The sequence below is a fragment of the Talpa occidentalis genome, unplaced genomic scaffold, assembly GCF_014898055.3.
Source record: "Talpa occidentalis isolate TD23 unplaced genomic scaffold, MPIMG_talOcc4v2.1 talOcc4.3, whole genome shotgun sequence".
NCBI lineage: Eukaryota > Metazoa > Chordata > Mammalia > Eulipotyphla > Talpidae > Talpa > Talpa occidentalis.
In genome coordinates, this window is record NW_023603184.1 from 146,514,546 (window position 1) to 146,636,441 (window position 121,896).

The following is a 121,896-nucleotide window of genomic DNA, read 5'->3' on the forward strand; positions in this document are numbered from 1 at the left end:
GGCCAGAGTTGTGGGGGGGGAGAGGATTCACCAGAGACAGAGGTGGAACAGAACAGGTTGATTAACTGAAATCCACTGCTGAGGGGAGCAGCGGGCGAGCCAGGAGAGGTCTGCTGTGCCATGTGGATCATCACCCCGGGCGGGGATCAAACTCGTGCTACAGCAGCTGCGGACAACTTCATAGCGTGCCTCTTAACCCCTTGTGCCATCAGGGAGCCCCGAGAAAGTGATATGATGTAAGATTCAAATTGTCACTATCATTCAGAGATCTGGAAACACTAGCGAGAAATGGTGTGCTGTGGGGGAGGCAGATGGGGGTACGTGGGTCATGGTGGAAGCCACGACGGGTACCTGGTGGGTTCATCATACTCCGCTCTCTGTGTGTGGTCAGAGATGGTCAGAGTTGGACAGAAGTTAAAGCATGAAGGTGAATTTTATTGCAATAAGGGAAGCGCAGCCTCTGTTGAACTGGCTCCATCTGCACACTACGAGGGCAGTGGGAATGTGTCGCCAGCAAGCAGAGTGGGGTCAGAGGAAGCAGAATTTCTAGGAGATTCTGGCTTAACCGGCTTGATAGGATTCTTACTGAAGCAAGCCGCGTGATCAGATATTGAGGTGGAGGGCAAGGAATATGTCCGGCCATGAAGGCTGGTGGGTACCAGTGTTAGAGGACTGGGGCTAGAGTGACCCAGGGGCCCCACTGCAGCTGGACTGGGTGGGCCAAGGACAGAGCCCAAGGTCAGGCTGAGGGCTCACGGGAGTCAGACATGAGTTAGATGAAGGAGTTTTTGTCAGGGTATTCTTCGAAATTTTCCAAAGAAAGTTTTGAAGTGCTCTCGACCTCACTAGGAGCAAAAGCTGAGATCTTACCTGGCCCCTTCCCTCGCTGACTGCTTCTCCGGGTGCTCCCTGCCTACTGGCTCCAGCGATGGCGCCCTCCCTGCTCTGGCGTGCCCATGCCAGGCACACCCCCTTGGGGCCTTTGCGCCGGCAGTTCCCGTGCCTGGCACACTCTTCCCTGTGCCTGGCACACTCTTCCCTGTGGCCCACAGCTACCTGGGAGTTGAGAAACAGCAGGGGCGGGAAGGACTCTGAGCTTCCCCTGCAGCAGATCCTAGAATCCTCTCATAAGAGCATCCCTCCTCGGACCTGAAGGGAAGGATCGTCCTCATCTCCAAGACGCTGGCCATGTTTTTCCTCCATTTTTCATCACACCTGACTTGAAAACACTCAGACGTGGTAGACTCTGTCTTCAGTTCCTCAGGAGGGCCCCGTGTCACAAAAAACAAATATTCCATAAGGATGTTTGCTTTTCTCTCGCTACGCTTGTCTTTGGTTCCAGAGCCCCGGGCAAGAAGACGGAAGGGTGGAAGGAGAGATGTTCTTCCCTCCACGGCCTTCACATCTTTGCTCCAATGTCATTTTTCATTCATTTTTCCCCCCGACGAGCCTGCTTAAAACTGCAAATCCCCAGTCCCGTCTGCCCCTCACCACCTTCACATACGCTGCAACATTTTCTTGTGATTATTTAGACTGGTCTCCCTCTGCCAGCCTGCAGGCTCTGGGCCGGGGATCTCTGTGCGGTTTACGACAGCTCCGGGAATAGTGTCTGGCATCGGGAAAGAGGTCAATGCCATTTTGTTTGGATAGAAAGACGGGAAGAGAGGGTGAGAAGGAGGAAGAGAAGAAAATCCTGAGAGTGTAACATTTTTCTAGGGTAAGGTGCCCACCTATGGGGCCATTTTTGTTCTGCTAGTCATTTTGTTACGGAGCAGCCCCGACATAAAACGGGTTGCCTGGCCGTGGGTCCTCACCCGCGCGGCATCCTTTCCCCCCTAAGTTTCATTTTATTGCCTCAGAAATAAAAGCAAGGGTGAGTTCTTGGTCTAATGTATAGGTTGGTCACAGAATAAACTCACATGAGGTGATGTCTCATGCATGTCAGTGGCTTCAGGGCTTCCCTGGGGCTGAAGTCACATGTCTAGACCCCTTAGCACTTGGCTTCCAGAAGCACACACAGGACCTGCTGCATTGGGAGAGTGACCTCATGGAGCCCGGGGCTGCTCCGGCACTCACTAAAGGGCTTGCACTAAAGTAGGAAGGGGCAGGAGCATAGAAGCTATTGACCAAACACCTCATCCTTCACCCTGTGACCAGGGAGCGCTCCCTGGGGTGAGCCAAAGACCCACAATGAGGCTTTGGGTTACTTTTGGTGGGTCAGGCTTTAAAACTTCCTTCCTTCTCAAGGCTACTCAGCCTCTTTAGAGAGGGAAAGAAAACTAGGGGTAGGGGCCTAAGGGAGCATTAGCAAACCAAATGGTGAGGTCTCCTGATTGCTGTGGTCACCACAGGTCCCAAGTAAAGGAGGAAGGAATGCACAAGAGGGCCACCCTCCATGAGCAAACCCCCTGTGAATATCGATATGAAGAACCAAACATCAGGTTCTGCTCCCCACGCCACAGCGCTGCCCATTGAGCAACTCTGCTCCTCCCCACAAGGCCAAATTCTTGAGGCAAAAAGAGGCTGTAGAGCAAGGAAGGTAGCCACTGGAACTAGGAACCAGGGCGCGTGTTTACCTCCTGCAATCCAGCTCCCTGGAAACCTGCAGGGGAGAGGTGACTCAGCACACACATCCCAGCACCCCCTCAGGCGGCACCGAGCCTTCCACCACCACCAGTTTCCTGCAGCTGCTGCCGGGAGCAAGCTCCTCCTCTCTCCCTCCTCCTGTACTATTCACATGCAGCCCAACACAGAAAGACTTCATTCACAGGCTCCATCCAGGCCCTCTATTGAAAGCTTTCTGAAAATGCAAATTCCTCAGAAGTGCATTCTTCTTTTCAAGCACTTTAAAGTTGTATATTCCCACTGAGAGCAGTGAAGCCCACAGACTTCCCCAACAGGAAGCTTCTTAAAAATATTTCCCCTTAAAGGTGAAGCTTCTGAAATGGTCAGAAAACTGTGAAGTCAGGTTTGACAATAAAATGGAGAATACAGTTCCTCTGGACCTCACCCCCTTGGGGATGCACAGACGGGAAGCCCCCCATTTTTGCCATCCCCCACTTTGGCCTGGCCTCCTGCCTACTTGGACTGCTCTGCTGTGCTGCCCACATTGGTTCTGGGCCACTGGAGACTCAACAACCAGAGTTGCTGCCCCCCAGCCCCCATGCTCAAATACAGTGAGCTGGACATGCTTCTAAATGAGCCAGTCTTCGCCTCTCCAGGGCCCCTGGACTTGCAGCTCTCTTCACCCCTACAAAACCAGGTGGTTCTGTTCTCAGCCTCCACCCCGAGGAGCAGGTACCCTCTGAGATAACTCTTGTGTCACTAAGCATTGGCATTTTAAGCTCTGTATTTCTATCAATGACCCCCCTCTCCTACCCATACCCCCTCCTGCTCCCAGTTTGGAATTTCTTATACACAACATGCATACATGCACACTCCCTCCCTGTTCGACCTCTAGCAAGGTCTCTTGGAGTGCCCCTTCCTCCTCCAAGAGGGGGTACTGTCTTCTCTGAAGGTTTTCAAGACCTAGTAGACTCAGGAAACACATTCACCTCCCTCTTAACTCGGTATAAGAACTTCGAGGGCCTGGCCCTGGGTGAAAGAGCCATTACCAGAGACAACTTTTTATATAAAAGACCTATCAACAAGGCAAACTTATCATCTGCTTTACCTCGTTGTATGAATTACCCTCCTCACCATTGAAGCCCCAGGCATCTAGCCCATTCCTTAGCTCAGAATGACACAACAAAATTAAATTTGTGTTTCTTTTGTTTAATGTCAATTTAATTATTAAGCCAGCCAAAGAACCGAGATGGGAAGAGGGAAAGAATTTTCCACCCCATGCCTCCCTTAGGTGTCAGAGAGGATTCAGACTAAACTGAAGAAAACAGAATTCCTTCTCTTTGTCCACGACCTAGTCCCCCAACCAAGAGAGCACTTAGTTAAAATGAACATTTTCCCTGATTATGTGGAATTTCATGCCCTGTAACTATTATCTGCTCTTCTCACGGGTCATATTTCCATGCACTGTCTCATTTTCTTTTTTTAAAAAAGATTTATTTATTTATGCATACAAGAGCTGGGGTGTAAGCCAGAGGTGCGGTGGGGTGAGAGGATTCACCGGAGACAGTAAGGAGCAGAACAGGTGGGTCTACTGAAATACACTACTGAAGGGAGCAGCAGGCGAGACAGAAGAGGTCTGCTGCACTGTGTGGGTTGCTCCCTCGCCAGTGATAGAACTCCTGCTGCAGTGGCTGGCCATAGCTTGATAGCTCTGACTTTAACCCCTGCACCACCCGCGAGGCCCGCACTGTCTCATTCTCAACAGTTGCATGATGTCCCTTCACCTGACAGTTTCATAATCAAGCAAACACCCCAAGACTCACTTCAGTGCTGGCCCCCAGTACTGCTCTATCAATGCCGCCTCTGATACTGGACTCATTCACAGGGACTCATGTTCTAGTTCCCTTTGGCTTCCACAATAAAACCATGAAGGACAGGCTTGGCAGGGGGGTAGGAAGCTTGAGCCAAAGACCCCATTTTTTTTCTTCTCCCCACCCTGACTCCCATCAGCTGCATACTAAGACTGACTCTCCTCATAGTTGCCAGATGGCTGCCAGCAGCACCCAGAGCTAGGAAATATACCTCTTTAGCATAAAGATTATTTTGAGCTAAAAAGCAATAAAAAAAAAAAACAGTAGTTGCAAGAAGGGACGTTCTAATGTCCCCTTTCTTTCTTTTTTTTCTTCTGTTTTTTTAATATTTTATTTTATATAATTCTTACATCATTTTTCATTTTTGCACAATGTATGCATTTTCATTTTGGTTATATTCCCCATACAATTGCACCCCCCCTTATTTTGACCCTAATCCTTCCTCTCCCCGCCCCTCCCCTCCCACTGTGTCTCTGATTTATAGTTGCTTGTTGATTTTGATTTTTACTTTGTATTAATTAGTCTTTTTCCTGACCCCTTATTTAGGTTTTTCCTGACCCCTTATTTAGGTTTTTTAAATTCCTGCTATGAGTGAGAACCATCAGTATTTTTCTTTTTCTTTCTGTAATGTCCCCTTTTCTTCCTGAATACATGAGATTTAAAAAAAAAAAAAAGTCCGAGGTGAAAGATGGGAACCAGAGGAAAGTAACATTCTTATCAAGGAGAAATAATTGCAATGGAAAGAATTCTATATAATGAGACCTTGCTAAAATAATTCTTGTCTCCTTTTAGGCTCCCCACATAGTTTACTTTTCCACCACTGCCTCTCTTCATGCCTTCTAATGTGAAAGCATGTAGGTTTCACTATTGCTTTGTATTTTCATTCCCTTATGAGGGTTGCCATCAACTTACATAAACTGGTGTACTTTCTCCTGTAATCTGTCTTATGTCAGTTTCATTCTCAGGCCCAGTTGAGAAAATTTAAGAGGGTGGAGGGAAAATGTTGCCTCCCCTGCAGCAACAACGGTCTCTGACCCCATCCAGAGTACCCCAGAGCCCATGCATTTCCCAGCATTCCACGCCAGAGTCCCATGAATCACTCTCACTGGGCCACCTTCAGTCACAGGGGACTCTCGGTGCGGACTGGCGCAGGTAACCCAGGCTCACCCATGAGCTGGCGTTTAGCTTCTCCTGAGTAGGCTGCCTGAGGGAAGGCAAAATATCTGAAGGGAAATTAGGTTATTTTAGTGAGGAAGTATGGAATGTGGAGAAGGCGAACAGTGTATAATCCATTTTCAGCACTGGTTTTTCTTTTTTTTTTTTAACCTTTCTTCTACTGATGAATATTTAAATTTCTCCAATCTTTCACTTTTATAAACAGTGCTACAATGAACATCCTTAAATATATGTGTGTGTGGGGGGTTAATATATAATAGGTTGCCATCCATTAAGTCTCTGTTTGCCTGATTCTTGCAAGGTCATATTAGCCAAGCCCTGAGTCAATATGGAACTACATAAAGAGGTGAATGCCAGAAGGCAAGGGTCTCAAGGCAGCTCACAAATATAATAGTCTGCCAGTCTGCCCCCAACTCCTCATGATTCACATCCACTTGAAAAATAGTCACCCTTCAAACAAAATACAACCAAACAAAACTTCCAAAAGCATCTCTCCAGGCCAGTATCAGACTCAGACTTGAAGCCCCGATCTCACCATCAAAATCAGATGCAGATGGGGATGATGTGTTCCAGGTGTGGTTGCTGAGTTCAATTCCTTAGGGGCAGAAGCCTGTGAACCACAAAAACCAGTTAGCTTCCCACACACAGCTGACAAATAGTGATGAGACAGAGACAGAAAAACACAACAGATACTCTCCCAGTCAAGAAGTTGAGGGGAGGGCCTCCCTGGTGGCACTAGGGGTTAAGACGCAACCTATGAAGAAATCCGCAGCCACTGCAGCACAAGTTCGATTCCTGGCCGGCCAGGGAGAAACCCACATGGTGGAACAGATCTCTCCTGTCTCGCCCACTGCTCCCCTCAGCAGTGTACTTCGGTCCGTCTGCCTGTTCTATTCCCCACTCTGTCTCTGGTGAATCCTCTCACCCCCCCATGCATCTCTGGCCTGTACCCCAATTCTTGTATAAAAATTAATAAATCTTTAAAAAAAAAAAGAAGTTGAGGGGAAAGAGTGGTATATAATAATCACTGATGCATAGCAATAAGAAAAAAAATATTTCTACATACCATTTTAATCACACACCACAATTTTGGTGTTTCTTTTCTTTCGCTTTTATTCAGTGAAAAATATTTCCTAATTTCCACTTGCAATTATTTCATTTTTTTCATGGTCTAGTCAGAAGTATGTTGTTCAAGTCCCACATATTTGAGGAATTTCTAGATATCTCATTGTAATTGTTTATTAACTTGATGCCTCTGCAATTGATGATAAATTCGATACCTCAGATAAATTACTGTGTATGTTTTAATCCTTTGAAATGTATTGAGATTTCATTTGTGGACCAGCATAAGGTCTATCTTGGTGAATGGTCTACATGCTTTTCTATACAATCTGAAAATCTCTGATTTTTACATTAAAGTTTTAGTTCTTTGATATTAAATAGCTGTAACTTGACTGGGTTTAAGTCTACCATCTTGGCTCAGTTTTCTATTTGTCCCATATGTTCTTTTTCCCTCTGTTCATCCTTCTCTGCCTCATTTTGAGTGACTTGAGTATCATTTAGTGTGCCATTTACTTCATCTATTAACTATGTAACTAAGCTTCTTGGTGTGGTATTGTAGGGTAAAGAAAATGTCAGGCTTTTCTGCCCTCCCGCCATCAGGATAGATGATGGATCCTTGTCCTGAATGCATGCCTGATGGCGGGCACCTGGAATAGGGTGTGGGCATAGGCAGATGGGATTCAGCTGAGCTAAGACTGCTTTTAAGGGCGGCGTCACCAGGACGCCGGCAGAAGCTGAGAAAGAAGCCAAAGAGAAGCAAAGAAACTAAGAAGCTGAGAAAGCAGCAACAGAAGCAGAAGAGAAGCCGAGATCACCAGAGAGCCCAGATAGAGTGAGGATTTGCTGGGGGCTGGGAGGACTGCCAGCCTCCCAGCCCCCCAGCACCCCTGCCTGCCATATGTCTGGTGAACCCCAACAAAAGACCTGCAAAAACCCACTAAGGACTCTGACTCCTCCTTTACCCGGTCTGCATGGGATCAGAAAAACTGCACTGTGCCCAGTCCGGCCTTTACAGGTATCTAGTGTTTTTTTTTTTTTTTCCCTAGAAACTGAAACATGAAACATGTTATCTGTGCTATTGAGCTTATCTATGTTATTGAGCTCAAGTCAGACTACCCACGCCCCCATGTCACCTCCTACCTGTGAACTGACTGTCCCTCACCTGTGCCATTTCTTCAGTCCCAGAATGTGTTTGTTCATGCATTCATTTACACATACATACTTAGTGAGCTCCAGGATAAGGCAGGGGCAGGGTGCCAGCACTCAAATACACCGTAAGTAGAAAGGGAGCAGGCGCCTTCTACTATGGAAGTGATGAGGCTGTGCAATTAGAAACTGTAAAGCCAATGTGAGATGAGGCTGTCCCTGTAGAAAGGAAGGTCATTAGGAGGATGAAGCCAGATGCTCTCTTCCATTGTCTACCAATGTGAACAAGTCGGGCTTCATGTGCAGAATGATTACCCAGGTACTGCTGATGTCATTGAACTTGAAAAGTCAGGGAGATTATGGGCAACCTGGGACCAGTGTTCAACCCCAGGGCATCTTGAGGATGATTCAAGAGCACCTTGAAATCCGAAACCAGGGCACAGGGGTGTGTGTGTGTGTGTGTGTGTGTGTGTGTGTGTGTGTGTGTGTGTGTGTAAACCATTCCACGGAACTGTTTTTTTTTTTTTTTATAATTGCATAAAAGTTCACAACATTAAGGCACTGATCAGAATTAAAGTATGATCACTCGGACATAATATTGTCATGAGTCACCACATTTTGCTCAACAATGAAAAACACATAGGACTGGTCGACCAGGCTGTGCGTGTAGCCCAGGTGTGTGGTGGGCTCTACCATCAAGGTATGTGTAAGCATATCCAATTGTGTCTGCACGACAATGAAATCCGCTAAGGATGAATTTCTCAGAAGATATTAAGTAACATGTGTGTACCTGCTGGTCTTTGAAATGATGATATCAGCCTATAGTTTTGACACTGAAACATATTTAGAATATGTGACCCCGCAAGAAAAGCAAGTATCAGAACAATCCATGCTGGGCCACACTGGTGGTGCAAGGGATTAAGCATAGCACTGTGAAGCTATCTGCAGCCTCTGCAGCACAAGTTTGATCCCTGACCGGGGGCTACCCACATGGCACAGCAGACCTCTCCTGTCTCCCCTCTACTCCCCTCAGCAGTGTACTTCAGTCAATTTGCCTGTTCTGCTCCCCACTCTGTCTCTGTGAATCCTCTCACTCCCTGTACCTATGGCCTATACCCTGGTTCTTGCATGCATAAATAAATAAATCTTTTAAAAAAAATTCCATGCTGTGTGATGCCATTTGTATGAATATGTCATAAACCCCAAGATCTAGAGCAGGAGCCATAAAGTGGGGACAGCCTCTAGTTAAACACTGGTTTATGCATGGTAGGCCCTCAACAGATATTTTTTGAATATAATAAACACTTGGTTAAAATCTGGAAGGCTAACCTTCTAGTTGCTTATAATAGGAAGATGAGAGATGTTTTTCCTCATCACTGTCTTTATTTTCTACAAGAAACATGCTGAGAAGAGGATTGTGGTGCTGCCTTCAGAATTACAGCAGAATGAATATATGAGCTCCTCTGTCAGCGAACACTGAGACCTGTTGTGCCTGATGGTGGCTGAGGGGATGGAGGCTAATGGAGGCTCTGGTGAGATTTGCTGAGAGCAGATCAATGTCCGCAAGTTGCCTCTAAGACAAACAAGACAAAGGTATGACTGGTCAGAGTTAATCCTTCTCAAAAAGAGAATCCCTGCTCAAAGAGAGAATGTAAAAAGCCTAAAAACTCAATTCCTAGAATTCATCTTAGATGTATTATAAACTGCCTGAACATATGTGTTTCTAAATCCCATTCCACTCTCCAGAGAATAAAGGTAAGTTCATGATTATTGTGTCAGGGATCCAGTAAACAGATGGAAGAAGAGTTTGAAAAGTGCAAGTGGGGGCCTCCCTGGTAGCACAAGGGGTTAAGCGCCAGCACTATGAAGCAATCCGCAGCCTCTGCAGCACAAATTCGATCCCCGGCCAGGGAGCTACCCACACAGTGCAGCAGACCTCTCCTGTCTCCCCTGCTGCTCCCCTCAGCAGTGGATTTCAGTAGATCTGCCTGTTCTGCTCCCCACTCTGTCTCTGGTAAATCCTCTCCCACAGTCATCCCAGGAGTAGTGGCAAGATGATTATTCTGAAAAGACAGCAGAAAACAAACCCAGAAAAATCCCTGAGCTTCCCAGACTAGAGAATGCCTCAGAGTCCAGTGAGTGCAAAAAAACTTGTACATCCTAAATATTTGTATGGGTGTCTTTATTTTAATCTGGCCCTGACTAAAATATAAAGAAGACTTAAGCTTACTAACAGAATACATCAATAAAATCATCTTTTTAAAACATCACAAAGGACATCTGGAAGAAGGGGGAATTAGGTGAGTCGAAACAAGTTGAAGCCAGGGATGAGGGAATACAGGACATACTTGCCTAGCAAGTCCTCTAGACAGGGGCCACAGTTTGAGACTCCTTGCAGCCCAAGCAAAGATCAGCTGTATTTCTCATGATTAGACAAAAACAAATCAGGTGCTTAATTCCAAGACTGGAAAACATTTCTTCCCTGTGTTTTCAAGCTAAGGGTCCAAGTAACAATGAATATGGCCCTTACATTATCCTACAGGAAACAAAATAGTGGGTGGGGTTGGTGTTGACATTCTCCCTTATTTAAGTCAATGGCATGATTCCATGTGGGTTCAGAAACCAGTGCTAGCAGGGACAGAATCATGTGACTCTCCAACATATAGTGCTCAGTCCCAAAATAAATATATTTTTTAAAGATTTATTTTTATACAAGAGCTGGGGTACAGGCCTGAGGCGCCGGAGGTTGAGAGGATTCACCAGAGACAGAGCAGGGAGCAGAACAGGTAGACAACAGAAATACACTGCTGAGGGGAGCAGCGGGCGAGGCAGGAGAGGTCTGCTGCACGATGTGGGACTCTCGCCAGCCGGCCAGGATTGAACCCTCACTGCTGAGGCTGCGGACAGCTTCACAGCGCGGCGCTCAACCCACTGCGCGACCGGGGAGGTCCCTCAAAATAAATATTAACAAGGACTGAGCCCTCATGCATGACTGCTACTCAGACAAGTCTCCCAAGTTTTTTAGTTTAAATGAATGTTTGCGATGTCTCAAGTAAGAGTGAGTTTGAAGTTGCGGCTCTGATCTGACTAGTCCACAGAATGTTCTTTGTCACTGGGTCGGTGCAGACCCCAATGTTTGAACAGGCAACTAAGTTGGGGGCAAATTGAACAACCTCTGCAGAAAGATACAAACCTTGAATAGAAACCTTAAGAGATTCCCCCTCAGAGGACACTTCTGTTTCACGTTCACACAAATGATGGAGCCCCAGAATTCTTGGGTTCCTGACATTTTCATGTCCAAGAACCATTTTTTTAAAGATTTTTATTTTTATTTATTTATGCATACAAGAACTGGGGTATAGGCCAGAGGTGCAGGGAGTGGGGTATGATGGGATTCACCAGAGACAGAGTGGGGAGCAGAACAGGCAGGCAACCGAAAACATTGCTGAGGGGAGCAGCGGGTGAGAAAGGAGAGGTCTGCTGCGCCCTATGTGGGTCAGCTCTCTGGCCAGGGATCCACCTCTTGCCAAAGTGGCTGGTGATAGCCTGATAGTGCTGAGTCTTTAACCCCTGTGCCACCAGGGAGGCCCCCAAGAACCATTTTTTTTTTAATTGAGATATAATTGACACATAGCATTACATTAGTTTCAAGCAAACATAATGATTCAATATTTGTATGTATTGTGAAATGATCACCCCAGTTGGTCTCGTTGACATGTCACCACACATAATCACAACACTTTTTTCTTGAGATAAAAACTTCTAAGGTTTACTTTCTTGGGCACCTTCAGAAATCCAGTGATATTAACTACAGCCACCATGCTGTCCATGACATCCCCGGACTTGTTTATTTCATAACTGCAAGTTTCTACCTTTGACTTCACCCACCACCCACATCCTACCTCTGACAACCACCAGTCTGTTCTTTGTATTTATGAGTTTAACTTTTTCAGTTTGTTTGCTTTTTAGATTCCACATACCAGTGACATTATAAGGTATTTTATCTTTGACATTTCACTTTGCATAACACCCTCAAGTTCCATCCATGTTGTTGCAAATGGCAAAATGCCCTTCTTCTTTATGATTGAGTAATATTCTTGTGTGTGTATATATGTGGTGTGTGCCTGTGCGTATGACATTTTTTCCATCTATCCATCCATCAGTGGACGCTTAGATTGCTTCTGTGTCTTTAGCTATTGTCATTAATGGTGTCTTGAACACAGAGATGCATCTATCTCTTTGAATTAGTTTTTGTTTTCTTCAGGTAAATACCAGAAATGGAATAGTTGGACCATATGGTATTTCTAGTCTAAATTCTTTGGGGACTTTTCTTACCGTTCTCCATAGTGGGCTGCACTGGTTTACTTCCCACCAACGAGTTTAAGGGCTTTCTTCCCTCTACATCCTCACCCACACTTGTTGTTTCTTGTCTTTTTTGCAACTGCCATCTGACAGGGGTGAGGTGATCTCACTGTGTTTTGTTGTTTTTTTTTTAAGATTTATTTATTTATGCATACAAGAGCTGGGCTTTTGAGGTGGGGTGGGGTGAGAGGATTCACCAGAGACAGAGTGGGGAGCAGAACAGGCAGATCTATCTACTGAAATACACTGCTGAGGGGAGCAGCAGGGGAGACAGGAGAGGTCTGCTGCACCATGTGGGTAGCTCCCTAGCTAGGGGAGCGAACTGGTGCTGCAGTGGCTGCCGATAGCTTCATAGTGCTGCATCTTAACCCCTTGCACCACCAGGGAGGCCCCTCACTGTGGTTTTGATTGGCACTTCTCTGATGATGATGAATGATGTGGAGCACCTTTTCAGGTACATTTTGGCCATATGTCTGTCTTCACAACTTTGTATCTTCAGATCTTCTGCCCAATTTTTAATTGTTTTGTTTTGTTGCTATTGAATTGTATGAGTTCTTTATATACTTGGAATATTAACCCCTTATCAGATAAGTTATTTGCAAATATTTTCTTTCATTTGGTAAGTTGATTTTTCAATTTGTTGATGGTTTCCTTGCTGGGAAGCTTTTAGTTTAATGTAGCACCACTGGATTATTTCTGTTTTTGTGCCCTTTTCTTTGGGTGTCAAATCCAAAAAATATCATCACCAAGATCATGTCAAGGAGTTTACCATCTATGTTCTCTTCTAGGAGTTTTATAGTTTCAGGTCTGAAGTCCAAGTCTTTCATGCATTTTGAGTTTATTTTTGTGTATGGTGTCAGGTAGTGGTCCATTTCATTCTTTTGCATGTGGCTGTTCTGTTTCAAGAACCATTTTTAGTGCCCCCAATACAGATAATAATTATACCTTTGGAACTACTTGACTGAAAACTATACTGAGAACGATACAAAAAGACAGACCCCTTTAAAAATTACACATGTAATAAATGCTAATTGTAGAAAACCCAACGACGCAGCTAGGCAAAAACTGAAAAAAGATAACCAACTTTTTATTGCCCCTAGGGCAAGTGGAAGACAAAACCTTATCTAGTCTCCTCTATGGAAACCAGAGAGAATCAAACATTCTTTCTCTTAGCGTCTTTATAAATAGCTAGCACATGGTCATATAACCTACACTTAGTCAATTAGGTGTTTCTGCTAAGGACTTTGATTGTTACAGAGTGATGCAAAGGTCCTGTGGTCAATCAGAGAATATTCACTGTGGCTGCAGCAGTCAGAGGTCCAGTAGCACAATCCTGGCCAGGGACCCCAATAATGATGCCAGTGCCAGCCTCCCAAGCAGACTGTAGCTAAGGAGATACTGCCATCAGTGATCGCCCTGACTTCAACAGGAGAGTCCAGAGCGGCTTCTCTGACATGTCAGTTCACAGTTCCTTGAATTAGATGAACACTGGATCCCCTTGAGAAAAGACCTATGGGATAACATCAAAAATATACTCTGTCGTAATCCTCGTTATCCTGCGGGCGTCCCTGACCGTGTGTCAGGGAAACTGTGTCCTGGGGAAAGGACAAACCAGATCTTCAGTATCTCAGGATTCTAACTCTGAACTAATGCCAATCCCTGGAAAATCAGAACACCAGTGGGCTGGGGGTTTGATGGGCGTCTTGCTTATAGTAAACCTGGTAGAAAACATCATTTCTCAGGGCCTAGGTGTGGAATTGGAATAGATATATTAGGCCTCGGGTAAAATCCCCACATTGGTTCTGTAACCCAAAAGTAAGGGCCATTAGGACCAGAAGCACAAAAGGGGTTTGTGCTGTTCCTTGGAATCCGCTCCCCAACAAATATCCGATATAAAGGAAGAAGGCATCCCAGGGGAAGTACAGGTGTTGGTGTCACTGTGAATGAGCTGAAGGTGTGTGTATATTTGGGGGTGGGGGACGAGTCCTCCCACAGCTGTAGGTCACGATCCCATCTGGCCAGTAGTGATGAAGAATTGGGAGCCAGTGGCCCATAGCGTGTTTCTTCCATTTTGCTTCTGGGCCCTGACCACATCCTACGGGACATCATCCTGGCGCGCTGCATTGGTGCACTCAGTCAGGTGACGTGGATGCTCTAGCAGTACATAGAGTCACTGTGTCTTCCCACATATTGCCAATAATTCATACAAAGATATTGTCTCGGCCTTTCCCTCTGGAGAACTGGATGGCTGCCACATCTCCAAATAGCGAGTCTTCACACAACAGTGTTCCAAGCAAGAAGGAAGATGATGGGACAAAAGGGTTATTCACCTTCCCTAATCAGAGAAGAAAAGCTTTCACAGGAGTCTGTCTCTTGCAGGGATTTCCTCTTGTGTTAGGTTAGGTACACCTGAGTCACATGACCACCCTAAGACCAGTCACAGACCAAGAGGACCAGGAAGGTCACAGGTGACTTAATCTACTTGTGATTCAACCTCTGAAGATGGACCCATTGGCTTTGTAACAAAATCAAGACTCAGAAAGCTTGAGTGGCAGTGAATAGGGACCCAACAGTGTCTCAGCCAGTTCCCCCGCCCCATCTCTATTCGAGGCTGGAAAAACAATCTATAAATCAATTAATAAAGCCATAGAAATCACCCTTGGAAGGGAACGACAGCACCTTTTAGATCTGTGATGGCTACTAGCCCATGTGGTTAAAGTTAATTTGGAATTAATCAAAATCAAATAAAAATTTACATACAGCCCTTTTAGTCACACTAGACACATTCCAGGTGCTCAGAGCCACAGGTGACCAGAGGCTACAGTGTTAGGCAGCACAGACATAAAGCATTTCCACCATCATAGAGAGTTCTGTGGGTAAGCACTGCCACTGCCATTGTACAAGGCTTTACAAGGCTTCTCCTGAAACTACAAGGTGAGGGGTTCACTGCCCACCCAATATCGTGCCACCATCACGTCATTGGCAACACCCCCTTCACCTGCCTTTGCCCAGCATTACCTGAGACTGGCCAGCTGAGCACCCTCCCCGTCAGTGAGCAGGACACCTGCTGACCCATGGGGCATACTGGCTCTCGCCCTGAGTCCAGGGGTCTGCTGATGGAGGACTGTCTCCGTGGCCCTGCCCTGCTCCCTTGGCCAGTGCAGGTGTGCCCTGGGGCCTCTCCCTGCCTGACACTGGGGACCTACACAGCACCTAAGAGCAGCAGAGCAGGGCCTCTGGTGCTCAGCCCTGCCTCCCAGCCTGTTAACAGGTCCCCCTTGGGCCCTCAAGTCCAGGTGGAGCTGAAGTGCTAGGGCCCAACTGAATCCGGCTGTGGCTGCGCAGACACCTGCTCCCCAGCGCCCCAGGAGCAGCGCTGGCGGGTCCTGGCACTTCCGTGCCCTGCTCATCCAGCAGCCAGGAACAGCCCACAGCCGGTTCAGAACTTCCTCCCACCCCACCCTTCATTCCTCTGTGGGTGCTGAGGGCTCCCCCAGTTTCCTTTCCCTCCATATCCTCCTCACCTTTAAGGTGGTTTTCTTCTACCTGCCTCCCCAGGAAGCCCACAGTCTCCCAGCTCCCACCTTCCTACCTGCTCCCCCCAAAATTGCCTCAGGGGAGGAGAGTAGAGCGAGAAGAGGGAGTGGAGGACAGACAGGAGGAGGGCAAAGGTGGAGACATGGGGGGGCGGCGGCGGAGCGGGAAAGGGAGAAGGAGAGAGGGGGGGAAAGGGGAGAAAGGAGGTGCCCGTAGGATTGCGCCTTGCTCCACACCGGCACTTGCTGTCACGTTTCCAGCCAAGTTCCGCCTGAGTGGACACCAAGAGGCACATTGGCTCAGAAAGCCTCGTTTCACTTTACCTGCCCATTGAAAACTGGAGAGCTGAGGAGGAGCCTATGTGCTTTATGGCATCGCGTGGGTGTGGACGAGGGCCGAGAGAGCCTCTTGGCATGCTGCTGCACTCTTTTTTTAAGGTCTTTGTATTTTCCTGTTAATACCTGAACCTTTGCCATGTAAATAACTCGGGTCCAGATAAAGTGGACTGGCCCTGGACTCCGAACTTTAACACGCCGGCCGCGCTCTCTGATCATCCTCCTACCCACTGCTGGAAAATTTGGCAATGTTTACCTGGAAATTTGGAGTCACAGAATCAATAGCCCAGAGGCAAAGCCTGTTGATTTTAGACTGGCCTTTAAGGAAGTACAGTACTAATCAGCACGTCTAAAACTTCTGCTCCAATCTGCTGCTCATCTCTCTTCCTCCACCAGGCGACCTAGAAGGGGTCAGTTCCCCTTCCAGTCACGGGGAAGGGGCCCTGATGGCCCTGCCCCCTCTCAAGCTTGCCCACTGGCACGGCACTGCACCGCTTACTCAGACAGAATGATGGAAAGAAGTGATTGAATCCCCCGTACTTGCTGCCGCTGAGCACGCCTGTAGTCACTCCTTTTCTTCCTGGAGTGTGTCTTCTAGGAGTGTTTTCTAACAGGGGCTATAGATGATAAACCATCAGATCCCCAATATACCCAGTCGTTCGGCTAGCAATCAAATTCTAGGTTCAAAGTCCTCCCTCTTCAATGCTTTTAAAATTTCATTCAACTAAATCCAGATGGCTGTTAAGAAATCTAAAGTCACTCTGATTTTTTTTTTCTTAAAGATTTATTTATTTATTTACACAAGCACTGGGGTACAGTCAGAAGCGCAGGAGGGTGAGAGAATTCACCAGAGCCAGAGAGGGGAACAGAACAGGCAGACTGATGAACTACACTGCTGAGGGGAGCAGAGGGCAGCAGGAGAGGTCTGTGCGCCATGTGGGACCCTCGCCCGGAGGCCTGGGAGCAGCCGGGGATCGAACTGGTGCTGCAGAGGCTGCGGGCAGCTTCGCAACCCAGCGCTCAACCGCTGCGCCACCAGGGAGGCCTGTCACTCTGATTTTTGTTCCATCCTCAGTCTTCTACTTCTCACCTGCTTGGAATATAGATGTGATGGCTGGAGCTTTAGCTGCCGTTTTGGCTCATGAAGATGAGATGGGGGGAATAGTGACGTGGCATGAAAACTGAGTCTTCAAAGAGCTAATGAAGTAGCTACTATATTAGCCATGAAGGAGTCACCCCCAAACCTCTACAAAAGAGAAAAATGTTAACTTTCTTTATATCTATCTCTGTTATTAATGACTGAAATGAATCTTAATTCATACATCAATTAAATGTGCTTTGTCTTTATACTTTCCAGAAGTATAAAGTATATTTTATAGCTTTCCCAGTGAGTCATGTTTCCCTGCATATCCACTGCCTTGACTGGCAAGGGGCACACCCAAAAGAGACTGAGGCCTAGGTTCTACCTTGTATCCTTTCTGGGAGCTTAGGGAACAGGAGTGGGTGATCACCCCTGGTATTACAATGCGAATTTGACTATGCCCCATGTGCCACCCCATCCCCAACCAAGGTACTCTGGACACTCCCCCTTGGTCACTGCTCTTCATGGACTAGGAGTTGAGGTTCGAAGCCTGACCATGCCAGGGGAAGAGGGATCCTAGGTGCAGCAGGGTCCGGGTGCTCTGTGATCCTCAGCTCAGCCTGATGTTACCATCTCTGGTAAGTACAACTGCATGGGCTCCCAGTGCCAAGGCAGAGTAGGGATATGGATGGGGATGGGACTGGGCAAAGATCAGGGACCAATGAGGGCAGAGACAAGAGCATGGATAAGGATTCACTGCGCCTACCCCCTTCCACTGATCCAGCCCTCCTCCACCGGGGGCTGCTGTTTCCTTCACCCACAGGGGTGGGAGGGAGGAAGAGGCTTTCTATAGTTTACACATGAGCTTCTCAGTTCTCATCCACCCCCTCTCTCTTCTGGGGCACCCTCAGGGCCGTCATCCCAAGCAGGAGCAGCACCTTCAGCACATTCCCACATTCTTGTCTTGTCAGGCTGCCTTTTCTTCATAGAGCTGCTGCTCACCATCTGATACTCAGTGCCTGGGTTCTGGGTTTACTGTCTCTCCCGCCTGGCCTCTGCTAGAAAGTCAGCTGCCTGAAGGTAGGCACTTGCTCCAGTTTCTCCCCAGCTCTAGGCACAGCACCTGGCTAAGAGGATCAGTGAAGCAAGTGAACAGCTGCTGGGTGGAAACCCAGGTGTCATCTGGAACAGGTTCAAATGCAGCGGCTCAAATGCCAAGGCTGAGAGAGACTGAACTAAGAGGCGGACCCTCCAGATTGGTAGCTAGGGTCTGAATGAACAAAGGAACTTAACAAGGCTTTATCTTGGGCAGCTGCAAGGTAGGAGGGTTTGCTGCATACACCCACCCTGCCCCACCATATCTTAAAGACTCATACAGAGGCTTCCAGAGTGTTTCACTCTGCAGGTATGCAGTCCAGACAGTCTCAACAATACATCCCACATTACAACACCTCTTCTCAAGGCTACATCCTTGGGCCAGCTTCAGGGACCACACATTCCAAGGGGAAGAGTTTAGCATTCTTCCATCCGCCCCCACCCCCAACACCTCATCTAAGCCAAGTAGGCAGTCATCCTCTCTTGCCTGCCTTCCCCCTAAAGGACTGAACCACTGAGCTGATGCTGGAACCCAACCTCACTCCAGCCCAGGGTTTCTTGCTGCAAATCTTAGGCTTTGCTTGCTCAAATCCCCAGATCTCCACATTGAGCAAAGACAGTGTACAAGGTAAAGAGATTGGATCCTTCCCCAAATTGTGGCTAAAACAAATGCTGGATAAGTCCTTAGGGCAGAGCTGCCTATTCATCTTTGAATTCCTTGTTTGGTTACAGCAAGTGTTCAAAAGAAATTTGTTTCTTGAATGGACATACACCTTCTCCAGCAAGAAATGTGACAGCATAATTTTTTTAATATATATATTTATTACATCATCCTTCATTTTTGTACAATGTATGATTTCCCGTGAAATTCCCACCACCAATTCACCCATGCACCATCACCGCAGTCCCTTGTGCTCTTCCCACGCTTGTCCTAATCCCTCTCCCTCCTCCTCCCCTACAGAATGTCTGTGGTCTATGGTTGCCGCTTGATTTTGAGTTTTACTTTATTATTGTTTTCCCCTAATCTCTTATTTGGTTCCTCTACATTCCTCCTATAGTGAAACTATCCGATATTTTTCTTTTTCTTTCTGGCTTATTTCACTAAGCATAATCCCTTCCAGCTCCATCCATGTTGCTGCTAATGGCAAGAGTTTATCCTTTTTGATTGCTGAGTAATATTCCACTGTGTATATGTACCACATCTTCTTGATCCAATCATCCATTTTCAGGCATTTGGGTTGTTTCCATAGCTTACTTATTATAAATAGTGCTGCTATAAACATAGGGGTGCAGGTGTCCTTTTGAATTAATGTTTTTGTGCCCCTTGGGTAGATCCCTAGGAGTGGAATTGCTGGATCTCATGGAAGCTCCATATCTAGTAGTTTGAGGAACCTCCACACAGCTCTCCACAGTGATTGGACCAGTTTGCTCTCCCACCAGCAGTGCAGGAGAGTTCCTTTTTCTCTACCTCCTCGTCAACATTTGCTGTTGCTAGTTTTTTTGATATGTGCCATTCTCACTGGTATAAGGTGGTGTCTCATTGTGGTTTTGATTTGCATTTCCCTGATTACAAGTGATGTTGAACATTTTTTCATATGCCTGTTGGTCATTTGCATTTCCTCTTTAGGTAAGTGTCTTTCTAGTTCTGCTTATTTTTTGACTGTCTTGTTTACTTTGTTTTTGTTGAGTTTCGTCAGCTCTTTGTTGATCTTTGTGATCAGTCCCTTATCATTAGTATTGTGTGCAAAAATTTTCTCCCAATCAGTGGGCTGTCTCTTTTTTATGGTTAATGTCTCTTTTGCTGTACAGATGCTCTTTAATTTGATGTAGTCCCAGCTGTTTATCCTTTCCTTCACTATCTTTGCTTTGGGTGATGTGTCTTTAAAGATGTTACTGAGGTGTTTGTCATGTAGTCTTTCACCTATTTTTTCTTCTCTGTATTTTATGGTTTCATGTCTTATGTCTAGTTCTTTAATCCATTTTGAGTTGGTTTTTGTGCATGGTGTGAGGTAGTAGTGTAGCTTCATCCTTTTGCATGCAGAGTCCAGTTTTCCCAGCACCATTTATTGAACAAACTATGACAGCATAATTATAGGGGCCAGGAACAGGGTAACTAGAAAAGCAGGTGGTGGCGTTACATGGTGAAGGAGAGGGCTGAGTATTATCATGCTTTTGACCCAAAGGTACCTTGGGTCTATAACTGAGTAACAGAGGGGCAGTAAAGAGACCAGCATGTCCAATGTCACAGTCACATCTACATTTCGTGTAGGTGAAATGTAAAAATGGGTTGCACTAGGTTGATTTCAGGTGCTCAAAATGGTCCCTTGTGTCCACTGCATTGGACAATACAGATGATAGAAAATATTTCCATCGCCACAGGAGGTTCTCTTGAGCAAAGCTGACCTAGACCCTAAGAAGGAAAGGAGAGCATCCCTGCTTCTTACCTGCCCCCACCTTGAGCAGCTGACCCTACGCCTCTGCACGGGGAGCAACATTACCTCCTTGGTTTCCACCAGTCTCCAGTGCCAAAGGCATAAGGATTTGTTGAAATAACGAGCCCTCCGTAAGTTTGTGTTAAATGTTGAAGACAGAGGCCTCCCTGGTGGCGCAAGTGTTAGGACACAACCTATGAAGCAGTCCGCAGCCTCTGCAGCACGAGTTCGATTCCGGCCAGCCAGGGAGCAACCCACATGGCGCAGCAGACCTCTCCTGTCTCGCTGCTGCTCCCCTCAGCAGTGTGTTTCAGTCAGTCTGCCTGTTCTGCTCCCCACTCTGTCTCTGGTGAATCCTCTCTCCCCCACACCTCTGGCCTGTACCCCGGTTCTTGTATGCATGAATAAATAAAACTTTAAATGTTGAAGACCCCAAAGATGAATTCAGTGACAAATAGAACGGGGGAGGGGGTGACCGGCTCCCCCCTTTTCTCACCTCCCCTTCTTGGTGCGCCTCCCCCAGCCCCCAAAGCTACTGGTTAGGGGCTGGCGCTGCCCCCAAAACCCCCTGTCCCCAAGCCACGCCGGCTCCCCGAAAACGTCTCCCGCGGGTCTGAAGCGACCTCCCCGGGAGGCGCGCGCTCGCTTCACTTTCAGCCCCGGCGTCCCGCGGGCGCTCGGGGCTCGGGCGGGGAGCGCGGGGCGCGGGGCGCGGGGGGCGGGGGCCGGGCGGCGGCGCCCGGGCTCGGGGTCCCCGCGTCCGCCGCGGGCCCGCGGGAGGGGCGGGGCCCGGAGCGCGGCCCGGGGCCGGCGGCGCGGAGGGGCGCGGCGCGCGGGGCGTGTCTCCCGGCCGGGCGCCCCCGCCCGGAGGCGGCAGCGGGCGCGGGCCGGGAGGGCGCGGGCGGCGGGCATGGAGCGCGAGCCGGAGGCCCCGGGCCGGGCCGCGCGCCCGGCCGAGCCGCCCTTCCAGGCGCTGGTGGAGGCGGCGGGCGGGCGCGGGCAGGTGCTGCTGGTGGGCGAGCTGTGGGAGCGCGAGCCGAGCCGCGCGCTGCTGCGGGGCTTCGCCCGCGCCGTGTTCCCGCCCGAGCCGGGCGCGGCCAAGCCGGGCGGCGCGGCGGCCGAGGGCGCGGGGCCGGGCGCGCGGGGCGCGCGGGGCGCGCGGGGGGCGCGGGGGGCGCGCGCCATCCGCTCGCCGCTGGTCTTCGTGCTGTGCCGCGCCGCGTCGCTGGCCGCCCCGGAGCCGCGCCGCCGCCTGCGGGAGATGCTGCGGGACGTGCGCGGCCGGCGGCCGGCCGGGGCGGCGCTGGTCGGGGTGCTGGTGGCCGAGGCCGGGCCCGAGGACGCGGCGGCGCGGGGCCTGCGGCTGCTGGAGGCGCTGCTGCGCGCCGTGTTCGGCCGCCAGGCGGGGGGCCCGGTGCAGGCGGCCGCCTACTGCCCGGACCACCCCGCCTCCAGCCTGGCCGTCCAGGCGGCCGCCTGCCGGGCCCTGCAGGCCGCCGGGCCCGCGCCACCAGGTGAGGCTCCGCGGGGCCGGGGCGGGCTCGGGCCGGCGGGCGGGAGGCCCCCCGGGGGCGCCACGGGCCGACCCCACCTGGGCGCCGGGGTAGGTGGAGACCCAGAGGTCGCCGACCTCGCCTGGGGTCGCGGGAGGGGCCGGGGCCGCGCGGGCCGGGGAAGACCTGGGAGCCGCGGGGGGCGCGGGGGGCGGCGGGGGAACGGCTCGGGGCGCGCAGGTGTCCAGGTGAGCGGGCGCGGCGCTCGACGGGGTCTCGGCGGTGCCTCGAGCTCCCGCCGCAGGTCGGGGCGCCCCGGGCCCGGCTCTGGGGATGAACCCAGGGAACGTTGCCAGGACGCAGGGGCTGGGGAGGATGTGAGGGACCCCGCACAGAACCCCCAGTCCTGCCCGCCTGGCTGCGCTGTCCCTGCAGCGCCCCTGCCCTTCGCGCGGCACCGAAGTGCCCCGGGGGAGGGATCTGAGCCCAGTCCCCGGCGAGGACTGTCGGCGGCAGAGTCGGACCCTCCGCCATCCTGACACAGGTGCTTCCCGGCGTCCGAGGCCTCGGGCACGGGCGCTGCAGAGAGCAGAACCTGGCCAAGCCCGGGGATGGAGCAGCTCCGCGCGCCTCTCTCCCTGCCGGCCGCTCGCCTGTTCCCCCCGCTCCGCCCTCCAGCTCTGCTTGCTGGGGAGCCCACGGAGGCTGGCTGGGTGCTGCCCCCGGGTGCATTTTACCGCAACCGGGAGATGTCAGGCCTGCAGATGCCATCGCCACCCAACCCCCCGCCCCCACCCCCACCCTGCAAACCCGGCCTGCCCTGTCTGCCCCGAGCCCACACTCCCTTTCTGTTGAGTCTGTGAGTCTCCACAGCCAGCTCCCTGAACGGCAAAGGGCAGTGTCCCGAGGCGGGCTGGCCCTCTGTGGACGCCAGCCCCTCGGCTGACCCGGCCCCACGGGAGGAGTTGTCCGCCCCCTAATGAATTAGTGCCTAAAAATTCTCTTTGCCCGTAGTCTCTTCCCCTCACCCACTCCCAGGGAACAACATTCAGTTCCTCGGAGCCAAGCTTGCAAGTGCCTGTGAATGAAAAGCCCTTTCTCCTGTCCTCCTCTTTACCTCCCCAATCCCATCATTCAGAACTGGACCTCCTCCTCCAGGAAGCCTTCCCTGACCCTCCCCACTCTGCCAGAAGCGAATTCCCAGAACCCTTCGTGTTTCTGCTCTCCTAGCTCCTCCCTGGTTTTGTCGCTTGCCCTTGGGTGTGTAATCACCATGGGCCTTCCCTTCCCTAGTGCCCTGCTGGCCTGCAGGGTGCCCCCCCTAAGGTCTAACTTAATAGAATGTTAATACCTTGCCAGGAAGTCATTCTCTCTTGGGTTAGACTTTTCTACTTTTATGAAACACACTGAACGACATGAAACCTTTTACTAATGACTGAAGGACATGAGGGTGATTATAACCGGTTTCCTGCTGTTTCTTCAGTGGGCGGAATCGTTATCCAAACACCAAATGGATTAGCATTGCCAAGGTTTTGCTAGCAGCTGTGTCTGGGTTTTGAAAGTTCTCCAATCTCCTTCCTTTCCTGCCTGATAGGTAGTCTTACACTTTTAGGTTCCCTGCCTCTTGGCAGTGCCCTTTTACCTAGTTTATGCCTAACCCAGCTGCCTTTGGGTTGGAAAAATAAGATTCCAGGCTTATCCATATTGGGTTACAAAGTAAAAGCAAATAAATCCTGAGTAAAGATTTACCAACAAGGATTTTCTGTGTTTGCGCTGCCTGGAATTGTTTTGCTTTTAAACTTTGTTCCACTTGACCTTTTTCCAGATAGCTGGGGTGCCTCGGTGAGCCCCAGATAACGGAGTGGCACTATAATAAGGAAACAAATCAATGGGTGATTGTTCTGTAACTTTCTATCAAAAAAAGAATGACTCTGTTCCCATTAAGAAATAGTTTGAACTAAAATCAGGGGGAAATTACTGCTCTTTGAGTATTTTCTTGGGTTCTGTGTGGCAGTAATGAAATGTATGTCAATTTTGTTCCTGCAGTTCTAGGGGTTTTGTGAAGACGAAACGAGGTAACGTAGAGAAAGTGATTCTCTGGGGGAAAGGCAGGATTTTTTTTGAAGTATAAAAATCCCACCCTTTTTGCAAATGAGAATCTGTTTTGTTAACCAGACAGTGGAAACTGGGACAGTTGACAGTTGAAGGTCTGGCTTGCTGAACAGAAAATCTCTCAGTCGTGTCAAGCAGCATCTCACCCACTGCCCTTGGGACTTTGCTCTTTCTAGAAGGAGCCTGGGAGAGACGGGGTCTCCTGGCACTGCTGACCTGCTTTTCCTGGGGCCCCTGGAGCCGGGGGAAGGATCCGGAAGCCACCTGTCCCACTGGCCCAGCTCAGGGTGAGTGTGCCGCCTGCCTGGACCCTGAGGACCAGGCGCTTGGGATTATGGGAATGATCACATGCACACAGGAACTGAAGGGATAGAGTGGGCCAACATCCAGGGAGTTTGTCCCATGAGGGTCCCCTGAGCCCTGGAAGGTGCCACACCGCCTGGGGGTAAGGGGTACAGGCTGCTCCAGCAAGGGTCCAGCCCCAGGAGTCTCCACCCATGACGACAGCGTGGGCAGGGCTGCCAGGCAGGTGTCACCACTGGCATGGAGCCAAAGGCGTTCATCCTCCCCTGAAGATCCAGGCTGAAGCAGGTGACATTTGTGCTGGAGGTTGGGGATTTTCCCAAGTTGGAATGGGAAGACCAGGAGAGGGAGCACTGTCAGCAAAGTGTGGGTTACATGACGTCATGTTTAAAGAGTAATGGGGTGAGATGCAGAGGAGCGTTGGGATCAAATGGGGATCCTGAACCTAGTATCCCATGAATAATGAGTGGTGATTTCTAAGCAGGGGTGTGGAGATTGGGGGGTGTTGAGAGAGGAGCAGGAACTGCCAAGGGGTGCAGCCCAGCTAAGAGAGGTGCTTAGTCCTAGGAGGGCCCCTGGATGGCCTGCACCCCACGAGGCAGAGATGGGATGGACAGGAGGTGTTGTGAAGGAGATAGGAGGTCCTAGGGGAGCAGGAAGTGACCAGATCAATGCACTAGCCTCCACCCCCAAAGTGCTCTGAGCCTGTATGTAGCTTTTTCACAGTAGCAGTGGACGGGCTTTAAATAAACTTTCATTTTGTCCCCTATTTAAACAAAGCTCATTAGTTAACGTATCGGTTTTCCAGTGTCAGGTAATAAATGATCACAAACTTAGTGGGTTCAAAGGATGCCCCATTTATCGTCTTGTGCATTTTGTGGCCGGAAGTCTGGCCATCACTTAGCAGGGCCCTCTGGGTCTCACCAAACAGCATCCAAGTGTCAGCTGGGCTGCATTCCTTTATGGCACCCGGGTTCTCCCCAAACTCTAGTTGCTCAGAATTCATTGCTCTGCTGCCACAGGCCTGTGATGCTGCTGCCTTATCCCCTGCAGCTCCCTCCCCTCCAACTCGCAGTTACTCCTTCAGTCAGCAGGGGGAGCACTCTCCTGTCTCCCATAACTGCACAGATCACCCAGAGCCCCTTTTGGGGTTACCTTATGTAGGGCACCCTAATCAAGGGGGAGACTAACTTACCAGATTCACAGATTCCACTGACCCTCAAGGGCAGGAATTCTACAGGGTGGGAATCATGGGGACCAGCTTAGAATTCTGCCATCACACGTGAAAGTTCAAAAAATACAAACAAGAAAACCAAACAGTAAAAATCATTCACTTAATTCCATCACTCAAAGGTAGCTATAATCTTACAGCTCTCACTAGAAGGACAGACTGGGTAGGCCGTTCTCTCTGTCTAATCTCTTTGTGCTATTTAATTTTTAATAAATTCCCTTCCATATAATATATTGTTTACAAATTGTATCAGATATTTTAAATATTTCATTCCAAAAATGTCAACTTCCTGCTCTCCTTCATCATTTTAGTTATATATGGAAACCAAAAGAGAAAAAAAAAGCAAAGGAATCATAAACTTTTACATAAATCTTCAATAACTTCTCTCTGTAGCATGTGACAAATTGTTTACTGTCATATGAAAAGTGAATGCAGTAAAATATAAACGGCATTTATGGACCATGGGAAATGTTCATAATATATGCTGATACAGGGTTATGTATGTACTATGCACACATACTATTTTGGAATCTGCTTTCTTTATTAGTAACATACCATAACCATGTAGTATTTCCCGGCATGATTATACATCAGGGTCTTTATCTTTTTTTTGGAGGTCATTATAGATTCACATGCAGTTGAAAGAAACATACAAATAGATTCCCTGATACACTTTGCCCAGCTTCTCCAGTGGGGGTATCCTGCAAAACTGCAGGCTAGTCACATAAACGGGATGCTGACATTGCAACAATCCACCGATCTTCAGATTTCCCCGTTTCATGTTACACGTGTACATAGTTCTGTGGAATTGTATCTCACTTTTAATGACTGAATCCTGGCATGTGGGTTGACCCCCCAGTTTATCACCCCATCTCCTTTTGCAACCTTCAATTATTTAGAAGGTTTTCGGCTGTAGGTAAAGAAGAAACCATGATTCAAACTAACTTAAACAGCAAGAGAATTCACGGGCTCACCAAAAAGATAGTCTGGAGGTGAAGCCGGGGCTGGTGGGTTCAGAGGCCTGGTGCACCTGGGTCTTTGCCCCCTTCTTTCCTTCCCTGTGCTAGGCCATCCTCAGTGTTGCCCCATCCTCTGGCTGGTAGCAGGGCAGCTGCTGTGGCTCCACTAATTATTACTAATTATTTCCTTAGGGTAAAATCACTGGGCTAAAGGGATGTGCATTTTTAAGGTTTTTGATGTGTGTTTAATTGTGCTTTTTGACTCGCTATTCCCTGGGGCCAACTTCCTCTCATCCGTTCCTAGCCGCCTCACTCATGAACCTTCTGCTTGGTGATCTCTCTCTCTCATGTCCAGATCACTTCCGGAACCCTGAGGAAGAGCTGGCGCTGACAGCCATCATGCCCAACGGGGACTGCGAGGATCCCCAGAAGGCCGTGGGCACCTGTGACGGAGTCTTCCCCAGCCCCGCGGAACTCACAGGAGATGCGAGATGAAGACCAGAACCCCAGCATCCCTGGCTCTAACCTTCAGGCTGAGGGCCGGCTCCTTCCCACTGAGCCTGCCATGCCTCTGTGTTGACCTTCGGGTGGTGGTAACTGCAAAGGCCCCACCTTGGGAGCAGGGAGTGGTGTGACATTGACAGTTCAGACCTGTAGCCTGGCCCCACTTGGCATTTGCTCATTCTCTGATCACAGCGAGGTCATTGTCTCTCTGGTCCCAGACTCCTCTGTGCCACTGACACAGTCGACTGTCTGCTCTGGGGCTCTGCGCTACTGGGGCCTCCTGACTTGTGTCCACTGAGCATCCATCATTTCAAGTGCAGCTGGAGAGAACTCTGGAATAGAAGTCATCAGACTGGGGGTGTAGCCTTGGATACATCACTCAGCCTTTGAGGCTTCTGATTCTCAAATGCAAGAGGGTCGACCAAGCCAGTAGCTCTCGGCCAGGGGCCAGGCTGCATGTAGTGGGCATCTCACAACATACAGGACAATCCAACAAGCACACCAAGCACGCCAAGCATGGCCCCTTAAAGGAATTCCCAGTGAGCCAATCCCATCTCCCTGTCAAATTCTAGAAGAGTCCCTCAGAGCAGAGAGGGCTAGGCTTCCTGGGCCTTGTCTCCCAGAGCCAGCCGGGGGGCCAGAGCCCAGACTGTCAGTACATTGCAGCTCAGCACGGACATGGCCTTGCACGCATAGGCGAGGAGAGGGCCCTCACTTCTTCATGTGGACATTGACTTTCTGCACCAAGTCCTTTGAGCTGAAGGTCGCTGGGGACTGCCCACAGCACCAAAGGAAAAAAGGTAGGGGTCTGGAAAACAAGGTCCCAGGACTTGCTCTCAATCACAAGTCCAAGGTCAAGTAGATCCAGCCCAAAGGTGCTGAGGTCCTGTCCTTTCTTTAGTGTCTGTGGGTCCGACAAGCTCCAAGAAGTTCCGTTATGAGCAGGGAGGCATCTTTTCACTCATGGAGGGACCTATGCATTAGCTCCCTGTCTTCCCTACCTGCCCCTGGGGATAGCCAGGGTCTTTGGAATAGCCAGAACAGTTCCTGGTTGATCCAGCAGGAGGCACTGTCCAGGGGAATTTGCCAAATTCACTCATTCATGCCCAGCTCACTCAGCTGAAGAGCAGCTGTGCCTTCTGTCTGCCCAGTGCTCTGCAGGTGCTACTGAACTTGCACTCGTTACTTCTGCTGTCTCCAGGTTGGTGCCAAAATATAGAGTGGGGACCTGTGGCTGGGGGGCTCTGTGGTATGGAGAAAGGGCCTTCCCTGCTCTGTGCCTCCATTTCTTCTCTATAAAAGGAAACTTTATCCCACCCCTTCTCCGCCCCATGGAGGTACCACAAGAAGGTAAGATGCCACCTTTTTTTTTGGGTGTCATGTTAATGACCAACTCACCAACAGATGAACTCCGCTGACTTCCTTCCACCCCAAAAGGAACTCACTGAATTGTGTGGATTTTCTTTAAAAATGGGAAGACTGATATTTTTGAAGCTGCTATATTTTTCTGTTTGTCTAATAATTCCTGTGTAATAATTGTTGGAATTTTGGCTTAGAGGTGGACTTTTTTTTTAAGTTAGGAAATTGTCCGAGGATGGAGCTGCCACCATGTTTAAAAATCTTTCGAGTTTGTTGCCAATATTTGCATCTTGGGAGGTTGCCCATAAAAAAAGCATGGAGAATGGGGTTTGCCGTGGTCTCCAGTTTGTTTTGGTCCCCCTCAACTTGAACCCCTCTGCCACCTCCCCACCTTCACCTGTCACTGCACTTCACTCATACACCACCCCCCTGCTCCTGGGCCTGGTGGGATCTTACAGCCTCTGGTGTAAAGGGTACGTCACCCATCTTTCTATTTTTTATTATCTTCAGTATTTCCTGCGAATAGTTGAGGAAGAAGGTCTTTCTTCACTGAGATTTGGGTTCTGCCCCTTCACCCCCATAACCTGGGGACTGAGATCCTTCCGTGCCCAGTGTGGTTTTCTTGAGTCATGTCTAAATTAAGCGCCATCCCTTTAAACAGACTCATTGCTTTTGTCTAGCAGACAGAAGTTGGTGCTGGAAGGGGTGGCCTGGTGGTTGACCTCTTCCCTGAGGACTTTAGCAAGGAATGAGAGGTGGGGTGAGCCTGCCTGCAGACAAGGGCCCAGATTAGGTCAGTGGTCATCTGGTCATCCAGGAGACTCTTGCCAAGGCTCTTGGTCACTAATCTCCCTAATAGGGTGGCTGTGCTATTTCCCACTCAAATTGAGAATTCCTGATGTCTAATAAAACCAAACAGCACCTCACGAAGCACAGTGGATCTCCCCATTTCTTCTTGTGAGGTCTTCCTCGCACAGACTCTGGGACAAGTGATGGGACCCCCTGGAGAGTCTGACTTGAAAGTCCTCCCATCCTGCCCTGGGTGATATCTCCACCTGGTTATCAGGGATTGACATGTAGCTGGAGAACATAAGAAAGTATTTTTTTAAAGATTTATTTATTTATTTATGCATACAGGAGCTGAGGTACAGGCCAGAGGTTCGGGGTGGTGAGAGGATTGGGGCACAGAACAGGCAGACTGACTGAAATACACTGCTGAGGGGAGCAGCGGGCGAGACAGGAGAGGTCTGCTGTGCCATGTGAGTTGCTCCCTGGCCGGCTGGGGATCGAATTCGTGCTGCAGAGTCTGCAGATTGCTTCATAGTGCTGTGCTTAACCCCTTGAGCCACCAGGGAGGCCCAAGAAAGTATTTTTTAAAAGATTTTTAAAAGCTAGCACTAAGCTTTTCAGTAGCGTGTGTATGTGTGCGTATCTGCACACACTCAACAAGATATAAGGGCCTGCATGGGGTCAAGGAGAAGCCTCTGCCATATATGTCTCCCAGTTTCTCTCAAAGTATTTTTCTCTGTTGTCAAACCAAAAAATTAAGGCAAACCTGAGGAGGGGCCAGGACTGAGGCCCCCAAATCCTGAGAGCCCCTCTGCCGCCAGGCAGAGAAGCACGAGCCAGCCTTATGGGGAAGCTGATGACACCACTTAGCCTGGACTCCAGCCAAATGCAAAGTGGGGGATGGTCCCCTGTGGTCACGAGACCACACCTTGTCCTCTTGGGTGGCACATGTGGCCAGCACCGTGGAGAAGGCCTGCGTGACCCGCTCTGACCTGGCTTGTGTGTGAGGGGGCCAAGGATTGAGACAGAAGTGGAATTTGGCCAGAGCAGCCACCTCTTGTGCAACCTCGGGGGTCAAGGGGAAGGAAGGTAGAGGGAGCGTGATGGAGATCTTGAGGCTTCCATCCCTCAGATGCTTCCGGGCTCCTGAACCTCCCGTCCCAGCACTGGCCCCGAGAACCCCAGTTGCCTTGTATTTTTTTAAATTTATTTATGCATACAAGAACTGGGGTACAGACTAGAGGTGTAGGGGGTGAGAGGATTCACTAGAGACAGAGTGGGGAACAGAACAGATGGATTGACTGACGTACACTGCTGAGGGGAACAGTGGGCGGATGAGGAGAGGTCTGCTGCGCCATGTGGATAGCTCTGTGGCTGGCCTGGGATCGAACTTGTGCTGCGGTGGTTGTAGATAGCTTCATTGGTTGCTTTTTTTTTTTTTAAAGATTTATTTATTTATTTATACAAGAACCGAGGTACAGGCCACATGCGGGGGAGGGTGAGAGGATTCACCAGAGACAGAGAGGGGAACAGAACAGGCAGACTGACGAAATACACTGCTGAGGGGAGCAGCAGGTGCAACAGGAGAGGTCTGCTGTGCCATGTGGGGCCCTCGCCAGGCTGGCCAGGATCGAACTGGCTCTGCAGAGGCTGTAGACAGCTTCACAGAGCTGTGCTCAATCGCCTGTGCCACAACAGGAGGCCCCATAGGTTGCTTCTTAACCCCTTGTGCCACCAGGGAGGCCCTGCCCTGTATTTTTAAGGGCTGCTGATTGGGAGCACAGCAGACACTGCCCACCTGGGCCACGCCACAGGTCACAGGGATCCTAGAATCCCACTCCTGGGGGCAACCAGGGTGTGGGGGAGCACAGAGCCAAGGCTGGGCTGAGCACAGAGGCCACTGTAGGCTTGGGGCTTCGGCAAGGTCGAGAACCCTGCCCCCAGCCAGGGGCGGCAAACACAGACCCAGGCCTGCCAGTTTCTCCGTGGTGACCATCAGAGATAGGTGGGAGTCCAGATGCTCAGGGTAAATCGGCCAGTTGCTGTCCTGCTCTGCACTTCTTGACACAGTTGAGCCCTACGCGTAGCCCTTGTGACCTGGTCCTCATTTGGAGCCCTGGTTGCAGACAACTGTTCTCTGTCTTGTGGCTTTGTGTCCCTTCTCCCCCTTCCTGGTCAACCAAGACCACGAGGCTGGTGGCCTTGGATCCTGACCCCAACCCTGGCCACTGCTGTTCCCAGATGCTCCCTGCCCGACAGGCTCAGGTCTCACCTTTCGCCTCTGCCCCATGTCTGCCCAGCTAGTGCCAGCACCAAAGGGCAGGTGTGGCCAAGAAGCAGGCCAAGGACCAGGCCTGATGCCAGGCCAAGACCCACTGTGGGGCTAGAAAAGCCTAAGAGCTCCAGAGCTGGGCACGTGGGTCGCTCTAGATTTTCTGTTGTCACATTAGGAAAACAAATGGGCAATTCGTTCTATTAATGTATCTCAGCCAAATAGAACCCAATAGTATCACTTCCACTGTAAATATATAAAAAGGATTTTTAATGAGGCAGTTAACATCTTTGGAATCCTATAGAGTGTTCCACTTACAGCTCAATTCAGACATTAAATTTTTATCCCAGATACTTGATCTGTATTTAGATTTTATTAAGTTTATAGTTGAAAGAGATTCACCATCTCAAATTGTTCCAAATGTATTTGGGTTTCCATAGCTGAGTTGGCCAGTATTTAATTTAAAATCAGCTCCTGGGTTGCATCAGCCACATTTCAAGGCACCATACCACCTGTGACCGCCCCCCACCAGGGGACACCCAGAGTCTAGAACATGGGAACTGCTGGAAACCAGTCTTGGAAGCTTCCTTGTGGCTCCCCCCGACCCCCTCCCGCCGTGGCACTAGCCCAGAGCGGGCAGGTCCTCCAGGCCCTGCATCAAGGGGAGGACAGTGGCTTCCAGCATCAGCTCGCCCAGGCCAGCCTTTATTGCGGAGGCAGGAGCTGCCCTTCTGGACCCGGTCCTTAGAGGGAAGGGCTTGGGGGCTCGCCGGTGGCTTAGGGGTAAGTCTCAGCGCGATCACCTCTATGGCCTCAGTCCATCCCCGGCCAGGGAGCTACCACATGGTGCAGCAGACCTCTCCTGGCTCGCCCGCTGCTCCCCTCAGCAGTGTAGTTCAGTAGATCCACCTGTTCTGCACCCCACTCTCTGGAATTCTCTCACACACACATCCCACCTCTGGCCTACACCCCAGTTCTTCTGTGCAAAAAAAAAAAAAAAAAAAAAGGGCTCGGTGTTTCCGATGGCCACCAGGTCCCTCTGGTGCCTCAGCCCACCAAGCCAAGTCCCGCCCTACCCACCGAGCCCCCGCCCCCCAAAAGCGTTGCAAATTTCTGCTCCCAGAAATAAGTGCTTTTAGCCTAAGGAGGGCGGCAGGGGAGCAACGCGCGGAACAGCCCCAGCCTCCTAGCAGCTCCACGCCCAGCCCTCCAAGGGCGCGAGGGGGGACCCCCCCCTACACTGGGCTGGGGGACCCCGGGCCACGGCGCCGCCCAGGGGCAGAGCCGGGATCGAACCCCGGCCCCCCTCCGGCTTCAGCCCTTTCCCTCACCACGCCGCGCCTCATAAAGCAGCCAAGTCCGTCCCTCGGCCGGAGGGCCGAGCCCTCCAGAGAGCCGGGGTTTCATCCTGGCCGCCTGGGCTGGCGGGGTTGCGGGGTCCCGGCACCCCGCGCCCCGGGGCTCCGCCTGCTGGGAACATCGTGACCACCAGAGGGCGCCGCCAGCAGCGCTTGGACGCGGATCCCGCCGGGGGGGCGACCGCAGAGGGGGCACCTGCGGCGCCTCCTCCCTGCACCCCACAGAGGCCCCCCGGGTCCGTGCCCGTGTGGGCCACAGCCTGGGCTTTGGGGCGTGTGTGTCACTCCTGAATTTGGAGGGAGATGGTTGTTTACGAACAGAGCTCTTGCCAAATCTTCTACCATGTCCTGAATCTTCTCAGAAGGTGCTGGAGCTCGCTTCACCTTCTGCGGGGACACGGGCGAGGGGACCTGGTTCCAGCTCGTGCATCGTGCAGTAGAGGCCGAAAGGGGACACATGTTGGGGGTCAAGGCAGGCTTCCTGGAGGAGGTGGCATTGACGGGGGCTCAAGAACAGCGTGGTAACTGCGGGCGCGGGGGAGCGCGAGTTCCAGGGCGCACGCTGCCTGGCCGCTATGGAGCCGCAGCTCCGGGGGGCGGCGCGTGCCAGCCGGGGCGCAGGGCTGGGGCGACCGACGGGAGAGAAGGTGGGCTTGGGTGACAGTCCTGCGGGAGCGCGGAGTCTGGGGGAGGCTGCAGAGAGACCGCCCAGACGGCAGGTGGCGCTGCGCGCACGGCTGGCACCTCCCCTTAATACCCTTTTTCTCAGCGATGGCGGGGGGGGCGGTGGGGGGTCCTTTCTCCAGGGGTGGCCACTCTAAAGCCTGATCCCAGGTGCGGACGATTGTCCCCAGCTCTGCGGAAACTCTGGCTTCGGGCGAGCTAGAGAAAGTGAGAGAGTTCTTCCCGCACCCTTTAGAGCGGGCCGAGACGGCGGGGGCGGCACGGAGGTGGAGAGAAATTTCGCGCGGCGGCAGGCGGGCGGCGGACAGCCCCGAGGCGGGAGGGGTCCTGGGCGAGACGGGAGCCGGCGGCCTGAGCAGGCGACTGACTGAGCAGCGCACCCGGAGCGAGGAGGCGCGGCGGAGCGAGGGGGCTTGAGCTGACAGATCCGCGGCGCGGCCGGGAGGGCGAGCGAGCGAGCGAGCGAGTGCGGGGCGCAGCCATGATCACCTCAGCGGGTGAGTGCGGCCGGCGTCGGCGCCGCGGCGGGGAGCAGCCGCGCCGGCTTTTAGCTGAGTCAGGGCCGGTGACTGGGCGCCTCCCGGCGGGGCGCCGGCCTGCGCGGCCCTCGCACCCCAGACCCGGCCCCGAGTCCGGGCCGGGGGGCCCGCGCGGCTTCTCTGCGGCCCCCCGCTGCCTCCGCCGAGGGGGAGCGCGCCTGGTCGCGGCCTCCATCCCTCCCCGCCACACCCCCGATGGGGTTTCCTTCCTCTGCCCTTCCCCAAAGCGGCCGTGGGGAGCCCCCCGACCCAGCCCTGCGCAGAGGCGGCTGAGGTGCGACGGGCCCCCGGGCCGGCCGGCGGGCGGGCCCCTTAACTGCTGCCCTGGACCCGGCCCGGCGCCAGTCTCGGGAGAGGCTTCTGGCGGGAGACTGGAGGCGGGTCGTATCTGAGTCTTCTGCAGGCTGCTCGGTTACAGCACCCAGAGAACTTTGGGGTTCAGGAGGAGAGCACCCCGAAGGCCGCTTTCTCCTGAAAACCACTGATCGAGGCAGAGTGCGCAGTGAGAGCTCGCGGGTGCGCGGCAGGTGCCCTGCGCCGGGCTTAAGGAGATTCGTGTCGGGACGTTCGAAGTGGGATCAGCTGTAGAAATCAAGTTTTGAGGGGAGATTTTACCGCTTCCCCCCCCCCCATTATTTCCTATAATCGCCCACCGCCTTGGTGCTTTTTCCTTGCCTGCTTACACGCCCTCCTCACCCTTTTACTCTGCACGTCCCGCAGGCGTTTTATGGTAAGCAAGCTGGGGTCGGAAGACTAACCTACAAGGGGGCTCAAAACCCCATCTTTCTGAAACCTGCTTGTGGAAATCGGTAGCAGTGCCGCGAGACATTGGTTATCTGCGAAGATTTGAAGAGCTGTCACCTGCCCCTGGAATTAGACTTCTGTCCCAGATGATTGGGAGATGGATTTAAGTTCATCACAAGGAAAAGGTTTTCCATTCAGCGCTCTCTAAAGATAAAATAAGCGCCAGGTTCTTGCCAAATGCAGGCTTTTCTGGTTCCTTTCCATCCATTACCACTGCTGCTGCTTGGCCCTGACTACCAGTTCCTCCCTTGCTTGGATGACTGTAACAGCCTTAAGATTCCGTTTTCCCACTGGTGTCTCCAAACAGTCCATTCTTTTCATAAAGTTTTCCTTTTAAAACCTTAAATTTCTCCAATGCCTCCTATTGTGTTTAGAATAAAATCCAGCAGAGATCTCCATGGTCTTATTCCCACCTTGTCATGTACAACTCTCTCCCTGACTTGCTGTGCCCTATTTATACCTGCCGCCTTTCTGTTCCTTTTATGTGTCCATTGCTTTCTTACCTCAGGGTTCTTGCCCTGCCATTTTCTTTTTAGACTCCTCAAGTTTTCCCTTAGCTTCTCCCTCTCCAGTCTGTCTTTCCTATTATTCTATTAAAACATGCTGCCTCTTTCTACCCCCTAACTGTTACTCTCTCAAAAACAGTCCTATAATTACTTTGTTTACTTGCTTGATTTCTTTTCTCTGGTAGAACTTTGAGGGGGAAACTTGTTTTCATTATTCTTAAAACATAGCCGAGCGGATGGCAGAAGTTCAAAAGTGTCTTGAGTGAAGAAAAGTCACATAATCAAATCAATGAATCAGACCTAGAGTATTTAAAGTAGAAACTGAAAAAGGACTTGGTGACAATATGAGAGAATTTATACCTTTTGAGTTTGGCAGGAATAATGGTCTTTGTGGCCCTATCCTGAGACAAGACTATGATGATAGTGTAGTATTACTGTATTTGTCATTATAATTTGTTATGTTTACTGCATTGGTTTCCAGTTTCTGTTTCACACCTTCTGTCATGGTGTTTGCTGCCCTTTGGCTCACATTATTTTAATATCTGTTTTAGGTGCTAAACAGGCCAACATCATGGTCCCTGTGTGGATTAGTCAATTCATTAGTTCAATTACTTGCTGGGCACTTGCTAGGCACTAAGAACACAGTGGTTATTAAGAGGTCAATGTGTATTGTTAACTTTTTAAGAGATTTTGACTGTGAAAGAGTGAAGGTGGTTGACGGAGGGAGGTGAGAAATTGAAAAGGGTTTTTTCCTAACATAATGCACATAGTAGAAAAGGTCTCCCACTCCTTCCTCATCCCCAGACGCAACCATTTTCAACTTTCAAGCCTTTTGTACTTAAATATTTATATACTTAATAACTTATTTGTAAATAATGCTTATATTAATAATTATACATTTATATTTATATATCATTTATATAAATTTATAAATGTAAATTTATAAGTAAATCTCAAATGTTGCAATAAACCGATTCTACAGTTTTAGGTATTATCTGCTGACTTCTTCTTATAGCATAAGAGATTCTTTTAGCTTTCTTAAACCTTTCCCATTCCTCACTCCCACCCCGCCCAGCTCAAAAGGGAGTTCTTGTTTGCTTCTAAGATGGGAAATACTAGCCTATGGAATATACAGGACTTGGTTTAACTGTATTCCATGGACAAAGACGGTATTTCTAAACTGGGACTACTGTGTAACAAGTAAGTCATAATTGAAACCAAATAGGGCGGAGTGAGGAATCTAGCACCTTGTTTGGTAAAAGTGGTTCAAACACATCATTGACAATAGGAAATGGCAGCGTTTTTACTATTTTGATGAAGTGTTGGGCTGTTTACAGCCTGTCCCACATTTAAAGCATTCTTGCCTGTCTAGTATTCCACACCAATAGCTTGCAGTCCACTGCATGGACACACACACACTCTCTTTAATTTGTTTCACTCTGTGCAATCAATTTAGCCTCTCCGTTAGGAACTTGTCACACCAATGTAAAGTACCAAGAAGTTCTTTTTTTTACCTGTTTTTATGCTTTTGAAGTAGTGGTATACTCTAGCTAGCACTAACATGGAGTTTTGTTTGCTAAATTTTGTCCCTTCCTGTCTGGTTCTCTGAAGGTTGCTGAAGCTATTTAGCACCCTACACTATCAGTTAGGAATGACTACATCTCCTAAGTAAACTTATCTTGACACTTTTAAATTTAAAAAAAAAGGAGCGATTTAATTTAAAAGTGCCAAAATTTAATGTTCCAGAATAATTTTAAGACCTAATGGAAAACATATATCTGAGGCAGTTTGATTTCCTTTATGGAGTGGTGATTTCCCCTGTCTTTTTTCTAATAATACCCATGACATATGACTATATTTCAAGGTGCAGTCTTTTGGAGAGGACAGTTGTTTCCATTAACCCCATGCGTCAAGGCAGGGAATGCTCTGCTTGGGTAATTGGAGACAGAGCAAGTCAGATTGCTTATCATTTAGCAAAACCTTTTTAGTTACTTGTGATGTGAAGGAGGCGCCTTAATAATAGGCATCTTGGAATAATTGAAATATTTTGCCCTGTTGAGTTGATGACTACTCCCTTTTTTTGGATAATAGTTATGTAACTCTTGGTTCATTGTGTGTGAAAAATTTTATTCTAAAATATTGTTTGGGTTAGTCAATAAGTTAGGCCAGTGATTCTCAAATCTAACAGGCACCAGTATCACAACGAAAGTTTGCATCCTCGTTGCTTGTTCTATCCCCATAGTTTCTGAGTCAGTAGATTAGGGGCCAAGAGTTGCCCTTGGCCTCCTGGATTGGGGCCAAGAATTTGCATTTCAACAAGTTCCCAGATGGTGCTAATGCTATTGGTCCAGGTAACCCACTTTGAAAACCATTGAACTAGGCAGATATATCGTGAGGGTTCGATAACAGTTAATTCTTCAACCTCTAAAGTAGGACTTTACTTTTTTTTCAAGAAAAATACTCATCCTTTAGTGAAGTTGCCCTCAAAAATACTGTAATGTTGGGCCTCCCCGGTGGCGCAGCGGTTGAGTGCTGGGTTGTGAAGCTGCCCGCGGCCTCTGCTGCTCCCTGGCCACCGGAGGAGGGTCCCGCATGGTGCACAGACCTCTCCTGCCACCCGCTGCTCCCCTCAGCAGTGTACTTCGGTCCTTCTGCCTGCTCTGCTCCCCGCTCTGGCTCTGGTGAATTCTCTCACCCTCCCCCGCTTCTGACTGTACACAGTGCATGTATAAACAAACAAACAAATAAATAAATAAATAATACATGCCTCTTTAAAAAAAAAAAAGAAATTGACAAATATTATAAGAGGGAAGGTTGAGGGTCAGTGAATATGGGTTTAGTCCTTAGTTAAAGCAAACAAGTTACCGTGCAGGAAGTTCACCAAAAAAAAAAAAAAAAAAAAAAAAAATGCTGTACTGTTTTCCATATTTTTGATTAAGCGTTAGTTTCCATCTTGGCATATATCTTATAATCATGTTATATGTTATATGATTTATCTTGTAGCTGGAATTATTTCTCTTCTGGATGAAGAAGAACCACAGCTTAAGGTATGAGGCGAAGAAAAGTTAACTAAACTTAATATGAATACTGTGAAGCTCTTAAGTTTATTGTTATCTGTCTATCTTCCATCACTTAAAATAGCCATCTTATCAGTTTTATACCCAGGTGTTGAAATTTAGCCCCAGAGAACAGTATTTTGGCAGCAGCAATTGATTCTCCCTAGAGTTTAACAAAACCAAGGCACATGAACCTCAATGTGATAGCACCTGAACTATCCCACCCCCAGTTTTTTAATCAATGGAAAGCACAAAAGATTGTTTCTTCATTGTCCCATAATTTAAAATTATCATATGACAAAAATTTGAAATATACTTAGTTGGCTTTGAACACCTGAATTCATCCTGGAGTTAGTTTTATCTACTCGAAGAAGAAAAATATTCATTTTGATAAAAATGGCATTATATGACTACTCTGATGTTTTGTGACTGAAAACAGAAATGTGTAGGCCCAAGAGAAAGTATAAATCAGTAAAAAAATTTTTGTCATAGATTAAAAGTTTTAGTAAATATGATAAAATTTTACCTGTGATTTGTTGGAAACTTTTTAGATGAATATAGTGGTGGGTCTGCCTCAATATCAAATTTTGGTTTTATTTTCTACAGGAATTTGCACTACACAAGTTGAATGCAGTTGTCAATGACTTCTGGGCAGAAATTTCTGAGTCTGTAGACAAAATGTAAGAAATCTTTTCTATAAATTGGAATAAAGCAGATTGACTTTAATTGTTATAAGACAGATCAACTTTCATTATTTGTGGGTGTAGGTCTTGTGGCTAATTCATTTATAAATTTGCCATTACTAAATTGTGGCTTGAATAGTTAGATTGGGGATGTTTAAGGAAAACCAGTTTGAACTAGGCCTGTACTTCCTGATATCTTTCAGAGAAGTTTTGTATGAAGATGAAGGTTTCCGGAGTCGGCAGTTTGCGGCTTTAGTGGCATCTAAAGTATTTTATCATTTGGGGGCTTTTGAGGAGTCTCTGAATTATGCACTTGGAGCAGGGGACCTCTTCAATGTCAATGATAACTCTGAATATGTGGAGACTATTATAGGTAATTATCTTCCATCTGGTAAGACTGTATCTTGTCGATTTCTTTGTTGCTATTGTGCCTATCACGTTTTTTCTCCTGAGTTACTTTTTCATGTTGCCAAAATTTATTTTATTTGGAAATTTATAATTTTTACATAATAATTTTATGCAGCCTGTTTTTTAGATCTGCCTTCCGATTTCATGCTTTGTTATCTTTTGTCTTGGGAGCAGTAACATTAATAATAATGATGAAGACATCTCACAAAATGTTTTAAGAATGCATCTAAGAAATTATTCAGAAGGATTTATCTCAATAATTATGGTTAGCTCTAGTCCAACAGGCATATTGTTTTATGAAAAAAATTAAATCAGATTACTGTAACAGAAATTAAGTGATAGCAATTTATACAGTTGGTTTGAATGTAGGAAATAATTGTTGAGTATACCTATTGTGTAGGCACTATACCTGTTCTTCATACATTGTTTTCTTCATCCCAGGGTTTGTTCCTCAGGCCACCCAGTAAGAAAGGAGCTAACCCTGTTTCACAAATGAGAAAACTTGGATTTGAGATGATTATGACACATGGCTATTAGATAGGAGGGTCAGAATTTAAAACTCAGGATTATTCCAAAATATATTGTTTTTACTAGTAATCATTGTTTTCTCATTTGTTTGTTTTTGAAGTAAGGGGTAGCACATAGGCAACACTTTGGATTTTCTACCTTGTATTTTGAACCAACTCTGAAATTTTATAAAAAGATTTCGTAGGGGCCTCCCTGGTGGCACAGGCAGTTGAGTGCAGCGCTGTGAAGCTGTCCACAGCCTGTGCAGTGCCAGTTCGATCCCTGCTGGCCGCAGAGCAACCCACATGGCGTGGCAGACCTCTCCTGACTTGCCCGCTGCTCCCCTCTTCTGTTCTGTTCTGCCTGTTCTGTTCCCTGCTCTGTCTCTGGTGAATCCTCTCACCCCCCTGCACAACTGGCCTATACCCCGGTTCTTGTATAAATAAATAAATCTTTAAAAAAAAAAAAGATTTTGTAGATTTAAAAAATGTTTAAAAACTCCTGATCTAATAGATGAGAGGAGAGACTGCATACCCTTCAGACATGTTTTTATGAAAATCAAGTCTTGAATCATAGGTGCAGAGAGCCTGTGGTGTGTGTTCTCTGTCAGGTGTGTATAGATTTTTTTTTTTTTTTTGATTGCTGATTAAGAAGAGATTTACATTACTCACCTGAACCCTCAAAAGGAGAAAGTTGGTATTCTTTTTAAGAAATTGGGAAATACTCTATAAGGTGCAAAGGAGTACTTTTTAAATGTCCCAGAAGTCCTAAGGAGGAGTATGTATTTACATTTTTTTCCTTTTTTTTATTATTTAAATTTTATTTTTATATTCCCCTTACAATTACAACCCCCTTATTTTGACCCCAAGCCCTCCTTTCCCAGCCCCCTACCCCCCATAGAGTGTCTCTGGTTCATAGTTGTTTGTTGATTTTGATATTTTCTTTCTTATAGTTATTGTTTTTCCTGGTCCCTTATTTAAGTTTTCTAGATTCCTGCTATGAGTGAGACCATCCGGTATTTTTCTTTTTCTTTCTGGCTTATTTCGCTAAGCATGATCCCTTCCAGCACCATCCATGTTGCTGCAAATTGCATGTGTTTATCTTTTTTGATTGCTGAGTAATATTCCATGGTGTATATGTACCACATCTTCTTGATCCAGTCATCTATGTATTTACATTTTTAAAAGTTTTTGCTGTCATGGAAATCTGCAAGTGGCTTCACTGCTGTTGGGGGTTCATTGAATTGGAGTTTTCATCTATGAATCCTATGAAAATAACAAAGGGTTTTAAAGAATAGACCATATCATATGAAACCAGAGCACTTCTGCTATATTCAGTTAGAAATGGGAAGTACATTTAGCTCTCCTTTAATTTGAGGAATTTTTTGGTGGATGTTAGTAATTTTTTCCAACAGTGACCTGCAAGCGTTTGCATTGCTGCTGCTTTACAAATAATGCTTTTATTTTTCATTTAAGATTTATTTATTTATGCATACAAAGAACTGGGGTACAGGCCAGATGTGTACCTGTACCTGGGGGTACAGAGGATTCACCAGATAGAGTGGGGAGCAGAACAGGCGGATTATTGAAATACACTGCTGAGGGGAGCAATGGGTGAGACAGGAGAGGTCTGCCGTGCCATATGTGGGTCAGCTCCCTGGCCAGGGATCAAACTCAGACTGTAGTGGTGATAGCTCTGCGACTTAACCCCTAGACCACTAGGGAGGCCCCCTTTGTAGTTGCAATCTAAGGAAAACTTGCTAAATATTGTAATTCTGAGATTTAGCTCTATTGGGTAGGGTTAATTTTTCTTCCTTTAACTACATTTGGTTCAAAAAGGTCATATTAGAGCCTAGTGAAGATTCTTCTGCAACCAGATTTGCTTGGGTCTTTATGGCTGCCACTTTACCTGGATAGACCCCGAATGTGGTATTTTCCCATTTATAAACATCCTCTGCTTCCTCCCAAATATAGACCCATTTAATATGGGTCAACTAGTAGACCAGCAATTCTTTATACTGGTTCAAGTAATTTCTGTTACCTGGGCCTGTAATTTTCCACTAGTTAATCTTGTCCTCGGAACCTTCTCTTTGAAAGGGGAGTGGCCAGCCAGTGAGTCACAGAGAGCATGGCTTGTAGCTGATGCTCTGTGTCGATGACCATCTTATGAAGGTGGGAAAAGGCTACAGAATTATGCTTTTTTGGTTTTCTGAAACTCTTAAGGTGTGATTGCTCAGTTCTATAAGTCATAAGCAGACTTCAGTGTTTCTTATCAAAAGCGCTGTTGACTTCCCTCAGTATTTCATCCATATCATCTTGAAATGTGAAAGCCAAGTTGTGCACGTACACCGTTGCATGAACTTTCAGACTCCTGCTGGAGGGGAGTGTGAATAGATTCTACCCCCTCACTTTGGGAAAATGAATATTGTTACAAATGACTGAGAAGAGATTTGGAAATCTTTTGCATTACCTTAAGAACCTGTTGCACATTACAGCATTATTCTATGAATGCTGAAATGTCCCTACCCCCCAAGGAGCTAACGGTTTCATTAATGTAAAGAAGTGTAATTATTAGCATGTGATAATTGCTGTAATGGGTCTTTTTAAAATATCCTCAATGTCAGGTGTTTTTTGAAAGTGAAACAGCAGCAACTGTCTAGCCAAATCTTGAATAAACAGCTTAGTTAAGTTTAGTAATATGATCTTGATCAAAATAAATTAGCACAATTTAAATGTTAATAAATGTGTAACTTCTAGAATTTAAAAATTTTGAAATTTGCATATTATTTTATAGTTACCCCATAAATTTTTACAATTTTAAATATAGACATTGTCCTTTCTACTAGTTTAACCCAGTTTACAAGGTGATTTTATTTTCTTCATAGCAAAATGCATTGATCACTATACCAAACAGTGTGTGGAAAATGCAGATTTGCCTGAAGGAGAAAAAAAACCAATTGACCAGAGATTGGAAGGCATCGTGAATAAAATGTTCCAGCGCTGTCTAGATGATCATAAGTATAAGCAGGCTATTGGCATTGCTCTGGAGACCCGAAGACTGGACGTTTTTGAGAAGACTATCCTGGAGTCGGTAGGTAGATGATACGTTTTCAGAGATTGTTATTGATGGGCCTCAGCAAGGAAATTATTAAAACTGAGAATCTCATGAGTGGTGAGAAGAGGTGCTCTTGGCAAATGTTTTATTTTTGTATTTATATATCAACCATGGCTATGTTTTGTGTGTTCATCGAATCTCTGCTTTTATTTTACTACATTTATTCCTTTGAACTCTTGCCTAGGAAAGTTTTTTAAGCTGACTATATTGATAAACTACTAATTTAATTGTCTAAAACTGTAAGCTGGTTTCCTTGTTCGGATGGCTTTTGTGATAATTATGTCAGTTGTAAGTAGCCAGCAAAATGGTTAGAATGATGCAAAATTGAGTTAAGTAGACATTGATCTGCATGCCTCCTGACCCACCTATCCCTCCCCTTGAGCTAACTCTGCCCTTCAACCATTTGGAACTTGTTCTAGTTCCTAAATGTACCCAGTCCCATCCCCCTGGCCAAAATACTGCCTCTGCCAAAAATATTCTTTCATCTCTTTACTCTTTTATTCCTGTTCAGAATTTAAAGTTCAGCCCATCTGTCATTAGTTTATGATTCTTCCATCAGTCATCATCACCTTTACCCTCTTCTGTCCCCTACTGCAAATACTGTCCAAGTTATTGTTAATCTCCTGGAGCCCTGTATTTTTTCATAAAGCTTATAGTAATTAATTCTATTATAAAGTAGTTAGTATCTATCTTTCCCAACAGAAAATAACCTCCATAAGGACAGGGACTTTGTTCTTTCTTCACTGTGTCCCCACAGTCTAAGGCAATATGTAGCAGCAGTAGTTAACATTTTTTAAATGAGTAGATGAACAACCGCATGTAATACAATAGCCCTTGTACTCTTTTTCATTTTTGCATATTGCGGCCCCTCTTTGGCTTCATGTGAATAAAATTACAATATTTGTTTTCAGTCATTCAACAATATTTTTTGAGTGCCTACTGTATGGCAGGCACTGTTATAAGCCTCAAAGACATAGTGGCAGACAAGACCAACAAAGTTCTTGCCCAAATAGAACAGTCCATTGAGGAAGTAGGCAGTCACACAAATAAACATACAAGGTAAATGGGTGATACATGTTTAAAAAAGAAGAAAGAAATGAAGAATTGCATCTTACTTTCAATCCCAGGGCACATATGCATATGAATATAACAAGTTTTATGAAACATTCCTATTTGTGATAGAAGTGGTAAACGTGGGCATTGTTTCATAAAACAATATAATGCTAATATTCTTAAATTATATTTTATTTTTTTAAGAAGAATGCTAGTCACATTAAGTTGATTTCATTATTTATGATGGGAGACACCTTTTTGAAAAGTACCACCTACAGCTTTTCAATATGCTTATTTATCTTTAAGGATTTTTATAGATTGATATTTCAGATACTGAGCTTGCTTTGGAGAACCCAAAGCAAACTATACATAGTCGGGAGTCAGAATTTCCTCAGGGACAGCCAGCTGTGACTGCATTCATCTTGAGTCACACAGGGACCCTTCTCTCACTTTATATTCCTGGTTGACTGGTACAGGCAGTAAGTCATGAGGGAGACTGATAACAGGGTTGGAGGCAGAAAGACTTCAGTAGACATCATAGAAAAATAGCCACTCAGCATATAAACAGCTAAGTCTTTATATAATAACTGTATAATAGCTTTATATAATAACTATAATAACATATAGACAGCTGTGTCTTTACATAATAACTAATAGCATCACTCTGTTATACCGCACTAATACATATAGTGATAATTCTGGCTGATCACTAAATATTACATTGTTTTCAAGCCTTGTTTTAATTAAGACAGGGAAATATGTAATTTTTTAAACATTAATTTAAAATGGCTAAACATTTTAAGTTTAAGAGGTTTAAATCTTTGGCTGCCTAGAATGATTAAAGAAATAAACGTAATGCTTCAGAAACCAGAAAATAATGTATCTTTAAATTATCTTTTTCAGAATGATGTCCCTGGAATGCTAGCTTATAGCCTCAAGCTCTGTATGTCATTAATGCAGAATAAACAGTTTCGGAATAAAGTACTAAGAGTTCTAGTTAAAATCTACATGAACTTGGAAAAACCCGACTTCATCAATGTTTGTCAGGTAATTGCATTACTTTATGCTGCACTTTTGGGCTGTTACACATTTTATTACATTACTGTAATGATTTTACACATATATCTCAATTGGCCTTCACAACCAACCCTGTGAAGATTAGGTGATATAGTTTATATTCCTTTTTACTAATTAAAAAAACTGAACCTCACAACTAAAAAATATTTTATTATAATGCATTCTGTGTATTTTTCATTTTGAAAATAATGTAAACACTAAAGGAAATTTTGGAATTTAGAAAACAAAAGTTAGAGGAAAGATAAAAATAGTACTTGTTATTTTAAAAGATTTTTAAGTGTAAAAGTTTTCTTAGGTTTTGTTGTCCAAACATAAACCAGAACATCTGAGTATATATTTTTTATCGTTTTTCATGTAAGTTTATTGCATTTTTTAAAAAAAGATTTATTTTTATTTATTTATGCATACAAGAACTGGGGTATAGGCCAGCAGTGAGGGAGTTGAGAGGATTTGCCAGAGACACAGGGGGGAACAGAACAGGCAGATTTTACTGAAATCCACTGCTGAGGGGAGCAGCAGGCAAGTCAGGAGAGGTCTGTTGCGCCATGTGAGTTAGCTCTCTGGCTGGTTATCGAACTCATGTCGTATTTGCTGGTGATAGCTTGATAGCACTGGGACTTTAACCCCTGGGCCACCAGGGAGGTCCACTTTATTGCACATTTACCAAAAAAGGTGAAATGTGGCCCTTTCCCTGAGCCTTTCCCCAAAAGAAATGTATAATTTTTTTTATCCACTTGTTTGGCTCTCTTCTTTTTAAATGTCTCCTTATGTTTTATTGACTGAAAGTGCTATAGTTTTATTTTGTAGCAATTATATTGCGTACATTTTTTTAATTCTGCCTAAAGCATTAGCATTATCACATTTTATTTTTTCACTATAATGTGTTGTTTTTGTGTTTTATATATATTTTTTAAGATTATTTATGCATACAAGAACGGGGGTACAGGCCAGAGGTGCGGGAGGTTGAGAGGATTCACCAGAGACAGAGAGGGGAGCAGCAGGCGAGTCAAGAGAGGTCAGCTGCGCCGTGTGGGTAGTTCCCTGGCTGGGGATTGAACTCATGCTGCAGTGGCTATGGTTAGCTTCATAGGTTGTGTCTTAACCCCTTACGCCACCAGGGAGGCCCTGTTTTATATATTTTTTAAATTTAGATTAATACATCCCTTTTAAAAGGCTTTTTACATAAGCAAGCTCAGACATAGCATTTCTATAACCTAACGTCATTCTAATATTTCAGTGTATTCATCCTTTCAGTGTTCTGTATATAAATTTAATACAGTTTAATTTACTCCTAAATAATTTTTAGTGGTTGTTTTTTATTGTTATTTTAAAAGTTTGTAGGAAAGACAGTCCTCTGCCCTCTTACTCCATATTTCAGTTTTATTCCTCAGAGGTAATTTTATTTGTAAACACTCAACTGTTTTGTTCCTTGTCCCCTGAAATTTTTAAAATTTTTATTTTGCATTTCTAAAATATGCTTTTAACAGGTAGTCATTTACATGATTCAAGATTCAAAAAGAACCAAAGGGTATACAGTGAAAGTGTTCCTACTCCTTTCCTCCTTGATGACAAATAATATCAACTATGTATGCCCTTCAAGTTAACATTTCCTACATCTAATACTTTTCAAACTCTTGTTCTAATTCTTTTTTTGGTGGTATAGTAGTCATTAAGTATATGTACTTTGCCTTATTTCACCATTCCCTTATCACTAGTCATTTATTTTGTTTTCATTATTTCCTATTCTTAATGTATGATAACTTTGGTTTATTTTTATTTATTTTTTTAAAGATTTGTTTACTTATGCATACAAGAGCTGGGGTACAGGCCAGAGATGCAGGGGGTGAGAGGATTCACCAGAGAGAGTGGGGAACAACAGGCAGACTGACTGAAATACATTGCTGAGGGGAATAGTGGGCGAGACAAGAGAGGTCTGCTGTGCCATGTGGGTTTCTCCCTGGCTGGCTGGGGATCGAACTCATGCTGCGGAAGCTGTAGATTGCTTCATAGTGCAGTGCTTAACCCCTTGTGCCACCAGGGAGGCCCTGGTTTACTTTTAATTTGAGTTATTTGCTACTTAAGGGAACAAGAAAATTTAAATTGAATCCTTAAAAGAAAATTTTGTTAAAATTTATGGCACATAATGCCAGTAGTCAGAGCAATGCTTCAGAATGTTCATTTTAGCTGCCTCCTGTCCTGGTGTTTGTTAAAAGAGTGAATGATTCCTACACTTTATAGCAAATCAGAGAATGCAAGCTAAAGAGTATTTAAATGTAATTTACGGATGAGATTTAAAGAAGCTAAGATTCATTCAGCTACCAGTTACAAATATTGCTACTTGTCAGATACAGTATTAGAAGCTGTGAATATAATTTGTATAGATTTTCTTATAGAAGACACATGCCATTTTCAGGAAAACTTTGCCCAATGTCAAGATCAGAAATGGGGTATTAGACTAGCTAGATTGTCTGCCCCAGTTTGCTGTGCTTATATTTTCAGGTTTCCTATGTTGTTCACTGTTTGTTGATTGTGTAATTGTTCTTTATCTGCATTTCAGTGCTTAATTTTCTTAGATGATCCTCAGGCTGTGAGTGATATCTTAGAAAAACTTGTAAAGGAAGACAACCTCCTGATGGCTTATCAGATTTGTTTTGATTTGTATGAAAGTGCTAGCCAGCAGTTTTTGTCATCTGTGATCCAGAATCTTCGAACTGTTGGTACCCCTATTGCTTCTGTGCCTGGATCCACCAATACGGGTACAGTTCCCGGTACTGTTCCAGGATCAGAGAAAGACAGGTATAAGTATCTTTTTGTGCATCACAATCAGTTGAACAACCTTTATTTCGTTTTGGGAACATGTAGAGTATTCATAGAATAAATTTCACCTTTAACTTTCATAGATAATATACACTTTTAGAACTTTAGGCTATTGTTAGGCTGTTGCTGTTTTGTACTGTGTGTGCACATTAAGGATAGTCAAAAGAAATGGATCCTTCTGGAAAGAAGTGGAAGTGATTTTCTGTAGGAAGAGCCTGTCAAGCAGCATATATATTATCTAATGGAGTAAATTAAAAATCTCAGATGGGGTAGCTGGGCTAGATTTTATATACTTTGGATAGATATAAGAAACATTCTTAGCTCTCTGTGTTTTTATTAAAACTACATATACACAAATCTTAAGCTGATATAGTATTAGATTTTTTTGTGTGTTCTTAATACATTTAGGTTACTTATTAGAATGCTTAACTTCATTGTGTCATTGTTATACCTACTTGTTTTTCTTGTAAAATTATCCACACAACAGTGAGAATTATCCTTTTGGAATCTAAGGTCACCCTCCAATACTTTACAAACATTTTTTTTTAAGATTGATTTATTTATACATACAAGAGCTGGGATACAGGCCAGAGATGCAAAGGGTGAGAGGGTTCACCAAAGACAGAGCCGGGAACAAAATAGGGAGACTGACTAAAATACACTGCTGAGGGGAGCAGCGGGTGAGACAGGAGAGGTCAACTGCACCATTTGGTTTGCTCCCTGACTGGCCGGGCATTGAACTCGTTCTGCAGAGGCATTGGGTTGCTTCATAGTGCAGTGCTTAACCCCTTACACCACTAGGAAGGCCCCTTTACAAACATTTTTCATATAAAATTGTTAAGTGTTGAAAGTGGCCTAAAATGCCATACTTAGTATGTTACCTCATTCTCATTACTAATCCTTACTCACTGCCTTCAGATCTCACCGAAGTCCACAGAAACACCATACTCATGCCTCAGTAAGGCTTTCTTGAATTCTAGTTTTTATTTGGTATTTGTTTTGTTCCCTCCCCTTATTTTTCTTCTTTGGGAAATCTTGTTATATGTAACATTTTTCTTTGCCCATCCTTTATATATTTTTCCAAATCCTTTTTAGCTCTTCAAATCTTTTTCTTTTAATTGGATGATGATAATCTAAATACAATAATGCACTAATCTTAATTATACTGTTTAACAAATTCTGAAAATATAAATACCCATATAACCCCTACCTCAATTATCCTAGAAACTCCTGATCCTGAGGCAACCACTCTTTGATTTCTATCAGAGATTAGTTTTGTCTGTTCTTGAACTTAATAAAAATGGGGTCATATACAATGTATTCTCTTGTTCTGCTTTTTTCAGTCAATAATGTCTGTGGTAAACATCTGTGTTTTGGTTGATTTTAGTAACTATTTTCCTTTTTATTGCACAGCAGCATTTTATTGTATTAATATACTACAGTTCATTTATTCATTCTTATACTGATTTGCTACTGGTTATTGGACTATTAACAAGGTTGCTGAGCACAATTCTTATATATATATATATTTTTAATTTTATAAGTCAGATGTTTTAATTTCTCTGGGGTAAATGCCTAGCATTGGAATAGCTGAATCACAGGGTATATGTATAGATAAAAATCTGCTAGTTGCTTTCTAGTGTGGTTGCCCATTTTACCCTTCCAACAGTAGTGTATAAGCATTCAATTTCTCCATCTTTGCCAGCATTAGGTGTTATCAGTCTTTTTAGTGTTACTTGTTCCGGTGATACAAAGCAGTGTTTTATTGGGACTCTGTTGCAAAAATGTGTCTTGACTTCTCTGATGACTAAGTAGTTGCTTTGTGTGTTTTAACCATTTGGAAAAAATTCAGTACATAGACAGCCTCCATTCTGTTTCTTTTTAAATATTTATTTATGGGGGCCTCCCCTGGTGGTGCAGCAGTTGAGCACTGGGCTGCGAAGCTGCCCGCAGCCTCTGCAGCGCCGGTTCGATCCCCGGCCACAGCGAGGGTCCCACATGGTGCACAGACCTCGCCTGCTGCCTGCTGCTCCTCTCAGCAGTATACTTCTTCGGCCTGCCTTTTCTGTCCCCCTCTCTGGCTCTGGTGAATTCTCTCACCCTCCTGTGCTTCTGACTGTACCCAGTGCTTGTATACATAAATAAATAAATCTTTAAATATTTATTTATGCATATAAGAGCTGGGGTACAGTCCAGAGGTCTGGGGGGTAAGAGGATTCACCAGAGACAGAGTGGGGAACAGAACAGGCAGACTAACCGAAATACACTCCTGAGGGGAGCAGCAGGAGAGTCAGGAGAGGTCTGCTTCACCATGTGGGTTGCTCCCTGGCGGGCTGGGTATCGAACTCGTGCTGCAGAGGCTTCAGATTATTTCATAGTGCGGTGCTTAACCTCTTGCACCGCCAGGGAGGCCCTCTTTTCTGTTTCTTAATGGCAGTATTTATGAAGTAACTGAACATTTTTTCTTGCAGAATATTTAATGTGACCATAGTTCAGATGTACAGATTGATAACAAATCACCCACACATGCTTTCTAGGAAAGATTTATCAGATTAGTGACTTGGTTTTCTTCTTTTTAGTGAGTCAATGGAAACAGAAGAAAAAGCGGGTAGTGTGCTTGTAGGAAAGACACCAGAAGTGGTAAGTGTACTTTTTGAAGTAAGTGTTAAATAACTGCTTCTATGATGTTTGACAGTAGAGTTATGTTATAAAAATGTACTTTCTGTTAAAGGTAAAATTTAAAAGACATCTTAGAAGAAGAAATCAAGTCCTTATTAACTCCTTACCAAAGAATGAACTATTCAGAATAACTCCTGCCACGGGACAATAAAAAAGTGTCACCTCCAATAAATAAATGGCACCTTATTATAGAGGGAGCAGTTTACTTATCTTTGTTGTTTTCAACATTCATGGTATATGGAAAAGTGGGTTGAGTTATTAAAACAGTGATATGTTGGATGTAAATGTTTCCTCTTTCAGGACTTTCGTTTTCTGGTACTCAGGTTATATAAGCTTAAGCTGTTCTTTACCTGAATGGGGAGTTGTATTAAAAGTGTAAGTTGGTTGTGTATAAAATAGCATGGGTTTTTTGTTTTGTTTTGCTTTTTGGGTTTTTTCCCCCATATCATCAGTAACTCTTTCTAGTTTAGTGTTCCTTTTTAAATAAAATATTTTACATTGGACTAGTTTGAAATAAATTGCATCCTTCCATCAAGCTGGTATCATATCTTAGTTGCATCTAATAAAATTAATCTTCTCTAAAATAATGACACATGATTTTCTAGAACTTACTATGAAGTTAAGAGTTCTCTTGTGCATTTCACTAGTTTGGGGCTGTTAAAATAAAGTTGACTTAGTGCATTTCGCCAATTCATGAATTTTTGTTCTTGTTTATTTGTTTTGGCAGAGCCCAGAGCCCAAGGACCAGACTTTGAAAATGATTAAAATTTTAAGTGGTGAAATGGCTATTGAGTTACATTTGCAGTTTTTAATACGAAACAATAACACAGACCTCATGATTCTAAAAAACACAAAGGTAGGAAATTCTGGAATGGAGACTCCTATGTTTTCTTCTTTATTAAATATAAGTATAGTAAGTCTTCACTTAATTTGTCAGTAGATTCTTAGAAACTGCCACTTTAGGCAAAACAACATATTGTCAAAACAATTCCACCATAAGCTAACTGATACAAATAGGAGTAAACAGTCATGTTTATTCATTCTGTCATTCCCCAACCCACTTACCCCAGTTTAGTATCACTGCCCAGCAGCTCAGGGCATCCTGGATAGGATGCCATTCCATTACATGGCACATTTACACACCTGTACTCACTCAGACAGGGCGATTTAGACATGCCAGTTACCCTAACATACACATTTTTAGCATAGGGAAGGAAACCAGAACCCTGGAGAAAATCCACCCAGATGTGGGAAAACCGAACTCCACACAGTGGGCCCAGCCAGGAATTGATTCTATTTTTCTCTTCGGTGTTCTAATGAATGTTATTCAGGGATATACTTATATTGACTTCTTATTAAATGCTTTATTGTATTTTACTCCTAACAAGAAAATAAGGAGGTTTTGTAAAAAGAATAATGGGAGAAACTCTTGAACTATAAAGTTACGTGTTTTGTTTTCATTTTCTTTTGCTAATTTTATAAATATAAACATGTAAAATTTGGACAAAAGCACATTTAAGATGTTAATATAGTTTATGTGTCTGTGAACTACTTGAGAGCATGAGCTTCTTACCTTATTATTGTAACCTTTGCTAAGTTATAAATCCTAACAATTACTGATTTAGATTTTTGAACAGATAAAATATTCATCTGATTCAAAGATGTATTAATATGAAAAGATACATAGCATGAAAAAGCTTCCTTTCCTTCTGTTTTATCCAATACCCTTTCCCAAGGTCATTTGTACTTTTTTTATACCTATATTCCCTTACCAAATATTTGTTTGATTGATTGGAATGTAGGTAATAATGTTTCTCCAAACTTTATTTTTTAAGATTCATTTATTTATGCATACAAGAACTGGGGTATAGGCCAGAGGTGTGAGGGGTGAGAGGATTCACCAGAGACAGAGCAGGGAGCAGAACAGGCAGACTGACTAAGTACACTGCTGAAGGGGAGCAGCAGACGAGGCAGGAGAGGCCTGCTGCACCATGTGGGTCAGCTCCTTGGCTGGCCGGGGATCAAACTCTTGCTGCAGAGGCTGCAGATAGCTTCACAGTCCTGTGCTTAACCCTTTGTGCCACCAGGGAGGCCCTTCTCCAAACTTTAATACTATTGCTACAAATGGCAGAAAGACACAGAAGCATATAGTATAATCTCATTAAAAATAAAATTGCTCTGGCAACTTTCAGAGGCAACTTCCAGTGCCAGAAGAGATGTAGCATAGTGTCTCAGGTTATATCAGCATCTTAGAGACCTTGGCAGAATGCAAATGGCAGGTTAAACTATTCAGGCAATAGAAAATCAGCTACCTAATTCCTATCTAAAATCTACTGACCTCAAAACCACAAATAAAATTCTATTTGATTTGCTTGTTTTTAATTAGTTAACTACCTAATTTTTATAAAGAACTAGCCAAGATCCGTATTTTAAATATCAGTTTATTTATGTTTTTACCACAAAACAGGACCTCTATGTGCTGATGAGCATATTTGTGTATATAGGAATACTTCGCAAATTACTAAAAAAAAAATGTATTTGTTTTTGTAGGATGCAGTACGGAATTCTGTATGTCATACCGCAACTGTTATAGCAAACTCTTTTATGCACTGTGGGACTACCAGTGACCAGTTTCTTAGGTAAATATGTTTGGAGGTTTCCACTTTGATTAAAATCATCTTTAACAGAGACTACATTGACATAGTTACATGGATGTAGGGATATTCTATTGCCTTCCAGTCTTGTGTTGTAAATTCTTCTACTATATTACATGTTTTTTGTTACATATGACTGCTTACTTTAAGGTAAAATTAATTCCCTTTATTAGTTGGCTTAAATGTAGATTTTTGCTTTTGTTCATAATAGAAATTAATATTATGGATTTTTTTCAATGTCCTCAAAATAGTAAAACAAGTAAGGACATAAAATAGAATCAGCAGTAACTTGAAATCCATAGGTAAAATTATTTTTAATAATTCAAGATAAGATGTTAATGCTTTAATTATATAGTGTCACAAATACTGTTGCTAAATTTTCTTTTCTTACAGAGATAACTTGGAATGGTTGGCAAGAGCCACTAACTGGGCAAAATTTACAGCTACAGCCAGTTTGGGTGTAATTCATAAGGTAATAAACACTGATCACTGTGGACAGGCATCAGAATAGAAAAGGTTTTTCAGGAGCTGTAAAAATTTGTAATTCGTTGACAAACACATTTTGTTCAACTGGATCCATCCTCTTACAGGGATTGATAAAGTAAATAGGGTGCTCAAATACATACATATGTGTTTGTTTTTAACATGAGATGGAAATCCTTTCTCTGTCTAATCTCAGAGGATTGATTGAAATAACTTATTTGCATAGTCTAAGATGAATTTGGGGGAATATTGCAAAATAAGAGGAAATTTGAATCATTTCTTACCACCAGTTAGACTAGTTCTCTAATAGCTCCCCTCATTTGAATAATAAAGTTGTGTAGGAGACAGCCCCACTTCCTCCTCTTCTAGCAGGTGAACATTCAGGAAATGTCATTTTCCTTTTACTTGCTCTTCCTGATACCTTTGTTGTGGCTTAAATTCACAGGGTCATGAGAAGGAAGCATTACAGTTAATGGCAACATACCTTCCCAAGGACACCTCTCCAGGATCAGCCTATCAAGAAGGTGGAGGTCTTTATGCATTAGGTCTCATTCATGCCAATCATGGTGGTGATATAATTGACTATCTGCTTAACCAGCTTAAAAATGCCAGCAATGATGTAAGTATTAGAATGAAAAACTAAATTCCATTACTTAAGAGTTCAGGAAAACATTAATTTGCCAAAATATTTAAGTAAATAGAAATTTTTATGGATTTGGGGATTCCCAAAACTTTTATTCTCACAGAAATTTTTGAAGGTAATATTTTATATTTATTTTTTTTAAGATTTATCCATTTATGTATTCAGGAACTGGGATACAGGATAGAAGTGTGGGGGGTGAGAGGATTCACCAGAAACAGTGGGGAACAGAACAGGCAGATTGACTGAAATGCACTGCTGAGGGGAGTAGCGGGCAAATCTGGAGAGGTCCACTGTGCCATGTGGGTAGCTTCCTGGCTTGGGATCGAACTCATTCTGCAGTGTCTGTGGATAGCTTCATAGGTTGAATCTTAACCCTTGCACCACCAGGGAGGCCCAATATTCTATATTTAAATATTCTATATTCTATATTTAAAGAGCTTTTTAGCTCTTTAAATCTTGTGTGTGACAAGCAAAATAAAGTACCAAGTATTTATAAAATGTGCATTGTATTCCCCACACTTTTAGAGTCTTGGAATCTTGTGACTTTGGTGATAATTTAGTCAAATCCTATCTTTTTTTTTTTTTTTTTTAAAGATTTATTTATGCATACAAGAGCTGGGGTACAGGCCAGAGGTGGGGTGGGGGGGGGTAAGAGGATTCACCAGAGACAGAGTGGGGAACAGAACAGGCAGATTGACTGAAGTACACTGCTGAGGTTAGCAGCGGGCAAGTCAGGAGAGGTCTGCTGTGCCATGTGGATTGCTTTCTGGCTGTCATGGATCGAACTCATGCTGCAGAGGCTGCGGAAGCTTCATAAGTTGTATCTTAACCCCTTCCACCACCAGGGAGGCCCCTAAATCCTATCATTTTATAGGAAACTAAGGCCCCAAAAAGTTGCACATACTGTCTCAGTAATCAGAATTCTTGTTTGTTTTGATCTTTCATAGTTTTTTAAAGTGTAATTCTTTTGAAAAAGCTTCCTAAGCACCTCTGTTCTTAAGGAACTTAAAATAGGATTTTGGACATTTATGTCAAGGTATACTTTTTTAGACCATTAGGAAAGTAGTTAAAAAATCCCAAAAAAAACTTTGTCTTCTCATTTAAGTGAAAAGATTCAAGTCAGTGGGATGATTGTCTTAGCTTAATAAGCCTCCTGTCTACAAATCTTAATGTACATTTACATGTATCTTTACCTCATTTGCTCTGGTAAAATTTTTCTTTTTCTTTTTTTTTTTTAATATATTTTGGCATAAAAGAACTGGGATATAGGCCACAGGTGCAAGGGGTAAGAGGATTCACCAGAGACAGAGTGGGGATCAGAACATGTGCTAAAGGGAGCAGCAGGCAAGACAGGAGAGGTCTACTGTACAATATGTGGGTCAGCTCCCTGGCCAGGGATCAAACTCAGGCCGTAGCAGTGATAGCACAGAGACTTAACCCCTAGGTCACCAGGGAGGTCCCAGGTAAAAGTTTTCTTAATGGACAAATCATTTTGGCTACCACAGTAGAAATCTTTAAGTTAAACAAGGACTTTATTGGAAGTAGCTTATATAATTAAAGGAGAAACTAATGAGCCAGTTCTCACAAAAGTGAAGAACCAGGGCAGCTCTGGAGAGGTAGGTGACAGGATTAATGGAATCATCCCTTCAGAATCCTACTATCTGGATGAATGGCCTTGAGATGTTTTTGATACTGGGTCATTCTATTTAAGGCTAAAATTCCAGAGAAGGTGCATCCACTTGGCCTTTCTTGGGTCACAGAACCACACTTTGGCCCAGAGAGGGTGGGAGCCTCTTAAATGTTAGTCTCACCAAGACTATCCAATTGTAAAGGGGTATTCCCCAAGCAAAATTGGGATGATGTCACCAATAAAAGGATACTGTGCATTCAGAAGGGACAAATGACCAGTAACATCCCTTTTTTAAATAAAGACCAATTTTTGCTCTTGATATCTTTTTTTCTCTCTGTTTCTTCACAACCATGTTCCATTAGATACATTTTTCTTTACCGTCAGCCTTCCTCTATTCTGCCTCCTTCCCTTTCGCACATAGGCATGTTATTTCACCTATCCTAAAAATATTTTCCTTGACACTTGTTTCTCCTTCTCAGTTGGTGTAATCTTTCTCCTATCCTTCTTGTGTAAACTTAATCTCTTTACTTTTCTTTAATTCACTTCTCAACTCTTTTTTTTTTTTGCATCAGCCTGCACCATTTTTTGGGAACTAAAATTAATGAGTTACCACTAGCCTTCTGAATATCAAATCCTTTGATCATTTTCACTAGGTCAGCTGCTCTGCATATTTAATATCAAAATATATTTTGAAATTAGAAAAAAAGGTATGGCTATTAAATACAGATAACAAATCAATGGAGCACATACTTTTTCCCCTAGATTGTTCGACATGGTGGCAGTCTGGGCCTTGGTTTGGCTGCCATGGGGACCGCACGTCAGGATGTGTATGATTTGCTAAAAACAAACCTTTATCAGGATGATGCTGTGACAGGTAAGTGATTCTAAAGGCAGTGAACTTTAGAATTAATATAACTAACCCTTGTTTCCTATCCGTATTTTGTAGCCTCTTAAAAATTTAATGGATTTCTTTACTTGAAGAGGGAGTGGATTTTGCCCCAGTTGTCAAGCTTATCTTCTAAAAATGTTTTATAATATATATGGGCTTTAAAAGATAATATAGCTACGAGTCTGTAACTGACTTTTGCAAATAGAAATTTATCGGAATAGTCTACTTTATTGTGGGGCTATCTATACTGCTTGGTGATAGTGTAGGAAAAAGATAACATCCATCCCCTTTGAAATCACTATAGGAGTTGATGGTGCATTCTGTAAAGGTTTAAAAGGAAAATAGCTATAAATGTATGTGTGTATTTTCACATAAAATTTCCTCTTTTTTTAATCAGATTGAAAAAAATATCAGAAGCTAATGGTTGTTAATATTTGATGCTAATATGTACCGTTTCCAAGAGGATGCATTATGATTTTACTTCAGTGACTTTTACTCTTTAATGTATACTTTTTACTCACTAGGGGAAGCAGCTGGTCTTGCCCTAGGTTTGGTTATGTTGGGCTCTAAAAATGCCCAGGCTATTGAGGACATGGTTGGCTATGCACAAGAAACACAGCATGAGAAGATTCTGCGTGGTCTTGCAGTCGGCATAGCATTAGTGATGTATGGGAGGATGGAAGAGGCTGATGCGCTCATTGAATCTCTCTGCCGAGATAAGGTGAGATCACGTTTATTTATTCACTTTTTTAAATGAGAAAAACACCAGAGGCCACTCCCTTGACCGCTAGCATTTACGGAAACACCCTTACTAGAAAATATCTCTTCCACCAGAAAATTTTATCTACATTTGTTAATAAAACCTATTAGAATTTAGTAAAGAAAAGCATTAAGTAGAAATGGGAACTAATTTAAGGATTTAAAATTCAGCCAGGATTTTAGATCAGTGATTTTCAGATAAGCAGATCCACAAAAGTTCTTTTGAAATGTGCAAGTTGATTTATTTTAAAAATAATGTTTTTGGAATTATCTAATACAATGTTTATTTTACTTCATTGTTTTTTCCTTCAAAAAAACAGTGTTTATACTTAATTACTTGATTGAGTTTTTTTCTCTGCCTTTTATTTCATTTTTGCTATGGGATTGTATATGGTAGGTATCAGTGATTAATAGTGTCCTCTATAATCTGATAAACACAACTGCTATAGTTTATCACTAAAACTACCAGTTATTTTGCTCAACTCTTACACCCCATTATCTCTTCCACTTAGTGTCTAGTGCCCAAGAATTTAATAAGGTAAAAGCAAGTTAGAATGAAGAATTAGAAATGAGCAGCTTTGTTATTCATTTGATAAATGCAAGTTTAGTGTCTGGGCAGTGAGCATTATTATAGGACTTGAGTGTATACTTGGATAGAAAGTGTGAGGCAAGACACTGTGTTGCAGAGTATTGGGAATCACAAGCAGTGAATTCCTCCTACATATGTTTTATTTCCCCATTCATTTAGAAACCTACCAAGTACAAAATTCTTAAGTTTATCCTTCAACCCTAAAACCAAATCTCCCAGTGGATACGATTGTGTCTATTAGACTAGAAAAGTTGCTTTATGAAATAAGTTGATTGATGTTGAATTGTCCCTTTTAGGACCCAATTCTTCGACGGTCTGGAATGTATACCGTAGCCATGGCTTACTGTGGTTCGGGTAACAACAAAGCTATTCGACGCCTGCTACATGTTGCTGTGAGTACCCTCATCTTTTTCAGAGATAGGAGTGAAAGGGAAAATTTGCAGATCAACACTAAGTGTCTCGACACCCAGATTGCATGACCATCACCAGTGGTCTCTCGGTTCACTCAGCTTTCCAGAAGATATTGGATAGGATAACAGTATGTCAATGCATGGAAGCCCTTAAAGTCATTCAGGTACAACTTCTGAAACCCAAGTCCAAGGGGCACCCTTGTATACAAGGAACAAGACCATGTGCATGTGTGCAGCACCCTAGGATAGGGAAATCTGTGAATAGTGGAAATCACTTCTTTTTACAGCCTGTGACATTAGCTTCCAGGTTATGTTTTATTATAAGAGACACAGGATTTATTCTAAGATTACACAGGAAAATCGGTGCCCTGATTTTCCATCTAGTCGTAGTCCTCCCAGTCCAGATAGTTTATCAACAAATAACATTGCTTAGTAACACAACATTCCCACATATGTTGTAATTCAATAGTTTTCTACATCATGGTGCTGGGAAAAGGTAAACACAAAGTCATCTTCTCATGCAGAAAAGTTTAGAACTATTATTAGTTCCTTCTCAGAGATACTGAAATCCCACAGCATCTTTGGTAAATTACCCTTTATCAATGCAGTATGTGGTATGTTCTAAGTATTTGTGTTTTGCTTGAACTTAGGACATACTGTTTTGAAAATAACCTTGAAGGAATGGTTAGATTTTCATTGTAGCTGGCAAGAACTATAATGCAATGGAAAGAGTCTTTACAAGTATCTTTAGAAGAATCTTAAACTTCAACAAGCAAAAAGGCTTATAAGGGCTGAAATGAAATTCTCGCCGGGTTTTCTAAATTGTGGAAAGACATTCTAATAAAGGAATTGTAAATTATGAGAACGATTACCTTTGAATGATGTGGGCCCCTCATGGGTTTACTTCATAATAGACATATGGTATGTGGTTAATAAGGGTTTTTACCATTTTTCCTAGGTGAGTGATGTTAATGATGATGTCAGGAGGGCAGCAGTTGAATCACTTGGGTTCATTCTATTCAGGTAATAATTTTCGGTCTCATGCCATTTCCTTTTTTGTAGTCATTAACTAAACAAACTAAATGTCTAAATCCCAAAGATATAGTTACTTACACAGCTTTACTAGTCTGGTACCTCCAAAACAGGATATATGATGAGTTGGTTCTTACTGTTTCATAGTAAATTAACAGATGTATCAGGTGTTCATTGATTCCTTTTCAAAGATCTGATAGGCGTATTAAGCTATTCTACATTTCTTTTCAAAAGTTCACCTGTAGACTCCACACTTCAATTTCTTGAGTCCTTTCTTGTTGAATATCAGATTATTTAGCCACTTACTATCTTTTTATACCTTTGCCAATTTCTTTTTCCTCAGATTTGTCACCAGTGATTCCATAATTACATTCACAAGTTATCTTTCAGGGGGCTGATTTATTTAGCTGAGAGACTTGAATTTATTTAAGGTAACCATTGTCTACCTATTTTGCATTTTGATTATAGCTTTCTGGCTCTGCCTGTGCCTTTAGTACTTGCACAGTTTTCTGCTCCTTGATAAGGAAAGCACTCCTGATCCTGTTACACACATTTTTAGCACACATGATGCCACCATCAGGCCTGCGGACATGTTTTGTCTTCATTTTAGACAGCCTCTTAATAACTTTAGATCATACAGCGGCAGTTCCTTCAAGTCAGCCTGGGCATATACCACATGCACATTTTAGTGCTTTCCCCACCTTCTTGGTCAAAGTATAATACTATTACCAGATGCTCAGGGCAGCGTAGTTTCCTTGGAGACAGTGTTATAGGATAGCCTGTGCATATAAATCAAACGCTGAACTATTCTGAATGCCCAGACACCATCCCCAGAAGAGCTTGATTAATCTTAACAATGTAACTTATTTTTCTGGTATAAAAATCATTTTCTTGGAATAGTTCTTTCCTTCCTGTCATCTTTAGCATATCGTTCTAGCCAAGCTTGTGACCCTAATCTTTCCATATGCTTGCTCTAGAATTTAGGTACAATTAAAAAACAAAAAAATAACTTTATTATTGCCATTCAGAGAGACTTAATTTGTTTTTTAAAAATTCTTATCAGAGAACTGCATATGTTTAGTATGGGAAGTATATACTTCTAGGCATATCCTTGGTAACAGCTGGTGTGAAGTACCCTACTCATATTCTCTTCCTTTATATTTTTCCATATTAGTAACATATATCTCAACATATACATCAGTGCCCCCTGTGTGCGTGGTGCCACACATGATGTTGGTGAGCTTGCTGAAAACTGTTACACTTTTTCATTTGACAGTGCTTTGCTCTCTAACAAAATTCATTTTTGCCCTTGTATATTTCCTATGTTCACTCACATCCTAAGCTCCTCGTTTAAATAGCAGATGTGTCTCATGAGTTGCTTTTATGTTTTGCTAAGGTTTCTACTACTACCGAGGGTAATCAGACTTAGCACGTGATTGTATATATGCTCATTATTACTAAGGGACCATTCTGAGTGTCCTTTTTATAACACAGTTCTTAGATGTAGAAACTGGAAAACACCTCCAGATGACTTTGTCTAAAACTTAACTCACAGAAAAAGAAAATTAAATGTAATTGTCTAAGAAATTTCAGTTAAAACCAAGTTCTCTGAATTTAAGTTTAGCACTATTTTTCTGGAATAAGATTTATTTAAAAAAAATTTTTTTAAAGAAAATGAATTCCAAAATGGTCATCAAAATATCCCATTGTCATAAAGCTAAAATTCAGAACAGTTCTCTTGTAGACCAATGCTTTCTCCGCTGTACCTTTTCATCACAGCACTCTCTCAGAGTGGTTCTGATAGAATCTTTTTATTCTCAAGTTCTCACCATTAATTTTATTTGGGAAATTTCTGTCTTACCTCCTAAGAGTATGTTTTTCTGATGTGTCATCATTTGCTTAGTGTATGCTCCATTTTATAATCTCTTCCCTTTTAAAATGACTTTGCAGACATTTGACTCTCTTGAACCAAGTTTGCAGGATTTATTTCTTCCTAATTTTTTAAACTTCTTTTTAAATATACTTAAAAATATACATAGAAAATACACATGGAAAACATGTCAGTAAATATGTATTTTTACTTTAGCAATTAAAATGAAATTATTTTTGTGGAAAACTAAAAATTCTTATGTTTATTGTTTTTTTTTTTTTAATAATTTATGCGTACAAGAACTGGGGTACAGGCCAGAGGTGTGGGAGGTGAGAGGATTCACTATGGACAGAGTGGGAAACAGAAAAGGCAGACTGACTGAAATACACTGCTAAGGGGAGCAGCAGGTGAGACAGGAGAGGTCTGCTGTGCCACGTGGGTACCTCCCTGGCCTGGGATTGAACTTGTGCTGTAGTGGCTGTGGATAGCTTCACAGGTTGCGTCTTACCACCTTGTGCCACCAGGGAGGCCCTGTTTGTTTATTGTTTTATTCTCAGGATAGTCATGGTCCAGAGAGTTATAGTATTTGATATCTGGATTATTTTTTCATAGCGTATATGGTAAAAATAAAAAAATTAAATTGAAAAATGTTCTTGCCAAACTGAAATGGATCTAGTTCTTTTTTGATCTAGTACACAGGTGATTGTGGGGCCCACTCTTACCAGTCTAGTTGACAAGTCTCATTACAACTGTTCTTTGAACTTACTGTGGTTCACATTGGCTGAAATGCAGTTGGAATTGTTGAGATTCTGAAGAAAAGTTTAAAGAGCCATTGGTGTTTACATGTTGAAATTAAATTGTTGTAATAATAAACAAATTGATCTGATGTAGACCTTTGTTAAAATTAGACAATTTTGGAGACCCCAGGTCATCTTTGCTATGACTTAAGCTGTTATAGTATGAAATAGTATTTCTCATTTTGTATATTCATATGCTTTCGGGTATGGGTACATCTTGCAGGATGAGAGGGAGATTCTTGATGTAAACAAATTTTTAAAAATTTTTTTATTTTTTAAAGATTTATTTATTTATATAAGAGCAGGGTACAGGCCAGATGCGGGGGAGGGTGAGAGGATTCACCAGAGCCAGAGCGGGGAACAGAACAGGCAGACTGACGAAATATACTGCTGAGGGGAGCAGCGGGCGAGACAGAAGAGGTCTGCGCGCCATGTGGGACCCTCGCCGGCAGCCTGGAATTAAACCAGCGCTGCAGAGGCTGCGGGCAGCTTTGCAGCCCAGTGCTCAACCGCTGCGCCACCAGGGGAGGCCCTGTTCACCTTTTATACAATAGCATAAAAATAAAATAGCAAAGGTAGATAGAATTGGTTTCCACCTACAGAGTGCTCACTCTGCTCACTCATCCTCTTAAAAACCCTATGAAATGAAGATAAGGAAACTAAACCTAAGAGAAATGAGCTATCTTTCATAAGTTCACTCAGTTAGCCAGTAAGTGACAGAGGTTAAATTTATTCCCAGATGAGGCAATGCAAAATGTCATAATGAAAGGGTGAATAAAAGATTTATGCCAGAAATTCAACCAAGTTTTGGGGCAATGTTTGTGAGTTCACTGAAGTTTATGTTCCAGGTTGAGTTCCCAGGGCTGTAGCTTACACTTGTCTTTAATCAGCATAATGAGGTTCTGGTACCAGGAGTGATTTCATTTGCTTTCTCCTCCTTCTCTAGTATACCCACTTCTGTGAGTAGATGCCTGGTGTCAGCCATCTAGCAATCAGACCTACTTAGGTCTGATTGTTTTATGTGATAACCAACTACTCTTTTACCTATCTCTTCCACCAAGACAGTTTTTTGATCAAAAGTAAAATGACTACATTTAACTAAGCCATACTGTCAATGACAATCTTATTAGCTTACCTGCAGATGGGATTATTTTAGGCACTTATCTTTAGTCTTCTTTTTCCCTCACTGTTGTTCTGTGTGAACACCATTCTAAGGTATAAAGCATATATGCCTTATGCCTTTGAGACCGTAAAGACAAAGTAAATGCTTGTTTTGTTTTGTTTTATTGCATTCTTAGCACAGCTTTGTATACAATTAGGAACTAAATAAATTTGAGCACTTCTTTTTAATGCCTGAAATTTATTGATGAATTTTATCTCATTTGAATCCCTTAATATTTAACCAGAGTGCTGGATTGTTTTAATTTGTAGCTCCACAGAATGATTTTTTCATGAAGTAACTTTGTTCATATAAGGAAAATTGGATAGTCTTAATACATAACTCTTTAAAGAAATTGCTTGATACATAACATAAGGTTCTTTTTATAATTGTTATATTTATATCTGCTTCATCATCTTACTCATCATATTAATTAGATGAAAACGCTGCCATTTTTGCTATACATAACTGACTTGCTCTTCAATTTTGTCACCTTCGTTTTCAGTTAGGAGAAGTGTATCTAGTAGAATAATCGATGAAGACTGCATGGTTGCACTTCGGATCCTTATTGGGCTCTGATACATGGCAGGATTAATCCCATTTCTCATTCCATGTTTCATGAAAAACTTAGAGTTCTCTGTCATTGGATTCCGGAAGTAGATATTACTGGAGCGATTTCTAAGAGATTTTGCTGATTTTGTGGCCCGGTAATTGCAGGTGATGTATCGGCCAAATGCATCACGAAATGTTTTATTGAAGAGGGTATAGACCAGTGGATTCACCCCTGAGGAAACATAGCCTATCCACACAAATACCTCCAGGAGCATTTCAAGAGTAGTCTGGTTGCAGGAATCACATAAAACTGAAGTTATATTTGTAATAAAAAAGGGACACCACATAAGCAAGAAGAGGAAAAACACAATCCCTAGAACCTTTGAGGCTCTCTGTTCATTGGAAATGGTCTGTAGTGACTTTTTTCCAGCTGTGGACATTCTTCGTATAAGAAGGTCATCACCTGAGGTGGGCATGTTTTTGTCCTTGCAAGAACCATCTAGCATTGCCACCTTTTCAGGTGATGAGCAGTATGTCTCATCCCTTTGGAAAACTGTAGACACATTCAGCCATGTTAGACGTTGAGGTGGCTTGTTTTTGACCAAGTAAGCTTTCTTCTGTAAAGCATGGATAGTGAGAAAGTAGGTGATAATCATGATTGCCAGAGGTATAAAAAAGGAAGCCAGTGAGCCAAAGAGCTTAAAATTGCTAAAACGATCCTTTGTCATCGCACAAGTGATATTGTTTGCATTACCCGCGGCAGTTTCTATCCCTCTAATAGGGACTGGAATGGCAATGCCTAAGAAGAAGAAACAGATAAGTTGAGTTAATTTTATGACCTTTGACCATTAGGTAAGGTCCTTATAGTTTATCTTTGTGACTGTGCTGTAACATAAGTCCTGCTACCCACAATGTACAGTCTGCCAAAGCACTTAATCAGTGAAAGATTTGACAAATAGAACCTACAAAAGCAAACCTGCTATTTTTAATTATTATAATTAAAGCCACCTTAAGGCTATAGTATGTTCATGAAATAGTAGTGTCTTCATTTAGTCTCCATTTTTCATAATCTATTTTTATTGGTGATCTACCCCAGGTTAAAGAAAAGAATTCAGAAAAGAAATTGCTCTTAATAGCCAGTGTAGTTTACCTAAAAGGCTTCATAATGCAATATCTTAATTCTTAACTATTTCGTTCTGTTTTTAGGTTATACAGTTTCACTTAACAGACAGCTTTTTCTTTTGATTATATGAATGTCTTTTAATCTTTCCTCCTGACCAGGGGTTCATTTTTCTTTTTAACACTGCTAAGAATGTTCTACATTCACATGTAGAACATGTGAATTGAAAAATTCATATTCAAGATTGAGAGTTTCTGTAGTAGAACTGTGCTTTGTGCTATTTTCTAACACTTTACATACCATGAAGTAGCTAGTTAGATATGATCTTGCTTAATGAACCAATTTTGTATTAGGAAGACAACTCAAGGATTGAGCCCTTCCCCTTTGAAAAAGCAGGTGTTTAAAAATCAGTCTGAATTAATCTTTAGAAATCTCTAAAATACTTGTGTTGTTTTATGAATCTGCAAGATCCCCATCATCTGCATAGCTTTTTTATAGTAGCTAAAGAAGTAGCTAGAGGGGGCTACATTTTCTCCTTTTCCTCAGGCATACTACCAGAAAGAAGATTCTGTATAATTGTTCTTCTTTACACTAGGGGTCAGCAAATTGCAGCTTGAAAGCCAAATTTGGCATCCTTTCCATTTTTGGTAAATTAAATGTTATTGGAACACAGTTGTATCCATTAATATATTGTCCACAGCTGCTTTTATTCTGTTGCACAGTTGAGTAGTTGTGACAGAAGCTATATATAAGCTGCAAGTCCAAAATATTTTCTATCTTGCCTCCTCATTACTTTAAACACCTAGCAGACAGACACTGCCTCTTTAGTCTGCGCCCACATTGCTTTCCAAGATGAACTTGGGGTTTTGATACCTGTGTAGAGAATATAATTTTGTGATTCTATATACTATCTGTTCCTTAATGATATATTGACATGATATGAAAATTTTTTAGACGTAGCCTTCCTACATGTCAAAAATCAAAGCATTATGTCAGTAAACACTGAAGATGGTTCTTCTTAGGACATGAATTTTTCAGCTTTTTTACACTTTTTGCAGATAGAATGGTATAGAAGCTATAGATAAATGTAATGGCATAATGAATGAGCTTGTGTTGGTTTATGAGGTTTGCTTGACCTCTGTGAGTTTCTTCACTTACCAGATACAGTATTCTGCTGTTAAATGGCACCAAAGGCTGTACATACATCACCCCACACCCTGACTTTCTCCACATACCTATTGAAATTAACCACACCACAGTAATCTTGATGAATGCTGTAGCTCGTGAGTTACACTGATTGGCCTGGATTGGTTTTTTGATGGCTATGTAACGATCCACGGAAATGGCACAGAGATGCATGATGGAAGCAGTAGAAAAAAGAACATCAAGAAATAACCAGGCAGGGCATACAACAAGTGGGAGGGGCCACATCGCTTCTAAAAGAAAGAAAAACAAAATAAAAATATATTCTCCTGCATGACAATTTTCAGCCTGTAGTTTCTTTTTAAAGTGGTACATTGCTCATCTGAAATTAACTTCAGATAATGAAGTCAATAAGATTAAACGGGATATTTTTGTACATGTTACCTTTTAAATACATTATCTGTTTCATATAATAATTATAACCATTTTTCTAAAGTAGCAGTAGTTGAGCATTTTTTAGCATTTATTTGACCTTTGCTCTTTTGTCTTTTTCCTTTTATGATCTTTTTAAAATTATACAATATTACAACTGGAACTTAACTTTCCTATTCAAGTAAAATTTGTTTTTAAGCTGCTATTATAGAAAAAGAAAAAAGCATTTGACCATATAGAGGAAGCAACATAATGTGGCAATAGAATATAAGTCTCAGGGAAGCCTGGGATTTGGATTCACTTCTAACAATAACTAACAGCATGAACTTTGTATATATAGCAAACTCATTTGCTTAAATAATGAAGTGGAATGATTTGAGTTTTCTTTTTGACAGAAATAGTTCTTGAATAAAGTTAACAAAAGGAATGACTTCAAATTATCCTGAAAAGAAGTGGATTGTTATCCTTCTGTATCTCATCCTTCATTCCAAACACTAGAGCTGTATAAGCAATACAGACGTTTGGTTTTAAAAGAAGAGCTGAGAATTAGACATAATTCTTAATTTGCTTAACAAACTCATAAAAAAGCACTTAGTGTACACCTCATATCATCTTAAGCACATTAGAAATACTGACTAAAAAAACTTAAGGTTTTGGAAATGTTATTGAATATTCTACATAGCTTTCCAATAAATTTACTTAAACAAGTAACTACACTATAATACATAATATATTATACATACACATACCTGTTTGCTATTTCACAGTAACTAAAAAAAATTTTTAGGATTTGTGCTAGAATATTTCAGGTAGAATACATTTTACAAAAAAATACATATACAGAGAGAGATAGATGATAGAACTTTGATGATAGATGATAGATAAAAGAAAATTACTCTTGTATAGAGCTAATGTACATCTCAGTCAAAAATGTTAAAATATTTTTTTCTTAGGGGCAAAATAACAAAATCAAAGTGAATTTTTATTTAAAAAGGATAAATGGGGCCTCCCCGGTGGCGCAGCGGTGGAGCGCTGGGTTGCGAAGCTGCCCGCGGCCTCTGCGGCGCCGGTTCTATCCCCGGCTGCTCCCCGGCCACCAGTGGAGGGTCCCACATGGCGCGCAGACCTCTCCTGCCGCCTGCTGCTCCCCTCAGCAGTGTACTTCGGTCCTTCTGCCTGCTCTGCTCTCCGCTCTGGCTCTGGTGAATTCTCTCACCCTCCCGCGCTTCTGACTGTACCCAGTGCATGTATAAACAAAAACAAAGAGAGAAAGAGAGAAAGAGAGAAAGAGAGAAAGAAAGAAAGAAAGAAAGAAAGAAAGAAAGAAAGAAAGAAAGAAAGAAAGAAAGAAAGAAAGAAAGAAAGCCTCTATATAAAAAAAAAATTTAAAAAAAATATTAAAAAAAATAAAAAGGATAAATGATTGCTTTATACTTGATTCCATTTCAGCAGCTTCTTTAAAAGAACGAAGCATCATGTGGAAAAAATAATTCATACTTCTACATAAATTAGAGGCATTTAGTTGGAAAGGACATTAAAGATTATTCCACTGATTTTGCAGATGAGTAAGTTCAAGTACAATGAAGTCATTGCATATGGAAGGGAGCATTTGTTTATCAAAACTTAAAAGTTAATTGAAAATACTCTTTCAAACCTTGTTGAAAGTGTGTGCGTCAGATCACCAAGAATTAGTATCACCTGGGAACTTGTTAAAACGTCAGGCTCTTGGGCCTCATCCCAGATCTGCTGAATCAGATTCTACAGTTTAACAAGATCCCCTGATGATGATCTGTATGTAAATTAACATTTGAAAAGAATTGCTTTAGAACATTTTCTGGGAAGGTGGGATCTTAAGTCTTGTAAGTTGTGCCTCAATTTGCTGGTATATAGCATGGGCACTCAGAATGCCTCGTAGAAAGGAACTTACAGGAGACTTCTCAAAGAATGGCAGAGAAACCTGTGTTTAGAAGAATCTAATCAAGATTTTCTCCCTCTGAGCCCTAGTTTTCATTTTATTAGTCAATTAGTGGAGGGCCTACGTAGAGTGAAGAGTCATGTTTGATTCAAGTTTTGCACTGAAAACTACTTAAAGTGAAGCTGCTGTCCGGTAGTTCTAAATTAGGATTTAGGAGGTAGACCATATGCCAGAGCCATATGGATGGTAGTTAAGGGTTTTGAAAGATAGGTAATTAACGCCTTACATCTTAGGCTTTTTTCCTTGAAATTCCAGCTCTGTAACATCTTTAAAATTACTAATAATTTTGTCTTCCCTATTTAGCTCTTCCAAGTATAGGTTATATTTTTAAAAGTTAACATCTGGAAAATTCTAATCATAATCTAATAACCATGAGCAAGAAGCCACAATTGACCTCTCATAAAAATTACATTGTCTTTGGAATTAGACTGTCTGATCCATGTGCTCCTAGTTGTGGGCTAAGAAGGAAAACTCTTTTGAGTCAGTGCTTTCATATTATCAACAGTAGGAATATTGAGGCATGGTGCAGAATTTTCTTTAAGAGATTATGAAGTTTTGGATTGAAAAATGGATTTTTATGATTAGCCTTTACAATTCTGAGTTTCTTAAAATACTAGTGAATAGGCTTTTTATGAAACTAACATAAAAGTAACAATAGTTGCATTAAATTAATTCTAGAAATATTTTATAAAGACATAAATTTAAAAAGCTGTGCTTCATTGCCTAAGTAGATACAGGTAATCTGAATTCTTAGTTTGTAAAGGAATTTTTCCTAATCCTGATACTTTCATTCAAAAATTATATTTTCAGTGATAACTTTGATAGGCTCAAGGATCAGAAAAGTTTGTTACTATTCAGAATAACTGAAAAAGGTTGGTAGTATGATGAAATAGGTGAAATTCCAAAATTTTACATGTCATTTTTATTAAGTTTTAAGTTATAAAGATTTGCAATTTCATTGATTTACTATAATATGTTAGAGTTTATTTCTGTAATAATGTATTTCCTGTTTAATGTTTTATTAATATATTTTATAATCTTTATATATTTAAAATGGAACAGTTATGGATTTACGTAAGAAGAAAGGTGTATCTAAGAGTCAATCCCAAGCAAAATTAGTTATCAGTTATCAGGTACTTTAACTAAAATTAATTACTGCTATTTGGGGGCTCTAACTTGACTCTTTCGTGAAAGCTGAGTGCAAACATTTAGATGATACGCTGTTGTTCCACAAAAAGAAAGCACAAAAATTTCTCTGAAAAACAAATCCCGTTTCCATTACTTTCTTTTGCCCACTTAGAAATAAAACTCAGATTGGAATTTAATTTCAATGAAGTTTGAGTAATGGCATTTCTATGGATGCCTGAAATAACCATATAGGAGCAAAACAAATCTTAGGTATAACATAGATCCTAGACAGTTAATTGCTTGTTAAAGAATATTAGTAGCTAAAATATTTTGATGTTTAAAATGAGGACTGTATACTTCAAGTACCACAATATATAAGCAATGGTAGAATTGCTGTTCAGTTATATAAGCTTCTGTTCATCTCCCAGAGAGGGTTCAACAACTTTATAGACCTGGACCTAGGTCTGGTATCTTCTCTGAAAAGAGATCTGGCAGTCACCTCAAGAATTTGTACAGGGCCTCCCCGGTGGCGCAGCGGTTGAGCGCTGGGTTGCGAGGCTGCCCGCTGCCTCTGCGGCGCCGGTTCGATTCCCGGCTGTTCCTGGCCACCGGAGGAGGGTCCCACATGGCGCGCAGACCTCTCCTGCCGCCCGCTGCTCCCCTCAGCAGTGTCCTTCGGTCCTTCTGCCTGCTCTGCTCCCCGCTCTGGCTCTGGTGAATTCTCTCACCCTCCCGCGCTTCTGACTGTACCCAGTGCATGTACGAACAAACAAATAAATAGATGAATAAAACATGCCTCTATTAAAAAAAAAAAAAAAAAAAAAAGAATTTGTACAAGTACTGATTAAGACCCAAGTGCTCTATATTATTTACATGGTCTACAACAATACTTTTATTTTTTTTTTTAATTTTTTTTTTTTTAATAGAGGCATGTTTTTCTTTATTTATTTGTTTGCTTGTTTGTTTGTTTTGTTTATACATGCACTGGGTACAGTCAGAAGCGCGGGAGGGTGAGAGAATTCACCAGAGCCAGAGCAGGGAGCAGAGCAGGCAGAAGGACCGAAGTACACTGCTGAGGGGAGCAGCGGGTGGCAGGAGAGGTCTGCGCGCCATGTGGGACCCTCCACTGGTGGCCAGGGAGCAGCCGGGGATTGAACCGGCGCTGCAGAGGTCGCGGGCAGCTTCGCAACCCAGCGCTCTACCGCTGCGCCACCGGGGAGGCCCTACAACAGTACTTTTAAACAATACTGGGTTCTGCCTTCTCCCTAGAGAAAATCCTGTGGCTCTTTTGTTAGATAATATTATTTAAAATGAAAAGGTTGGCTCAGTGTGCCAGATATGACAGTTGTGCTTGATTCGATTTTTTTTCATTTGCTTTTGAGAAAGCGAAGTCACTTGAGGTTAAATTCTAGAGGCAGTTCTCCTGGGTTCAGATCATGTCTTACCATTTATTCATTCTTCTATCCTGTCTTATAAAATGTGAATAATATACTCTGGTTTCTCTTCAGATTGTATATATCTTTCAACTTTTTAATGAGAATAATTATACCAGTTTTATAGGGTTGCTTTGAGAATTAAATGCAATAATACATGTAAATGTGTTTAGAATAATGTCTGGGATACAGAAATCACTCAATAAATGTTAATTCTTATTACTATTATTGTTTGGCAGAAACTAGCCAGCCAACCCAGCCATTTAAACCCTCCCACTTAGAAATAATAAACTAAGTCACCAGTATAAAATCATTGTTTATCTTCCAACCTTCTGTAGCAAGAGTGCATGTTTCCAATTGAACTTAAAGCCTGCCTTGCAAAAAAAAGGCATGAGAATGTTTAACTGTTTAACTTTTCATTGCATTTGTGATGAAAGTATACCTTTAATTATATATGTGTCTGTAAGTATATGCACATATGTGTATATAATATGTTGCATATATTCATATATAAAGACACATAAGTAGCCTATATATGTATTTCCATATTTGTTTGGGGAGGGGAGAGCTTGTTTTTCATGTTTTTTGGGGGGGGATTTTTTTTGTTGTTGGTTTGGTTTTAGGGGTTTTTTTGGTTTGCTTTTTTTTTTTTAACTTGGTATAAAAGCCTTAAATTTTAACCAAGAGCTCTGTTTCTTGATGAGATGGACTCATTTTTATCTAAATCCTGCTTGTTCTTTGGACAAGTTTTTATTTTGGAAAGCCAAGTATGTCACTAGTACAGAAAATAATTGACAGTATAAATCTGGGACTAAAAATATTTCTCTTTTGAGGATTTCAGAATGCATTTTAAATTCATTCCAAGAATATTATGCCTGTAGAGTTCACGGAGGTAAATAGTTCATGAACTTACTGAAGTTGGACAATTCTAAACATCCATTAGACCCATAGAGGACATAGTTTTCAAATATACATTTTTTTAATCTCAAATTCTGTTTCTACCTTTACCTGCCAGGGGGAAAAAGATATAGATCAGTGCTCAAATTTTTATTATAAAGCCTCTTTATTTTTATTGTTTTTCTACTATGTTTGAACATCTGGAATTAGATGTCTATGATAGAATTTTCAATGTTTCAAGTGATTTAACATGAAAATTTTTCCTTGGTCTTTTAAATTTCTATGTTTCAAAAAGAAGTACCTTTAATTTCCCCATTTAAGAGATAGGTAGAGCAACATTTCATTGCATAAATGAAAAGCTGATTTTTTTTTCTCTACATCTGTTTCATCTTTGGTCAGATTCACATCTAAACTAAATCATGCACTTAAGTATATAAACCATTTGCATGCAGTACTAATACCTGCCAGTTATGTGCCTGTATAATTCTGGGCGCTACTTGACAATTTCAGATACCAGCAATGTAAGGTTTAGTACACCCAGTTTTACAGAGAAAGTGACTGAGCTCTGATGTGTTGAGTGACTGGTTTAAAGCAATACAAGAGAACCATGATTCAGAGCCTGGGTGTCTTCAAACCCTAATTGTTTAGCCATTTTCCAGTCCCTCTTTCAGTCATACCACAGATATGTTTCAACATATAGATCATGAGGTATGAATTAAAACTTGTTTTCAATAAGCCAGTGGGTGACCAAACACTGTATTTTCTCCCTGTACATTTTTTTTAAAAAGATTTATTTATACAAACACAAGGGTACCGGCCAGAGGTGTGGGAGGGTGAGAGAATTCATAAGGGACAGAATAGGGAGCAGAACAGGCAGGCTGACTGAAATACACTGCTGAGGGGAGCAGCGGGCGGGCGAGACAGGAGAGGCCTGCCACTCCATGTGGGAATCTCCCTGGCCAACCGGGAATCAAACCGGCGCTGCAGAGCCTGCAGGTAGCTTCACAGCATTGCGCTCAACCCACTGCACCACTGGGGAAGCCCCCCTGTACATTTTTAATTTAATTAATGAGGGAAGGAGAAGTTCAGGGAAGTTCTTAACTGTGAAACATCCTTTTTGTATTGACTTGTTATTCTATTTTCTTTTGCATCCTATTCATGTACTTCTAATGTAGGCATTTTCATGCCTTATGTTATAGGCTGGTAATTTGTGATCAAAGATTTAAGAATCCTACATAAAACAGTAAAAAACAAGAACTGTAAAGGTCAAGTCCAGTGCTCCCAGAAAAGAGAAAGTGGCTGAAAATTTGACCTACCACAACTCATTTGAAGGACCATCTTATTCCAATTGTCATAATCTTAGTAAAATAGAAATGCAAACAGTATCATTATTCAACCAATCATTGGTTGAATAAAATATTCCTAAAATACTCTTTGTATTTCCCTGCTCCCCCCCCCCTTTTTAACTTAATCTTACTGGAATATTAGCTATTATAAAGTTTCTTTGTTACTTTCATTGAATTTCCTTGTGATAACTAAAATATCATTTGTAGTGGTAGCTATTTTTTTATGTTTACTGAAATAAGGACACTTGTATTTATAAACACTATAAAATTTCTGAATATTATCCCTATAATGACCCCATCTATTCCTACCTTTTAAAATTATCAGTAGTTCTTATAAATTTTTTGAAAGACTATCAAAAAATTTTAGTTTTTGAAGTCTGCTCCCCATTTATAAGATGTGCAGTTCCCAATTTATGAACAGGATCCTTTGCTTTTTAGAGAGCAGCATGAATTTTCTTACCCTTCATATAAATAAAATAATATTTAATAATTAGTGTAGTAATGTTTTACTTAGTGGTTAAGTTCCTGGATAGGTTCATTTTTTCAAAAACCAACCTTACTCACTATACAGCTTAAATTCTGATAGTAAAAGTTCATCCTTCCTCCCCACACCACATTTAAGTAAAACCTTGACTTCCAGCTGCTGGATACCTGCTGTTTTCCTGTAGAATACATTCCATTCTGTTATTCATTTTTTTTGTTTTGTCAGCTCACTATAATATTATGGAACTTCATCTTTCAAGATTCCTAAGTATCTCCCACAGTATTTTGCTTATAGATGTTTGATATTAATAGACTCACGAATTTTAAAGTTAAAATTCACTTCTGCAGAACTACTCAGTCTCATTTATTCAACATAGCAGGTCAGATGTGGTGTGAATGAGCATTTTAACGCTTTCTGTATACCTAGCAAAGCACTATTTTAAAAGTGTAGGGGGGTTTTGTTATATATATATATATATATTTTTTTTTTTTTTTTTTTTTTTTTACATCATTCTTCCCTTTTGTACAATGTATGCTTTCTCCTCTCAGGTGTAGTTCCCATATAATTCCCACCACCACTTTACCCTGCACCATCACCACAGTCCCTTGTACTCTTCTCCCCTGTTTTGATCCCTCTCCCTCCCACTCCATAAGTACACTTTTAATGTTAAGCTGTTTTTATGTACATGGTGATAAGGGCTTAAATCAAATGCCTATGTGATCTTTACCAAATATGCATAAGTTTTCCTTTATTTCCTTTATTTATTTTAAACTTTATTTAGAATTAAGATTTTTAGGTTCTCCTTTAAAGTAGAATTTCTTGATCATTTCCCATGGCTACATGTAGCACTAGATTACTTAACAGATTACAAATTATAAAAGGGGGGCAGGAAGAGATAGATAATATTAATGATTGGAGAGTCTAATTAAAGCCTTAGAACCTTACTGCTGCTTGTCTGGCCACACAGTTTAAAGCCTGAGTAAAAGTTGATTTAGAATAGGTTTTCACCTGTCACCATCTGATTACATTTGTGGAATCACGTACTTAATTTTAGATATCTTTCTATAATTATTAAAATATAACTTTCATACCTAAATATAATAATTTGAATGGCAGCTTTCTTCCCCTTCTTAAATTCTGCCTCTATAACCTGAAATATTTTTATCTTCCCTATGTAAACATAATTGCAAGGTTCCATATCTGTTACAAATAATCATTTTTCTTAAGCAGTTAGTAAATGAAATACCCGTTTATGACAAGCATTAAATAAGCTCTTAATGCTGATTCCAAAGGTCTAGTGGCCCTCGTAATTCATCAGCAGGAATACTTGTGTTTAGCCAAATCCTATAAGTAGAGGTAATACACGTGAATCAAAAATTACTAATTTTAATATCTTTTATTCTATAATATTTCTATGTCGAGTTACATTTTTTATTATTGTAATAACTTAGCTTTCGGGCCACTTATTATGTTAAACTGGAGGTCTGATTTAATATGTTTTAAGAACATAGATGTCAGAAGCAATAAAAAATTAATCAGAGGGGACCATCTCTTAGAACAACTCTAATCCAGACCAAATCCTTCAGCAACTGAACATAATTTTTTCTTAATATGACAGATGTGTGAGCATTATTTAAATCTCAAGTACACAACTTTGAGGTATAGCAGGAATTTTTAGAGCAAATCCCATTTTAAATTGGGGTTTAGTGATTTTTGGAATTTAGTGATTTAGAGACCTTATTATTAATAATTAACCCAACATATAACTGTCACAGAAGTGTCCTTTGACAAGAAAAAAGTGAATAATAGGGAAATTAAAGTACAAGCCTGCTTTTCATTATAATTTTTAGGTAATGTATGCAGAATCTATGAATATTGCTGTTGGGTGATTTAAGTGATTTTATTAGATGGCTGTGGAGGGAATAGAATTGTTTCTAGGAAATTATTTTTTGCTCTTCAAAACTGATTATCAACCATTGAAAAATGAAGGGCTATGTACTTACTATATTGTTAAATAGTTCAGGTCCATCTTTAAAGGTTAAATGAGTGCATTTCTCTCATAGCGGATCATAATTCTGTGGTTTGATGGCAGGAATGAAGTGAAATACTTACCAAACATTATTGTCAGAAGGGCAATTGGCATCACAAACAATCCAACCAGCAAATCAGCTACTGCCAGTGACATTAGGAAATAATTGGTAGCATACTGCAGCTTTTTCTCCAGCGAAACAGCCAGAATAACAAGGATGTTTCCACCAATTGTGGGTATTATCACCATGAGTATCAGGAGAGCTGCCCAGCGTGGTTTAATTCCCTGTTCCTCACCAATCTGCTTCATTTCCTCCGGTATCGAGTCTGTCTGTAATCCCGACCAGTTAGAAGAAAATAAATGATCAAATGGGCTCTGCAAAATATGCTCAGGAATTGTTCTTTGTTCAGACATTCTGTAAGAGAAAGCCGTATGCTGTTTTTCTGTGATTTGATCCAATTCTGTACAGTGGTCAGCATGGTCAGTAGCTATGCTGGTCATAGGCTTTTTTAAGGCATTGTACCCTTGCCAAATCCTCAAAGCCAAAGGACTCCTTCCTTTAAAAAAAATTCAAGTTCTCAGAAATGAGAGTGCACATGCCTCTGTCATGTCCAAGGGTCGGGATCCTGCAGAGGCTCCGATTTTGGAAGGTTCAGTGCATGGAACCAGAGGCTGTAGAGAAAAAGCTTTTACTAGTTTCTCTTTTTTTTTTTCTTTTTGCTGTAGTGGCAGAGTCATGTTTGAAGGCAAGTTCCCCCTAAATATAAATATATGGATTGCATTATTTTCTTTAATTTCAAAAACAGTTTAAAAAAAAAAAAGCCTGAACATAGTAGCCCCTCCCTTCTCAATAGGTCTTGTGCATTTGTGACGATGCAGCCAGGTCCACATACACATTTCTGATATGGCTAACTTAATGAGATTGGAGTTACATTCATTTTTTAAGTGTTTATAATAAAAAACTAGGTGTTTCCTAACCCTTTAATGTCTTTTACCTTTACTTTTGAATATGCACAAAAGAGTAGAAATGTCAAAGAACTGAGTAATTCTGAATGGAACCTTTTCATACACACTGGCCACCCACCTAAAGTCTAAATAAATGGTTTACTGGCTAGGAATCCTCATTTGTAATTGAGTTTTGTCTGACCAGGATTATCTTAATAGTGACATGAATGCCATTTTTGTAAAGCATTTTAGAAGCCCTTTAGTTTGAGAAAAGGAAAGTAATAAAGTGTAATAGATAAACTGTCTCAACAATTTTTAGTAATTTTACCTTCCAAAGCATGTTTCTACAACAAATACTTCGCAAATTTTTACTCCGTACCAACTTTAAACCAATTTTGTTTATTTGGTTTTTGAGTGGTAATTTTTTTTACGTTCTTAGTTTCCTTGGAAAGGAGAGGAAACTAATGGAAAAGTTAAATCATTATTTGTAAAATTTGCAGATCTCATTAAAAATCTCCCCTTTAACACTGATAAATTTTTCATTTTGATTTTTAAGCTAGTGAATAGAAATGAAAAATTATGATAACACAGTTTTTTAAGAAAAAAAATCTTTATATTTATTTGTTGAAAGTACTTACCTCTTATTGCTTGTTTCTCTCTAAGCATGTCATCCTGTCTGCTCTGTATATCTGCTCACTGCTGTAATCCTCCTCACGTTGACTTACTGCGCCTGCAGCACTGGACTTGAAGGCAATGTAACAGATGTGTTATATAGCTGTAAGCCTGCCAAGGAAGTTATTTCCTCTTTGGTACATTCATTTTTAGAGAGTAGCAGAATTCATTATAATTCCTAAAATCACCAGTTAAATGTTGAACCAGTTCACGATGAGTCTTATTCATGTTATATTCTTAAGATCTGTCTTTCATATTTGGAAGATTGTAATAATCACTCTCATTTTAGTTTAAGATAGTTTTGTATATGTGCTGGGAAGCAAGTACAAGATAGTTTGGTTTCGGATTAACCCTGGGCTGTTTTTACCATTTGAGGGAAAAAAGATAAGATTTAACATAGAGATTCCAGTTTTAGTTTGTGAAAATTTTGCTCTGCGTGCCTTACAGTGATTTCCAGAGTTCTGATTTCTAGCAGTGAAACAAGAATCCTATTTAGCTTTTATGCCTTTGCTGTGAAGCACAATTAATTTTCTCTGGTTGTAACCTTATATAGAAGAGCACAGAAAGGTCTGAATTCAACATGTATACATAGGTTTTAGCAGAAACTTTTTCATTGCTCATTTTTAAACAAATGGCCTCTGGATTTGGAAGTTAGTTCATTGGCAGTATTTGTTTTTTCCCTACAGATTTTATAATGGGGAAAGTATACAATATGTAATTAAAATATATTTCTGCCTTTTTTTTTTTTTTTTCTCCAGAAAACTGGTATAAAAATCTTACTAGCCATGCTAAGATTCCTCTAAACCAGTACCTTAGTATTAGAACTAAAAACATTTGTGCCACTTTTTGTTTCAAATTTATGTTCCTTGGCTTATATGAAAGTTACTGGAAAACATTTGGTTTCTTTAAGTTCTACTAACCACTTGAGATTTTATTCAACATTTGCTGCACCCTTTGACTCAGGAGAAATATTTGCTAAGAATTTTGGGTGAAACAAAGGTAACATTTGAGCAATTAGATGGATTTCAATGTGTCAGTTTCTTTTTAGGAACTGGGAAATGTTTTAAACTATTGCTTTATTTTGAATCATAATTTGGCCTTGGAGCTTATGCAGGCAGATATGTCAGCAACACACACAAAAAAAATAATGTTAGATTAAAAATAATGGGTACCTGGCAGCAAAGGGATTAAAGTCGCAGCACTATCAAGTTATTGCTAGCCACTGCAGCATGAGTTCTATCCTTAGCCAGGGAGCTAACCCCCATGGCGCAGCAGACCTCTCCTGTCTCGCCAGCTGCTCCCCTTGGTGGTGTATTTCAGTAGAACTGCCCGTTCTGCTCCCTACTCTGCCTCTGGTGAATCTTCTCACCCCCCTTCCCACCCCTCACCTCTGGCCTATACCCCAGTTGTTGTATCATAAATAAGTAAAAATAAATCTTTTTAAAAAATGATACCATCACATTCAATTAAAAGACACGCATGAAATTCATTTATTTGTGTTTATAAGGTAAGCTTTTAAACAAATCTTTTGAGTATATTATAAAAATGCCAACCATTGTTATTATTATACTTTGCTAATATTAACCCTTCTCACTCACAGTCACTCACTTTTTAAAAAAATCTTAACAGGGTAGGGGGAGCCTTAGTGGACTGTGGTGGAAGATTTTTGGTAGTGGGTGTGATGTGATAGTATGCATTTGTGGAGATATGAACCTATATTTCTAAAACAGTGTTAAAAATCAACATTATCATCAATAAATATAAATTTTTAATTATTAATGCTACTGCCAAAAAATTAAAATATTATAACAAAAAGTAGTTAAAAATCAGTGCTTGCTATTTTTTAGGTGTATAGATTTGTAAGTTACTTTAATGGCTGAGGAATATAACTAGTTAGCACAACTATTTATATAGCAACTTGAGTTGTTAGAAGCATAGCTGAAAATGAGAAAGCAAAATAATAAATAAATAAATAAAAGGGTGTAAAAGTTGGCAAATAACTGAACCTCTAGATTGCATGCTTGTTAGAAAGAAGGCAGCCATTAAGTCCCCACTCACTCTACACACACACTCAGAGAACCTTGGTTCTCCCCCCTTTAATGAAAATAACATTTGCTCATGATGATAAATCATAATAGTACAGAAGAATTTCAGTGGTAAATCTATTCAAGACGGATTTAGCAAACACATTTCCCTGCCTCCTCCGGAGTTGAATAACATTAAAAGATGGAAAAGCACTTTGATAATGGCAAACAGGGTAAACTGAAGAAATAGGACTTTGAAAGTATAGGCATGTGGGTCTACTCAGAATAGAGGCTTATAGCTCCATAACTTCATGAGGTATAACAATTGATACCATAGTGATGACTTCCACATATTTAAGAAAAGGTTAAATCATCTTCATTTAACTCTTATTTCAGGTGGGAGGAAAGCATGCAATGCATTTTTTTTTTTAAGTTTTTCATCCAAAATACATATTTGATTCTCGGTGGTAGAATATTTTCAAATATCCAGAAAATTCATATGTGTAGAATATTTCATTTACCTAGAACTGCAGGTAAATTAATTCTTATTAAAGTATCTTAAAAGGTTAGAGTCAGATCTATTAACAGAAAATATAGTTGGTACTTTTTTTCCTAAAATGTTTAATTTTAGGGCCTCCCCGGTGGCGCAGTGGTTGAGCACTGGGTTGCGAAGCTGCCCGCGGCCTCTGCGGTGCCGGTTCGATCCCCGGCTGCTCCCCAGCCACCAGAGGAGGGTCCCACATGGCACGCAGACCTCTCCTGCCGCCCGCTGCTCCCCTCAGCAGTGTGCTTCGGTCCTTCTGCCTGCTCTGCTCCCCGCTCTGGCTCTGGTGAATTCTCTCACCCTCCCGCGCTTCTGACTGTACCCAATGCATGTATAAACAAAACAAACAAACAACTAAATAAATAAATAAATCATGCCTCTAAAAAAAAAAAAAGATTTAATTTTATCCCTAGTACCTTTTAAATTAATTAGAATATCCCCTTTGACTTAAAAAGGTATAATACTTGTATAGGTCTTGGAAGACAGCTTAAATATCAACCAAAGACCTATCAAATACTAACCATTAAGGAATTTTGAAACTATATGGTTGTGTCCATTACTTATTCATTTGTGAAGTGTCTATTGAGTTCCATTTTCCCATGTAGATGTGATGATAAACAAGATAAACATTTTCTATACTTTTTGCAATTTTTCTGATGGGGGGTTCAAACAAGTACAATGCTGTAATTCTAATACAGTCATGTGTAGAACTAAGACTAACTCATTTCAGCAGGACCCACAGAGCAGCTTATATACAGCTTTGCAGATTTTTTTTCATTCTTCACTCTCTTTGACAAGATCAGAAAAAGAACTGAAACTGTAAGAATAGCTATTCCAAACAGTTTATTCTCCTTAGACTCTTTTACTCACTCTCCCCTGACGATTGAATTTACCTCTTCTTTTAATGAAAGAGGTAGACCAATCTGAATGCCCTTATCACATTTCACTTTCTCAAAATGCCTTTTCATCCATCCTGTCCTTTGGGATCATTTGTCATTCCTCTTTTCCACAACTAATTTGCATTAAGTTCTCGATTCCAACTCTTTGTTATGTTCTTTGTAGTTTGCTGAATTAAGTGTCTTCACATAGAATCCACACCCTATTAAGGGTGTGGGAATGAGTTAGAAGATTGCAGAAGCCAAGAAAAGACACAAGGTTTGTCTTTGCATACTTAATTCCTCAACTCTTAATTTCTTTCTTGTAGACATACTCCAGTTAATAAAAAATAAAATCTTCCTTACCCTTAAAATCTCTTTCATCATCAGATTTCTTTAAAGAATTGCCCATCTTTTTCTTTCTTACCACCCACCCAGTCTATAATCCTTATTTTTATCCCCAGTGTTTTACTAAAACAACTCTTGGAAAATCACTAAGTAGTACCAGTTGTCGATTTTGTGTAACATTCAACACTGTGACTAAGCATTTACTCTTAAAACTTGTGTCTTTTCTTGGCTTCTGGAATCTTCTAACTCATTCCCACACTCTTAATAGGTGGATTCTCCCAGTTCTTGTCCTGAGTTGATGTCATCTCCCTCTGCATTTTCCTCCATTCACTCTTTTTTTTCTTTTCTTTTTATTTATTTATTTTATTTATTTATACAAGCACTGGGTACAGTCGGAAGCACGGGAGGGTGAGAGAATTCACCAGAGCCAGAGCAGGGAGCAGAGCAGGCAGAAGGACCAAAGTACACTGCTGAGGGGAGCAGCGGGCGGCAGGAGAGGTCTGCGCGCCATGTGGGACCCTCCTCCAGTGGCCGGGGAGCAGCCAGGGATCGAACTGGCGCTGCAGAGGCTGCGGGCAGCTTCGCAACCCAGCGCTCAACCGCTGCACCACCAGGGAGGCCCTCCTCCATTCACTCTTATGGTTTCTATTGACTTGTTAAAGAAAGCTCCTAAAACCTTATTTCCAGATGGATGACTGCTACTCTGGTGGTGAAATGAGACAAGTGCTATAACTGACACTTACGAAACCTCAGATAAATCAATTTCTCTGAGCTTTAATTTCTGAATGTGTAAAAAGATGATGTAACCTGCTCTGCCTACTTCACAGCAGCAGTTGACCCTAATTGATCACCTCCCCTTCTTTAAAATACTTCCTGCACTTGGCTTCCACTAAACCATACTCTGCTTAACTTCACTGAATTCGCAGTGTTCCTAAGCATTCACCAGCCCTGAGCATACATGTAATGTATCTTCTCAGATCCCCTGGTATACACTCAGGCTTTTAAAAGTCCTTGTTATGGGAGGTAGGGAAGGGGTGAAAAAAAATAAATGGAAAAAAAAAGTCCTTGTTACCCCATATATCTCCTTCCAGGCTTTTCAGCCTGTTCACAGCCTGGTCTGATTATCCATTGTGCCGGCCTCCTGTGACCAGTACTTTTGCCTTTAAATGTTTTTGACCAGTGTCACCTGGGAAGTTGCTCCAGCCCTGGGAGCACTCTTACGTGGGATGAAACAAGTTCAAGCCATTGCACTGGTCCTTCAAGGAATCTCCAGGCATTGAAACAACCAACCAAAATTCTTTTGAGAATGAGGTCTGGTGTTTTTCCCTCTCATCAGCAACCTGCACCTGTGCATGGCCTACCATCCTCAGTGCCATCACCAGTCTGGGCACCGTGGTAGGCAGACAATATAAAAGGTCTCTTTCATAGTGAGTTCTCGCTCTCTCTTCTCCCACACCCCATTGTCTCAGCCTACTACATCAGCATGCTGCTTCTTTAAGCTTTCATCTGGTTGCTTCTGACAGTTTTTGCCAGAGCTGCTCATGCTATATCTGCTTTTCTAAAGAACAAAAAAAAAAGGGGTTGGTGTTTTTTTTTGTATCAGTGAAGCTATACTACAATTTAATGTCATGATTGGCAATGTCCTTTAATTAAAATACTTCTTATACCTGGAATATTGTTGATGATTGCAAAGGACCCAAACCTCTTTGGTTTAGATTTGCTCAGCTGTACACGTCTTCAATAATCACTGTAATCAGCTATTAAAAGTGGACTTTCATTATCAAGAACCTTATTTCAATATCAAATGAATTTCAGTATATTTGTGTTCATTTTTATAAAAGCAGGGAAATACCAATAAAATATTTTATAAACTAATTTCATTGTGGCTCACTCATGCTGCAAGACTTTTCTTGATTTGCCTATTCAGGGGATAGGATGTGAAAAAAACATGTTATTGCAAAGTAACAACTCCTAGTCTATAAATCTTATCAATCTACTTGCTTCTCATTGAGATATTTTCATCCCACTTGACAGCACCTAATAAAAAATCTAGTCTAAAAATTACACTGATTTTAAGTTTTCTGAAGTCCAGTAAAAATGTAAAGAAATATTAACGATAGAACTAAATTTCTAAAGTTTAGGGCAGTATCTGTGTAGTTTTGTAAAATTTTATTTACCTTGTGGCAAAGACTGAACTGTTAAAGTAAAAAATAACCAGTAGAGTAGCTTAGGATCTAGAGTTGAATGGGATAAAGGTGTATTTGTGAAACAAAACCAAAAAGATAAAAAAAAAAACTCTTTTATCTTGTGATAAAAGAAAATTCAAAAAGTCTATCACCTCATTTTTTTAACCTCTAATGGTATTCATTTTTTTTAATACAAACTAATCAAAAAATAAAGGGGAACAAGAAAAGTTGCTAAAATTCTCACAATATATTGCTCTATTATTGAAAACAAATTCAGCTAACAAATCCATAATTGAGTAAATATACTTTTAAGTTCAACATATCAGAACATAGATATGTGGAAAAGCTAAGGCATAGGTAACATATTTTAGTAAGATGGTTTCCCAAGCCTTGAATTCTTTGTTCTCTGCCTACCCCCACTCAATAAAATAAAATCCATTATTTTTCCTGTGACTTGACCATTTCTCAACATTTATTTTTCTAAATTTGTGCTGATCAGAGATAAGGTATTTAAATGACTTGTTTTAAATGCTGGTCCAGCAGTATTGTCACAAACTATAAGCATTATTTTGTGATATTATCTAAGGGATAGTGCTTATATAGAAAAGCTAAGATTTAAGTAATGTAAGAATTATATGAAATTGGCCTCCCTGGTGGTGCAAGGGGTTTAAGCACCGCACTATGAAGCGATCCGCAGCCTCTGCAGCACAAGTCCAGCCAGGGAGGAACCCACATGGCACAGCAGACCTCTCCTGTCTTGCCCGCTGCTCCCCTCAGCAGTGTATTTCAGTCAGTCCGCCTGTTCTGTTCCCCACTCTGTCTCTGGTGAATCCTCTGGCCTGTACCGCATCTCTTGTATTCATAAATAAATAAATCTTCTTAAAAAAAAAAAAGAATGATATGAAATAGCTGAAAGAAAGCCCAGTGAGCTGTTATTAAAGATCTGGTGGGTTTTCTTTTATTTTACAGCTTCTTTCCATATCTTGCCTTGCCTTTTTTTCCTCATGCCTTGCAGCTTACTTGGTGAAGAAACCAGGTCATTATTCTTTTCAAGTTTTCCACACTGATTTTTTTCTTGGTTGCATACTGATGTCTAGTATGATGTGGTTTTTGGTCATCTGTATTTCCTGTAAATTGATAGTTGGATGTATCCCATGCTCCCATTCAGGTTCACTTTTTCTCTCTTCCCTTCCCTCCCCATTTTAGAGGGGCAGGGCTGTGAATGCACATACGTCTTGTCGCTTCACTTCATGATGTTAAGCGGTCATTGACAATTGTGCTGAAGTCCATTGATTCATTTCACATTGCAAAATGGTGACATAATTTTTTCCTTTATTAACTTTTATATATGTATACATCATGTGTATGTATATGTTTGGATAAAGATTAATGTGCAGAGTTTTACTTTCAGTGAATGTTTGCATTCTGATCATTGCTTAGAAAGATTCATGCTTTCAGAACTGCCTGCTAAAAAATTGAAGTAAACATAGAATATTATGGTTTTATTATATTCTTGAAGAGATTGAATGTCTTAAATTAATTTATTAAAGATTCTTTTATTCCTGTCTTAACACTTGCTTTTCTGAAGAATGTGTCCATTGAAAATGCTATTAAACTGAGAAGCTTGAAAGTTTTTCATATGCCTTTCAGTTTATAGCCCTCATAACCAGTTTTAGACTATAGTAATCAGCTAATTAAATGCTGCATTAAACCCCCAGTATTATGTTTTTTTTTAAACCTCATGAAAGTATTAATGCCCTAATCTAAGTAAGTATAATGCTTTTTTAACAAGTAGGGATCATAAAATAGATGAAATTTTAAGATATATTTAGAACAAGTCCATTTTCCCTGCAATATCGTGTGCCCTTGGCTGCAAATGAAAGGCAAGTGGGTAAATATTTTATGTGCCATTGACTCCCTAAAAAGTTGGCTAGGAAATCTGATCAGAACACTAAATATAACCAGCTCTGTAGCTTTAGTATCCATCTGACTTTATATTGCTTTGAATGAGCTTTTGGGTATGAGTTAACCCTCCCTTTTCTAAAATAAGAGCCCAAACTATAGCTTACTTACTGCTGGCTGAAAACCTGGTTCTGCTGCAAAGGCAATGTCTAGTTATGCATCTAGATTTAAGTGATTATAGTAAAATATCTCTAATCTACCACACCACCAACTGCCCTCATAAATAATAAGGTGGACCCAGTTTATAGATAAAGCAATGAAGGTTCCAAGAGATTTAGTGATTGCTTCTCTTAATAAATGACTGCACTAGAATTGCAATCCGGATCTTTCTAATTATCATCTCTCTGCCATAGCGAACTGGAGACGGAAAGGGAAAGGAGGCAGAGAGGTCATTTAAAGAATCTCTATTATTTCTAGTGAGAAATGATCAGGCCTGAAATAGGTAGTGGGCACAAACAAGGTTGAAGAGTTTTGCTTGACTTGTTTGCCTGGTTGGATGTGGAGAATGAGGAAATAGAATGACTAAAGATACATTTCCTGGGTGTGTAGATAAATGGTCATTGTGGGAGAGGAGCAGTTTAGGGGAAAGGTGTCCTTTGGTCCTATTTATGTATGGATAGATAAAGACATTAGTGGGCTCTTAAGACTTCAGGGTGCTAATCACATGGTATGGAGTCTGTAGATAAGGAGAACAGAGGAATCAAACAGGATATTTCTTAATTCCTGTGTTATTATATTCTGTGTTACTTGCTGGTGAGAATCATAAATTCAGAATTCTACCAGGGGACTACTCTGTAGCCCCAGCAAATTCCCACTGTTGACTTCATGTGCCTTAATAACTCTGTGTGTGTGTGTGTTTCCTCCCTTGGAGATAAGTTAGAAAAAAAGACACCATATTTTTGAAGACATCTTGATTTATTAATGTGATTTAATGTTAAGGTTGCATAAAATGTTCAGTAAAGGAACAGTATGAAAGAAAGGCATTCATATGTGCGGTTCATGGTCGGATGATATGGCAGTGACTTATGCATACGTCCTTGCATAATTCCTGCTCTCTGAAAGATTTGTACAAATAGTACATTTGGCAAGATGACTATTAGCTACAAGCCAAGAAGTTTTATTGAAACAACAAATCAGAACTTTAATTACCTATTTCAATATGTGTTCACTTTTTAAAGAAAGCCTTCCCTCTTCCTCTGTGTGGTCTCCCTACTTTGAACTTTAAAGCACATAAAATTAAGACACAATTAACCTTATGATATACTACTCACAGATACGTGCTGCCTCTCCCTATTTTTGGTAAATGGCTGAATTACAAGCTTCAGAGGGAGGGGAACGGGAAGGGCACGATATTTTCCCCAGTTGTTAACCGTTAGACCTTGAACCTAGTAAAAAATACTCAGTGGCTAAGTCTCTAAATATAAAATTAGATTGGCTCCCTTGTCTTTTGCTAAGAAGTAAAAATTACTTTATCTTTAGTACCTAGCACAGTGGTAATAATTTGTAAGAAAAAAATGGAGAAGACTCTGTCTTAGTCCTTGTCTCTTAAGATATGTGCAGTCTTGCATGGTTTTACCTGTAATTAATTAGATAACAAAATGTTTGAGTTTGTCAGAGAATTTGGATATCAAATTATGAAGTGAGCTTTGCCAAATAGGCGTGAAAATAAAAGATAACTGATGGTACTGTCAGTTACAAATTATAAAATAAGTGTTCAACAACATATTGATGTAATGCCACTTTGCATTTCATTTTTATTTTATGGTAATGTTTCTCATTGAATAAATGTTGTCCTACTTAATGACATGGGGTTAAACCCTTTGGTGATTGGTTCATTTTTTAAAGCCATAGAATTGTAAAGTAAAAAAATACCTTATAGAATTTCTATTCTCATTCTTTTTTCAGATGTGGAAAGGGAACCCAGAGTGTTTGGTTAATTGAATTTCTATAAATCATTCCAACTATTTAGAGATAAAACAGGAACATGGGTTTTTGACTTCATGGTCTGTTCTTATATAAAGTTATTTATCTCATTAATGATTAACCAAAGCCTATGTGTTATTATCTTCAGTTATTTGTTCATTCATTTTTTATGTTATCCCTGCAATGTAGTCAAGAAAATTTATCCCAAGAAAATGTGATTTGGGCCTCCCCTGGTGGCGCAGGCGCTTGAGTGCCGCACTGTGAAGCTGTCCACAGCCTCTGCAGAGTGGGTTGTATCCCGGCCGCCCGGCTAGGGTCCCACATGGCGAAACAGACCTCTCCTGTCTCGCCCGCTGCTCCCCTCAGCAGTGTATTTTGTCAGTCTGCCTGTTCTGTTCTGTCTCTGGTGAATCCTCTCACCCTCCCGCACATCTGGCCTGTACCCCGGTTCTTATATAAAAATAAATAAATCTTTAAGAAAAAAGAAAATGTGACTTGCCTGATGTCATGTACTAAGAAATTTCCAAAGCCACGAGTAGCTGCTCTCTCCTTACACATTGCTTTTTCACAACACCAAATTATTTTCATGTTGTTGCCATTAGTATTGGTTCCAAATTATTTATACTGGTGAGCAGAACATTTTCTTTCTTTCTTTCTTTTTTAAAAAGATTTATTTATTTATGATTATGAGAACTGGGGTATAGGCCAGAGGTGTGGGAGGTGAGAGGATTCACCACAGAGCGGGGAACAGAACAAGCAGATAGACCGAAGTATACTGCTGAGGGGAGCAATAGGGCGAGTCTGGAGAGGTCTGCTACGCCATGTGGGTTGCTCCCTGACTGGCCAGGGATTGAGACCCGTTGCGCCACCAGGGAGGCCCCCAAATGGAACATTTTCAAGAGTTGTTGTAGGCAGAAATAATTCATCCTTTCCTAGTAATTCCAATTTTATAGATACTTTTTATAGATGTAACTCTATTGCATTTGAAATTTGAATTTACCACTCACTGGAATTTGAGGCTAGAGGACAATTCCAACATAAAATTATAGATTTGAGTTGGCCTGTAGGTAATCACTGTTTTTATTCACAACAAAATAGGTTTATTAAATTAAAAAAATATTTTGTATTGAAATGTGATATATGGATAGTCTTTTTAAAATATTGAAATGTAATACACATCCCAAAAAAGTTCACATAGTCATTACCCTATAGCTTGATGAATTTTCACAAGTTCAGTATTATAGCATTATAATTCTGTATATAGCATTATATTCACAAGTTCAGTATTATAACATTACCATTCCCCTCACTCTCCTACTTACTACCTCAGTGTGCTGCCTTTCGGGAGTAACTTAACTATAAAGGATAGTCTTTTAAAGATGAGGTCAGGGACTTCATTAGCATGGTTGTCCAGTTATTGTCTTTGCTGCAAATATAAAAAGAATAAGAAAACTATTTTTCTATTCTTATCAATAAAAATAATTGCTAAAACTAGAATCATGATATTCTCGTTACCATGGCTTACATACCAGCTTAATGTTCAACCAGAATAATACTAGGAGATTTAAATCTTTCACACAGCTTTGGAAACATCCAGGTGGCTCTACAAATGACTTTTGTCTTCTGAAACAAAATACAGAGTGAGCAGGAAATATAACAATGAATGTAGATTTCCTTTTGGTGGAGAGAGCTGGCGGACCAACCGCACCAAGAGCTCCTGAGGGCATCCCCCACCAGAGCAACAAAGATGTCAGCTGATTTTTCTCAAATAAATAAATAATGAATCTAGGGGCTGCTCCCTGCACTGCCATAGTAACTCCCCACTGGAAGAAGCTGAGGAATGGCTACAATGCTGTCATGAGGGGTTACTGATACATTCTCTTTCTTTTCTTGTGTTCTCTGAATTTGGAGCATAATTTTCTAATATCAGTAATTAGAATTTGTGGAGGATTTTAAACTCTTCAGCTATTGGTTAATAGCTTGTTTTGCATAACTCAAAATAAATTGATTAACATTCTTCCAATGTGATTCACCTTCTCTGTTTCTTGTCAGGACCCCTGAGCAGTGCCCCAGCGTTGTCTCCTTGTTGTCAGAGAGTTACAATCCTCACGTGCGCTATGGAGCTGCAATGGCCCTGGGTATCTGCTGTGCTGGAACGGGAAACAAGGTAGTGCTCAGCCAGTGGGGTCTGTCCTTTCCTGGTGTCACAATCTTCTCCTGCAGAAAAATTGGTGTCACAGCTGAAAAATACAGCTGGTGTAATCTGTGAGATTTAACTTGACTGAACTTCCTAGAATGTCCTTTCTTTATATATCTGATTATCCAAAGCTATTTAAGAATTAATTCTCCTTCCCCCTCCCCCCACAAAAAAAAAAGGAATACACCACCATATTACATGGATAACTACAATGGAAACAATGCTATTGGGTTTCTTTTTTTTTCTTTTTCTTTTTTTTATCTTTTTTTTTTAGGTTTCTTGGTTTCTTTTTGTTTATTTATGCATACAAGAACTTGGGTGTAGGCCAGAGGTGCGGAAGTGAGAGGATTCACCAGACACAGAGTGGGGAGCAGAATAGGCAGATTGACTGAAATGCATGGCTGAGGGGAGCAGCGGGCGAGACAGGAGAGGTCTGCTGCACCATGTGAGTCAGCCCCCTGGCCGGGGATTGAATCATGCCAAAGTGGCTGGTGATAGCTTGATAGCACTGAGACTTTAACCCATGCGTCACCAGGGAGGTCCCTGGGTTTCTTTTTGAAAGCATTTTCTTTGAAAAAAAGAATTCTGGTTATTTTATATTATTTGACATGTTTAGTTTTCGTAGTTAGTATTGTTGAAAATCAAGGTTCTTGTCTGAGGATACCAGCATCAACTCAGTGTGATTCTTTTACTGCTATTTGCATGTTTTCTCCTCACAAACATAATACCTGGTGGTAAGTCCTCAGAAGTGACAGAGTTGAGCTGGCCCTTTGATGATTTGAAAGCATGAGATTCATAAAGAAATGCACTATTGCTTAAATAGTAACAGCTGTTATTGATTCACAGCAGTGACACAATCTTCCCATTTTTCCTTTCATCATCATACACATATACATACATACACGTATACATATACTTCTTGACCATCTTCCCCAAAAGGGGAACCTTTCTTTTAACAGAGTTGGGGGTGGAGCAAACAGAACATGGTTTTGCTTCTGATGTCTTTATATCTGGTGATTTTATCATCTCTTGTTCAAATCAAAATGAAGCAAAGCATAGTTACAGTTTATTGATTGGTTCCAGTAATTGGACTTTAATTTGCTTGACTTTCTGTTTAATAAAAGTGTTAGTATTGGCTACAAATAAAACATTATTGAAGCTAAGAATTTAAAATAGGCATTTTTACTACATGTGACAAAACTGTAAAAATTATTATAGAAGTACATACTTGGGCCTCCCTGGGTGCAGGGGTTAAAGTCTCAGTGCTATCAAGCTATCACCAGCCACTTTGGCATGAATTTGATCCCCCGCCTGGGAACTGACCCACGTGGCACAGCAGACCTCTCCTGTCTCCCCACTTCTCCCCTCAGCAGTGTATTTCTGTAGATCCACCTGTTCTGCTCCCCAATCTGTCTCTGGTAAATCCTCTCACCCTCACACCTCTGGCCTACACTCCAATTCTTGTATAAATAAATAAAATCTTTTTTTTTTTTTAAGAATAGACCAGTAAAGAAAGTGATTGCTTTTATTTATTTTTTTTAAAGATTTATTTATTTATTTATTTATACAAGCACTGGGTACAGTCAGAAGTGCGGGATGGTGAGAGAATTCACGGAGCCAGAGGGGAGAGCAGAGCAGGCAGACTGATGAAGTACACTGCTGGGGGGAGCAGCGGGCGGCAGGAGAGGTCTGCGTGCCATGTGGGACCCTCGCCCGGCAGCCGGGGATCGAACCGGCGTTGCAGAGGCTGCGGGCAGCTTCGCAACCCAGCGCTCAACCGCTGCGCCACCGGGGAGGCCCTAAAATAAATCTTTAAAAAAGAAAAAGACATCCTTTTCTGATACTCTCATTCTGTCTCCTTCCCTTGTTTTTATGTTTCTTCATAGCATTTATCACCATCTAACATATTATTAGATCTATGTATTTATTTTCTCTGCTCTCCACTGCAATGTAAGTTCCCTGAGATCAGAATGTTCACCGCTAGAACCTAAAGCCATACCTGACGCATAGTAGACTTTCAATAAATATTTGTCAAATGATGGAGCACAAAATCTGCCCTCACAGAATTTTGATTTTAAAATGTTTTCCTCTTGCAGGAGAATATCTTATATGAGAATGTATCTTCAGTTTTATTAGCAATGTTGTTGGTTATATAAAATACAGTTTATGGAAATTGACCTTTATTTTTTCTGGAACACATCTCTTATATAAACAGGAAAAATATAGTTCGATATTTTACTCTGTATTTTCCCTCTCATGCCTTTAGAAGACATTTATGTCAGGGCTCATGAATTAAATGTAAATTAGATTTTTTTTCCTTTCCAGATTATTCTAAACCTAATATAATATCTAGGAGCAAATGTTCTTTGAGACACGGCATCTGACAAGTTAATTCAATGAAAATTTTTTATTATTCATACTAAACAAGTCTGCTTTATTTCTAGATAGTTTTTATGATCTACATATCAATACCTATCTGACTACAGTTTAATGCTTTAATTTAGTTTTCTTAAAAACTTGAAACATCCTTTTATTCTGAAATGTATCTTTGAGGTTGTACCTATATCTTAAAGGCCACATTAGTGTTTTTTAACCTATAAATGTGAATTTTTTGTTATAATTTTATCATGACTGCTTTATAAACAATATTGATAATATATGAGCAATGCTTGAAATACTCCTCTGTGCAATGTCAATACATTTTTTCAATGAAGTGAGGAAAAAGGATACAGTTATCTGGTATCCGTACTATTTGTTAGTAGCTCTGACTTGTTTTTTTTAAATAAGTAAACCCTCTTGTAAAGAAATATGAAGTTATTTAATTCCATTTATTTTTCCTCTCCTTGGTTTTGAGACAGGCTATAAGAAATCATATTAACTTTGGTTATCTTGTAAACCTATTGTTCTGTTCTTCCAGATTAATACCTACATAAGGACCTATAAGTGATGTTATAAAGAGACACTTATCTGAAAGTTCTGAAAGGTGTTAATAGAAGTTTTGGGCACAAAATGCTGGGATAAACAAAGTTCAGATGGTTTCTATTATAATAAGAGTTCTTGGAGCTTTTGTTATAATATGTACATTCCTAGAACCTTTACTATTCTAGGTGCCTTTTTGAATGTGCAAGAAAAGGTGATATATGGTACACAGGAACTCCCAAACTTACTTAACCAAGGAATTATTTTTTCATATAACTGATATTCTGAAGATTATGGTATTAAGAATATGGTAAACATTTTGAAAAATTGCATCACGTCGGGTCTGTGAAATATAACTTGAAATAAATTCTAGTCCTGTTTGAGATTTAATTTGTTTTGCCTTTCTACTAACAAGTAAAATCTTATTTGTTCTCAGAATTTTTTTCTCTTTTTTGTTTTGTTTTTTTAGTTAGGAATTGTAAAGATCATCGAAGACTTTCTCTTACCCTTGGTATTTGAAGGAAGTTGGATTTTTTTTTTTAAGATTTATTTATTTATGCATACAAGAGCTGGGTACAGACCAAAGGTGCCCGGGGGGGGAGAGGATTCACCAGAGACAGAACAGGCAGATTGATTGAAATGCACTGCTTGAGGGGAGCAGCGGGCCAGACAGAGAGGTCTGCTATGCCATATAGGTTGCTCCCTGGCGGGCCTGGGGACATACTACAGAGGCTGCTGATCGCTTCATAGGGTTGTGCTTAACCCCTTGCGCCACCAGGATATTTAATGTAGATTTTGGAGTCAGATTGAACTGGGTGCTACTTATATGACTTTAGGCACATTACCTAGCCTTTGTAACTCTCTGTTTACAAAGATTCTTTTGTGTTGTTATTTTTTAGGAGTACGAGAATAAAATGAGATAACAAAATATTTACCACTATATATGGAAAACAGTATGTGCTGATCAAACATTAATCTCATTTTTTCATTCATTTTGACCTCTTTTTCCTCAAGACTAGAGCACCTATGTTCTACAAGCTACTTTTTGACTTACCATCAATTATTAAAGTTTGAGTAAAGCATACTCAGTTCTGAACTATTGAGTCTTAGTAATTAAAAATTAACTTGATATTATAATGTTACATAAAATTATTGACTTAGACTGATAGTAATTAATTTCAAAACCCAGCTGTATTGCTTAAAGTTACATTTTTTAATGATTTCAGGAAGCAATTAATCTGTTAGAACCAATGACAAATGACCCTGTGAACTATGTGAGGCAAGGCGCCCTCATAGCTTCGGCTCTCATCATGATTCAACAGACTGAAATCACTTGTCCAAAGGTAAGCTAATAAAAATGTTATCTGGAATAAAGTTGCTTCAGGCTTTTCCTTTGTAACTTATCTTCTTTTGAGGACAGAGCTTTAAATACAAAAACACTGATCTCACTGGAAGTATAGAGTGGGAAAATGGGAAAACTTTAAATATATAATACTCTGAAGGCTTTTTTTTTTTTTTTTTTTTTTGCAGCTTTATGGTCACTTCGTTAATTCAACTGTTCTTAAAAAATTAAACTCCTGGGGTGATAAAATCAGCTTCAATTTTTGTCTTTTTAAAATTGATTCAGCAGGGTACCTTATTCCTCTGATATGGGATGCAATCTCAGGTAGTCCGTGACTTTTTTGATTTTTCCTTCTAAAGTAATGGAGAGTCCTGCAGTCATTTATATATGCTACATACAACCTATGTTTAGAAATGACTCCACTCACATGCAGATGTCTTCTTGGGGAGATTTTCAGATGGCTCCAGTACCGCTTTCTTGACCCATCTGTCCACAGAAACACTCCTATATGTTTTGCTGTTTGTGTGGGTAGGAATGTAATAGGTTCTCCATTAGAGAGCCTTTACCTGGCCCTCTTTCCTCCCTCCCTACTCCCATCCCTTCTCTCTGCTGTGTCCATTGATAGTTAAAGCCTCTTACTTTAATGGCAGGTGCACAGTGACCAATGACCATATTAAGCTCCCTCAGCAGTCTCTATGAAGCTCATCTCTAGTCTTTGAGGGGAAAGAGTCTTAGTCCAACTTTCCTATAGAAATGGCACTTCAAATGCAATAACAGATTTTGAGACATCTGTTTTCAGATTTCCCCATAACAAACTCTTAGACCTCATGTTAGAGTTTGATATCTAATGTCGCTTAGCAACTGAGTCAAAACCTCTCATTTTGTTGAGAAACAGAAAATGCATTGATCTTATTTATGTGTATTAAAAATTAGAAATGTCATTGGTTATATAAAATGCAGTTTATAGAAATATTTGATACATTAAATAGCTATATGTAACTTATGCAGTCATCTCAGTTCTTTTGATTCTTAATTAAATTCTTAACAACCTTATGCTAATTCTGCTCCTATGTGAGACACAGTCAAAAAATCAACAAAAAACCCCAACTTGCAGACTTCTGCCACATCAAGCAGATAGAACACCCTCATTTTTAGAAAAGCAAATTGATGGTATAGTAGAAAAGAGAAAACCTTCCAGAACCCATTGATTATTCAGTCTCATTTTAATAGAGATGTTTAATAGATTTAATAACTAATTTAATAAAAGTTAACGTTTAATAGACTTCTTTTTCTAAGCAGTAGCTATTGTTTTTGTTTCCTTTATCCGGTACTTCTTGTTCTTTGTCAAAATCATTTTCAAGACTTCCAAAAATTGGATTACTGCAAAGATAGAACCATCTTTTTTATGCTGTTTTAACATATATTACTTAATATATTATTATCAAGTAGAACATAAACATCTTTTTAAACCACATTTCTTTTGGTTTTTGCTTTTAAGTGTAGCAATTATAATATGAGTAACTTTTGCATCTTTTATTTCTGCTTTTGATATTCTTCTGATCTTTATCAACTGAATGTTATCCAACCAACGGATGTCATTAAAGAAGGAAGTTTAAGCTCTAGAACGTGCCTCCTCTAACAATAACATATAGGCATTTATTCAGTATAGCCTCATATGTTGCTTTCATGTTTATACCAATGATAGAGCTCTCTGAAATGGGGTTGGAATAGGGTAGACTGTGTAGTGTGAAGAAACACTCAACTCTTTCATAAATTTCATATTTAGAAAAAGTGAAAACACTTTAAATAACTGTTCACTTAAAGTCGTTCCCCAAAATTTTGTTGAACTAAAAAAATTTGTGATGTCAATACAGGGGCACATTTCTAGTTCCATGTTATATCAGAATCTTGGATGTTGGTTAAGAATGTTGAAATGCAGTGATAGCTGGTAGCCATTAGCATTAATATAAACTCAACAGGAAAAGTTAAATGATTTTTACCTTACTACAAAAGCAAAACTGTATGGGTAGTGTAAAACACAATTGGTCTTTCAGGAAACACTCTTACAGTGAAAGTATTACTCAACTCATGAATTCTTGAAGTTTAATTCTCGTTCATTGTTTTCTGCTATGAAGCCTGTGAAAGATAGCTTTGTGGACTATAGTTTATATTATTTTTCCTTTCCAATAATCCAAGAAGACAACATTGATATTCTTTTGGATGACCTGGACATTTTTCTGGAAAGGGAAAGCTGTAAACATGCTTGAAAAGAAAGGCTCAAGGCTGCAGAGCCCTAGGAACAAGGCTACAAACTAGTCCTTGAAATAAAGTAGAAGTGCCTCAAAAACAGTGCTGGTATTCATTTCATCAAGGTTATAAACATTCCTCAAAGGAATATTTCTTAAATATTTTGTGAGATTCACAATAGAAATTTCCAAAGGAAATGTTTTTATTTGATGTTGATGTACAGCATATCCTTTACAGAATGCTTAACAATCTACATGGTGTGGTCTTAGTTTAAGTAATTCCAGTACATCTTTGCTTTGCTTCTGCCAGTTTCTTGCTCACTTACTCTCACAAGCATGGAACTTGGAATATGTATACTCCTGGGTCATTAGAAACCTAATTTAGAAAGCCCTTAGACCAGAGGTTCAGAACAACTTAATTACAATAATGTTTCTCAAGAACACCACTCTGCTCTTTATGAAGGGGATCTAGTTTCGTTTTTTTGGTTAAATGAAATCCACCCCTTTAATTATTTGAACATGTATATAAGTATCATCTGTAGAATCAGATGAAAATATGGCAGTATAAGAACAGGATCTGGTCTTTCCCCATACTTTTTATGATCTGGCCTAAGGCCTGCAACAAGGAAATTTCTCTCACCACTAACAGATACCCTTTTTGGAGATAGAAGCATATTTGACCAAGCTTGATGAGTTATCGCAGTTCTAAAATCACAATTTGGATAAATTAGGTTTTTGTTGAGCCATCATGATAACCTAAAAATATTTCCATAGAGAAATGTGTGAACTTTTATGAGCATGATGTTTTATATTATTAAGTGATATTTTATACCATAGCACATTAATAAATAATGCTTTATATTACCATCTGATGCCGTAAGATAGGGACTTGGACGCTAATAGTGTCACTGGTCATAGAAAGAAAGAGCTGCAAACCACTACCATGAGCAAAATAATAAAATTGAGAAGAGAACTAAAAGCATCAGTGTGTCTTGATAATTGATCGGACATTTTTAAAAGAAAAATAAAGCTAATTTTCATTTTAGGCGTGTTGAGTTTGAGAAGAAGCACATCGTTTGGAAATAAGAGGCTGGGGCGAGGGGAGGTGTCAGGACTACAGAGAAATTTAGAACTAGCCACAAATAAATTACATACATCCATCATTCTTTTTTTTTTTTTTTTTAAAGATTTATTTATTTATGCATACAAGAGCTGGGGAACAGGCCAGAGATGCGGGGGATGAGAGGATTCACCAGAGACAGAGTGGGGAACAGAACAGGCAGATCAACCAAAGTACATGGCTGAGGGGAGCAGTGGACGAGACAGGAGAGGTCTGCTTCACCATGTGGGTTTCTCCCTGGCTGGCCGGGGGTCGAACTTGTGCTGCAGAGGCTGCAATTGCTTCATAGTGTGGTGCTTAACACCTTGTGCCACCAGGGAGACCCCATCCATCATTCTTTATGTACAAATCCAAAATCCAGAAAGTCTGAAAACTAAAGGAGGTTTGTTTAAGGACTCATTTGACTACAGAACTTGACCCAATGGGAGTTCAAGCTGTTGTCCCATTCAGTGTGATTATTCAATCATTTTGCTGCTTCAGAAATCTTAGTCTGATCATGGGCTGTTGCCTCTACGTTCCATTGGAAATATACTGATAAATGGTATATGCCAAGGATGGTTCAACATCTGAAAATCAATTAATGCAATTCACCACATCAACAAAAAGAAAAACCATGTGATCATTTGTTGAGAATGCATTTGATAAAGACCAACATCCATTTATGGTGAAGGTCCTTGAAATCCTTGGAATAGAAGGAACATATCTCAACTTAATAAAAGCCATGTATGACAAACCTACAACAAATATCATTCTTAATATTGAGAAACTAAAAGCCTTCCCTTTAAAATCTGGAACAAGACAAGGATATCCACCCTCACCACTGCTTTTCAGTATATACTGGAAGTCCTAGCTAGAGCAGTTAGGCAAGAGAAAGACCTACATGGAATCCAAATAGGGAAAGAAGTAAAACTATCACTAATCATGGAGGATATAATAATATATAGAGAGAACCCTAAAAACTCTACAGAAAAACTAATTTAAACTATAAACCAGTTAACTAAAGTAGCAGGCTATAAAATCAACACACAAAAAATAGCCTTCTTACATGCAAATAATCTATCTGAAGAAGAAAAGTTCAGAAAACTATTCCATTCACAATTATACAAAAAAAAAATAATAAATGCTTAAGACTAAACCTTACAAAGGAGGTGAAAGACTTATACAAAGAGGACTATGAACATAGATAAAAGAAATAGAGGCGGCCTCCTTGGTAGCGCAAGGGGTTAAGACGCAACTTGTGAAGCTGTCCACGGCTACTGCAGCACGAGTTCAATCCCCGGCTGGCCAGGGAGCAACCCACATGGCGCGGCAGACCTCTCCTGCCTCGCCCGCTGCTCCCCTCAGCAGTGTACTTCAGTCAATCTGCCTGTTCTGTTCCCCACTCTGTCTCTGGTGAATTCTCTCACCCCCCACACCCGCCTACACACACCTCTGGCCTGTACCCTAGCTCTTGTATGCCTAAATAAATAAATCTTTAAAAAAAAAATAGAAGATACAAAGAAATGTAAAGACATTCCATACTCATGGATTGGCAGAATTAATATTGTCAAAGTGGCCGATCTACCAAAAGCAATTTACAGATTCAGTGCAATTCCATTAAAAATCTCAGTAGCATTCTTCAAAGAAATAGAACACGTATTGATGAAATTCATATGGAACCACAAAAAAAAAAAAAGAAAGAAAAAACCTCGAATAGCCAAAGCTTTCCTGACTAGAAAAAGGAAGAATGGAGGTATTAAACTCCCAGGCGTCAAACTGTACTATAAAGCCATAATGATAAAAACAGTATGGTGCTGGAACAAAAACACATGCAGATCAATAGAATTTAAATTGGAAACCCAGACATAAAGCTACACATATATGGACAACTAATCTATGACAAAGGAGCAAAGACTATGCCCTAGGAACAAGAACAATCTCTTCAATAAATAGTGCTGGGAATACTGAACTGCTGCATGCAAAAGAATGAAAGTGGACTACTAACTCATACCATACACAAAAACCAACTCAAAATGGATAAAAGGCCTGAATGTAAGACGTGAAACCATACAATATATAGAAGAAAACATAGGCAAAACACTTCGTGACATACATCTCAGAAACACCTTTAAAGACTCATCCCCCAAGCAAAGAAAATGAAGGAAAAGACAGCTGGGACTACATCAAACTAAAAAGCTTCTGTAGAGCAAAAAAGACAGTAACCAAGACAAAGAGACACCCTACAGATTGGGAGAAAATATTTACACTCCATACAAATGATAAGGGACCGATAATCAGGGAAATGCAAATTAAAACCACAATGAAATATCACCTCACACCAGTTAGAATGTCCCACATTAAAAAAAACTAACAACAAATACTGTCAACCATGTGGAGAAAAAGGAACCCTTTTACATTGCTGGTGGGAATGCAAACTGGTCCAACCACTATGGAAAGCAATGTGGAAGACCCTAAAATTACTGAAAATAGATCTACCATGTGACTCAGCAATTCCACTATTAGGAATCTATCCAAAGGATAAAAAATCATTAATTCAAAAGGAAACCTGCACTCCTATGTTCATTGTCAGGTTTTTTTGTTTGTTTATTTTTTTTTAAAGATTTATTTATTTATACAAGCACTGGGTACAGTCAGAAGTGCGGGAGGGTGAGAGAATTCACCAGAGCCAAAGCGGGAGACAGAAAAGGCAGGCCAACGAAGGTTGCTGAGGGGAGCAGCAGGCGGCAGGCGAGGTCTGCACACCATGTGGGACCCTCGCCCGACGGTCGGGGATCGAACTGGCGCTGCAGAGGCTGCAGGCAGCTTCGCAACCCAGCGTTCAACCGCTGCTCCACCCGGGAGGCCCTCACTGCCAGGTTATTTACAATAGCCAAGATAGGGGAAAAAAACCTAAATGTAAAAAACCAGATGACTGGATCAAGAAGACGTGATATATATACACAGTGGAATGCTACTCAGCAATCAAAAAAGATAAACTCTGCCATTCACAGCAACATGGATGGAACTGGAAGGGATTATGCTTGGTGAAATAAGTCAGAAGGAAAAAGAAAAATATCAGATGTTTTCACTTAAAAAAAGTATATAGGGAAACCAAGCAAGGGATAGCGAAAGAGAAAAAAAAAAAAGAAAGGCAAAACTAGCAGGCAAACTATAAATCAGAGACATGCAGCAGGGGAGAGGGAGGGAGATAGATCAAAATAGGAGGGAAAACACAAGAGATATGGTGACAGTTCACAGGTGACTTGGTGTTGGGAATTTTATGGGGATTACACCTGAGGAAAAATCAAACATTACACAAAAATGAACAATGATGTAAAATATATATATAAAAGAATTATGAATCTATAGTTGAACTTGTAAGAGCAGATGTACTGTCACAGTAAGAGAGAGGGAAAACTCCAAAACATTCCTGCTCTGCAGCTACATGTCTATTACCAGGAAGACAGAAGAAGAAAATGAAATAGGAAGGCCACACGGCAAATACTCAGGTGATACGTACCAACAGAAATGACTTCAGAGAACTTTATTCCCTTTTCCCCGGTCTTTTATTTTTCTCTCTAGCATCTAAGAGTGAGGAGTTTTTGTTGTTGCTTTTTTCCAGCAGTATAATGTATATCATTACGCTGCTCCCCTCAGAACTCTCCTGCCACCCGCTGCTCCCCTCAGAACTCTCCTGCCACCCGCTGCTCCCCTCAGCAGTGTGCTTCGGTCCTTCTGCCTGCTCTGCTCCCCGCTCTGGCTCTGGTGAATTCTCTCACCCTCCGCACTTCTGACTGTACCCAGTGCATGTATAAACAAACCAACCAATAAATAAATAAAATACATGCCTCTATTAAAAATAAATATATATATATATAAAATAACAAATAGGCCTAGATTTAAAAAAAAAAAAAAACCTGCTAGCTTTGGAGACTATAGATTTTAGATAATCATGTATAGTAGAATGCAGGGATCACGGATTTGCCTAAAATTTAATTTTTCTATGAACTTATCATAATATAAAATGAGAAATGAATGCAATTTTCTCCTACAAATTCTACTGCAGGGAGGTGAGGAGGACCACACTGTTTATAACAAAGAAATTGAGTTAGAAAATCCTGATCTTAGCTATGATCAGTCATTTCACCTATCTTATTTCAGTTTTCACATTTGTAAAATAGGAGTAGATAAGATGATCTCACAGTTGCCTTCCAAACCAAAGATACTATCCTAACCTACTAAAATAATCATTATTTGCAAAGAGTCATAGTGAACATTAAGTAGTAAACAAAAACTAGCTTTTTTAAGTAGTCTGCTGCTTAATAGGTAAGATAATCCCATCACAGTTGCGTTGATTTTTTTTCCCCATCTTTCAGTTCTACTGAGTGTGAAATTATTGTTTTGGGTGCAATTTTATATTTAAATTCTTTCTTATTGTGTACATACAGTGCTATGTCCAGTGTTTCTTTTTATAAGTTCATGAAATATTTTATGAACCTCTGGTGCATAAAATTCCCACCCTATATAAGGTAATGTAAGTGTTCATCTAAAATAAGTTCAGAATCAAAGGAATTTGACCTGCTGAACCAGAGTTAAACATCAAGCCTTAGAAATTTTAAAACTAAGAGGGAATTTTGTGATGGTTAGTCATGCTGGGTTTTGTGGTTAAACCTAGTAAGACCTAGAGAAGTAAGTAGTATACTAATGGTCATGTACTAGGTACTGCCAGAGTTAGTTCATTGTTTTCCCTGCCACAGGGAAAACAGTAAGAATGTCCCACAGGCAGCAATAGCTGCTGTAAATAAGCAATGAGAGCCATGTTTGAGGAATATGATTTTCTTAGCAGTGTTTAGTTTGCAGAGATGATAGTCAAGGAGGCTGGTAGGGTTCTGCCCCTGTATGGTAAGACCACCCATGTTTATTGAACTATGAAATGCCTTTAACACATTATGTAGCCTTCTGTAACCCTTGTAACTGAAGATGCTATAATCCCTGTAGAAGAAACTGAAACCCAGAAAAGCTAAGTAATTTGCCTAGACAGGCTGTTAGTGCAGAGGTATTTATAAACCACAGTTGTCTGGTTCCATGTACTGTGCACTGTATCACAGTGTAGCCTCCCAGGCCAAAACAGATGACGCGAGGAGGAGATTCTGAAAGAATATGTAATGAAGAGAAAGTCATTATATTAGGAAACTCAAATTGAATATTTTCTGCTTTTGGCAGATTTGGGAAGCTCCATGATCATGTGCTTCTTGAACAAGCAGACTTATTCCTGGGTGCCTACCATTTGAAAAGCACTGGTGGGAAAACAGAAGTGTAAGACATAGAAGAAGCATAAAATAGTTCCCTTATTGTCACCCAGTTTTAAAAAAATCACAAATGTACTGATAAGAATATAATATATATATGTATATATAATGGGCATTTATTATATATATCCAATATATATAAAATGGATATTTTTAGTTATAAGTTAATATATCTTAACTTGAAAAAATGCAGGAAACAATGAAGAAACAAGGAAAAATACCAGTAACCCCGCCTTAAGTGAGTCAGCACATTTCTATTTTGGTGTGTTCCTTTTGATAAAAGTATTTATTCTGACATGTCCTCAAAAAGTTAATGTGTGTGCATAATAAAAATCTTTCTGTATAAATGAATACATTTAATTCAGGATGTACCTCACACAGCTTCAGTTGAAGGGTAGTTTACTCTAAGGTAGAATTGAAGGACTGTGCCTGTTAAATCTGTAAGGTTGATGGTAAGCAGAATAGCTGTAATTCACAGGGCAGTGTAGGCCTTCGTGTTCACTTAAACTGTTGAAGCCTGCTAACAGTGGTGCAATGTGAAATCGCATTCAACATTCCCTTGAGCCTGAATCATCCACTGGAATGAGGATTGAAAGCAGAGCTGGTATACCCACATCAGAAAAGTCATAACACCTATGATTTCAACCGTTAGACTATTCTGCCTTCAAATATGATCTATATCCCTCTGGTTTTGAATGTTGTGAAATTCAGAGCTGCTTTATTACCATTTGAGCAATCTGTTTCCTGCTTTAAAATGACACAATATATGAAGAGAATTAGACTATATTTCTTTTTCTTGTTCCTTCAGGTGAATCAGTTCAGACAGCTGTATTCCAAAGTTATCAATGATAAACATGATGATGTCATGGCCAAGTTTGGTGCGATTCTGGCCCAGGGCATACTGGATGCAGGTAAATGTTTTTAAGTCTTCCAGATTTATATATATATTTTAGCTAATCTAATGAAATAACTATGTTAACTGTATGGCATAGTAGAAACTGAGTTTGGGCAAATTGTTCATGGAGATAATTTAAAGTCTGCAGTTGATGGAGATAACTTAGTAGGGTTGTTAATAGTATAGACTTACAGGATTTGAATCCTAGCCCCCCAGTCTTTTTTAGTACTAACTATATAACCGTGAGACGTTGTCCCCTCTCTGTTTCCTTGTCTTGAGATTACCATGTAGTGTTGAGAGGATTAAAAATGCATGCAAAGCAGTTAGAACAGGTCCTCACTTGTTAAATTGAATGTTGGCTTCATTTTTTTAAATTTTCTTTGTATAGATAAGTTTTAAACAAGTTGACCTTGGAAAAATTGGGTTTTAGACACATTCTAGCAGCCAAATCATCCTAAACTAAGAAACATGGAATATTTGCCAAACAAGTGCTCACTAAGCCTCTGGCTCCCAAATTCATACTCTTCACCATTACTCTGTGATTTATTTTAGTGGAGATGCTCTGCCCTTCCAAGATAGAATGGTATACGTGCAGTACCTTAGTTCTGTGCTCAGATTCCTTTGATACATTCCTTAACAGTTGTTATTGGTGACATCTCCAGTAGAAGACAGAGGAAATGAGCATGCCATGGGCCAAGTCTGACTCAAATACATGTTCATTTTGCCTGCTTGCAAAACTTGCAAGATTTGGGGGCAAAATTCATATTTGAGCAGTATTTTTAAAACCATAATTCCCTAGTGACCCAGGACCTGCACCCCCAATAATGTCCATTTAAATAGCACATGTAATTCACAGTTTCCTCAGTTCCCACTGTTCACGCTTCAAGTTTTTTCACTCTTTTACCTGACTGGTTCCTAAAGGCATCAAAGTTTGCTACCCCTAATAGCTTCCTAGAATTTCTGCCTTCCAAGGACCCAGTAGATCCAGATGTCTGACTGATGCTTAGATCTTAGCTCTTGTTCAGTAACTTTCAGATTGTATTTTTTTGCACTCCCTCAAGAGGTAACTTAGGGGACGATGGCAAGAGAGGAGATTCCCAAGCCACACACCCGCTTGACAGCCCAAATGTCAAGTTAAATAAAATTATCTCTGACTTGATTATTTCTACATATTTTGCTTTCTCAAAAAAATTTCAGCTGAATCAAGTTTTTGAGATTAAAAGTTTTCTTTTGTTACTAGTAGTACTTGAATTCAAATGCTCAAATTTTTTTTAAGATTATTTTTTATGCATACAAGAACTGGGGTCCAGGCCAGAAGTGAAGGGAGTGAGAAGATTCACCAAAGACAGAGTGGGGAGCAGAACAGGCGGATCTACTGAAATACACTGCTGAGGGGAGCAGCTGGGAGACATGAGAGGTCTGCTGTGCCATGTGGGTCAGCTCCCTGGCTGGGGATTGGACTCGTGCTGCAGTAGCTGGCGATAGCTTGATAGTGCTGAGACTTTAACAAACTCTGTGCCACCAGGGAGGCCCACTGAAGTGCTCAAATTTAAGTCTTCATTTTGCATGTGGAAGAAGAAAAAATTTTTGGATGTAAAATGATTTGTTCAAGGTCAAAAGGCTAGTTAGTGTTGGAGTTTCCTGCATTCAAACATGAGTAAAGCAGAAAGAATGAAACTAAGCAAACATTATCTGCCTCTTGCCTCTTTTCTATTGCTTGCAAATATGATGTATACTAAAATTTTTCTTGTTATTGTCATACTAAAAACCAGTCATAATGTAAAATATTTAGCATGCAGTTTTGATATCTTTCAGGCTTAGCTTTTGAAAAATGCCTGCATAGGTTGAAAGTCTAGATTTACCTTGATTTCAGGTAAAATACAGCACTTCCAATTTGGGAGATCCTGAACACCTCACTAGCTAACTAATCCCAGTGATTCCATATTAGATTTTTATGAACTGTGCCCTTAAATAATCACCAAATGCTTCCCTAGTACAATACTTAGAAATCTTTATTGTTGCCCTACTGGATTCATGTTTACAGTTTCTCTTTCCTTCCTATAGGTGGCCATAATGTCACAATCTCCTTGCAGTCCAGGACTGGGCACACCCATATGCCTTCTGTGGTCGGTGTCCTTGTCTTTACCCAGTTCTGGTTCTGGTTTCCTCTTTCACATTTCCTGTCATTGGCTTATACCCCTACCTGTGTCATTGGCCTTAACAAGGATTTGAAGGTATGTTTGTGAAACCTGTTTTCTAAGTATATCCGCCTCACCGTATGCTATTTACCACCCACTCATTTAGGTTTTGTAAAATTTTAAAGATGAGTTGGAATCTCATTAATAAAGTATTTCCCCTTTAAATTGAATCTTCACCTTGTGGTGATATAGAATATGTCAGTGGAAGTTTTGAAAATGAAGTCTCCATACTAAGAGTAAGTCATTTGAGGGGGGATGGTGAGAGAAGGGGTTAAATACAGAAAATGAAAAGGTTCTGTAGACTACTAGGTTAATCTTCTTTACTACTGAAGGTTGGGAGCTATTAAAGGTTTTCATGCAGCTAAATGACATGATATTTACATTTTAGAAATACTCTGGTATCAGTGGGAATTCATTAAGATACTATTGCAAGATCTGGGCAAAGAAAGAAGACCTAAATTAAATTTTGATACATATTGAGGGTTTGAGATAGGGACATGTTTCCGAGTTATGTGAGATTAGAGTATTTGATGGGAGAAAAAGATTATGGCTAAAGGAAAAAACATAGGAGGCTGTCCTTTTGGGCTAGTGGAAGAAACAAGTCTAATAATGGGGATCCTAGAAAATCTGACAGAAGGAAACTAGTCACTTTAGCTAAAGACTAAAGTGGACACATTCCCTGTTACTATATGCCCTTTTCATCTTTTTAATAAGATTTGTGCTTGTTTTTTCTCAGTCTAGTGGCTTGATTCCTCCTCCTCTTACATCCTCTTGGAGGCCTTTTGACCTTTAAATAATTCACATCTGGCCATCATTGTTGTTAAAATGTTCTTTTAAATTTTCAGAGTAGAAAAATTTTAGGCCAAAACTGGCTGATAAAGATTGAGTATTTGATTGAATTGGGCTTTTTGTTCGTTTGTTTTTCAGTATAGCTGTACTGCCAATTATCCATTTAAGTGCTTCAGTAGTAAAAACTATTCCCATTTATAAATATTGAGCTATTTTATCTCTCAGAACAAGAATCTTTTGGTTTCCTAATCCCTAACCTTTAACATTGTGGTTAAATATCCTGTATAAATTTGGGAGACTTTTTCCTCTGACATACAATCTTACAATCCTTACAATGAAAGGAGTAGAAAAGATGAGATTCCTTGTCTCAGTAAATATGAAGTTTTATTATAATTCTCTAACAAGGCAAATTGAATAAATCAAGAAAAATTCAGATCAAAGAACTTTAAGCTTTAAGTAGCCTGAAGCTGGCTATTGCATCAGGTTTGTGTAGACTCTGGTAAGCCATGATTATAGGTTATAGAAGCTGTTTTCAGACTTACATAGGTTGTTAGTGTGGTACCCAAAATGGAGGTGGAGGTTAGGTGTACAGACTAATACTCAGTAGCACTGTACAAAGTGGGTAACAGCTGGTATGATGCTCTCACCATGAGTGGGACTGAACCCACTGACTCAGGAAAGATGATACAGCATCCACCTGTTGAAATTCACAGAATTTCAGCAATGTTTAGAGAACTGCAGGCAGTTCTGTAAAGCGCCTGAACACTAATTCAATTAAAGGAGATAGATGCCTTTAAGGAAGGAGGGTGATATGACTGAACAGGACTGTCCCTGAACGCCTAGCCCAGATTGAAACATCTGGCATCTCTTTTCCATCTGTTTGCTTGTTCAGAGCATAGAAAACTTAAAGTCTTGATTTTTATTTTTTTTAATGGCGGGAGAATATTCTTTTATTTCTTCAGATGCCAAAGGTTCAGTATAAATCAAACTGTAAACCATCCACATTTGCATATCCTGCCCCTCTGGAAGTACCAAAGGAGAAAGAAAAGGAAAAGGTAGGTTCTTTGTTGCTTTGAACAGTATTTTTATTTATATGCAGGAGCTGCTTAGTGTTTCACTTGTGTTTGTTTTAAATATTTTTGTTTTGAATTGCATATTTTAAAAAATAAAGTAATACTTCTTAGGGTAAACTCTAACATTATATTTTTTGTCTCCTGGTCTTCTAAATGCCATGTCACAAAAGTCACAATTTTTGAATCCCTCCAAATGTTTTCTTGGCACATATCAATGCATTTTATATCACAAATAGAATCATTCTCTGCGTACTATTCTGCACATATTGTTTTCACTTTAGCAGTTTATCTTTAAAACTTTCCATGTGTATGGGTCTCATTTTTTCCAAAGCTACAAAGCATCCTTTTATGTGAGTGTATGCCATTATTTGTTTCACCAGTTCTTTACCTGACATACATTTGTGGTTATTTCTAATTTTTCACTGTTACATTTGTACACATTTATTATAATTATTTCCATAGGTGTTTTCCAAATTTCCTTTTGAAATGACTATATCCAACTTACACTCCTACCAACAGTGTTTTAAGGGCACTACTGATAGGTGTTAAACCAACTATAGAGAGAGCTACACATAGCCCTGAAGTTCTCACAGTAAAATTACTCTTTATTACACCTAGGACAATGGTTTTTTCTCTCAATATCATGTTCCATATTAGCCAGTTGTTGATTATTTGCTGTAAATTTTGTGTGTAAGTAGGGCTAATTATGTAATTGACCAAATTTGAGAGTGAAACAGGGCAAAGAGGACAGGAGGCCAGATAAAAGAGCCTGCCCAGGCTCTGAGACAAGAGAGCCGCCCAAAAGGCCAAAAACCAAACCAAGTGCTGTAGCAGTAACACCCTCTCATAGGGGCCTATGAGCTATAGCCTAACATAAGACAGTGCTCGAGAAGAGGACAGGTCGCTGTCTGTGGATTCTCACCCACGCACATAATCGCAAAAGACTTCAGGCTCCAGGAACAACCACTATGGGGTTTATTTTACCAACAGGGGAAACAGAGTTTACTGTATGCACATGTGGCAGCTATCTCACCCACATAGTGTCAGTGAGCTAGCACTCTGGTCACCAGGAATACTGGACAGCACTGGCCAGTGGTGATGGTCACTACGGGTCCCTCAGAGGCAGTGTCAGAGACACCCAGTGTTAACAGCTCTTTGTGAGTTAGTTGGGCTATACCAACAACAAACAGCTCTTTAGACACCGGGACCAGAGGCCCAGTCTGTGACAGAAGTCTTTGGCTTTTCTTCCCTCTTCGGAGTTTGGCTACTTGATCCTTCTTTCCTTTTTTCTTTGGAGGCCAGGAAGAGAGTCTTCCCCTTCTTTCTTCTTCTTTCTCAGAGGCTGGAACTGCCTGTCCAGGGGCTGGCATTGTCTCTCAGCTCCCTCTGACCCTGGCTTATATCCTCTTTCAGGGTGCCCCACTCACAGGTCTGATTGGACCATTTTTCAATCCTGTGGCTGATTGGACAATTTAGCACCAATCAGCTCATAGCTCGCACCTGACTAATCCATTCCAGATCCAGAAAGCACACTGTTACAAAAAAGGTCTGTGAGGAACAACTGCCACAACATACTTGTGGTGGAGCAGCTGTGTGAAAGAACACTACTACTGCTGGCTCCCACTGCTGAGGCGGCTGGGTTCCAATAACAAGCGTAGTGCTTGAATATCTTTTGACAGCAATATCTTGTTTCATCAGCTATTTTTTAGACCCCTCCTTATGGGTCTGAAACAACATTAATAAGATTAACATAAAATTAATGACGTTAATAACATAAACATTAATAACATAAACAACATTAACAACATTAGTACTGCCACACCTTTCAAAATCCCTGTTTCACCTTTGATTTCAGTGATTACCTATAAAGAAGAATAAGTCCCTGATAATCACACACTGTTACCATTGTCTGGTAATTCTCACCGTAGTCCAGTGAGAATATTCTTAGGACTAGGTTTCGAGGAAAGTGCTTTCAATATAAAGTAAAAAAGGATGAAGCACCGAGATCTCTATTCAAAAGTTTGTTACAGCAAATCCACAGCCAAGGTAGGCTACAGATTGAAAAAACAGTTATTTTGGACCAAAGCTTCCAGGAATTAAAGACTTACCTGATAACAATAGTAGTAAATTATGTAAATAGATGTTGTTCTTCTTTTTCCCATTTAGTTCCTGATAATTTTGTTCTTTATGATACTTACTGCCAGAAAACAGAATATTCTAGGATTATTCTCTTTAGGCTTGTACATTAATATGTAAGTAAAGGGATTGCAATGATTTGCCCTCTTCACTTCCTCTAGGTTTCTACTGCTGTGTTATCTATTACCGCCAAGGCTAAAAAGAAGGAAAAAGAAAAAGAAAAAAAAGAAGAGGAAAAAATGGAGGTGGTAGGTATAACTTAGTGGTCACATGGGTTGATATATGTACCTCTGTTGTCGTCCATATTCTTCCTTTGTTGAATATTATTAATCTTTCTCTTGGCTTCCTATTCTAAGCATAGAGACACATATTATTTTATTTGGAAGAAACTTTAGGAATTACATCTGTTCATGGGAAGAATAGAGGGTACAAATTGGAGTTCCTGGGGGGCAGAAATGACAACTAATGGGTTTTGAAGGACAGAGGATTTTCAGCAGATAAGATGATGATGGGAGAAAGGAAGGCTCTTTCAGACAAGGAGAATATCATTTGTTTGAATAACCCTCTTTTTCTGATCTTTGCCAATAAAAAATACTGTCTCATCCTTTAAAGTGAAGCTAAATACCATGACCTCCAAGCAGAATTGACCTCTCCCTCCAAGTCTGGTATCATTTTAGTTGTCTTTCCATTATATCTACTACAAACTATCTTTTGCACCTAATAGTTGCTCAGTAAATTTATCAAACATTATTCATGGGCCTTCCTGGTGGCCTAGGGGTTAAGTCTTAGCGCTATCACCACTACAGCCTGAGTTCGAGCCCTGGCCAGGAAGCTGACCCACATGGCACAACAGACCTCTCCTGTCTCTCCTGCTGCTCCACTCAGCAGTGTATTTCATTATATCCACCTGTTCTGCTCCTTACCCTGTCTCTGGTGAATCCTCTCAATCCCTGTCTGGCCTACACCCCAGTTCTTCTATGCAAAAATAAATTTAAAAAGTTGTAACAGAGCCTCCCCAGTGGCGCAGCAGTTGAGCACTGGGTTGCGAAGCTGCCCGTGGCCTCTGCAGCACTGGTTTGATTCACGGTTGTTCCCTGGCCACCGGCGGAGGGTCCCACATGGCACGCAGACCTCTCCTGCCGCCCGCTGCTCCCCTCAGCAGTGTACTTCGGTCCTTCTGCCTGCTCTGCTCCCCGCTCTGGCTCTGGTGAATTCTCTCACCCTCCCCCGCTTCTGACTGTACCCAGTGCTTGTATAAATAAATAAACACACAAATAAATAAATCAATCTTTAAAAAAAAAAAGAAAAAAGTTTTAACAAACATTATTCAGTGGTGTCGAACAGGAGTAAATCTTTATTGGTTTTTGGTTTTGTTTTTCTTCCCGCTAGGATGAGGCAGAGAAAAAGGAAGAAAAAGAGAAGAAAAAAGAACCTGAGCCAAATTTCCAGTTACTGGATAACCCTGCCCGAGTTATGCCTGCCCAGCTTAAGGTCCTCACCATGCCAGAGACCTGCAGATACCAGCCTTTTAAACCAGTAAGTTACTTATGGCCCTTAGCTAATACCAGTGGGATGTTAATCTGTAGGACAGTAGAAAAACCTCCAAAACATTGGAAAAGGCTCTCTGGTTCTGATAAATCTCTTAGCAAAAGAGAGAACATTCCCTTCCACTCCATATAGATTTGGGGGAACTCTTCTTTGTGTACCCTCCACAAAATCCTTCATTTACCCAGGCTAGACCTTTGAAGTTGCTAATACTGCATGGGGTTAGGAGCATAGAATCTGGAATAGACATCCTGCGTTTGAACTTGATTCTCTACTTAAAAACTGTGTGATCTTGGGTCAGGTAATAAGCCTCTCTCTGCCTCAGTTTCTTCCACTATAAAACAAGGATTATCCCTAATTCTAGGAATGAACATGGGAACACAGTTAATGTACAAGGACTTAGCGCATTTAATTTTACAGTCAGAAAGGGAACTTTATGTCATTTAATTTATTCTCAGGCAGAATGTTTCATGTTAGAAACAAATGCTGGTCAGAAATTTGAGCATGATAATATCTTTATTTCTTAGGTTTTTGCATCTAGAGAACTAGAAAGTCATCAGTAGACACATTTAATGCATCCAGATCCTAGATCTGTCTAAAATGTCATAGATGAGATTTCTAGATTTTTATAGGAAAGCAAGCCCATTCTCATCAACGGGAAAGTCATCCCTGATATTTTAAATGGAAGGCAACTCAACCCACAATGGTGAGCCGTTCTAGGCTTACCTAATGAGAAAACCTACATGTGTATCTTCATGACCTTGAATGAGGCAGTGTTTTACGCAGTGCTTTCTTGTGTGTATATATACACCTAAGATATAAGTAACAACAGAAAAAGATAGTCAAATTAAAAACTTTCTTTGCCACAAAGCCACTATCAACAAAGTGAAAATACAACCCACACAATAGTAGAAAGTATTTTCAAATCCCATATCTGATAAGAAACTGTATTACCCACAATATATAAAGAACGCTTACAACTCAACAGTAAAAAGACCGCCTTTTTTTCAAATGGGCAAGGATTTGATTAGACATTTCTCCAAAGAAAATATACAAATCATCAGAACATGAAAAGATGTTCAACATCATTAGTCACTAGGCAAGGAAAATAAAAGCACAAGGGGAGACTGTCGTACCAACAGGATGGCTATAATAAGAGACAGGAACAGAGACGGGCAAGTATGTGGAGAAATTGGAACCTTCATGTAAGGCTGATAGGAATGTAAACTGTTGGAGCCTTGGAAATGTTTGGCAGTTCCCCAAAAAGTTAAATGTAGACTTATCATGTGATCCAGCAATTCCATTCCTAGGTGTGTATACCCAAAAACATGAAAACTTCACGCAAATTCCTTAAACATTATTGTTCATAGCAGCATTATTCGTAATAGCCCCAAAATAGAAACAGCTCAGATATTCATGGGCTAATGAATGGATAAACAAAATGTGATAAAATGGAATATTATTTAGCCATAAAAAGAAATGATGTACTGATATATGCTGCAATGTGTGTGGACCTTGAGTGCATTGTTAAGTGAAAGAAGGCTATATATTTATGCAGAGGCTATATACATTCACGAAGTGGTCAGAATAGATAAATCCATAGAGACAGAGATTACGGCACTGGTTGCCAGGGATGGCGAGTAGGGGGAAGAGGAGAGTGACTGTTAATGGTGGTAGTCATTTCTTTTACCCTGATGAGTGTGATCTTGAACTAGATGGTGGAGGTGATTATGTAGCTTTGTGAATATGCTAAAAACCACTGATTTGTATACTTGAAAGGGGTTGATTTTTGGTTATGTGAATTATGTCTCAACTGTAAAAAGAGAGACTGTGTGGAGTGAAGGGAGAGGTTCCCTGACTTTACTCACACACCCTTAGGGCCATCAAATCCTTCCCCAGGCAGTGCATTTGGAAAAGGCAAGAATTCCCCTCCCCCCCTCCTCCTGTCCATCTTAAATGAGGTCTGAGAACGTGGAATAGGAAGCGTCTGTTGCCTGTGTTGCAGTTGTCATCAGCCTCAGGGAACAGAATGTCCTGTGTCTGACTCTCTCCTTAGACTGCACTCTCTCACTAAGCTGTAAGGCTTTAATAAACCTCAACCACGTAGCTACAAATTGCTCTTGCCATGCATACATTAATTAGAGGATTGCAATCTAACTGTTGGATTATTTCATTCCAGTTATACTTGAAACAGTACAGTTATAACCTAGAGCCATATGTTTCCAAATAAAGGAAGTCATTTTGTGAAAATGGGTGTTTCATTCTGTTTCGTGGAAAATTCATCTCCTTTGGTCCTTGGGAGGTTAGAGTAAACTTTTAGGTCATAGGGAGTAGAACTGTGGCCATATGCTTGATTGTTTTGAGGTGAATATTGGTAGTAAAGGCTGATTGTGTTCATAAAATGGTTCCTCTTCAAGAAAAAAGAAACATTTTAAGGGAACAAGTCATAGATTAATATGTGTGGATGGGTGTGTGTGGAGAGACGGGGAGTAGTTTAACCATTCTTGAATGGCAGGGCAGAGTTCAGATGAGTGAAAATCGGATTAGGTTAAACTGCAGAGATGCTTGTACATATGTGAATCATTTGACTAATGTGCTCATGCTGCTCGTCCTTCCCAGTAATGTGCTTTGGTAGAAATATGTTTTTTCCAGATGTGCTCTGCCACTGTTGGCTGATTTAATTATAGAGAGCAGCTTTCCATTTCCTTTGACACAGGCAAGCAAATAGAATAAGATTAGCACACCAGAGAGAGCTGAATGGTTTGGTGTTTGGATTTACCTTCTGCGAATATTTTTGGGAGAAGGCTTAATAGAATTGCTCCTTTACTCTACTTCCCTCTCCCCCCTCCCCCCGTCTATTTTTTCATTGTCTTATAAGGATTTGTAAATTGAGGTGGAAAACTTGCAGATATCTATGATATTTGTTATTCTTTCTGTCATTATAAAATTAATAAAGAAAAATTAGTTTTTTATTTGTAGGTTATCTTTTATGTCCAAAATGATGGTTCCCTCACAGTGAAGTGTGCTTCTCAAACTTTAACACGCTTACAAATCTCTCTGGCTCTTGTTAAAATGCAGGTTCTGTAGATCTAGGGTAGGGCCAATCTCTGTATTTCTTAACAAGCCCCCAGGTCCTAATGATGTTCCTGGACCAGGCTCACACTGAGTAGAAGGCACTAGAATATCATATCTGAGTCACAGTCTCCCTGAAAATACTGTTCTTAATTGAGCTACATTATCCAGTTAGAATAGTACCTCAGGTTCTGCCATCCAGAGCCACTGGATGGCATTTGTTATAGTTATCCTTTATAATACACACCACATTGCTTCCCTCTTTCGGGTCTCAGGCTAACCTGATGGGGTAGATCGGGAAACTTTTACTTGTCCCTTCTCACAGTTGATAGTATGGGTGTCGCCAGTACAGTGAGTACACATGCACACAGGCACAAATGCCCAGGTTTCCAGCTATCGTCTGGCGAAGGGTAGTTCTGTCCTACTTTTTCCTTTTCCAATCATTGAGGCCGTCTACACTACCCCGGACAGGCATGCCCCCTAAGTGAGGGCACAGTCTGCAAGTGAGTAGAGCTCGTGTGTCTGCACTGCTTGCTCTGTGTTACAGCTCTCCATTGGCGGCATCATCATTCTGAAGGATACCAGTGAAGACACAGAAGAGCTGGTGGAACCTGTGGCAGCTCATGGCCCAAAAATTGAGGAGGAAGAACAAGAGCCAGAACCCCCAGAACCATTTGAGTACATTGATGATTAAGAGGCAGAGGTGTGTATGAAACAGAATTGTATGTCAAGGGAAATCTCTCGCCAGTACTTTGCAAATGTTTTGTCCAGGGACACTGTCTCACCTTTCCCCTTCTTTATATGCTTAATCCCTATTTACCTAAATAATATGAAAACTCCCCCCTTTTTTAACCACATCCTGCATCTGTAGCCACCAAGTCCTTTTTCTTTCTTTGACTCTCTACCCTCTAGTATTCTACCAGTGCTATTCAAAGTGTCTGCAAACTATGTGGGTCTGCGCGGAGGTAGGGAGCTTGCTCCAGAACGTAAATCTATCCATTGCTTCTCTCATCGAAAAAGCTGTTACTACCCCCCTCAAGCTCAAAACAGTCAGCTTAACTGACAGTTTGTTCAGTGACAGAGTTGAGCTCCTGGTTGTGAATCAGTTATAATTTGGGGACAGCACTGATCAGTCCGTAGCGTATAGTAGCACAATTCAAGGCTTTTCACGAATTCTGTCTCTCTTTCCTTTGACAATACTGTTAGTACTGTAAGTCTTAACATTCATTTATTTAATGAAGCTATGAAGCAACTAGTGTGTTTAAAAACAGTGCTCACTTTGGGGTCAATTAGACTAGAACACAAAGCTTTGTGCAGTTGAAAAAGATGATGATTTTTCCACTGTTGTAACAAGGTGGGGGAGTGCTTGGGATGCAAGAGACTAATTTGATTTCAGAAAATTGTTCTTTTTACCCCACGATTTTAGTGGTCATCACATATTTGTAGATGCTACAAATGCTATAGTCAAGGTTCTCTAATTTCATGCTAGTATTAATACATTTCAGACAAATGTGATTAAGAACAGTATTATTTATGACAAGAAAAAAATACATTTAGATGTAAAGTTGTACATTTAGCACCATGAGAGTTAGACACAGACTTAGCAGTTGGTGAAAGCTTTTACAGAAATCACATAAGAATTAGGGCAGAAACCTACAGTTAGTAAGAAAAATATCTTCATCCATGAGACAATTAATTTGAACTTTAGCAAGAGGGAAATTCATAGTAACGCCCACTGTCTAAACTTGCTTTTGTAAAACAGCTGCTGGCCGACGGCAGCGTCAGTACCGAGAGCACTCAGTCTCTACGGAGAACTGAGCCAGACTCACGTTAGCCCCTGCAGCCTTTCATGGCACCTTATGGAAAACCCCTCGGTTAGTGTTTGAAGGCCGTTAGCGACAAGATGACTTGGAATTTTATAGTTGGAAATTGGATTCTTACTAGTTTTCAAAAGGATAAAATATTCAACAGGAGTGTATCTTGGCACAGTCTGGCATATTAGGACAGTGTTAGCAGAGTTAGGGGCTAGTTTTAGACTTGCAAATAGTGTGGAAAAAAAAGTTTTTAAAATACAGAATGACCCTCGCTTCTGCCCCATCCCCACCTCTTCCCAGGATCTTGTTTCTCTTCTGAAGATTGTTCCGGCTCATGTTGGAATTGCCGGTGAGGAAACTCATGCCGAGATTTGCTATTCACCGCATGTATCATCACCACTGCGCTGACCTGGAGAGCCTTGTCTGCAAGCCTTTGGTTGAACAAAAGACAAGTGACTATTAGTGTGCTCTTTCACAGAACTTGGTTTTCAAATAAATGTTAAAATCTCCAGATGGACAAGAAATTTTTGTTTGTTTTCTTTTCAGCCTAGATTTTAAGTAAATGGATATAATACCCTTTCCACCACGACGAAATGCTGAAGCCCAGAGAGCTGGCTGCCTGGTTGCTAAGATGAGTTTGCATGAGTTTCGTGTTGATGAAAAATATAAATGCTTTTATAGATTATTTGAAATAGAATGACCAAAATAAGAAAAAGAATATCAAGTCTTGCTCATCTTTCCAAGAATTCCCTGTGTGTTTTTTGTTGGTTTTTTTTTTTTTTTTTTTTTTTTTTGATGTGCTTGAGGGTCTGGAGTGCCTTCATGTACTGAAAAAGTCCTTTTAATGACCCAAGGGAAATAGAACCCGTTTAGGTAGCTCTGAAGGATTTTTTTAAATGAGCTCTGCTTATTTCCTGCTTTTGACCCTGTTAAAGACAACAGATATAAATTATTTACTTTCATTTAACCAGAGGATCTGATAATGTATGTTTTTTCTTTTCTAACTTCTTTCATTTTTAATTGAACTATAATTTAAATGCAATAAAATACACAAATTTGAAGTGCATACAATTTGATGAGCTTTGACAAGTATACCTCTTATCAATACAGAAATCAAAAATTACAGGACTAGCTTTTTGGAATTGCAGGGGTGGGTGATTGTGTGCTTGGCCTTCATGTAAAAGAAAAGTAGTCAGTTTTCAACATTTACCCATGAACATTTGCTCCTGCCTTGACTATTTCACGTTTTGATTAAAATATAGCCTTCTGAGTGAAAAGAAACACTGTTCATAGAGAAATAAGCTCCTGGAAAGATCTGTCCCAATACATTCATCTACCCCAGATTTGTCATTCGTTCCAAGGTCTAAAGGTTACAGATCCCAAAGGATGGGGCGACTCCTTAATTTCATTGTATCCCCTCCTTTGTAAATTTCTTGTTTCCTCAATATCAGATGATTCTATAAAAGAGATGATCTCATTTCCTAGCCTCTCATTAGCTATGTCCTTCCTGTTCCAGCTCTTAACATTGCTTGCATTTCAGACAGTTATCTCTAACATTTCCCATAATATATGAAATGTTTAAAAAACAGAAGTCTCTCAGTGATATCACTGTCCAAAATCGAGTAGTCTAGGAGATGTGGCACCTTCACTGACCTTTTGCCAAAGTTATGAAATTCTTTCCAAAATAGGTTGAACTTAGGGAACAGTCAGAACTGGTTCATGGAAGGCCTTGCAATTTAGCATTTGTATCTTGAGATTATAGCATTTAAAAAAATGCAAGCTCTAAAGTTAAATGCCTCAAATCATTATTTTTTTTTCCTAGAAGATTCCCTAGGCTGTATAACACTAAGGGAGAAACCAAGGAGCAAGGAAAATGGAAGCACAGCAGAACAGGTGCCGTTGTTCAGAACAGCGGCAGCTCTCCCCAGACGGTGTCACCATGGCACACTGACTTCAGTAGAGACATCCGCTGCCTTCAACTTTGAAATGTCATGTAAAGGGAGGCACAATCAGATGGTAGGAACTGATTTCTTAGACTAGACTTAACCCTAGAAAGCAGTCTTTCCCACAGTGAGCGCCGCCATTTAAAAATACTCTCCTTGACTTCAGTGACATGCTGTCTCTCCTCCTATATATCTCTGATTCAGTGACATGCTGTCTATTTATCTCTGATTCCCCTTTAACAAAATGAATTTATTTGAGCATTTTTTATGCAGATTCTTGAGCTCTGACAGGTCCTATTCACTAGAACTGCTCTTTATTGCCAGCCTTTTTCAGAATTGATCTCAGTCTCCGAGTCTCTCCACTCTCCAAGCAACTTCATCCATCCCACACCTTGAGTCTCTGTCTGTGCTGCAGACTCCCAGTCCACATCCCTCTCCCATTTATCTCAGCTGCTGGCTGCACATCCAGCCTCCTTGACTTCCGAGGGCTAGTGACAATCAGGTTGTTCACACTAGAAACCCAAGCCTCCCCCTGACTCGACGTTTGACATCTCAGTTCATCCACCCTCCTTCCCCACTGTTCACTCTGCCTAGTTGAAGCACTCATCTGTGTCTACCTTTGGGCATGTCCACTCTAGTCTGTTCTCCTAAATGACCTTTAATAAAAGGCAAATTATATTAGTCTGCTGCTTAAAAATCTCTGGTTCCTTAAGTCCCCGAATTCTTTCCTATGTGTACAAAGACTAGCTGCTGCTCACTGCTCCAGCCTCCCAGTTCACTCTGACCTCACTCCCAGGTCAGCTTTCACTTCCTCTAGAAATCCAAAAATCTTGCTGTCACCTCCTGGCCTTTGCACATGTCATTCCTTCTGCCTGAAAACCCTACTCTCTTCGCCCCCAACCTCTCCCTTTTAATGCTGGTGAATCTACTATTAGTTCTTTAGGTCTCAATTTATAAAGACTGTCTAAGAAACCCGCCCCAATTTCTCCCGCTAGGGCTGAACTGATCCTCTTCGCTACCCCAGCACCCAGTATTACCCTCTATTGTCCTTATACCAAATCTCATTCATTACCTAATTGACTTGCCTATCTTGCCAACACTTACCTTGCAAGCACATTTTAATGCAAGCACATAATGGATGTTCATATATTCATCGGCTGCCTGTATTGCTAAGAGCCACAACTGAAAACTAATAGCACCATTAGGACAGAGTCCATGAGCAGATGAGAGGTGATGGGTTTATCTGGGAGCTGCCTTCCCCAGAGTCTACATGTCTCTTCTCACTCCTCTCCTGCAGTGACTAAACTTGCCTGCTAAGGACTGTTTTCAATTGATTTTCCTCTTAGAGAACCTTTGTGTGTGTGCACAAGATGGCATCCTGAAATTACAACTGGCATGAGAAAAAATGAGCCTGAACAAAGAAGCCTTTGTGGCTGTCCCAGATCTCTCCCCAACCTCTTTACCTTCAACATAAATGAGGGGACACTTCTGCTTTCCTGAGAAAATCCCTTAGAGTTCAAGTTCCTTCACTACCCTCTGATTTTTTATAGTTAAAACCTGGAAAGTCTCTTGGAAGCCAGACTGCATGACAGGAAAGCCATTGATGTTGGCCTCAGACTTTGGTTTAGATCCTAATATGTTCCTTCGAGATTTCCTTATTATACAATGGAGATAACGTTTATCTCCGGGTTGAGGGGGTTAAGTAATAATGGTTCATTATCATGCCCTTACGACGTGCTGGGCGATATGCTAATAATCACATGTGTCACTTCTCACAATCGCCCTTTGATGTAGGTGCAGGTATCTTGAGCCTGTCTGTTAAGCTGGCGCTTGAGTAGACGTTCACTGCACTGCCCTTGGAGCAGAATGGCGCGGCCTAATCCCTCATTCACACCCGAGGACACTCAGAAGAGTAAAGTGACGTGCTGAGCAGGGTCTGGCCTTTTCATTCTCTGGACTTGTTTGATCCAAAGGGGTAACAAACCTCCAAATAGCCATTTTCTCTCCTGATCCTCTTTCTCTACTCAGCTCCACGTCTGCATCCTCGCCCACACTCCTAAGCCCGGACGCCTTTCAGAAAGGAGCTGGCAATAAAGCGCTGTTTCCGGGTACCCGCCGTCTCCACAACATCCACTCTTGATGGCATTTCCCATCTCTTTGCTGGCACCTGGAAAGTTCCTTTGGAGCATGCACTCAATGTTTTCCCAATCAGTGAGTTATGTATTTATAATAAAATTGCATCCGGAAGATAATTACCTTCAAAGTTCTTGGGCATTGCACAGAGCTAGAACTTGGCAAAAATTTGGAGAGAGAGAGAAAGAGTTTCCCATCGAGTCCTATTCCCATGGCCTGGAGAGAGCAGCGTCTGGCGCTCGTCAGATCTCCCCTCAGAAGTCCTGATTCATGCTTTAAAGATTTAAGAGGTTTGCAAGCCTCCAGGTCTTTCTCCTTATGCTGGGTATAAGTTAGCCTCCAAAATAAGGGCAGGTGGCGGGCCTCTGAGCAAATTCCTCCCTCTCCTCCTGGATTCGCAGCCTGGTGGAGCCTTCACCTACACCTCACTGCCAGCCGCAGCCAGCCGCCCCTCGAGCACTTCCCAGGCAGATAGGACACCTGCTTGGAAGGTGTTTGTTTTCCAGCCATCTCCTGTGTAAATAGGATGGTTGTTTCCTAGCCAGTCTATAAACTCCAGCGCAAACCCCAAAGTCGTCCCCAAAGTCCCTGTCACAGTGTTTGGTAAATAAAGCCTATTGATTTCAGAATAAGTCATCGTTTCAGATTGGAGAGTGGTGATGACCTCAATCCTATTTCTCTTTCTCCCAGGTACCTCCAACCACCTGGCATGGTGTGTGTGTGTGTTTAGCGTCTGGCTCCCCAGTGAGTAGCCCTCGTGAGGACAGGGGCTTGTTTCTATGACCACGTGTTGCTAGTGTCCAGCAGGCTCATTGGCTGCTTGTGGATGGCTCACTGTGGGCCCCTGGGTAGATAAATGGATGGACAGATGAGCAGACATATTTCAGTCCCGGGCTCTGGTCCCATGCTCACTTTAAACCCCCCCCCCCCATGTCTTTAATCCTCAATTCTGCTGTGAGGCATTTACAGAAATGAGCTGAGAGGTGAAGGGCGTGTAGCTAGCTATGCGAATGGAATTCAAGCCTGGGTCTGCCCGACTACAAAGCCCGTTCCTTTTTCTTTTTTTTTTATGCATGCAAGAACTGGGGTATAGGCTAGAGGTGTGAAGGGGTGAGAGGATTCACCAGAGACAGAGTGGGGAGCAGAACAGGCAGACTGACTGAAATACACTGCTGAGGGGAGCAGCGGGCGAGTCAGGAGAGGTCTGCTTCGCCATGTGGGTTGCTCCCTGGCCAGGGATCAAACTTATGCTGCAGTGGCTGCGGACAGCTTTATGGGTTGCGT

At 41.2% G+C, this 121,896-nt stretch overlaps 3 protein-coding genes and 1 pseudogene across 3 annotated transcripts; 2 read left to right on the plus strand and 2 right to left on the minus strand.

Annotated features, from left to right (window-relative positions):
- Positions 1–21,572: 21,572 nt before the first annotated feature.
- CUNH2orf72 (chromosome unknown C2orf72 homolog) lies at positions 21,573–29,614 on the plus strand. The gene is made up of 4 exons (XM_037524207.2): positions 21,573–22,176; positions 24,357–24,362; positions 24,447–24,554; positions 27,116–29,614. Exons 1-4 carry the CDS (start codon positions 21,573–21,575, stop codon positions 27,253–27,255), a joined length of 858 nt encoding a protein of 285 aa, XP_037380104.1. The 3' UTR covers positions 27,256–29,614.
- Positions 29,615–34,050: 4,436 nt separating this feature from the next.
- PSMD1 (proteasome 26S subunit, non-ATPase 1) lies at positions 34,051–117,060 on the plus strand. The gene is made up of 25 exons (XM_037524208.2): positions 34,051–34,223; positions 38,579–38,622; positions 39,238–39,311; positions 39,518–39,687; positions 43,114–43,319; positions 45,300–45,443; positions 48,031–48,269; positions 50,870–50,930; positions 51,697–51,825; positions 53,520–53,608; positions 54,017–54,095; positions 54,552–54,725; positions 57,142–57,253; positions 57,793–57,989; positions 58,913–59,008; positions 59,985–60,049; positions 89,955–90,069; positions 94,245–94,361; positions 103,823–103,925; positions 105,974–106,143; positions 107,859–107,951; positions 110,267–110,353; positions 111,495–111,641; positions 115,270–115,425; positions 116,837–117,060. The coding sequence occupies exons 1-24, from the start codon at positions 34,208–34,210 to the stop codon at positions 115,414–115,416; spliced, it is 2,874 nt and encodes a 957-aa protein (XP_037380105.2). The 5' UTR covers positions 34,051–34,207; the 3' UTR covers positions 115,417–115,425; positions 116,837–117,060.
- On the minus strand, positions 60,505–61,430 carry LOC119255208 (60S ribosomal protein L34-like; annotated as a pseudogene).
- On the minus strand, positions 63,234–78,202 carry HTR2B (5-hydroxytryptamine receptor 2B). Its single transcript, XM_037524210.2, has 4 exons — positions 78,007–78,202; positions 76,507–77,180; positions 66,792–66,992; positions 63,234–65,235 (listed from the first exon to the last, which is right to left on the minus strand). The coding sequence occupies exons 2-4, from the start codon at positions 76,922–76,924 to the stop codon at positions 64,343–64,345; spliced, it is 1,512 nt and encodes a 503-aa protein (XP_037380107.1). The 5' UTR covers positions 76,925–77,180; positions 78,007–78,202; the 3' UTR covers positions 63,234–64,342.
- Positions 117,061–121,896: the final 4,836 nt, after the last annotated feature.

What these genes read in the sequence shown, in the direction of transcription:
- CUNH2orf72 (XM_037524207.2), top strand. Translation starts at nt 21,573, where the DNA reads ATGGAGCGCGAGCCGGAGGCCCCGGGCCGGGCCGCGCGCCCGGCCGAG. An exon ending in TCCCACTGGCCCAGCTCAGG is followed by an intron (nt 24,555 to 27,115) that starts GTGAGTGTGCCG and finishes TCTCATGTCCAG; the next exon opens with ATCACTTCCGGAACCCTGAG.
- PSMD1 (XM_037524208.2), top strand. An exon ending in TCAGGATGATGCTGTGACAG is followed by an intron (nt 57,254 to 57,792) that starts GTAAGTGATTCT and finishes TTTACTCACTAG; the next exon opens with GGGAAGCAGCTGGTCTTGCC. An exon ending in GATACCAGCCTTTTAAACCA is followed by an intron (nt 111,642 to 115,269) that starts GTAAGTTACTTA and finishes TCTGTGTTACAG; the next exon opens with CTCTCCATTGGCGGCATCAT.
- HTR2B (XM_037524210.2), bottom strand. Translation starts at nt 76,924, where the DNA reads ATGACCAGCATAGCTACTGACCATGCTGACCACTGTACAGAATTGGAT. An exon ending in CCTTCTGACAATAATGTTTG is followed by an intron (nt 66,993 to 76,506) that starts GTAAGTATTTCA and finishes TCTTTCTTTTAG; the next exon opens with AAGCGATGTGGCCCCTCCCA. An exon ending in GGTGTGGTTAATTTCAATAG is followed by an intron (nt 65,236 to 66,791) that starts GTATGTGGAGAA and finishes TCTTCTTCTTAG; the next exon opens with GCATTGCCATTCCAGTCCCT.